The sequence below is a fragment of the Chiloscyllium plagiosum genome, chromosome 31, assembly GCF_004010195.1.
Source record: "Chiloscyllium plagiosum isolate BGI_BamShark_2017 chromosome 31, ASM401019v2, whole genome shotgun sequence".
NCBI lineage: Eukaryota > Metazoa > Chordata > Chondrichthyes > Orectolobiformes > Hemiscylliidae > Chiloscyllium > Chiloscyllium plagiosum.
Genome location: NC_057740.1, coordinates 13835140 through 13979318, shown reverse-complemented (window position 1 = coordinate 13979318; position 144179 = coordinate 13835140). Strand labels below are relative to the sequence as shown.

The 144179-nt window shown below is 41.2% G+C and overlaps 2 protein-coding genes and 1 long non-coding RNA gene across 8 annotated transcripts in view; 1 reads left to right on the top strand and 2 right to left on the bottom strand.

The window, feature by feature from the left end:
- The window catches only part of LOC122565233 (megakaryocyte-associated tyrosine-protein kinase-like), a 45000-nt gene extending 25951 nt beyond the window's left edge, over nucleotides 1–19049 (bottom strand). Inside the window, exon 1 of one of the 2 annotated variants that reach the window (XM_043720996.1) lies at nucleotides 18851–19049. The gene's annotated coding sequence lies outside the window, so the exon portion shown is untranslated. Of the gene's footprint in view, nucleotides 1–9722; nucleotides 9851–18850 lie in introns of those variants that run through there. The other variant, XM_043720997.1, reaches the window with a different exon arrangement.
- A 31174-nt stretch (nucleotides 19050–50223) lies between these two features.
- LOC122565231 (zinc finger RNA-binding protein-like) lies at nucleotides 50224–132057 on the bottom strand. 5 transcript variants are annotated; one of them, XM_043720993.1, is made up of 21 exons: nucleotides 131883–132056; nucleotides 130761–130839; nucleotides 103704–103959; nucleotides 99259–99336; nucleotides 97995–98118; nucleotides 95417–95650; nucleotides 93802–94049; nucleotides 86831–87013; nucleotides 82443–82674; nucleotides 80894–81075; nucleotides 78309–78428; nucleotides 72001–72146; nucleotides 71074–71215; nucleotides 69514–69701; nucleotides 62516–62687; nucleotides 60542–60683; nucleotides 60081–60178; nucleotides 57423–57518; nucleotides 55555–55666; nucleotides 54636–54733; nucleotides 50224–52446 (listed from the first exon to the last, which is right to left on the bottom strand). In XM_043720993.1, the coding sequence occupies exons 1-21, from the start codon at nucleotides 131917–131919 to the stop codon at nucleotides 52264–52266; spliced, it is 3150 nt and encodes a 1049-aa protein (XP_043576928.1). In that variant the 5' UTR covers nucleotides 131920–132056; the 3' UTR covers nucleotides 50224–52263. The 5 variants fall into 5 exon arrangements, with proteins under 5 accessions (XP_043576928.1, XP_043576927.1, XP_043576926.1 ...); XM_043720992.1 differs by having other exon boundaries at nucleotides 95417–95653; nucleotides 99259–99333; nucleotides 131883–132053; XM_043720991.1 differs by having other exon boundaries at nucleotides 95417–95653; nucleotides 131883–132052.
- On the top strand, nucleotides 131424–136949 carry LOC122565232. The gene is made up of 2 exons (XR_006316119.1): nucleotides 131424–131883; nucleotides 136807–136949. It is a non-coding gene; the product is annotated as an uncharacterized LOC122565232 (long non-coding RNA).
- Nucleotides 136950–144179: the final 7230 nt, after the last annotated feature.

Here is a 144179-nt window from a genome sequence, read left to right as displayed (position 1 = left end):
ATAGGAAGAGGTAGAACAGGCTAGGGCTGTTTTCATTGGAACATTGGAGGCTGAGGGGTGACCTTATAGAGGTTTATAAAATCATGAGGGGCATGGTTAGGATAAATAGAGGTGGGGGAGTCCAGGACTACAGGGCATAGGTTTATGATGAGAGGGGAAAGATATAAAAAAGACCTAAGAGACAATTTTTTCACTCAGAGGGTGGAATGAGCTGCCAGAGGAAGTGGTGGAGACTAGTACAATTGCAACATTTAAAAGGCATTTGGATGGGTATATGAATAGGAAGGGTTTGGAGGGATATGGGCCAGGTGCGGGCAGGTGGGACTAGATTGGGTTGGGATATCTGGTCAGCATGGATGAGTTGGACCAAAAGGTCTGTTTCTGTGCTGTACATCTCTATGACTCTAGAACCATTTTATACAGAGCTAACTCCCACTAACAACCTTGAGATAAACGACCTTGTTGATCAATTAAGGAATATTGGCCAGCACACCAGGGTAATCCGTCCAGCCATACGAGCACAAGAACAAGCAGATTGATTTACTGACACACCTGAAGAATGGCACTTACAATTAATAATGCATTGGTATATCCAAACAGATGGTGCACTCAGATGCTGCAATAGGGTTTCACCAACTGTGCCCTTGAGATGAGGAAACCACAGTAAGCATGCTGCTTTTGTTGCAATAAGGTGTAGAGGGATTGAGTGCCTTCTCTCGTTGCATACTCATTGGTTGATTGTGACAAGTGTTTTTTTTAAAAGGATGTACGTGCCAAGTCAGTGAGTGTTTTGCCATTCAATATGGAACAATTTTTGTGAATAAGATTTACCAGCAGACTTTCTTTGTATCAAGGAATAGGAAATGTGGAAAGTCAACAACAAATTTCTTGTGACAAAACCCCACCTGTTGAATGGCAGGCTTTGAACTACCACGAAAAACGTCATCCTTGCTAAACAGGTTCTGGATAAACCAAGGCCCTGCACCAACAATCTTCACCACTGGGGCCTCAGCACAAGCCCTTTATGTACTTGTGAAGAGGCACAAACAATTCTGTGTGTAACTGAGTGTCCCCTCTACAGGCTAAGTAGCAGGCTAACCACTTTAAACTCAGCAAAGATAACACTTCCATTTGGCTCCAAAACTTTGTATTTGCTAGATCAATAAAACTGAGTGTTTCATTGTTGACATACTTTGACCATGAAAGTCAAAATCATACAGGCTTTTTCAGGTTTGATAAAGAAAAAAAAATGTTTTATATTGAATTTAGCCTGTTCTAAGTAAAATGGTCAAAATTTCAACATGCGCACAAAATGCACACACGTATGTGCAATTCAGAGTCTACTAAAGTTAAGGGGGAATACGATTCTGGAAAGGTGGTAACTTGGTTTGCTTCAGACTGGTCTTAGTGACTGTTGTTTTCAGGATCAAGGTAGTTTAAAGGCGTTGCCAGACGACTCTGGAGACAGCTGTTGTTGGATTGAGCTATTTTTAAAGCCTCTGCCTGCTACATTTGCATAATCAAAATTCGCAAAGTGTCTGAAGAGAGATTCACACAGGGTTCTTATCCATTCACCATCTCAGATACTTGCCCCAATATGTGAAGAAATCTGCTTCTTAAGCACACAAAAAAATTAGTTCATCTATCAAACAATCTTCTCTCTCCACATAACTAATGACCCAAATACGGTCATGCCTAGCACATTCCAGTCACCTGATTTATGTGATGAGTTTCTGTCTGAACAGATTGCATTCATATCCAAAGTCCCATTCTCCAATATATCCAATGGTTTGTCTCCACCCAGCTGAGCACCAAAGTTATTCTTGTGATGCTTTGTTAATGGGGTAGATAGTCCCCACTCAAGAAGCAATTGTTCTTAACGCAGTTTTGCAGGGAGGTTGTTTCCATTGTTGGTGTTCAAATATAGAAGATTACAAATGTTCACTGATTATCAACTGTGATCCCAAGTCATTGAAATATGGCATCAGTTTTTAAAAGAAAACGTTATTAGGTACTTGCAGTCATAAAATTCAAAAATCATTTTTTAAAGAAATCTTTAACTTCAAAACACAATGGTGAAAGTTGCAAGAATATAGATATGTTTTTACATTAATCTAATATAGCATATGTATAAAAGAGGGATCAGTTGGCTGGATGTCTGGTCTTCAATGCAGAGTGATGCCAACAGGTTTAATTCCTGCGCCGACCAAAGACCCCCGCTTCAAACTCTCCCCTCACCTGAGGTATGGTGACCCTCAGGTTAAACCATGAACAGTCATTTCTCTCTAATCGGGCAGTTGTCCTCTAGGAGAGAGATGACATATTATTTTCTATGGAAGAGTAATAATTGAGTTCAACTATATGTTTTCTAATCCTAATATTTGCCTCAACAACATTGGAGAGCATGAATTTCTGGTCTGAAGACATGTACTGTAAGGATCTACACATACAGATTACTAAAGAAATAACCTCGCTTGATAATATGAAACTAAAGGATTATTAGGTAAAATGTCATAGGAAGGAATTTTGAACAAATACTTTAGACATTAGAGGTAAAGAGGTGGCATTAAGATGCAAGATCAAAAATGCACTATTCTGTTTAAAACTTTAAGTTAATGTTTTGAAGCAACAATGACCAGTTATTTTACTGTGACGTCTTAGTGTCCTGATTTTTATGAGCTTTTTTTAAAGGAATAAGACTTACAATCCTCTGCGAGAAGAAATTCCTCTTCATCTTAGTCTTCGATTGGTGCCCCTTTATGGTTATGATTATGCTTCTGATCCTAGAATTTCCCATAAGGGGAAAGATCCTCTCAGCATTTACCCTGTCAAGCCCCTTAAAAATCCGATATGTTTTATGAGGAACAGAAGCACTTTCCAACAATATGGTGTGCTATTGGTGTTGGTCAAGCTAGCAATGCTGTAAGTGATAGAAAGTGAGTTCTTGCTGACAGAGCACTGGGCGTGTCACTTCTGGGTATTTCAAACTGCTGCCATTTAGTTTGTGGAATTGTTATCTTTATGCACATTTCTTCAACGTATTTCACTTTGTCTGGAATGACATTGAAAAAAATGGCAGGAACAGACCACTTGGTCTGGGTTCGTGTTCCTGCTCCACACACAACTCAGCCTTCGTCACTTATAATCATTCTAACAACATATCACATTTTGTACGACATACACATGAATTAAAAGCATGAGGAGGCCATTCACCACTGGCCTGCTCTACTATCCAATAAGAACTTAGCTGTTACCTTGAGTCCACATTCGCACTAACCCCAGGTAACCCCTCCTTAACAAGAATTGCTTTACCTCGGCTTCAAAATATTCAAGGACTCAGCTTCCACCTTCTTTTCAGGATGAGAACTCCAAAGACTCATGGAAGATAAATAAATAAATTTGAAAAATTCATTGCTTAATCTCGGTTTTAAATGGGTGATCCCTAATTTTAAAATATTAACCTAATTCTAAATTCATCCATTACAGGAAACATTCTCCACATAGCCACACTATCAAGACCCCTCAGGTTCCGATATGCTTCAATCAGGTCAGTTCTTACGCTTCTGAATTCCAGTGGATTGAAGCCATGGCGATCCAACCTTTCCTCATATGATAACCTGCCCATTCGGGGACTGGTTTAGTAATCTTTCTCTGAACTATCTTTAATGTATATACATCCTTCCTTAAATAAGGTGACCAATGCTAAACACAGTGCTTTAAAGTTAGATTCACTATTGCCCTGTATTACTAAGTGAAGCATGACTTTCCCTACTTTTTTTACCTAATTCCTCCCATAGAATGTGTATAATAATTACATTTCCACAGACTGCAGGAAACAAAGTAGCCTTATGACATTGCAAGGGAAGTAATTAAGTTTGTTATTCTAATCTTTTGATTAGATCTCTTGCTGAGATATTTGTATCATCGATAGTCACAGGTGAGGTGCCGGAAGACTGGAGGTTGGCAAACGTGGTGCCACTGTTTAAGAAGGGTGGTAAAGACAAGCCAGGGAATTATAGACCAGTGAGCCTGACCTCAGTGGTGGGCAAGTTGTTGGAGGAATCCTGAGGGACAGGATGTACATGTATTTGGAAAGGCAAGGACTGATTAGGGATAGTCAACATGGCTTTGTGCGTGGGAAATCATGCCTCACAAACGTGATTGAGTTTTTTGAAGAAGTAACAAAGAAGATTGATGAGGGCAGAGCAGTAGACGTGATCTATATGGACTTCAGTAAGGCGTTTGACAAGATTCCCATGGGAGACTTATTAGCAAGGTTAGATCGCATGGATTAAAGGGAGAACTAGCCATTTGGACATAGAACTGGCTCAAAGGCAGAAGACAGAAGGTGATGGTGGAGGAGGGTTGTTTTTCAGACTGGAGGCCTGTGACCAGTGGAATGCCACAAGGATCGGTGTTTGGTCCTCTACTTTTTGTCATTTACATAAATGATTTGGATGCGAGCATAAGAGGTACAGTTACTAAGTTTGCAGATGACACCAAAATTGGAGGTGTAGTGGACAGCGAAGAGGTTTACCTCAGATTATAACAGGATCTAGACCAGATGGGCCAATGAGAAGTGGCAGATGGAGTTTTATTCAGATAAATGTGAGGTGCTGCATTTTGGGAAAGCAAATCTTAGCAGGACTTATACACTTAATGGTAAGGTCCTAGGGAGTGTTGCTGAACAAAGAGACCTTGGAGTGCAGCTTCATAGCTCCTTGAAAGTGGAGTCGCAGGGAGATAGGATAGTGAAGAAGGTGTTTGGTATGCTTTCCTTTATTGGTCAGAGTATTGAGTACACGAGTTGGGAGGTCATGTTGCAGCTGTACAGGACATTGGTTAGGCCACTGTTGGAATATTGCGTGCGATTCTGGTCTCCTTCCTACTGGAAAGATGTTGTGAAAATTGAAAGGGTTCAGAAAAGATTTACAAGGATGTTGCCAGGGTTGGAGGATTTGAGCGACAGGGAGAGGCTGAACAGGCTGGGGCTGAGAGGTGACCTTATAGAGGTTTACAAAATTATGAGGGGCATGGATAGGATAAATAGACAAAGTATTTTCCCTGGGATCGGGGAGTCCAGAACTAGAGGGCATAGGTTTAGGGTGAGAGGGTAAAGATACAAAAGAGAAATAAGGGGCAACTTTTTCACACAGTGTAGTACATGTACAGAATGAGTTGCCAGAGGATGTGATGGAGGCTGGAACAATTGCAACATTTAAAAGGCATTTGGATGGGTATATGAATAGGAAGGGTTTGGAGGGATATGGGCCTGGTGCTAGCAGGTGGGACTAGATTGGGCTGGGATATCTGGTCGGCATGGACGGGTTGGACCGAATGGTCTGTTTCCATGCTGTACATCTTAATGACTCTGAGGTTTGAAGATGTCTATCCCATTTAATATATATGTAGCCGTACAATCATGAAGCAGTTGTAGGATTGCAATGAAGTTTCTTGATCATCCTATGCGTGTATCCCATAGCACTGAGACTCACCATTTATGAGACAATGGTTTACTGATTGCTCTCTGGCCTCTTCACCATGAATCCCGTTGGAGAGCATGGAAACTACACACTGTGTCAACATATTTATCCATAACTTCAAGTGAGGAGGTGCAATTGAGTAAATTACTATATAGATAGTTTGACTCATTCCTTTGGCTTGCATGATATTCAACCACAGGTTGGCGTGCGTATTACTGTTTATCCATATCTCCATTTGCCAATTTGCATTCTTTGCATTATATCATCTCACAATCCCCTGAGGTATCTTCACCTCTCTAATTTTGACATCTTGAGCATTCCCAAGTTCAAATCTTCCACCATTGGTGGTCATGCTTTCCATAGCATAGACCCCAAGCTCTGGAATTGCAAAGAACAAAGAACAAGGTCTGGAGCTATGGCTAAAGATGCTGGAGCTTCTAATTTTCTTTTGATCCCTGGCTCTTACTGTCTGCTACTTGAGCTTTCAAAAGATTTACACGTTGATACTCCACTCTTTTGACAGAGTTATGAAGGCATCTTCCTTGGCCAACAGTGACAGAGTAGGACTTGAAATTGGAGCTTCTAGCTCAAAGGCAGGGATGTTACCCACTGCACCACAGATCAGAGTCACGTTATACTTATATTAGCAGGAATTTCCCTTGAGAAGATCCTGTGACTGGTTTTGAGGGAACCTTTGTTTCTGGTTTGCTTGGGGAGTTCCAATGATCTTTCACCAAAATTATGACAGGACAATTACCAAAGTCGCTCCCTAACAGGCCTAGTCTGCAGTAACGGAAAGATTTGAAACTTGAAAGGGTTCAGAAAAGATTTACAAGGATGTTGCCAGGGTTGGAGGCTTTGAGCTAGAGAGAGACGTTGAATTGGCTAGGGCTGTTTTCCCTGGAGCATTGGAGGCTGAGGGGTGACCTTATAGAGGTTTATAAAATCACGAGGGGCATGGATAGGATAAATAGACAAAGCCTCTTCCCTGGGGTTGGGGAGACCAGAACTAAAGGGCATAGGTTTAGGATGAGAGGGGAAAGATAGAAAAGAGACCTAAGGGGCAACATTTTCACGCAGAGGGTGGGACGTGTATGGAATGAGCTGCCAGAGGAAGTGGTGGAGGCTGGTACAATTGCAACATTTAAAAGGCATCTGGATGGGTATATGAATAGGAAAGATTTGGAGGGATATGGGCCCAGTGCTGGCAGGTGGGACTAGATTAGGTTGGGATATCTGGTCGGCATGGACGAGTTGGACCGAAGGGTCTGTTTCTGTGCTGTACATCTCTATGACTCTATGACTCTAAACGAACTCAAAAGGAAGGGTGAAAGATGCTAAATTTAAAGTCAGAAGTTGCTTTCCACAGTTCAATTCTTTCTGAGGAATAGCCACTATCATTTTGTAAAATGAAGAAGCAATTTTGAGGATAGTATAGTACTTGTAGCAAATTAAAATAGCAAGCAGTGTCAAGCAAGGGATTATAAAACAGGAGAGATGCTTCTAATGGGAGGATCTGCATACCTTCAATCAGGACGATGCTGATTTCTATAGAACAGGACTGGATTTCAATTATGTAATCACACAATTAGGAGTCTTTACTGTTCAATCATGCTGCTGGAATTTAGATATTGCAGTAATTTTCCTGGATATGGAATATAAGTAGTAACTCTGTAGTCTGCACTTGCTGGTCCATTACCTCTGTGGTCTGGTACCCCCTATTTCCTGTTTTGTGAAAAACTGTCCCGTTCTCTGGAAGAAGAGGGCTTTTTTTTCATGCAGCCAGTAACATTTCCAGGCATTTAACTGATGCAAAGACAGAATAAAGCAGAGCAAGCAGAGATTCCCCCTCCAACCTGTGCAGTTCCCTGCATTTAAGAATTATAAGCGAATTTTAAAGAGCACCAAGCCAGTGTTTGCAGTGTCTGAAAGTGAAGAAGTTTCATTTCAGAGCTTGTACTGCAGAAGTACAATAACTCCACAATTGAATTGTCTATTGAGGTTCACCATCAGAACCGGGAAATGCCTTCATGCAAGTCGACACCTTCAGGACCTATCTTGAACCTGACATGTGACCTTCCATGGTCTGTCAAAATTTCTCGTCTGGCAAAGGCCTGGTCCCTAGGCTGCCAAATTAGGGATTTACAACCTGTACTTAGAAATACTCTCAATCACCAATAATAGAATGGATAATCAAGCTGTTAATGGTGGACTGAACAAGTCAGGGTTACTATGCAAATGTCATTTTTTAAGAAGATATTGAGCTGTCGTATACAAAGGTGCCTCAAACCACTAAATTTCTGATTATCATTCCTCCTCCTGTCAGAATTATCAGAATTTTAACAGTATCATTCCTTTTTTAATTGCTCACTGTGTCTGTATGTTACCTTACTGTGATTTCTGCCGAAAGACACTCGGATCCTCTGAATACCAACATTTCCTGGTCCTTCACCACCTAAAAGAAAGTTCTATTTTTCTGTTTCTCTGTCAGGGTGGATAACCTCACATTTCTCCACATTATATTCCATCTGCCACATTTTTATGCATTCAATTGACCAAACAATATCCCTTTCAAGTATTTGTTGTGTACTCTTTGTAGCTTACTTTCTTTGGAAAGTCTGGATTAAAATCAATTCCATAGATTGACACTTCATGACACTTCCAGTGTGGTGCTGAGATAGTTAAAAATCACACAACAGCAGGTTATAGTCCAACACTGAATGGACACCGCACAACAATTGCCAGACAGGATGTTCCCTCACCAGTTGAGGAACACTTCAGCACTCAAAGATATTCGGCCTCAGACCTTCAGGTGACTAGCCTCCTAGGTGGACAATGTAGAGTTGCTGAGCAGAGGCTGATAGCCAAGTTCCATACGCATGAGGATGGCCTCAACCAGGATCTTGGGTTCATGTCACACTACAGGTGACCCCACTGCCGTTTACACTCACACACACACACACTTTCACACACAATCATACTCTCACGTTCATGCAGACCCTCTCTTATATACACACTCTCTCTCAGATACACACACTCACACCCTCTCACAGGCAAATACTCCATTACACTCATGCCCATTCAAGCATGCACACACAAACACATACTGTCTCATTCCCTCACATGCAAGCACACACACATATAAGTCTATGGGGTGAATTTGCATTTGCAGATTAGTATTTACAGTTACATTCTATTTTGTTCAAAAACCTGTAGGCAATCAGCATATGTAACATTTTATAAATTCCTACTTTGGACAGAGAACCAGTCTAACTCAAGCTTGGAATACAGACAGACTCTAACCTCACACATTGTCTGAACTGAGATATCACCTTTTTTTAAATAAAAAACCTGAAGTTATCTCGGGACTGTGACTCCAAAGTAGTTCTAGGATTTACATTTTAATGAATCGAAACCTGCAACCCATTCTTAGTGATTAAAGACTTAGCAGCAATCTAAGTTTGTTCAAAACATTACATCAGTTTATGACACTTTGATCTTTTACTATAAATTCTGTGACCTATGATCCTGCCACTAACTACCTGATGAAGGAGCAGCGCTCAGAAAGCTTATACTTCCAAATAAACCAGTTGGATTATAAACTGGTGATTTTTAACTTTGTCCACCCCAATCCAACACCAGCACCTCCACAGTGCCGAGATAGTAAGACAAGTGGATGTCTAGATGAGATGATAAGCCTAGGCTCTGTTTTACTTCTTGGCAAAAGATCTTTATTGCTTTCCCCATATCCTGACTAACTAATATTAATTTCCCAACCAATAACACTAAAAATAAACAGATGATTTATTTTTATCATTGTTGTTTGCAGAGCCTTGCTGTGTCCAATTTAGCTGCTGCATTTCTGACATGATATTAGCGAATACGTCTCATAAACACACGTCTGCCTTTCTCTCAGAGCAACAAAACACAATAGTGTGGTATTGGAGAATGTCTGGATTTATAGCACATTAAGAGCAAAAGAAGGGGAAAAACATCCAGGAATAAGTAGATGGTGGTTACAAACTGATGAAACACAGAATCAGCTTCCTAATTTACTTTTGCAAAATCTTTGCCTTTAGATGATATTTGAGTTTGCAGGAGTTGGAGTGCAAAAGCAGCTGCAGAGGTTTTCTCGCTCTTGTGGTTTGGAACACATGTTGACTGCTGTTTCTGTGCTTTGCTTTGTACTCTTTATACCTGCTTGTCTGACACAAGATAAAAGTTGAAAACAGTACTTACAAACTCCAACAAGCTGAGGCTTCAGGATCTTACAGCTATGCAGCAATAATGCCAAATTAATCTGCCATATTTCACACGTCTTCTGCTAGTAGTCTGTCTCAGCTTGTTTCGGTCACCAAGTCAGGAACTAGTTACAAAGCAGGAAGTACTCAGGAACTGGCTGAATTCTGACTCAAAACGCCCTCATGTCCTGACACATGCATTTATTCATACATACATACAGTCCAGATGCACACAAACCCATCCATGTAAAATCCCCAACAAAGGGCTAGGACATCGTGCCATTGTTGCTGGTCTAATAATCCAAGGACCCAAGCAATGTGCTGGTGGATGGTGAAATGCGACTTCAAAAAAATCTGGAATTAAAAATAATGAACGTGAAACCATTATCAAATGTCTTTGAAACCCATCTCGTTCACTAATGTCTTTTAGGGAAGGAAATTCTGCCTTCCTTGCTTGCTCTAGCCAACATGGTCCAGACCCACAGCATTGTGGTTGTTTCTTAATGGCCAACTATAAAGTAAGGCATCAAGGAACCCTAGCAAAACTAGAGTCAATGGGAATCAGCAAGAAAACTCTCCACAGGTTGGGATCATGTGTAACACAAAGGAGGATATTGTTGTTGGAAGTTGCTCATCTCAGATCCAGGACTGCAGGATTTCCTGAGGATAGATATTTTCTAATCAGCCTGTTCAGAGAGATGTGAATAGACATATCTGGAGCAAGTAGGTCTTGAACTTACACACAACCATCTTCAGCTGCTTCATCAATGACCTTCCCTTCATCTCAAGGTCAGAAGTGGGCATGTTCATTGATGATTGCACAATGTTCAGCACCATTTGCAACTCCTCAGATACTGAAACAATCCATGTAAAAATGCCACAAAACCTGGACAATATACAGGCTTTGACAAGTGGTAAGTAACATTTGTGCCACAAAGTGCCAGGCAATGGCCATCTCCAACAAGGGAGAACCTAACCCTAGCCCCTTGACATCCAGTGATATTAACATCATTGAATCTCCTACTATCAACATCCTAGAGGCTACCATTGATCAGAAACTGAGTTGGACTAATCAGATAAATATTATAGCGACAAGAGCAGGTCAGAGGCTAGAAATCCTGCTGTGGGTAACTCACCTCCCTGGCTCCCAAACGTCTGCCCACCATTTACAAGGCACAAGTCAGGATTATGTTGGAATGCTCCTTACTTGCCTGGATGGATGCAGTTCCAATAACACTCATGACACTTGACACTATCGATGTCAGCTGGCTTTTATTGGTTCAACATCCAAAAATAAATATTCAGTCCATCCCTCACTGATGCTCAGCAGCAACAATGTGACCCATCCATTAATGCACTGCAGAAATTGACCAATGTTCCTCAGACAGTATCTTCCACTACTGCCATCTAGAAGACCAAGGTCAGCAGATACATGGAAGTCACTTAGCATACACACACATCCATTGGCACAAATATATCCATAAAGTCAGCCAATTACCAATACTCACCCACAGATGACATTATAAGATCACAAGAAATAAGAGCAACAGTATACCATTTGACCCATCAAGCTTGTTTCTGCCATTCAAAGACATTGCGACTGATCTATAGCTTTAACTCCACTTTCCTTTCTGACCATGTAACCCTTGACTTGCCAACAGATCAAAAATCTTTTTAACGCAACCTGGAATATCTTGAATGATTTAACCTTCACTGCTCTGTGTGGAAGACAATTTGAAAGATTAATAACCCATTGAAAAAACAAGTTCTTCTCATCTTGACCTTAATATAAGCCCTCTTATTTTTAAAATTGTGTCCCTAATTCTATATTACACATTGAGGGGAAACGTTGTTTCAGAATGACAGACCTGCTACAGTACACATGGAGGCAATTTGGCCCATTATGCCTGTGCTGGCTCATTAAATGGGCATCATTACCTGGTGTTAATCTCCTGCTTTCTCCCCACAACCTTGCACATTATTTTTACCCAAATAATCATCCAAAATCCTTTAGAACACCTCAATTGAGCAACAATCAGGTCTTGTAGAGGATTGGAACTCAGGATCTCTCGAGTACTAGTTCAACCCATGCCCTGAATTGAGAATCGTATCCTCAGATCAATGACTCAGTCACAAAAAAAACCTCATCGCTGAATGACAACTTGTCTCATTTATTATTAAATGCAATCCAATACTAGATTCAAAATACAAAGCCAACTCATATAGTATACCGAAATAAAAACAAAAATGCTGGAAATATTTGGGTCTTAGTCACAGTGCATTCTCTTTGTCATACTTTCAGTGCTCTCCATCCTGCCCCTAACAATAATAGAGTTTTGAGCTCTGAACCTAGGTTTGGAGTCTCTATCAACCACCGTTACTACTACATCTGCCCCTATTATGATAAGCAGTTTGGAGAAGCTGGGACTTATTCACCTTGACTTGTGTACCCTGTCAAACCCTCTTAGAATTATATATATTTCAATATGATCACTCTTAGAACACTCTCTCACAGATACACAGACACACTCCCACATGCACATATTAAAATTAACTTCCATTTCTATATAACTTCGAGCATACATCATACACAGGTTCTATTCCATATGCTCAAGGCATTCTATCCCCCAAGAAGATCCAGAATTCCTAATCCAGGCATTATGCAAGTTATCGGCAACTTTAAGGGTTTATTTTCTGATAGAGCCTCCATGTTCCCAAGTTAAGGAAGGCCAAATGCTCCACTTTTGTTTGTCCAGCCTGGAAGAGGATCTGATCTCTTAACACTTCCAGGGTTTTTAAGGCCAATATTTTATACAGATATCCTTTTTCTGTACTTGAATATAAAGAACATGCTGCTACTCATCTTAATCAAGTTTAATTATCAGTTTCAACTAACACCTGCTAGTTCCAAGGATAAGTTTTAATTTGAAACAATGTCGTACATTTCACTTTTCTCTGACTTTCACTACCTTCTATCCCACTTACATATGTATGTGGGCAGATCAATGGTAACTGCAATTTATAGTAGTCAAATGCAAATAACTGTACATAGACAAGAAAATTAAGCACGAGGCTACTCAAGAAACAATGTTCAAATAGATAAATATGGAGTTAAAAAGTGACATAATGGGCCTGACGTACTACACATCTAACTAATGAAAAATAGCAATCAACAAAATCAATACGGAGTTGAACTGCAGACCAAAGCAATCAGATACAAGTCAGTGAAAGCTATAATGAGAAGTTCTGAGCATTCTATTATTACAATAAGATTAGATTAGATTACAGTGTGGAAACAGGCCCTTCGGCCCAACAAGTCCACACTGACCCGCCGAAGCGAAACCCACCCATACCCCTACATTTACCCCTTACCTAACACTACGGGCAATTTAGTATGGCCAATTCACCTGACCTGCACATCTTTGTCACTGTGGGAGGAAACCGGAGCACCCGGAGGAAACCCACGCAGACACGGGGAGAACGTGCAAACTCCACACAGTCAGTCGCCTGAGGCGGGAAATGAACCCTGGTCTCTGGCGCTGTGAGGCAGCAGTGCTAACCACTGTGCCACCGTGCCGCCACTACTGTGATGATTACCAAGTTTTACAGGTCATTCAAAAAAGTGCAAGATTGCATCACAAAGTGAGAAGTAAAATATTTCAGGGGTGACCTTTTGCAGGGATGAAAATACTATTGTGGGCGGCACGGTGGCACAGTGGTTAGCACTGCTGCCTCACAGCGCCAGAGACCCGGGTTCAATTCCCGACTCAGGCGACTGACTGTGTGGAGTTTGCACGTTCTCCCCGTGTCTGCGTGGGTTTCCTCCGGGTGCTCCGGTTTCCTCCCACAGTCCAAAAGATGTGCAGGTTAGGTGAATTGGCCATGCTAAATTGCCCGTAGTGTTAGGTAAAAGGGGTAAATGTAGGGGAATGGGTGGGTTGTGCTTCAGCGGGTCGGTGTGGACTTGTTGGGCTGAAGTAATCTAATCTAATCTGTAAGTAATCTAATCTAAAAAAAATGTGGAAAAGGAAAATTATCTAAAGCAAACCTGCAAATAAAAAACAAGTGGTGACAAGCTGGAAATGGTAGACGATAAACCTTCACACAAAATGTTGTTGGCACACGACTTACTATTTTCTCATGAAATGACATGGGGATGGGAGCAGGCCAGCCACTTTCCAGCTGATAATGTGCACACCAAGAAATAAATAGAGCACTAACAAAGCCAGTGATAGGGCTACAAGAATGGTCTTAGAATTACACTGTGGGAAGTCTGTTTTACCGGATCTTGGATATCAGCTTTTCTCACTGTCACTGTACAAAATTGCTTAATGCACACCTTCATCTCCAGGACACAAGTGTAGGAAAAGAAAATTCTTAAAGAGTTATTGATGGTAAGACGCAAGGCCGTATCTTTGGTGGAAATCCCATTAACCATAACTTCCATCAAATATGTAATTGCAGAATTATAGCAAACAACAAGACAGTTCCAGGGGAATTGACTTAGCTATTACAGAACAAGTGTATGCCCCACTTGTCTTGGCTTCGGATCAATGCAGGAAGGCATGAATCAACATCAACATCTCTTATCTGAGAGCTGGGAGTGGAAATGAGAGAAAGCAGAGTCACACTTGGGTCCTCCTTGCATCCTCTCAGAATATGGCAACAGCTTGGCATCAACCTGGGTGCCATCTCTATCGGTTTTAGATGGCAGACCCAATCTTGGACTCAAAAACCTTGCTGGTAGCTGCAATAGACTTTGAGTTTGACTTAGGGTTAGTTAGACTATGCGACAGAACAGATCATTTGACCTAAATAGCCCAAGCCGATGTTTATGCTCCACTCTACCCATCCTGCCATATCAGATTAAGAAGTAGTGATAAATGATTATTTTCTTTAGCTCACTTTGACCAGAGAAGCGACACTTGTGATGACAAGGCATGCAATGCTACAATGATGTGGAGGTGCTGGTGTTGGACTGGAGTGGACACAGTCAGAAGTCACATGACACCAGGTTATAGTCCAAAAGGTTATTTGTAATCACATGCTTTTGGAGTGCTGCTCCTTTGTCAGGTGCAGTGAGAAAGAACAGCATGCAGACACAGAGTCTATAGGCAGAAGACTCAAGAGGAGGTGGGGGGGGCAGAGAGATCATAAGATCATAGAATTGGTGTGAGTGGACTGTCAGATAATATGGTTCTGCGGATGGCCAAGTGTGTTAGACGGTGAGTAAAGTGTCAACAGGCTGAATGACCAGTGAAGGTATGACCCTTAATCCAATTAAATGAGGCAGAGAGATATTTAGAAAAAAATAAAAATAAGGTGTTGCTGGAGACAAACTAAATGTCTGAAAATAACATGAGCGATATTAGAGTCGCATGCCGAGGGTCTAATCTAAATAATAATTAGTTTATATATAGTTTTGAATTACTTAAGGTAGAGCGGTTATAACAATTTATCAAGGTGATGGTGTCAAAAGGACAGTAAGGAAGATTTTACAGATACAGAAGTATGGTGGAGTCACAGGTAGCGCGACATGAACCCAAGATCACGGTTGAGGCCGTCTTTGTGGGACGGAACTTGGTTATCAGTTTCTGCTCAGCAATTCTACTTTGTTGTGTATCTCGAAGGCTGCCTTGGAGGATGCTTATCCAAAGATTGGAGGCTGAATGCCCTTAACCCCTGAAATGTTGCCTGACCGAGAGGAAACGTTCTTGTCTAGCAATTGTTGCACTGTGTCCATTCATCCATTGTCATAGTACCTGCTTGGTCTCGCCAATAAACCATGCCTTGGGGCATTATTGTCCGCAGCATATGAGATAGGCAACACTGGCTGAGTCACATGAGTATCTGCTGCTGGGTGGTATTCCCACATGTGATGATAGCATCCATGGCAATGATCTGACATGTTTTGCAGAGGTTGCCATGACAGGATTGTGTGGTGTTGTGGTCGATGTTGTCCTGGAGGTTGGGTAGTTTGCTGTAAACAATGGCTTGTTTAGGATTTGGTGGTTGTTTGAAGGTGAGAAATGGAGGCATAGGGATGGTCTTGGTGAGATGTTCATTGTCATCGATGCCATGTTGAAGGTTACGAAGAACATGGGTTAGTTTCTCTGCTTTGGGAACTCCTGGATGATGAAGAATACTCTATCAGTCGTATCCTGCGTCTGTCTTCTGAGGAGGTTGTTGCGGTTTTTTGCTGTGGCATGTTGGAACTGGCGATCAATGAGTTGAGTATCACATCCTTTTCTCATCAAGATATCCTTCAAAACCTTAAGGTGCCTTTCATGTTTCTCCTCATCAGAGCAGATCCTGTGCATACACAGGGCTTGTCCATAGGGGAGGGCTTCTTTAATATATTTAAGCTAGAGAAGTACAGCATTATGAGGTTATCCGCAGGGTTGTGGTAGAGTGAGGTACCGAGGTATCCATCTTTGATGGAGATGTGTGTGTTCAAGAATGAGACTGATTCTGAAGTGTAGTCCAGGGTAAGTCTGGTGGTGAGATGAAACTTGTTGATATCACTGTGAAGTTGTTTCAGTGATTCCTCGCTATGAGTCCAAAGGAAGAAAATATTATCAGTGTATCTAGTGTATAGATTTGGTTGGATGTCCTGCAAAGCAAAGAAGTCTTGCTCGAACTGCTGCATGAAAATATTAGCATATTGGAGTGTAAATTGCATCCCCATGGATGTTCTGTGTGTCTGGACAAACAATGCTACAGGCCAAGAACTGGAAAAAGGGATTAATAGGTGGTTGTTTTTGACCAGCACAGACTCTGGGGGCTGAAGGGCCTTTTTCTGTGGTGTAGATCTCAATGACTAAGACTCTAAGCTATGTATGTCGCCATATATCTGGGAGGAAAAAAAATAATGTTTCATTTCCGGCTGCACTTTGAGAAATGTTTCACCAGATTGCAGCAAAAGTGCATCACTATTTAAAGATTGTCACATACTATAACATTAAGCGTTCATATAAAAATATTAACAAACAAACATGGAATTCATGTCAGAATCTTGCAATCCTCCAAATCACTTTTTCACCAAGTATAGCATAGTGTGATGTGGAGTAGAACATTTCTCATTTCATTAACAAGATTAATTAGACTAATGTTAGAAAAGATGGCAAGAAAGCTCCTTGTACTTAGTCCTCTTTTTATCAAGTATCAGGCAATAATCATCTCCAACAAGGAAGAATCCAACCATCGTCTGTTAACATTCTGTGGTATAACCATCACTGAATCCTCCACTATCCACACATTGCTGCGTGAAGTTATCTGACCCTCCTAGTGCCTCAAATGCACGTAAATACAGTCTTGAATATGTAAGAGATGTCTCTGGTTTGTTTGAATAGAATCAATGTTTGTTTTCTTGGTATGTTAGTGTACAAAACCAAACTGCATTTGAGATTAAGATTTTTTTTAATGGATAAAGTATGTTTTTGAAATTTAAAATTCTCCAGAAAATGAACTGGATTTTCCATATAAGTATTATTGCTACAAGATCAGGTAAAAGACTAGGATTCCTGCAGTGAGTGGCACACCAACGCCTGTTCACCATTTACAAGGCACAAGTCAGGAGTGTGATGGAATACTCCCCACTTGCCTGGATGGGTGCAGCTCCAACAATACTCAAGAACTTGATAGCCCACTTGGTTGGCACCACATCCACTCCCTCCACCACCGATACTCAGTAGTAACAATGTATATCATCTACAAAGTACACTGTAGAAACTTTCCAAGACTTCTTCAACAGTGGCTTCTAAATCCCTGACCACCACCGTCTCTAAGGAAATATATCACTGTTTCTTCATTGCCTCTGGAGTAAAATCCTGGAACTCTGTTGCCAACTATGTGAACCTGCATTATATGGCTTGCAGAGGCTCATGAAGGCAGCTCACCAACACCTTGTCAAGAGCAACTAGGGATGGGTAATAAATGTGGGTTCAGCCAGCAATGCCCAAATGAATAAAAAATGGAAACCCAATTAATTCTGGCAAAACATTACAGGATTTGGTTTATTGAGCTAGCAACCAGATTGCAGCAATAGTACATTTCTATTTAAAGATTCTCACGTACTATCAGTAACAAATCACACTTTCCATGACACAGTCATCAGACACTGAGCAACTTTCTCACTTCCACTGTCACAATTTTGCTTGGTAGTTGGTAAATGATGGCTCCATATATACAGCCCTGCTTTCATTTTATGTCCTTCTCATTAAACATCATGTGCTGCTACTCTCCACCAAATTCCACTTCCCTGAAAATTCGACAGGAATGGTGCTGCCCACCTTGAAGTACAGCACTCTGGACGACCAACCAAGCCAACAGTCAGCCGTATCTTGGTTACCTCACCCAAATGGATTAGGCAGAATATTTCACAAATTGCCGTAAAGGGTCTGATTTGTAAAGTCTGTGTTGATATTTCTTAAATTTTACACTTCTGGGCTGCTAAGTCAGCGCAACTGCACAAAACAGGATTGTTTTTTTCCCAAATGACATTGCTTCAGAGGATGTCACAAAATTTTAAGTTCAGTTACTTAATTCTAAATACAAAAGACTAAAAATAAAAGCAGATCATTTTGGGGATAAGAACTGACTAGCGAAACGAGGGCATCAGTACTTCAGCTGAAGCACCAGTTGACTGAATAATGTACAGTAACCTGTTTGAGAATTGGGAGGGATTTGAAAGGGTACCTGACACAGAGGCCCATTGAACCATCTTTTTAGGTCAATTATTTTCCCAGCAGCATAAAACTGTCTTGCTGCTAAACTCTTCAGTCTTTCCCAATCTGCTGACTTTAAATTACAGTTTGGAATTATGTAAGCACAATTCCTTCCTTCATCTGGTGTTTTAGTTTTCTTTTGCAGCCTTGTTGCGCAGTAGAGCTTGTTCTTTCGTTTCTCAATATTTAATTCAAGGAGTCATAACCCTTTCCCCCAGCCTTTAGTTTAAATCCCACCACAAGAGAAAACACAAGAAAGTACTTCTTTAGTACAGTTTCAGTAAAGAAACAGCTTGCAAAAGATTTGTGGTCATCGTTTACTGCAAGCTAGCCTTTTTGTTCAAATTGGTTCACCAAATGACATAAAACAGAGATTGTAACCAACAAGCATGGTACATACCACACACGGCTTCGCAGCAGAATCAGTGATTAGCTACAGGGTTGCTGGCTCCTAGCAGTCAGATGAAGAATGTGTATTTCTGATATTGAGGTGATAGAGTAATTGCCAACAAAACAGCAACTGCAAATTCTCTCCCGTTGTATTTCACTTTGAAACGGGCAGAAAAGACAATGCAAACAATTCACGTCAATGATGCCACTGAAGCACGCAATCTAATTTGTAATGCAACGTTACATTTACTAAAGAAGGTCTCTTCCTGTGGGTAGCTGATCGGTTGGATCATTTCCTCTTTTGATCAGAGGTCTGGCATTGCAGAATGTGATTGAAACTTTTCACTGGAACATAAGTTTATTTTGACGATAAATATTTGGGACTAACAACAATGCTTGTAATAACAGTACTATTTTAAAAATAGCTCAAATCCCTACCACTGATTTAAAGGGAGCAACCAGAGATCGGTGCACTAACTCTGGGGCAGGTGTGCTGACACGGTTTGCTAGCTGCAGTCAGTTTATAGTCAGGTTGGTGAGGTTAAGTTGTCAGGAAGTTGGCAATCTGTCACTGTTCATTTATTTAAGTGGGGCAAATTGAGTCTAGCAACATAGGTTCAGCACCTTGCTCACCAGTCATTGTCTCCTTTCTGCTCACTGTCAAACCCAGTCAGACAGGTCACGCCAACTTCTGCATTAAAATCATTGCTGCCACAGAACTTTCCAATGTCTTGTCCAGGCTGACAACTCATCTCTTCTGTCAATGCAGCAGTCCTTCAGTATCATAGAATCCCGACAGTGGTGGGATCCTAAGACCATCCTACCATGACCCAACTCTTACCTTATCCCTGTAACCTTGCATTTCCCATGGCTAATCCACCAAGCCTGCACCTTTTCCTGGATACTAAGGGCAATTTAACATGGCCAATTCCATCTAACTTGTACATCTTTGGACTGTGGGAGGAAAGCCACACAGACATGGGGAGAATGTGCAAACTCCATACAGACTGAGAGTGGAATCGTGTTTCCTGACGCTGTGAGGCTGCAGTGCTAACCACTGAGCCACCATGCCATCCAGTATGTCCTGATGTCCGATACATGCATCTTACTGGATATGGGCATGTTGAGCTGTTTGACAGGAAACCACAGAGACATCTGTTCTACATGAGACACATCATTACTTGCAAGAAGTGCATTATCAAGTCAAACAATAACTGGCCTATTTATGTGACAATTTAAATAAAACTTCTCTCTGCCCACTCCTTTCTTAGAAGAGCTGACTGCGACAGGGTCATAGATTCCCCACCCTTTCACTTCATGCAAGTTATTCTTATGTGGAGCTGGAGGATTTGTTGAATGGTGGGGAGTTTTACTGACTCCCCATCATCTCTTTAGCAGAAGAATGATGGGCTGAATCTAAACAGGACAGCTGTGAGACATTCAGTGAATAATATGGAAATTAGAATCAAGACTGAGCAAAGGACATAGGAGAAGAGAACTAATTATAGGTGCAATAAATAAAATCCATAGGGATAAGATCCCAAGTTAAGAGTAAGGGGACAGTAGTAGAGGAGGACAAATAGATTGATCAAATTACAAGTCTGAATAGTAAAACTGGATAATAAAGTAAGGCAGCCAACATCAAAGACTCCTCCAACCCTGGTTATAACCGAGTACATCTTCTTCTGCCAGGCAGAAGATACGAAGGCTTAAATACACATACCAACTGGTTCAAGAAAAGCTTCTTCCTTGCTGTTATTAGATTTCCGAATGGATCTCTCAAATTTCAAATCTAATGTTGATCTTCCTTGTTGTGCACCTTCTTTGCAACCATAGCTTGGTATCTCTCGCTCTGTTCTATTACCGTATGATCTTTGTACAGTATGATCTGCCTCTACTGCACATAAAAACAAAAGTTTTCAGTGTACCTAAGTACATGTGACAATAATATCAAATCTTTAGCTGGTTGTATGCAGTTTGGTGATTTGCACTCTCAATCCTGGTATATTTGAAACATGGAGAAAGTGTGGACTGCAGATCCTGGAGATCAAAGCTGAAAATGTGTTGCTGGAAAAGCGCAGCAGGTCAGGCAGCATCCAAGGAGCAGGAGAATCGACGTTTCGGGCATGAGCCCTACTTCAGGAATCCTGAAGAAGGGCTCATGCCCGAAACGTCGATTCTCCTGTCCCTTGGATGCTGCCTGACCTGCTGCGCTTTTCCAGCAATACATTTTCATATTTGAAACATGTACAGGGATCATTTTGTTTGCAGTGTCTTTACCTAAATGCTGGAAGCTCTGGGAATAAAAATCTGGAATTAAAACAAAACCTGAAGGAAAATTTGATATCACAAACACTATGGAAATATTGCTTGTCCAGAGGAATCATCATAGATATAGGTCATTCAAAATAAAATAGAGGCATGTCAGCTTTCTGTGCATTGGAAAACCAGGATTTTAAGGCAATTGAAGGACTAGTTGGAGAGCCGGAAAAGAATGGATACAATTGGAGTTGGTTAAGAGTTGGAGTTTACTTCAATCCCAGTACAACTAAAAGGAGATTGACAAGAGGCCAAACGTTAGAATAATCAGATTGGACAATGAATGGCTTTTACCAAGGATTACCTATGATAGATGACACAGTATAATGCACCAAATCAGGCCATTTAGCTAACCTGTATGTGTACTCTAATTGAGCCTCCTCCCATTTTTCCTTATCTAAAGCTCAGCTTTCCTGGCTTCCCCTTAAATGCATCTATGTTCCTTATGGTAAGGACTCCACTTTCTCATCATTCTCTGGGTAGGTAAATTTTCTTTTGATTCCCCTATTGGATTTCTTGTGACTAAATTATATTGATGACCTCTAGTTATGATCTTTTCCACAAAAGGAAATATTTTCTCTGTCTGCACTCAGTCAAAATCTTACATAATTTTAATGACCTCCATCGAATTACCCCACCTTTCTTTTTTCAAAAGAGATACAGTCCTTTCCTGGTATAAGTTTTTGTTAATTTTTGCTGCACTCTCACTTCTTTATAATATGGTGACCAGAATCATATGTGGTATCATGGTTTGATATAGTCTCAGCACAATGTCTCTACTCTTAAATCCTTTTTCTCTAAATACAGAGCCCAATGCTTGGTTTGTTTTGTTTTTGGTGCAACTGTTAGTGATTGATGTATCTGAACTCCAGGATCCTTCTATTCCTCTATTCTTGCTCCTTTTAACTAATAAGTGGCCACCATGTTCTTCATACAAAAATGTACTACCACTTACTTACCTGTGTCAAACTTCTTTTGCCATTCTGAAATTAAGTCAGTATTTTCCCGCAATTTGTTGTAGTCCTTCTCACTATTGAATATTTCCCAAATTTGTTTCCATCCAAATTTGAAATTGTATTTTAACTCCAAACTCAACAACAAATTTTGTCAAAGCAGAGAAACTTCTGCAACATCACTTCCTGTCTTCAATTTAATGCCCCTTTACTTCCTCTTTCGGCTCACTGGCTGAAGTCAGCTAACAATCCATTCCGCAACTAGTCTCCTCACTCCACGTTCTCTGATCTTGTTCATTAGACTGGAGCACTGGAGAAGTGTACCAAAACCCCAAATGGTTTTGTATGCACAATGTTGGTATTCATACTTCAAGAGAGATATATGCGCATAGATCATTCACAAGAATCTGCTGAAAACTTTCTTTTACAATGAGGGTAATAATATAGCTTAATAAGGCGAGCACTGCAGCCTCACAACACCAGGGACCCGGGTTCGATACTACTTTTGGGTGACTGTCTGTATGGAATTTGCACATTCTCCCGTGTCTGTGGGTTTCCTCCAAGTGCTCCGGTTTCCTCCCACAGTCCAAAGATGTGCAGGTTAGGTGGATTGGCCAAGCTAAATTGCCCAGTGTTCAGGTTACTTGGAGAAGCCATGGAAAACACAGGGTTTCAGGAGTTGGGAGGGTGTGGTTGGGATGCTCTATGGAGGGTCAGTATGGACTCAACAGGCTGAATGAGCTGCTTCCATACTGTCAGGATTCGAAGGCCTTTAAAAATGCAAGGTCCATTGACACAAAAATTGAATTGAAAAGCAGAGAAATCATGTTAAAATTCTGTAGAATCTTGCTTAGACCATATTTGTTGATGAGAACTGGCTGGCTAGCCATAAAATTTTTAAATAGTCACTGGAAAAGGTACAAAATATGCTTGGTAGAACAATGTCAGGATGAAGAATCAGAATTCAATTCCAACCATAGAAAACATTGAAGTGAGAAGACTGGTATCCTTAGAATTACAAAAGCATTTGATAAGGTAGACTTAGACAAAATGATTCCAATTGTAATGGAGAGCAGAACAAGGAACCACAAATACGTCACTAATTCTAATGGGGAATTCATGAGAAAATTATTCATGCAGAGTGTGGTTTAAATTTGGAATTCACTCACTTCCACGAGCAGCAGTTGAGTAAACTAGAAAGTTGTATTCAAGGGAGAGCGAGATTAACACAATGGGAATGAATAGAAGGATATGTGGATTGGGTTATATGAAGGGTGGGAGAAGAAACATATTTGGTGATAAACACTAACACCATTTAGGTTGAATAGCTTATTACAGTACTGTAAATAAATACACTTATGTAATGCAAGATCATTTAGTAGACATAAATTTTAATTATCAAAATGTTCCCAGATGAACTACTCAAAGGATGATTAATTTGCATAATAAAGACTTTTTTTTGGATATTCAAGATTGCAGTCAGACTGAGAGTGCTGATACTCTATGAGCTGTATCTCATCACTGATTTTTGCTCATAAGACAGTCAATATCAAGAGCAGGAATCCTTCCTGATTTATTTCCTTTTGTTGTAGAGGCACTGAAGTCAGTTTGACTGTTGTGCTAAAAATTCAGGACAGGTAGTATCTTTAGAGAAAAACAAAACAGCTCTGTGACCTTGTGTCAGAAATAGGAAAAGTTAGAAAATAATACGTTTTGACCAAGTGAAAGGAGGGATGGTTGGAAAAAGTTTTGTGACATGGTAGAGGACAGAGAGATTGAAATTATACAAGGTTTCATAGTGCAAGGCTAAAAAGAGTGGTAATGGGAAGAACAAAAAAGCAAAAGTTATGTTGAAGGCATAGCTGCTGTCCAACAGCAAATTAAAGATATGGGGTTGGGGCTGGCGAAGGTAAAGCAAACCAGCAAAAAAAAATTTAAAATAGGGAATCATAGTTTATTAGCTATATTTATTCAACTCAATGTTGAGTCCACAAAGTTTTTATCGGTGCCTATCAATTAATTCTCCTCTTGCTACCACTGGCTTTTCTATTCTTGACCTCTGCATTGTTCTAACAAAGTTCAAAATCTCAGCACCTTTCCTCAAAGGACAATTCCTTCAGCTGAGGCATCAGTCTAAAGAACCTCCATTGCACTCGTCGAAGGAAAACAGAACCTCTTTTTAATACCCCATCTTTTAAATGGGTGCTTTTGGACTCAACACTGACCCCTATAATCTTAGATTGTAATTCTATTTTGCAATAGGGCACTTGTATTCCGGTATATTTGAATGATTGATGCACTGCAGAGAACAAAGGATTTCAAAAGGCCATCAAGTCTGCCAAGTTTAATTTGGGCATCCTGAACATTCATTTTGAAACAGTTTTGAAAGATTATCAGCTGGTAACCAGATTCTGAAATTGTGCACACTTGTAAGATTAGGGTCAAAACTTTCTGAACTTTGTTCTTTTGCTATTAGTCTTTGTAATTATTCTTCCTTTGCCTGAATCCTAGCTGCGATGTTAAGGCAGGTATACACTTTAACTCCAATTTGTAACTCATACAGTCTAAGATCTTAATTACTTTCCAGTTTGTGTTATGCCTTTCAAGTCAGCACAGACAAATTACTTCAGAGCAGAGACAAAACAGGTCATTTAACAACCACGTGTTCATTTTTCAGAAGGAAGTAGTCAGGAATCAGAATGTTGCCTAATTTTCCCACACTTTAACCATGGGACATGTAAACAAATTGCAGCATTCCACCCATCACTCTACCAAGATCAGCTCATAAAGCACAGATGAAGCAAGACCACCTACATTTTGTGCTGTGCAAAAGGTGATTATATTGGCTCTGCAGTCATCAGGTGCAAGCTTCACTTATTGAAAGCTCATTTACCAGAGTGTGATCTTCAGTACACAACCCAGAGAGTGCTGGAGGAGCAGGCCAGTCTCGGAGTTGCAATCTTTCAGCTGGAACAAGAAACCAAGACCCCATGTACTCAGCTGTAGATGAAAGATATGGTAGGATCTTTTTCCAAATATGAGTGAGGTGGTTTCTTGGAGGCTTGCCTATTCCCCATTCTAGCACAAATCAGCTTAACTGATCACTTAGTTTATTCCCCTTTGGTGGGATTTTATTTACTCTATGCAAATCGGCTGTCACTTTGCTTAAGCAACAGCAAGACTATTTCAGAAAAAGCAAGATATTGGCCAAGCAGCTTTTTGGGATGTGTGAAGGAATTGAAAGCAATAGTACTGTTTTTCTTACATTATACAGGAAGGCATGAACACTGAGGGACAGGATGTACATGTATTTGGGAAGGCAAGGACTGATTGGAGATAGTCAACACGGCTTTTTGCGTGGGAAATCATGTCTCACAAACTTGACTGAGTTTTTTGAAGAAGTAACAAAAGAAGATTGATGAGGGCAGAGCAGTCGACGTGATCTATATGGACTTCAGTAAGGCATTCGACAAGCTTCCCCATGGGAGATGGATTAGCAAGGTTAGATCTCATGGAATACAGGGAGAACTAGCCATTTGGATACAGAACTGGCTCAAAGGTAGAAGACAGAGGGTGGTGGTGGAGGGTTGTTTTTCAGACTGGAGGCCTGTGACCAGTGGAGTGCCACAAGGATCAGTGCTGGGTCCTCTACTTTTTGTCATATACATAAATTATTCGGATGAGACCATAAGAGGTACAGTTTGTAAGTTTGCAGATGACACCAAAATTGGAGGTGTAGTGGACAGCGAAGAGGGTTACCTCAGATTACAACAGGATCTTGACCAGATGGGCCAATGGGCTGAGAAGTGGCAGATGGAGTTTTATTCAGATAAATACGAGTGCTGCATTTTGGGAAAGCAAATCTTAGCAGGACTTATATACTTAATGGTAAGGTCCTGGGGAATGTTACTGAACAAAGAGATCTTGGAGTGCAGGTTCATAGCTCCTTGAAAGTGGAGTCGCAGGTAGATAGGATAGTGAAGAAGGCATTTGGTATGCTTTCCTTTATTGGTCAGAGTATTGAGTACAGGGGTTGGGAGGTCATGTTGCGGCTGTACAGGATATTCCAACAGTTAGACCACTGTTGGAATATTGTGTGCAATTCTGGTCTCCTTCCTATCGGAAAGATGTTGTGAAACTTGAAAGGGTTCAGAAAAGATTTACAAGGATGTTGCCAGGTTTGGAGGATTTGAGCGATAGGGAGAGGCTGAACAGGCTGGGGCTGTTTTCTCTGAGCATCGGAGGCTGAGGGGTGACCTTATAGAGGTTTACAAAATTATGAGGGGCATGGACAGGGTAAATAGGCAAAGTCTTTTCCCTGGGATCGGGGAGTCCAGAACTTAAGGGCATAGGTTTAGGGTGAGAGGGGAAAGATATAAAAGGGGCAGCTTTTTCACGCAGAGGGTGGTACGTGTATGGAATGAGCTGCCAGAGGAAGTGGTGGAGGCTGGTACAATTGCAACATTTAAAAAGCATTTGGATGGGTATGTGAATAGAAAGGGTTTGGAGGGATATGGGCCAGGTACTGGCAGGTGGGACTAGATTGGGTTGGACCGAAGGGTCTGTTTTCGTGCTGTACATCTCTATGACATGAGACTGCACATTAGCTCAGTGGTTAGCACTGCTGCCTCACAATGCCAGGGATCTGGATTTGATTCCACCCTTGAGCAACTGTCTGTGTGGAGTTCACACATTCTCTGTCTACATGGGTTTCATCTGGGGTGCTCACATTTCCTCCCCATCCAAAGATGTGCAGGTAAGGTGGATTAGCCAAGGGAAATACAGGGTTACAGAGATAGGGTGGGATACTCTTCATTTTGACTCAATGGGCCAAATGCATTATTTCCACAGGGATTCTATAATACAAACAAAGGGATAGTGTATGGCTTTGTGTTCCCCTCAAACCTGCTGTGCCATTCAGTAAGATCACCGCTGATCTGATTACTCTATATGCCCACACAGCCCCAAGAATCTTTCACCTCCTTTCTTATCAAGAGTCTACCTGCCTTTGTCTTAAACTATTCAAAAATTCTGCTTCTATTATCTTGATAGGAAGACAGTCCAAAGTTTTACGACACATGGGGAAAAGAAATTCTTAATCTATTTTACATGGGCAACCGCTTATTTTTCAGCCCCTGGTTCAGGACTCTTTGACAAGAGGAAACATACTTTCCACATCTACCTATCAGGATCTTATGCTTTAATTAAGTTGCCTCTTACTCTTCTAAACTCCAAAGAGTCATACAGCAAGGAAAAAGGTCTTGCAGTCCAACCAGTCCATAATCCAAAACTAAACTAGTCTCACCTGCCTGCTTCAGGCCCATATCCCTCCAAACCTTTTCTATTTGTGTACTTATCTAAGTGTCTTTTCAATGTTGTAACTGTGTCCGCATCCACTACTTCCTCAAAAGGTTCATTCCAGACAGGGAATGAACCACCCTCTGAATAAAACGTTTGCCCGTTTTTTTCAAATTTTTCTCCTTTCACTTTAAAAATATGCCCTTAAGTCTTCAAATCGAAAAGACACCTACCATTCACCTTATTTATATCCCTCATTATTTTACAAACTTATATCAGGTCGCCTCTCAACCTTCTACACTCCAGTGAAAAAAGTCCTTGCCTATTCAGCTTTTCTTCACAACTCAAACCTCCCATACCCAGCAACATCCTCATAAATCTCTTTTGAACCTTCTGTTGCTTAATAATATTTTTCCTATTATTGAATGACCAGAACTGGACACAGTATTCTAAAAAAGGTCTGACCAAAGTTCCGTACAAGCTCAACATGACTTTCCAACTCCTATACTCAAAAGGACTGAGCAATGAAGGCAAGTATGCTAAATGCCTTTTTAACCACCCTGTCTGTATGTGACACTAACTTCAAAGAATTATGTACCAGAATCCCTAGGTCACTCTGTTCTGCAACACTCCCCAAGGGCAGACCATTAATTGAATAAGTCCTGCCCCTGTTTGTCATACCAAAATGCAATACCTCACATTTAACCAAATTGAACTCCAAAAGCCATTTTTCAGCACATTGATCCATTTGATCAATATCCCTTTATAATCTTAGAAAGATCTTCTTCACTGTCTACTATGCCACAAGCCTAGTCCGACAAACTTTTTTAATCAAAGTATTAGCCTAGTGAACTTTATCTGAACTGCTAATAATGCATTTGCATCGCTCCTTGAATAAGGTGACCAAAACTCTAGATTAGTTATACAGGACATTGGTGAGACCAAAGCACAACCTCCTTTCTTTCTATTTCAGTCACCCTTGCCATTGACAACAATATTCGATACAATTATTTGATTATCTGCAAACTAATCTTTGTGATCCATGCACAAGGACTCACTGCATCTCATTGCAGAGCTCTGCAATCTCTCACCATTTTGATGATATTCCTTTGTTATTATTTTCCTGCCAAAATGCAATTTTCTCAGATTGTGCTCCATTTATCAGATCTTTGCCGACACACAGCCTATCAATGTCCCTTGAGAGCCTCCATATGTCCTCTCCTCCCTTACTTTCCCACATAACTTTGTCTCATTAGCAAATTTAGCAGCCATACCTTCAATCCCTTCATTCCAGTTATTTATATAAAAAATTGAGAGCCCATGACTGACCCTGGTGGCACACACCACTCGTTAACACCTTCTTGTGAAAATGACCGGTTTATGTCGATTTTGTTTCACGTTAGTCAGTCAATTGTCATAGAGTTGTAGAGATGTACAGCATGGAAACAGAATCTTTGATCCAAATTGTCCATGCCGTCCAGATATCCTAACCTAATCTAGTCCCATCTGCCAGCACTTGGCCCATGGCCCTCTAAACCTTTCGCATTCATGTACCCATCCAGGTGCCTTTTAAATGCTGTAATTGTACCAGCCTCCATCACTTCCTGTGGCAGCTCATTCCATACACACACCACTCTCTGCATGAAACAATTGCCCCGAGGTCTCTTTTATATCTTTCCCCTCTCACTCTAAACCTAGGCCCTCTAGTTCTAGACACCCCCACCCCAGGGAAAAGACTTTGTCTATTTACCCTATCCATGCCCCTCATGATTTTATAAACCTCAATGAAGGTCACCCCTCAGCTTCTGATGCTCCAGGGTAAACAGCCCTAGCCTATTCAGCCACTTTCCGTAAATCTTTTCTGAACCCTTTCAAGTTTCATAAGATCCTTCTGATAGGAAGGAGACCAGAACTGCACACAATATTCCAAAAGTGGCATAACTAATGTCCTGTACAGCCGCAACCTTGTTAGGTTCTTTTCCTGAGGTTTCACACACGAGATGCAATTCGCACACACCAACTGCTGCAAAAAGTTAACATTTATTAAAGCCTGAACTAGCCAGGTGATTCCTTTGACACTCTTCACAGGCATGTGAAGTCAAGTCAAAAGAGGCCCCTAACAACGAAAACACATCCCCTTTATAAAGGTCAGTTGGTAATGCTCACAGGTACTCTGGCCCCCACCATAACCACGTTACCCCAGATACAATGGTAGGATGAGGTCATCCTTGGAGATAATGTAAACTTAAGTGCCCTAATCCTGGGGAATTGTTTTGCAAACTATTTCCTGACTCCGTGATTCCCCAGGATAATGTAGGTGTGATATGTCGTAGCTTCAGGGTGGCCCTGCAAATGATGTTCTGGCTCCGCTACCTCCTCGGACAATGTAGGTGTGATGTACTCTAGCGTCTGGGGATAATCACACAAATGAATTTGATTGGTTGGGGGATGGCTATGAAAGCATTTCTGAATAGAAGGGACTGAATGAAAGTTTAATTTGATAATAGCAGTAGAATAGAAGTAAATGGCAGCTCAGATGAAGTGTGGATTACAATGGATAGTTATCTAAATTCCTGCATGCTGTCTGAAAGACAGAATTCTGTCCCCACCCACTTCCAGAATGTTCAGCTTCTTGGAGGAAGACAGTGCAGTTTAACCCTTTAACATTACATTAATGTCCAGAGAGATAGTACAATTTAATCTTTTAACATTGTAACATGACCTCCCAACTCCTATACTGAATGCTCTGACCAATAAAGGAGAGCATACCAAATGCCTTCTTCATTACCCTCTCTCCCTGTGACTCTACTTTCCACGAACTATGAACCTGCACTCCAAGGTCTCTTTGTTCAGCAACACTCTCTAGGACCTTACCATTAAGTGTATAAGTCCTCAGATGTGCTTTTCAAAAATGCAGCACCTCACATTTATCTAAATTAAACTCCATCTGCCACTCCTAAGCCCACTGGCCCATCTGATCAAGATCCCGTTGTAATCGGAGGTAACCTTCATTGTTGTCCACTATACTTCCAATTTTGGTGTCATCTGCAAACTTACTAACCATAACTCCGATGTTCAAATCCAAATCATTTATATAAAGGACGAAAGGTAGTGGACCCAGCACCGATCATTGCGGCACACCACTGGTCACAGGCCTCCAGTCTGAAAAACAACCCTCCACCACCACCCTCTGTCTTCTGCCTTCAAGCCAGTTCTGTATTCAAATGGCTAGTTCTCCCTGGATTCCATGCTCACCAGTCTCCCATGAGGAACCTTGTTGAATGCCTTACTGACGTCTGTACAGATCACATCTGCCACTCTACCCTCAACAATCTTCTATTACTTCTTCAAAAAGCTCCATCAAATTCGTGAGACATGATTTCCCACGCACAAAGCCATGCTGACTATCCCTAATTAGTCCTTGCCTTTCCAAATACATCCTTCAGGACCTGGGGATTTGACAGTCTGCAGCTCCAACTACTTGCTCAGTACCATGCCCGATATCTGGACCTTCCTTGAGTTCCTCCCACCCTTCCACTTTCTGATTTAATTATTTCTATTACGTTACTTGTACCCCTTACAGAGAAGACCAATGCAAGTATCAGTTCAATTCGTCTACCATCTTCCGATTTCCATTAGGAGTTCCCCAGACTCAGTTTCAATTGGACCGTAACTCACTTGATTAAAATTTTCCTTTTTAAGTATCAATATAAACACTTACTGTTTTTAGATTTCTAGCTAGCCTTTTCTTCTACATTTTTTAAAATACTCTGCCCAATCTTCTGACCTGTCACCTATCTCTGGTTGATTATAAGCTTTTTTCTTCAAGTTTGATACCATCTTTTACATTTTTAGTTAAACATGCAGAGTGAGGCTTCCTCCGGGAATGCATCTATTCTCTGCATTCTGAGATATCCCCACAATTATCTGCCACTGAATCATTATTTACCTAGCCCTTAAACTGATTTACCAGTTTACTTTAGACAGCTTTGCATTCATGCCACCATAATTATGCTTATTGAAATTTAAAATACTAGCCTTTGATGCCCTCTATCCTCTTTCAAAATTAATGCAAAATTCTACCATATTAAGTGTCCTGCTAGCTATGGGTATCTTCACAACGCGGTCATAAATTAATCCTATCTCAATGCCTAACAGCAATTTAGTATAACCTCCTTTCTCGCTCCAGGAAGTACTGCTCCAAGAAAATATTCTGAAAACATTCTGTGAATTCCTTGTTTAGGCTACTTTTGTCCTTCTGATTTTTCCAGTCTATACATAGAAGAAAGTCCCCTGTAATTATCACCAAAACTTCTGACAGGCTTGCATTATTTCTTCATTTATACTCGATCCTAACATGCAGTTACTGTTAGGGAGCTGGAACACCAATTTCAAAAGTGACTTCTCTTTCTCATATTGACCAATTCACTTCTACATCTTGGTTTCCTGAAGTCGAGGCATTCCTCTTTACTGCGTTGATACCATCGTTTATTAACACAGCCACCCTCCAGCTTTTCCTGTCATTTACCTTTCAATATTCAGGTACCAATCCAAGCTATTACTGAGACATGGCTGCAGGATGACAGTCAGACACATTTACAAAATCTAAAACACAGCAGAACCTTGAAACTGACTATTAGAATACTTGTAACATAATTTAATCATTTCCTATACAAAGTAATGGAAGATGCTGGATATACACTACAGATCCATTCCCCATCTGGAAAGGTCCGCTAAACTAAGCACCAAGTCCTTATTGTACTAATTTTAAAGAGAAAAAAACAGGTTTGAACAGGCAGTAATAAGACAGGAGTGCTTTTTCATGCTATTGTACTGTAGTTCTTCTCTATTTTGTTCCAGATTTGCTGTGTCTTCCAAAAACCACATTGATTGCCTTACATTTTATCAGATGCAAGCAAGCCTGCAATTAAGTTTTAACACTTTCCATTTCTAATGTTGTAGCATTCTCTTTTTAACAAAAAACTTGCTTTCAGACATCATTCCCTCAACATTAATAATCTGGCTTGTTCCTGAATCCTATTAAGCTGAAGACACACTCACCCTAACTGTGCTACTTAAACCAACTTCTTTCATCTCACAGGCTTTCAAAACAAAGGATAGAGAAATTAAACACTACTTCTTGACTTGTTGTCTCTTGAGTTCTTGGTTCGACGACATTCTGTTCTATGGGACCTGGTCTTTGTCAGCCAAAGAGCAGCCTACCTTAACTTCAGCACAAGAGCAGAGTTCACATCTCAAAGAAGTACTCACCAGTGTATTACGAGCACTGTAGTGTGGTTCCAATAAAGGTGTCACATTTTGCTGAGTTTATGGAGTGATTGCTGTCAGATGTCACCCTTCTTATACCCTTGTGTGCTGCCGGTGTAGGGGTAGACCACATCTGATCAGATGTATCAGAGAGGTGCAGAGGCAGCTATGAGTAGTAATGTCTTGCCAAAACCGAGGGCAGGTTTTTATTACAGAGGAACTAAAAGGGCAAGATGGTTGCAGGACAAAAATAGGAATGAAATTGACTTGTATGCCCTTTGCACATCTCTCAATGACTTTTGTTTCCTCAAACACACAATGAGAAACCTGTGGTATTTTCGCAGATAAGCAGTCAATAGCTTGTACTATTTATCACCTCTATCAGTATGTGATGGGTAAAGGCTGTATGAAATACTTTGGTGCCACCAAACATCCTTTGCCTTGGGCCTACCCAGTTATTAGGAGAAACTAAAGTTAAAAATTACAACACCAGGTTATAGTCCAACAGGTTTATTTGGAAATACTATCTTACAGAGCGCTGCTCATTCTTCAGGTAGCTAGTGGGGCAGGATTGTAGGGCACAGAATTTATAGCAAAAGATCATAGTGTCATACAACCAATGCAATATATTGAACAGCCCTGGATTACAGTTCAGTCTTTCTTCTTTTAGAATGGGTGGCAGACTTCAGTTCATTAATATGCAAATCTCAGAACCCCTTTCAAGTCAGTTTTGTTAAAAAAAGTGACATCTCAGCTTTGATAATGCATTAAAAGGTAGGAGGTTAGAGACTGTCTGTATTCCAGTTTTGAGTCTGAGTGGTTCTATTTCCAAAGTAGGAATTTATAAAATGACACATGGATTGACTGCCTGCAGATTGTGTGCTTTTTGAACAAAATGGAATGTATCTGCAAATACAATTCAGTAAATTCAAATTCATCCCATAGACTTATATCTGTGTGCAAATGCATGTATCTGCAGATGCATTCTATTTTGTTCAAAAAGCACAATCTGTAGGTAGTGTGAATGTTTTTAAATTTCTACTTTGGAAATAGAACCAGTTTGACTCAAGACTGGAATACACACAGAATCTAACTTCACACAGTTAATGCACTGTATGAGCTGGGAGGTCATAGGTTTTTACATAAAACTTTAAGTTATTTTGGGAATGTGACAAAATAAATTCTAGGACTTAAATATTTATGAATCGAAACTTGCAACCCATTCTAAAGGATGAAAGACTTAACAGCAATCCAGGTTTGTTAAATGTATTGCATCAGGTGTATGACACTATGATAATTTGCTGTAAATTCTGTGTCCTATGATCCTGCCCCACTAGTGACCTGAGGAAGCAGCAGCGCTCCGTAAGCTAGTACTTCCAATTAACCCTGTTGGACTATAACCTGGTGTCATGTGATTTCTAACTTTGTCCACCCCAGTCCAACACTGGTACCTCCACATCAGAGAAGATACTTTATGGTAGTGTATCTATAGAAGATGCACTGTTCTTAGATAATTAGAAGGTTTATTACATGATATTTGTACTCACTGGTATATTTTGACAGCATAAATGCTAGGACCTTAGGGAGCTGGTACAGAACTGCTTCCTCCAAACACTGGAATAGAATGCCTCGTTTACACACACAGACTGTGTGACATTAGTAAAATAGGTGCAGCCAAGGCAATAGAAACATTAATTCCATCAGAACCATTACCTTGTATCACAAAATCCTCACTGGGCATACCGCAGCACTACAAATCAGGCAATAAAATCTTATTAGGAGACCAACTGTGCGCTTTGTCATCATTTGTGCCTAGCATTGTAGAGTTCCTCACCGACATCAACAGCTAGTTATCGATTGACAATACTCGTTCATGAGGATCCATCCTGAAGGTGTGGGGAGGGACACCTAGGAGTATCAAGATGTGGATAGACACATTCTTGAGAGTTGGACATACTTGAAGAATGCACTCTTAATGGTTGCAAACTACATGAAAGTTGGAGTGGAGCCTCTTCCTGGTTATGACTGCTGACTCTCCAAGAGGAACCTTTGATGGTCACGTGGGCATAACTTGCACTTACACAAATCAACGAGTGGGTCTCTTGACAATTGGAATCGTCATTGATACTGATGCTTCACCATCTGCATACAGCTTAGTTAAGTCCAGAACACATTGGGCATTCCATGCCAAGGTGAGCCCAGTGTTAGTTCATGGAGCCTTCTGCAGCTTGCCCAGTGGAAGGCTAGCTCTACTCCAGTGGTACCTCTGAAGGGTGTTTTCACTCCCATTGTGTCTTTGCATGAAGATTAATAAGACCGATTGCATGATTCCCATGGTCACTGGTCTCTGCCTCACTTAGGTTTCTCTTGGAGGCATTTTCTGTACATTCTACCTTTATCATTTTTCCATGACCTAATGGCAATAATCCTCAGCAAGACTTGCTAAAAAGCCATAACCATAATAAAAATATATAGCTGAAAGTGTCAATTTCATTGAGTTTCATGGAGGGTTTCTCTCTGTAAGGTCCAGTGAGATTTCTCACCATATCAGTCCAAATTCGCCCCATTAACTGCCTACCATGCCCTTTTGACACGCCTCTTATCCGTTGTTATCTGAATTCTACCATTCGTTGCACCTAAAAGAACTCACCATTGCGGGGTTAAGCAGAAACAACCCTGACAGCCAATTTTAAAAGGTTTGAAAGCACAATCAATCTGGAACTGTTCTTCATGGTTCTTGACACTTGCCCCAGATATGGCAAAAAAGAGGAAATGGGCACTCCAGCTCACGTGGAGATCTTGATGAACAGGATGTTGTCGAGCAGGGGTGTTTTCTTTTCCCAGGACTGGCCAAAATGCCATGTGGTCAGACCCTACCAGCCTGGTCAAAGGTGACCACCCTGGGTCATTACAGTCTCATTCATCTGGAGAAAAACTCACTGGTGAAGAAAGCAGCTCAATGACCTTCTCTGCTCATTTTTTATTAGATTTCCTGCAGTATGGAAACAGGCCCTTCGGCCCAACCAGTCCACACCGACCCTCCAAAGAGTAACCCTCTGACTAATGCACCTAACACTATGGGCAATTTAGCATGACCAATTCACCTGACCTGCACGTCTTTGGACTGTGGGAGGAAACCAGAGCACCCGGAGGAAACCCATGCAGACACGGGGAGAACGTGCAAACTCCACACAGTAGCCCAAGGCTGGAATTGAACCTGGGATCCAGGTGCTGTGAGGCTGCAGTGCTAACCACTGAGACACCATGCTGCCCTCAGTTAGGTCAAATACCATCATCTCGGTCACCTCATACTCTTATTCTCGGCTATTACACTCAGGGTTACGCTTTACCAATCCATTGCATGCAACATCTTCCCTCATTTGCTCTCACTCACATCAAAGTGCTTCCCTCCTAAACTCTGTGTAGCCTCTGTGCTACCAGCTGATTTGTACAGGACACCTGACCATTTTTCACTCACCAACAGTTGTTGCATCCACTTTTACTTCAATCAATTCCTTCTTTTTCATTACAGGAGAAAGTAGCCCACATTAATGCAGAAGGAGCCAAGATAGGTTACTGGCTATTCGTCATTTAGCTCCTCACTCACAATGACGAAAGGATCCCAGTTCTGGATGCAGCCATTGGCTTACTTACCATGCCCAAGTCTCTGAGCTGGCATCAAAGGCTGCCTTGACTTACTGCATTGGGACCCTTTGACTGAAGACTCTCTCTTTTGGTTTGGCTGAGGATTGCAGAGAATGACACATTTCTCAACTTAGTCTGCGCTAAGTGAGAAACCAAGACAGAAGTACCGTGTGCCTGGTACCTTCAGCTTGGAATGGGGAGGAGGAGGGGTGCAAATGCAAAATGGAAGGCAAGGATAATGTCATCATAGTTTCGAGGTGAGTGAATGATAAGACAGCTAGTAAACAGCCGTGAGATGCAGCTTGGTACAATCTCTGAGCTGGGTGCCTGTCTCCTGGTCCAGAAAATGTCCTTGCACCATCATTTCAATGCACATTGCTTGTATATCCAGAGATGAGCCTTCAAAGGGCAGAGGTGCCCTGTACGTGGATCAGAAAGGTCCCATGAGGGGCCTGGGATGCCACTGTCTGTGGCCACTGGGTACATGTAGCTGATGCCCTCAGTGTGCCATGTGACATTTTCAGGTACTGAAGATGGCAGCCTAGAAGCACATGTTCACATTAGGAATGGTTGATAGTTAGTTTCCTTGCCTTGTGGTGGCATAGAAAGCTCATTATTAATGAGGTGCAATTTGCTTGATAAGGAGGTCAACAAGTAAAAATAGCCCCTGATAAGTATCTCCCTGGTGAGAATCTCATCTCAATATCTGGAATTCAATTTGAAAATGCAATGAGTTGCTAGTGATGTCAAGAGAGTCCTTGCCCAACCTCTAACGTGCATCCTGAGATACTTTGCTGTAGCCCATGTCATTCAGGCCCCTTTAAGATTCTATCGATTGTAGACAGGGACAGGAGTAAGCCACACAATCTGTTGAGCCTGTTACATTAATCAGCATGATTCTCTATCTGGAGACCGCAGCCCTGCTTTGCCCTCATACCTCTTAACACCTTCAGCCTTTGGAAATATTTTCTTCTTAAGTATATCCAATAACTTGGCCAGTACGACTATCTGTTTTAAAGAATTCCACAGATTTGCCACCTTGAATGATGAAACTTTCCTTGCAATCTGAAAATGCTTCTCCATTTCCTGAGACTCTGACCGCTTAGATTATTAGATTCCCTACAGTGTGGAAACAGGCACTTCGGCCCAGCCAGTCCACACCGACCCTCCGACGAATAACCTACCCGGACACATTTCCCTCTGACTAATGCACCTAAACACTAAGGGCAATTTAGCATGGCCAATCCACCTAACCTGCACATCTTTGGACTGTGGGAGGAAACTGGAGCACCCGGAGGAAACCCACACAGACACAGGGGAAAATGTGCAAACTCCACACAGACAGTTACCCGAGGCTGGAATCAAACCTGGGACCCTGGTGCTGAGAGGCAGCAAAGCTAACCACTGAGTCACCATGCTGCCCAAAATAATCAGTCAGCACGATGGACAGCATCCACTCTGCAAGCGGGCATCAAGCCGCCCCGCACTATGCCTACAGATAATACTACACACTAGACACACGATAGTCGAACTCCTGAATACGGGCCGCCTCCGGACGGTCTCGGATGCCCGCAGGGCAACTTGGGAGGCGGTTCGCCTCCCCCGGGACCAGTCCATTCAGATTGTTAGGGACACAGGGCCAAACCCACCGACGGGATTATCGCGGTAGGGGAACCCCACCATTGCCAGGCGGCCATCGACTCGGCGGAGGGGGACTGCGTGGCCGACAGCCCGGTCCCTGATCCCGACCTGACCTTGTATGTGGACGGCTCACGTAGGCTTGTCGTGGGGTCATACCAAACGGGATGGTGGTGGTCGACCATACCGGGACCACCCGAGTACAGGGAACGATGGGGGGGGGCGACACCTCCGCCCAGGTCGCGGAGCTGGTCGCCCTCACCGCCGCACTCTGCCTGGGAACAGGCAAGCAGGTAAACATCTTTACCGACAGCCAGTACGCTTTTGGGGTAGTCCATGACCTGGTGGCGGCTGCACGCCTCCCCCTGCTCGCCGCGGTGGTGAAAATCAAAGCACACCAGTGGGCCACCACTGCTGAACAGCTAGGGAATCATTGGGCTGACCTGGCCGCCAAGGCCGCCGCAGGCGTATGCAGCACCGGCTACTGAGGTCCGGGATGTGAACGTCCTGGACGTCCAGAATTGCGCACAGCACCGAGAGGTAGAGGACTGGCTGGCAAAGGGCGCAGCCCACGACCCCGATGGAGTGTGGCGGCACGGTGGCAGGGTCGTGGCCCCCGCGGCCATCAGAACGACCTTGATGCAACTACACCACGAGCCAGACCACGCGGGCTGCGACGGAACGCTTGCTAGGCTCCAGACCGACTGGTGGTGGCCCAGCCTCGGCCGCGACGTGGCCAAACACTGCCGCACGATGCGTTGTCTGCGCCCAGCACAACCCGGGGCAGCCCATGCATATTCCCCTGGTGCACCAGCCACGGCCCAAGTGCCCTGGGAGAACCTCCAGGTTGATTTCACAGGCCCCCTACGCTCCAGCCGTGGCAAGAAGTATTGCCAGGTGATCGTTGACCATTTCACGCGCTGGGCAGAAGCCTTCCCTAGACGGGACTGTACATCCGCCACCGTGGCCAGAGTGCTGGCCTTCGACATCTTCCCGCGCTGGTGGGTCCCCCTCCAGATTGACTCGGACCAGGGCACGGACTTCACCGGGCGCGCAATGAAACTGGCCTGCCGCCTCCTAGGCATCAGACAGCGCTTCCACGTCCCGTTCCATCCCCAGAGCTCCGGGATGGTTGAGCGCATGAACTGGACCCTCAAAGTGGCGATCGCGAAGGCGATCGCCGAAACAGGGCAGGGCTGGGTGGACGTTCTGCTCTCCATACTGATGCGCTTAAGGGCCACCTCGGGCCGCTCCACTGGCCTTACTCCCTTCGAGCTCATGACAGGGAGGGCCATGCGACTACCAGAGAACGTCATGGTCGGAGGGGAAGACATGGCCCCCCTGAAGGCCAGGATGACGCGCTATATCAGGCAGCTGGACACGCAGCTGCGGTCCCTTAGACAAACTGCCCGTGACCAGCAGGACATTGGGGACCAGACAAAACTGCAACAGCATCTGCCCGCCCAACCTCTTCCCGGCGTTGGGGACAAAGTCCTGGTCAGGGCCGCCCCCAACCGGCCTGGCTTTGCCCCCCGGTGGCTGGAATCGCACAAAACCATCCTCACCAGTGACACTTGCGCCTGTGTCGACATGAAAGGAAAGGGCAGATGGAAACACTGGTCCCAGCTTAACCCCTTCCCTTAAGCCCCGATCGGACAGACACCCCCCCCCACCCAACCTTTTGACTTGACTCTAACCGCCTCCTTTTTCTCCTTACAGCGCGACGGGCGGACCGGTCCGGGGGGGCCTGCTCCTACACACACTAACCCTACACCCTTGGTAAGGGTGCCCCTCTCTCTCTCCCTTTCTTCCCACAGATCATGCTTCACCGGTGCACCGCTCTCCTCTTCGCCCTACGACTGATGCCTTATTTCCCCGAGATACATGACGGCTTCTACCGCCACGGTGTTGCCTTCAATGCGTCCGACGCCATCTGTATTCCTGCAAGGGACAAGCCTGACGAGATCGACGCGTTCTACAACGCCTGGCTGGAGGTCCTCCCGGCGTACAGACACTGTCTATTCTGCACGTCGGAGCGCGACCCGCGGCCGACCTGCCTCCTGCGTGCTGAGGCGATGGACTTGGGGGGGGTTGCATGTTAGGGACAATGTGTGCCATGCCGGAGGACCTCGCCTCTGCCCCGGCCTTTGATGCCTTTACTTTACGGGATCTGTCTGTTTGCGGGTATTATGAGCCCACCAATGTCGCGGTAATCTCCTTGTATTTGTGCTTTCCACCCGCCCCAACACCCGAGATATTGCCGCGCCCCTCTCTGGGACCGGGACCCGCGGGTGGACTGGTATTGTGGGATGAGGGAAAGGCTCTTTATGACAACGTCCGACAAGAAGTCGTACCTGTGCTGGTCAATATATCGGGCATCCGGGTGCCGGACTATTGCACAGCACAGGTACGCAACCTATACGCCATGATGGGGAAGGAGGTTATAGAGAGGGCCATAGACGCCATGGGGGCAACCCACTACCGGACCGACATACATAACACACACATAACGACACAGACGGGACAGAGTCAACGATGCTCTCACAGGACTCAACACGGGGACATCCATAATAAACTCCCTTGACATCCAGGGCCTTAACGAAAAGATCGAGCAACTAAAAGGGGTAATGAGGGACCTGCTACAAAGGTCTCTCACAGATCAGGTAGACCAGGCATTCCTGGGGGGGGGGGGGGGGAGAGAGAGGGAGCATACATCAAGCTCGACGGCATTGCAGTCCTGGAGACACACGCCCACACCATTAACCGCCTTATAGACCGGGAAAGAGAAAACACGGCCCATATCCACGAGGGGCAGCTGTGGATGGTAGCCCAGATCTGGCATAATCTTGACCAGGTCCAAAGGGGGGAGGTGCCCGACTGGATCGACAGCGCCAAACTGGCCTCACTCGCGAGGTGCTCCGGGCCGCTCGACAGCCAGACTCTGAAGGGTATGACCAGAGTATACCCAGTGATTCCCGACTGTGAGGTCAGTGAGGCGACAAGAGTCGGGATTGTCCTCCTGATCCCCGTGGTCACCCCAGGGTCTGGGCAATTTCCCCTGTTTCATATTGAGAACATCGGAGTCATACGTGAAAACGCTTCCCTAAAATATTGTTTAGCTCACCACACAACCATATCTCAAAATGGTGCTGTGTACGGGGTGCCGCTTACAGGCTGCAAGCGGCGGGGGGCAATTACCATCTGCCCTCACCCCTTACAAAGGAGTGAAACAGCGGAATGTGGATTCAACCGGACACAGGGCTGCACCCTGGAAATCGAACCCACGGGCCCCCATTTCACTAGGGCGGGGTATGGTGGAAGGGGACAGTATTGTGTTTCCACTCTTGAAACCTCATTTTGGTATAACGGACTGCAGTGCCCGATTCCCCAGCACGAGTTCAGCTTCACCCCCAGGCGCCCAGTCACGATTGGGCAAACTCACATCTCAGAGGTCCGACGACGGAACCCCGAGTCCATACAAACTACCGACAAATTCAGGGACACTCTCAGGGAATACCAGGAGCCCGAAGAAGCCCCCATCCCACAATTGGCCGAGGTCTTACGGGTGCTTAGGACCCAGGTAGGGCACTCAGTGAAACTGTACCACCAGTTGCAATCACATATAAAAGGACCTACAGGAGGACACAGAGACAGCTCTGCAGTCCCAGGGGTGTGGGATTGGGGCCTAAATGTAAATATACATCCCTGGATCCAAATCATCTCGCATACCATTGTAGGCATACAGTTACTGCTGGCTCTGGCCTGGCTCCTGGTGGTGTGTCACTCATGCCGTCAGCACAAGAAACGAAAGGCCAGAAAGACGATGCTCCACGCCATAGACACCTGGCGGGCGATCAGGCACCACGAGCTCACAGGGCTCGAGTTAATGTAACCATGTCCCGGGACTATCCAAAGGCCCCATGACTGCAGCATGACGGCCGGCGGAATGTACCGGGCGAGGAACCGACTTTCAAGGTATCGGCATCGGGGGTGTGGACGTGTCCAACCCCTTGCCGAAAGGGGAGACTGCAAGCGGGCATCAGAGCCGCCGTGCATTTGCCACGGGACTACGCCTACATCGGTAAAACCATAGGAATTCATTTTGTGTTTTAAAAATGGCAGCCGCAGCTTAAACCCACAGAACTCAGCAGCTGCCGGTCCGCCCACGTGACCGGGAGATGGGAGCCAGAGGACAGATCAAATCCACACTAGGCCAGACACTAACCATGACTCATAGACCGAAACTCCGGAGCTAATTAAGATGGAAACCCATCTCCTAATCAAATCAAGAGACTGACTGAAACACACCCATATTCATCAATACAGAACGATCCTGACACAAAGGACAGGCATCCACCAGACAAGAACGAACAGACTAATACACATCAACACCCCAAGGGAACAAAGGGGGGTGCTAGCCCCCAGCCCTCACAGAGACAGACAAGCAGATAGTACCTCGACCCGTTTACATAATCCAATTAGCACCCTATTGTGTGTACACTGCAACTCTCCTGGGACGGCAGGAAACCCACCATTTGCACCTACTCCAGCGATGATGGGAAACTATCATCCCATTCATACTCAAAATCCTCACATCCTGACAAGGAAAGGTATATAATGTGTAGCAGCGCGCGGGAACAGCAGAACAGCCGAGATTTGGACCTCGGTTGGTCTCCGCCGGTGTTACTGTATCAATAAACGTTACCGATTGTTGAACCGCACTCTGGGCTTGGACTGATATCATTTCATCCACGCTAACAACTATATCCAGCATTATCAGAATTTTGTGTTTCAATGAGATCCTCTCTCATTGTTCTCAACTCCATGAAGATAGTCCCAGTTGATCTCACCTCTCCTCATAGAGCAATCCTGCCACAGCAGGAATCAGGTAAACCATTGCTAAGTATACTAAAACTACACTCAGTACTCCAGGTATGGTCTCAAAGATCTCTGCAGCTGCAATACATCTTCCTTGCTCCTATTCTCAAAGTCCTTTCACATTGAAGCCAACGTATCATTTGCATCATGACCAAATTGTGGTGCAGATTCAATGGGCTGAATGGCCTGATTCTTTTCCTATATCTTATGATACAGTCATAGAGATGTACAGCACAAATACAGACCCTTCGGTCCAACTCGTCCATACCGACCAGATATCCTAACCTAATCTAGTCCCATTTGCCAGCACTTCACCCATATCCCTCCAAACCCTTACTATTAATTTACCCATTCAAAAACCTTTTAACATGTTATAATTGCACTTGCCTCCACCACTTCCTCTGGCAGCTCATTCCATGCACACACCTCTGCATGAAAACATTGCCCCTTTTAAATTTTTCCCCTCTCACTCTAAACCTGTGCCCTCTAGTTCTGGACTCCCTCACCCCAGGAAAAAGACCATATCTATTTACCCTATTCAAGCCCCTCATGATTTTTTAAACCTCTATAAAGGTCACCCTTAAGCCTTCAATGCTCCAGGGAAAACAGTCCTAGCCTGTTCAGCCTCTCCTATAGCTCAAATCCTCCAACCATAGTAATATCTTTGGAAAACTTCTTGGAACCCTTCGGTTTTCACAGCATTCTTCTGATAGGAGGGAGACCAGAATTGCACACAATATTCCAAAAGTGGCCGAACCAATGCCCTGGACAACCGCAACATGACTTTCCGACTCCTATACTCAATGCTCTGACCCACAGAGGACCTTCCTAACCGCTTGCTATGCCTACGCAGTGGCCGATGTAAAAAGGATACCCCAAGTTCCTTTGTACATTAACATTTTCCAGTCTGTTACCTTTTAGGTAGTACTCTGTCATTGTCAGAGATGTACAGCACGGAAACAGACCCTTCGGTCCAACTTGTCCATGCCGACCAGATATCCCAACCCAATCTAGTCTCACCTACCAGCAGCTGGACCATATCCCTCCAAACCCTTCCTATTCATATACCCATCCAGATGCCTTTTAAATGTTATAATTGTACTAGCCTCTACCACTTCCTCTGGCAGCTCATTCCACACATGAACCACCCTCTGCGTGAAAAAAAGTTGCCCCTCAGTTCTCTTTTGTATCTTTCCCCTCTTAACCTAACCTATGCCGAGTTCTGGAGTCCTCCAACTCAGGGAAAATACCCTATCCATGCCCCTCATGATTTTATAAACATCTATGAGATCACCACTCAGCCTCTGACGCTCCAGGGAAAACAGCCCCAGCCTGTTCAGCCTCTCCCTATAGCTCAAATCCTCCAACCCTGGCAACATCCTTGTAAATCTTTTCTGAACCGTTTCAAGTTTCACAACATCCTTCCGATAGGAAGGAGACCAGAATTGCACGCAATATTCCAAAAGTGGCCCAAATAATGACCTGTACAGCTGCAACATGACCACCCAACTCCTGTAATCAATACTCTGACCAATAAAGGAAAGCATACCAAACGTCGCCTTCACTATCCTATCTACCTGCAACTCCACTTTCAAGGAGCTATGAACCTGCACTCCAAGGTCTCTTTGTTCAGCAGCACTCCCTAGGACCTTACCATTAAGTGTATAAGTCCTGCTAAGATTTGCTTTCCCAAAATGTAGCACCTCCCATCTATCCAAATTAAACTCCATCTGCCACTCCTCAGCCCATTGACCCATCTGATCAAAATCCCGTTGTAAACCAAGGTGACCTTCTTCAGTGCCCAATTTTGGTGTCATCTGCAAACTTACTAACTATACCTCTTATGCACACATCCAAATCATTTATATAAATGACGAAAAGTAGTGGACCCAGCACAGATCCTTCTGGCACTCCACTGTTCACAGGCCTCCAGTCTGAAAAACAACCCTTCACCACCACCACCCTGTGTCTTCTATCTTTGAGCCAATTCTGTATCCAAATGGCTAGCTCTCCCTGTATTCCACGAGATCTAACCTTGCTAACCGGTCTCCCATGCGGAACCTGCTGAATGTCTTACTGAAGTCCATATAGATCACACCTACTGCTCTGCCCTCATCAATCCCCTTTGTTACTTCAAAAAACTCAATTAAGTTTGTAAGACATGATTTCCCACGCACAAAGCCATGTTGACTATCCCTAATCAGTCCTTGCCTTTCAAATACATATACATTCTGTCCCTCAGGATTCCCTCCAACAACTTGCCTACCACCTAGGACAGGCTCACCGGTCTATAGTTCCCTGGCTTGTCTTTACCACCTTTCTTAAATAGTAGCACCATGTTAGCCAACCTCCAGTCTTCCGGCACCTCACCTGTGACTATTGATGATACAAATAGCTCAGCAACGGGCCCAGCAATCACTTCTCTCGCTTCCCACAGAGTTCTAGGGTACCCCTGATCAGGTCCTGGGGACTTATCCACTTGTATGCATATCAAGATATCCAGTACCACCTCCTCTGTACCATGGATATTTTTCAAGATGTCACCATCTTTTTCCCTACAGTCTATATCTTCCATGTCCTTCTCCCCAGTAAACTCTGATGCGAAATACTCATTTAGTATCTCCTCCATTTTCTGCGGCTCCACACAAAGAAATCCTTGCTGATCTTTGAGGGCCCTACTCTCTCCCTAGTTACCCTTTTGTCCTTAATATATTTGTAAAAAAAATAAAGCTTTGGATTCTCCTTAACCTTATTTGCCAAGGATATCTTGTGTTCCCTTTTGGCCCTCCTGATTTCCTTCTTAAGTATCCTCAAGTCATCCGGATTCCTGAGGCTCCTAGCCTCATTCCCAATGAAGGGCTTTTGCCCGAAACGTCGAGTTTCTTGCTTCTTGGATGCTGCCTGACCTGCTGTGATTTTCCAGCATCACACTCTGGACAGCATTCTCTACACCTACCAGCCTTTTCTTTCACCCAAACAGGAATATACTGTCTCTGGATTTTCGTGATCTCATTTCTGAAGGCTTCCCATTTTCCAGCTGTCCCTATACCTGCAAACATCCATCCTCAATCAACTTTGAAAAGTTAATGCCTAATACCATCAAAATTAGCCATCCTCCAACTTAGAATTACAACTTGTGCATCTGGTCTATCCTTTTCTATCACTATTTTAGAACTAATAGAATTATGGTCACTGGCCCCAAAGTGCTCCCCCACTGACACCTCAGTCACCTGCCCTGCCTTATTTCCCAAGAGTAGATCAAGTTTTGCACCTTCTCTAGTAGGTGCATCGACATACTGAATCAGAAAATTTCGTTGTACATACTTAACAGTATGAGAATGTGTTGCTGGAAAAGCGCAGGTCAGGCAGCATCCAGGGAACAGGAGAATCGACGTTTCGGGCATAAGCCCTTCTTCAGGAATGACCTGGTGCGCTTTTCCAGCAACACATTTTCAGCTCTGATCTCCAGCATCTGCAGACCTTACTTTCTCCACACTTAAAAGTATGGCAGTCCTGGTCCATGTTTGGAAAGTTAAAATCCTCTTCCATAACCACCCTATTATTCCGACAGATAATTGAAATCTCCTTGCAAATTTGTTTCTTAATTTCCCGCTATTTGGGGGGGGTTGGATCTACAATACAATCCCAATAAGGTGATCATTCCTTTCTTATTTCTCAGTTCCACCCAAATAACTTCCCTGGATTTATTTCCAGGAATATCCTCCCTCAGTACAGCGCTAATGCTATCCCTTTTCAAAAATGCCACTCCCCCTCCTTTCTTGCCTTTCTATCTTTCCCGAAGCATTTGTATCCTGGAACATTAAGCTGCCAGTCCAGTCCATCTCTGATCCATGTTTCTGTAATTGCTGCGATATCTTAGTCCCATGTTCCTAACCATGCCCTGAGTTCATCTGCCATTCTGCTTTCCTCACTGAAATGACCACTTTCACACTTATCCATATGATACGGCATCTGCTGTGCAAATGCCCGCTCAACTTGTCTAAACGTCAATAGGTTCTTACATCCTCACCACTCAATTCCATCTAATTCTGTGTGGTCAGAAAACTTAAATATTACATTTGATTCCTCATCTAAGCTGTAAATGACAGCATCTAGAGTGTGTAAATCACCTGGTTAATGCACATAACTGCCTTCTCCATTGTAGTAATGACACCACCTTAGAGACTTCCCATCAGTGGTAAAAGGTGGATGCAATTTCACATTAGGGGTTCTGGTCCATCGTGTCTCCTTCTGATTCCACTGTTTTTGCTGATTTGCAACCACTTCTGATGGCCACATTAAATTAGAGTCCTTGTGAATGAAATTCTATGGCAACATGAGGACAGGCAGTGTTATACAATCCTTCCTCACAAATGAAGGAAGAGCATTTGGGCAAACATTTTTAGAATTAGACTTTACCAAGTGTCCAGCCCCTTCAAGAAATTAAGGGAAAAAGGCAAGAGAAATATTGCAAAAAAAAAAAAAATTCACTTTGCAACCTCAATTTGTCAGTAAAAACCTCCCTCCAATGACAATGAGATAAACCAATTGCAGGGATAGTTGAGACAGTGAGCAGCAGACATCACCAGGATGGGATCCACAAGACTCTCACTATACACATTTCCTTGTTCACAAACTGCTTCTAGTTTCATTTAGAGATTGACGAAACAGAGTATGGATAAAATAATTTTCAATTATAAGCAAGATCAGTTCATGTTTCATTCATTATTGTGTACATACAATAAGGTTCTATTCAAGTTGCTCACAAGGGTTTTTGACTTGTATGCAGTGATTCTGTCAAACAGAATATTCTTCCTGTCCATCAAAAGCAATACTAAATAAATTATACAATCTAAACCAACATTGTTTTGCACTATTGCTTACAATTACAGCTACAAATGCAGAAGGTAACTTGAGTCTCAAGTGAGTTATCAGTTAATAATTCCAAAATTACTCTTCAATCATCTCAGTATTGAAGATCCATGTGGAAGCTGTCGTGGTAATGGAACAATTATCATTTATCCATAAGTCCTTTTCATATTCAGTATTTTAACCTGACCAAATCTTGTTTAATATTTTGGCCTCAGCACTATCTGAATTCGCTCAACATGGGAATTTTCCTTTGAATTATTACCATTACATTTATTACGTAATACATATCACACCCATAGATTTTATGCATACAATATTCATGTGGCTTCAACAATTTCAAAAGACACCATGTAAATCCTTTACAACACAGTTTTGCCTGTAAAGATAACCTCTCGAAAAATTACAGTTCAGTGCATATTTCCAGTTTATCTCATCTGTCAGACACTTTGAAGAATTAAATTTGGATTGCTGAGAAAAATTCATCAGCTAAGACGATCCATAATACCTGCAAACATTTAAATACACCTTTATCCCAAAATGTGCTCAACTATCAGTTAAAATTTCATTAAGTAAATCATCAGTGTCTGAATTTAAGGCTTCATAGTCTCCAAGGGACAGAAATTCAATTTAGCAGGGATAACTACTTCCTCTTTTAAACAAACTAATGCAAATGACGCTATTCATTAACTATTAAAACAGACAAAACAATGTTGCAGAGGTCAACCTTAACTAAAGAGTTCTATACAAAAAAAACATATTTCCACTAAACTCACAAAGTCAAGTTACAGAGACGCTTTAAAGCAAGATTTGTGGGCAGCATGGTAGTTAGCACTGCTGCCTCTCAGCGCCAGGGACTCGGGTACAATTCCCGCCTCAGGCAACTGTCCGTGTGGAGTTTGCACATTCTCCCTGTGTCTGCGTGGGTTTCTCCGGGTGCTCCGGTTTCCTCCCACAACCCAAAAATTTGCAGGTTAGGTGCATTGGTTATGCTAAATTGCCTGTAGTGTTAGGTGAAGGGGTAAATGAAGGCGAATGGGTCTGGGTGGGTTGCACTTCAGAGGGTCAGTGTGAACTTGTTGGGCCGAAGGGCCTGTTTCCACATTGTAAGTAATCTAATCTAAATATGATAGTACTGCTTAAATCTAGGTTGTCTATCTTAAAAAAATGATGATCAGTCAATAGTGTTTTGAGGTACTAGGAAGGCTTAGAAATTCAAGGTCTGAATGAGACAGCTCAGTATGACTTCTTAAGTGACCCAGATGGAACTCTGGTGAGCTTTTCAAATTCTTTTGGTTTTACCAGACGCACACACATGCTTGTCAGCAAGACCATTAGACCACACAAGATATAGGAGCAGAAATTAGGCCATTTAGCCCATGAGTCTGCTCCACCATTCAATTATGGCTGATAAGACTATCAGCCCCTTTCTCTCTGTAACCCTTGATACTCAAGATCCTATCTAGACTAACTGATTGATCGAAGTTGATTTCTTGTTGTCACATGAACTGAAACAATGAAAAGTGTGTATGCTATATAGGCAGATTGTATCATACAGAATGCATCACGGTAGCAGAATACAGTGTTACGGCTACAGAAAAGGTGCAGAGAGAGAACAGAATTAACATTTGAGAGATCTCTTCTGATAACAGCAGGGAAGCTGTTCTTCAAATCTTTATTCAGAGATGCCGGTGTTGGACTGAGGTGTACAAAGTTAAAAATCACACAACACCAGGTTATAGTCCAACAGGTTTAATTGGAAGCTAGTATGCTTCCAATTAAACCTGTTGGACTATAACCTGGTGTTGTGTGATTTTTAACTTCAACCTTTGTATGTTTATTCAAACTATTATACCTTCTGCCTAACGGGATGAGAGGGGTCTTTGATTATTTCCTGAGGAAGCAGGAAGTATAAATAGAGTCAATGGATGGAAGGCTGGTTTGCGTCTGGTGATGCATTGGGCTATGTTCATGGCTGCATAGTTTGTCACTATCTTGGGAAGAGCAATTATGGTACCAAGCTGTGACGCATTCAGATAGGATGCTTTCTACGGTGCAGAATGAGAATGTCAACGTCAACTGATTCCATTCTCCTTTGCTCAATGTCAGAGGCCAGTTTTCATATCCCAACATATGGTGTAGTCTTTGAGATCAGATTACAGCACAGCCTGGCATCAACACTTGCAATTTTTCCAGTTTACAGCACAGCAAAGGGTGATGACCTCATCAGAACATCTGGATATGAGGTACAAACCTTCTAGATTATTTAAACCCTTCCATGCCAAACACAAACCTAAGAATGCTGATTGGCTTAATTCAGCAGTATGTTAGAAAAACAAATGAACACACAAATTACCCTTTAATAAACAGATACCACATTGAAGAAACTTTATTAACTTACCAAAGTATGTCTTGCAAACAAATCCAGCACCTCATCAGTCACTATTGCAGTGAATTTCAAAAACATATTTACAGAAATTCTGGATGCAACAAAAAAGCACTGTCAGAACATGCAGTCGTTCAGGAAGGATTTTATTTCCCACTTATCTTCAGAGTTGCAGTGTGTCAACAGCTATCTCAAAGCATAAAAAGGATCCAATTACAAAGAGATCCTCTACACTGCTTTCTTTTCAATTAGCACTTTTATGCTATTTCAGTATTGTAGTACACAGCCGACAAAAGTTGAATACACGTTTTTAAATACCACAGAGCTGAGGACAAAGCCACATTTCAATAGAAATAACACTTCAGTAGGTGAAACCGTATCAGGTATGCTTACAGTGCGAGGCATTTCCTACCTATACAAACGTGAATAGTGTAACCAGTTTAACTGTACATTTTATGCACATTAGAAGGGATTTTATATATTTATGAGTGTCAGGCAATTTTGGGGCACAAACTGTCTTGAGTCGTGATATCACCCACATTTCACAACACACAATTCAGCACCCAACCAGTTGCTGAAACAATCAAATGATAAAACTGAAAGATGCCACAAGAAAAACTGAGTTTTGCAATAACTCAATGAACTGACGTACTCCTTCAAATAAAAGAAAAAGGTGTTATCTCAGACCACCCCCCACCCCAACTCCCCTAAATGGGTCTATGTACATTTCTATGTAATTGATACCACCTAAATTACGAAACCCAATTGAATGAAGCTACTACTATAAAACTGAAGATTAAACTCTCAAACGTTTGCCTTCAAATTAGTTTATCAGCATATTTTACAGAAAGGCTTGATACATTTAAAAAATAATGAATCAGAAAACATCTGGTGAACTGGTCAGTAGTGAATTTTGCATCTTTTCTTTGGGCATTTATCCAGATCAATCCATTTTCAGTCTGGCTTGCGACAGGAAAATTGGTTTTGGAAAATTGGATTATTAAATTTGAATCATCAAATAGGGGAAATTTGAAAACAGACAATAAAGAACTTTGGAAATAAAAAGAATCCAGAACTTCAAAAGGTATCTCAAAAAACACATGGGTGATGATCACTACTGAAGAAATTCATGCAGAAGTTTACAGTAGTTAAGAGAAATTTTCTTTATTCAGCTGAGCCACAAGAAGAAAACACTTCAGATGCGATCAGAGTGATACTTCCTCTTGTCATATGCCAGAAAAATAGAAGGACACAGTTGGGGATCGGCCCAATTTTTGACACCATTAAAAAGTGGAACTTGTTGGAAACAGGCAACTTCAAACTGAGCAGAAGAGGCATTAGGTGTTCAGCCAGTCAAATCAATCTTCCCTGAAACAAATTTCTAAAGTTGCAAACCTGCCTCTCTGGTTTCACCAAAGCTGTGCATGTGAGCCAGTAAACAGCATTGTAGTGCACATGTATGGTGTGCATTCCAACCTCCATGATCACAGTGAATGGCCTTCCAACTTTCTAAACAGACTATTTGTTACAAATTTGACATACACCAAATCACACCCAAATGCTGCATTTCTGATGTCTGCACAAGCTTTATTTACTTTGAAGGGTCCCTATGGTTGCAACATGCTCACATAGTATATAGTGAAAATTTATGTAGGTACTATATTTGGGATATCCACAGTCAGTTACGTTTGAGAGAACTAGAAAGTCAGTTCCCAATGCAAAAAAGGGACATCTAACATCCAACACTTAACTGTTGGCTGTCTGGTAAAATATGTTTCATGTTTCAATGGAACGCAATTAAAATCTCTCACTAATTATAATCAGTTTATGATAGAAAGCAGTCTCACCCCAGCCAGGGAAGCAGAGTCAACTTTGAATTTGAAATCTCAAGAAAGATGGGTTTCCAGACTGGGTCAACTCACTTGGTCAAGGTTTTATTTCCTGGGGAAAGGGGGATAGGAGAGTGGAGGAAGGAGAAGAGGAGCTGTTGCCATGGGCAACATGATCTGTATGGAATGACACAATTTAATACTCATTAAGCACAGTTTAAAACAAATCTACAGTACATTGTTATTCAAGTAAAACACAAATTGCAAATGTCTCTGTCTAAACAGCAACTTATATAAAAAAAATTGAAATCTTCAAAATTTAGCATCACTTAGAACAAATCTAGACGTCTCCTGCATCACTGTCCTTTTTGTCTTTCTTTCCTTCCCCTTCCCCTTCTGCTGTCTCGCTGGTGTCCCGTCTCCGTTTGCGGTTTCTCATATTAAACCGAAGCTTTGGTTGGGGTAGTGGGTCCATCCCAAGAACTTTGTGAATCTGCCGAAACGCTAACAACCTCAATGCGTGCTGGGAGGGTAAAAATATAATTAACTTAAAATGATAAAGATTCACATTTCCTCAGAACTGACTCCACCCCCACCGGTTTACATTAAAACTAAACACAGTAACTGTCAGAAAACGAACCTGCAAGCAGAGTGACAAGATCCCCAAGGAAACAGTATTTTGTGACAAAGTTAGCCTTTCTCCAAGCATCAACTGCCCTTTTCTCTTTTGTTCCGAATGGACATGCTGTTTAAGTTAAGCACTGCTTTTATTCTGCATTTTTCCAGTGCTTAACCTTTCTTTCTCATTTGCATTTATTAGTGGCTTATGACTTTTTTTTTACGTGAATGTATAATTTACATTCACCAAAATTAAAGTGTGATTTTTTTTTGTAATGTTTGAAAGAATCCGGTGAGAACAATTGTTTTGTGATGTCTTCTTGCACCCAAATAACGAATTTCGAATCTGACAAAAAGGATCAAAGTTTCATTAAAGAAAAATCAGCCCCCAAAAAAGGAGTGCTACAATTAGCTGTGTGATGTCTTTGGGGAGGGGGGGGGGGGGGGGGGGGGGGGGGGCAGGGGCAATGAAAAATCAAGTCAGATTTCCTGATCACTATCTGAATTCACTGGAGAATTCTGGCTTTGCATTTGGCCAATAACAGGTTTGGTTGGGATGCTCTCTCCCCTACCCACTCAGTCCCCCCATGTTGAATATTCTGCCAATGTTCACATGCTGGTTTCACGTACGAAGAATGGACACTTGCGTAAGATAAATCAACATCTTCCAAGAGAAGGGGGAGAGAAATGAGAAAAACAAAATTGTCAGACTTGCTCTGAAATGAAAAGTCATATCCATTTCTAAAAATTCATCACAGGATGCTCAATGCTTAGATAGTTTACAATATTCATCCATTGAAAATAAATTACCTGACATTTAATGGTAGCATGCAGACATTGGTTCAAGTACGTAATTGGCTTCTTTTCCTCAACCATTAGTTATTCCTCTAAATGTTTTTCCTAGATACACCCACCTTGCATCTGTCCTTCCCCTATTTGCTATCAAAGCCTTTAACACTATTTTAATTTTCTCCTGTTAACCCTTTCTCTCCCAACTTGGCAGGTACTTGCTGCCTAAAATTCTGTAGTACATCTAATACTTCAGGGCAAATGCAAGCTTCTGGGGTTCCAATGCAAATCACGTTCCTGATCTGTGTTCTTGTCAAATTCAGCTTCTACTATGGGTGGAAACACTACTCAGAATTTATCTGCTGCAAGAAAGTAAATTGCACAATTTCTCAGCATTCCTAGAATTAATGATTTCTCCAAAGGCAATTTATTTGTTGATGATCAAAATAAGCCGATGAAGCCAATGTTCTTCAGAGTTTCATCAGTTTCCAGAAACTTACTTTCAGTACTCTTGATATATTAACATTGTGCAGCTGCCCCTTACTTCTTGAGGGAAAGAGTAACAAATACAAAAGATACTCAAGCTCCTTGAAATAGGAAGCAGCCTCTCTTTTATAAATGTAGGATAAACTTTCTTTTTTTACAGTTTCAGTTTTTAGCTTGTATTCTAGTTATCTCCTTTTTTGTTGCATTGATGATGAAATGGTTACTGTATTGGTGGGAGTCTTCTCACCTGTCATATTTGAGCCATTAAGCTCATTCCCATCTTGTCCCCATAGACATGCAAACTTTCTCTCCTTAATAATTGCTGATTCTCTTTTGAAAATCATGATGAAACCTGCCTCCATCACACTATCAGACAAAGCATTCCAGATTTTAACCACTTGCTGTTTAATTTTTTTTAACCACTGATGTCACCATCACTTGCTTTGCTTAACAGCTTAGTGCTGTCTCATTCTCGAAACCTCCACACACAGGAAAAGTAATTCTAACCCTATCTACCACTCATCCCTGGAACACCATCAAATCTTCTCCTTTATAAAGAACAGCTGTGGTTTCTGATTTATGTAGATAACTTCAACCCAGGAATCATTTTTGTGAATCTTTTCTACACCTTCGCTAAAGCCTACCTATCCTTCCTTAAAAAAGTCAGAACTGGACTCAGTACTTCAGTTGAGGCTGAACTAGGTTTCTTACACATTTTTAATAAAGATGTACAAAAGCAAGGAAATTATAACAATCAACTTGCACAGTAAGAAAAATCATTTGACTGTAACAGATATGTGCCCAGCACAGAAACCTCACCTGTGCACTCGCTGTAATATCCTCTCGTTGCTGATGGTTCATGCAGGACAAAGCATCTGAGTGGTCTTTTTCACATGGGTCCAAAAGTCCAGGGCCATCTGTAGCAAGCAATTGCAAATCCTGGTTAAACTGTACTTCAATTAAAAACACAACCCTTGCTATCAGTTAGACACAGTCTCTCTACCAAGTGTCTGATGATAAGAGTTAAAAACCTATTATTGTGATGGCATCAAAACATTAGCATGCACATTCTAAGCTTGGTGAATTAGCAGATGATGCTAGCAGCAATTGGCAAAGTTTGGTACAAAGCTCCACACCCCAACATAATATCACCTGATGTCTTGTTATATAGGGCATTCTGACCAATGTCAAGCAGCAGGAAGACTCCCTCAAGGGGTCTCCAAACTAAGGGCTGCAATTTCAGTTTTTGGTGGCATATCAAAGCTGATCATACAGCTTGAGTGCCCATCAGAGGAACAAAGTCGTATAAAAATGCTTATTAACCTGGCACTTTTTTTTCCCACAGGGTTTTTATTGGGGAAGAGATGGAGGAGACAGGGTGAAGGACAACAACAACAACCACCACCACCAACCCCCCCAAGCCTAACTTTGCCATTTTCAATTTGTAAAGTTTTTCTTAGTGATTAGTATGAATAAAAAGCAGGCCAAAATTCAAAGGACTGTTGGAATGGAGAAGCAGTCAACACTTACACGTATAATCAGTGACACAATGAAATTCTGGCTATATACTTTCCATTCTGCCCTTCTAAACCCATGGATCTGAACATCCTTTTTACCCCTTTATCTTGTGCATTCTTCAAAATTGCATACTGAATGAAAACTCAATGAATGCCATGCACAGTATATGTGTTAAAGGAAGAAACAGTCTATTTCTTCAACTCGTAAAACAAAGACTGACCTGGAAGGAGAACTCCAGAGGCAACAGCTTCAAATACCCTTCGCATTGCATCACCAGGACTCAGAGGGCCTGAAGAACTGCTGATGGCTTTCTCCACAAGCAATTCCATAGCCTGTTTACAAAAGCAAAATGGCATTTCAATTGATGTGCACGACTTTTAAAGGTGCACTTTACAGTATACTCAAAATAAGTTGGAATTTTTCCAACAATACAACTAACTCAAATCAAAATAGCAAATATAAAGAACTATTTGTCTCAAACATTGAAATTGAACTACAAATGCAAACTCTCCAAAAACACACTACCAATTGATCCTAAAGGAAAAAGCAATAGTGACTTGTAACGGCATCAGATCCCGTTACAAGTCACTGCACTGAATCAGCCAATTAATGTTAGCCTAGTGAGGTAAAGGAAAATAGCAAGAGGCAAATGACTAAAGATCGACTGGAAGGGAAAAGCTGGCCAGTGCTGCTTAGACTTGAGACAAGAAAAAATTTGGTCTTTGAAATATTGAAAGTAGTCTTATTTTCACAGGTGATTTAAAACTCCTGGAAACGATCAGGATTGAGCAATTCAGCTACTAAAATGTATGATCTGCAACGAGTGCAGTGCGAAAGGAATTCAGTGGTAGGGGCATCAATTATTGAGATCTATATTAATTGTATGAAGGAATCAACTGTACTGCACCAAATTTGTTAATAATGCAAAGACAGCACATTGTGAGGAGGATATAAACATGGAAAAGAAATTAAACAAAAGTCTGGAGTATAATATCGGAAAATGTAAGGTTGCCTATCTTGCAGGAATGTTCTGTTTAGATGGAGAGTGAATGTAGAATGCTGCAGTACAAAGCCACGTGGATGCACACGTATATGAATCTCAAATTTAAAAACCAGCATGCTCGTATAACAACTAATTAGGAAGGTAAACGTATTGCTGGCTTTTATTGCCAGATGGATATAGTATAAAGGTAGGGAATAGAAATTGCTGGAGAAACTCAGCAGGTCTAGCAGAGAAACACAGTTTTGTTTCAAGCCTGGCATGACTGTTGGATTCAAAATGTTAACTCTATTTCTCAATCTGCAGATGTTGTCAAACCTACTGAATGTCTCCAGAATTTTCTGTTCTTATTTCAGATTTCCAACATCAGCAGTATTCTGCCTTTATAAAAGTCAAGTCTTGCCATAACATATGGATACTGGTGATACAGCTTTGATCTCTTTACTTAAAGAGGGATATACTTGCATTTTAAAGAAGTTTCACTGGACAATTCCTAAGAAGAAGGAGTTGTCTCATGAGGAAAGGAGATCAATAGGGCCCATACTGATTTGTATTTAAAAGAACGAAGTGATCTTATTAAAACACACAAGATATTGAGGGAGCCTAACAGAGTGGATTAAAAGAGAATGCTTCCCTGTTGTGGGACAATCTAGAACCAGACAACATTTAAGATGGCAACAGGCAGGAATTTCCTCTAGAGGTAGTTAGTCGTTGAAATTTCCTCCACAGACAGCAGTGAAGGTTGGCTCACTGAATATATTCAAGACTGAGTAGATTTTTGATGTACAAGGGAGTCAAGGAAAGAAGTTGAAGCCATAATCAGGTCAGCATTGTTGATTATCCAGCAATATCCACATGAACATTCAATTCAGGTATATTTGTTTTAATAAAAGATTTGCTTGAATTCTAGATTCTCATGTTAACGTAATAACTTGAGAAGTACCAGATTGCTGCATATGCATACAGAAGCACACCTCAGCACATGTCTTTGGGAGAAAAAAAACTAACAGGTAAGGTGAAGAGGTGAAATACTTATTGCAATAGGCCACATAAGAGAAAGATTTACCATATTTCATTTGCATTCTTACCCAATCTGGTAAGGCCCCCCACGTTGGCACTCGTTGGCAGAGGTCACGCAGGATTCGTATGATGATCACACAAGATTGTAAGCCATTAGCTCTAGCCTTCAAGTTTGGAAAAAAAATGATAATTATTCAGTACTGTCAAATTCACCATGAACAGTTAACTTGAAATATCTGAAATATTTCTGTACTGTCAACAGTGATGTCCACTTTTAAGTAATTCAGACAATACAATTGATTGAGAAACTGTTTCAGCCAAAGTTAGTATTGTCAAGGCTAACACAGTGCAGATATTCCAGAGACAGAGGCACATATTCATGGGATTTCTAAAAGAGCATAGCTGCAGAAAAGAAACACAAGATGTTTTTATGGAACACAGAACTGGCAAGAAACTAAGCAGCCCAACTATTAGAGATAGATAGGTGGGAGTGAGAAGAGGAAGTGCCCACTCCTTATCACCACACCCTCAAGAAAGAGGAGGGAAAGGGTGTGCACAAGAGAGGGAGGGATATAGGACAGGGAGAGAGAGTGAGGGAAAGGGGCACTTGGGCAATGGGACAGTCAGGTGAGGGGAGCAAGGCGAGAGAGTAGTGAGGGGGGGGCAGCATACAAGAGGGCAAGGGAGTGAATAAGTGAGCTTTGAGGGACAGAGTGAGTAGGGAGCTAAGGATGGCACAAGCAGGTAGCACAATTGCGAGAGAGGGGGTTGCAAAAGACAGACAGAGAGTGGGGGAGAGATAGCGAGCGCAAGCATGCATGTGGGACACATGGGTGTGAATGGGAGACAGTGTGAGAGAGAGTGGAGCAGGGGTATAAAAGAGAAGAGAGAGAGAGAGAGAGAAAAGCATAAACAGGAAAGAGTGATTGGCAGAACACAACTACCAACTGCGTGTGCACAGCACTGGCTTTAAGGAGAGCAGAGTGTGATTTTTAAAAATTCATTTGTGGGATGTGGGCATCACTGGCTGGCCAGCTTGCCCCTAGATGCCCTTGAGCAGGTGGTGGCGAGTTACCTTCTTGAATCACTGCAGTTCACATGCTGTGGGATGACCCACAATGGTAGTGGGGAGTGAACTCCAGGATTTTGGCCCACCAACAGCGAAAGAACAGCAATATATTTCCAAGTAAGGATGGTGAGTGGATTGGAGAGGAATTTTAAAGTGGTAGCGTTCCCATGTATCTGCGACATTTGTCCTTTTAAATGGAAGTGGTCGTGGGTTTGGAAGATGCTGTCTGAGGATCTCTGGTGAATTTCAGCACTGATAAATATGGGTAAGAGTGTGCAGGGAACACATGAACCCTTTCAACTGTATTTAGCCCATTTCTCTCAAAAACCATTTGTCATGTTCTTATCCAAATGTCTTTTACAGTTGTAACTGCACCTGTATCCAACACTTCCCTCTAGCAGTTCAATTCCACATACAAACCATTCTGTGTTTAAAAAGAACGTTGCCCTAATGCCCATTTTAAATCTTTCTCCTCTCATTTTAAAAGAAAACCAGCCTAGTTTTGAGCTCCTCCACCCTGGGAAAAGATCCCTGCTATTCACCTCAGTGATTTTATAAACTTCTCTAATGTCGCCTGTCAGCCTCCTATGTTCCAGGGAAATAATTCCCAGCCTATCCAGCCAGAGGTGGAACATGGCGATATGATGGGGAGCCAAGGTAGAGAAGGCATGCAGAGAGTGGGGAGGCTGGAAGAGCTTGAGATGAGACAGTCACATGGTCAATGAGAACTTCAGTATAGTAATTGATTAACTGTAGTGAGAAATATTTGAACTTTGTTGGACGAGGTGTGAAAATTGTATTTAAATGAAAGTGAATTCCACACTATTTTTTTAATTTTTTTCAATCTTTTACAAATGTGCCTTCTACCTACAGTCTACTGTTAGCAACTCCATACAATTTAGAAGGGTGTTAATTAACATTTCCAAGGCTTCTCGCATTGTAACAGGAACCAATTTGCATATGCATGCCTCAGATCACTCTTCCAGTACAGAAAACTACTCAGCACTGTATTCCTGAAAATGCCATCAAAATGACAAAAATATGACCCATTTCCAAAAATTGAGAAAAACATCTGTAAAAACGTCACTGATAAACTATCCACACCATCTATGCACAAGCTGCGGAAAATAATTTCCAACATATCAGTGATTCCTTCGGTTCTGCTGCAGGTTCCTAAATTAAAAAGGAACTAGTGTAGCCAAAACTGATTAATTGCCAAGCATTACAAATGGATTCCAGAAATACAGCTATAATTGTTGGAATACCATATAAGACAGAAAAATATGTTAGCGAAAGGATCGCCAGCAGCTGTAAAAATAAAAAGAAAAGTTAAACATTTGGGTATGGAATCATCATTAATAGAGTTGCAGTTAACTGCTCTCTTTCTTTCCAAATGCAGAGGGACCTTCTAATACTTCCAAAATTTTCTGTTTGATTTTCAGCATTTGCCTTTGTTACATAAAAGAATGAACTTGATCGAGTTATCCAATATAAACTTGCAGCTCTGATTGACCAAATAATTTAAAACTAGTCCAAAGCCTGGTAGGAATCCCAGAATCGCCTCCCAAATGGAATATGGCAGTCACCATAAATCAATGGTCCAGCCAATGGCCAACAGATTCAAAAAGAAATAAACTACAGTACAGCATATTTTTACCTGGAACCACTTGGCATGACGAAGTGCAGCCAGACCCTCAAGGCATTTTTGCTTGTTCAGTACATCTGATGGATCTTGCACTGGGGCAGAAGTTGCATCTTAAAAATAAAGAGGGGATAGTCCCAAAGTACAGCAGTTAGTTTGTAGCAGTGGTGTGCAAACGAGAGCTGAAATACTGAACAAGCCATCACATGTTAATAGGTTTTCTACAGTTACAAACTGAGAAACTGAGAGCTGAGCAGAGTTGAGGGCACTAGGGGAGAAAATAAAACAGTAAGCACAAAACCAATGGAAAATGATAGGTTTGTGCCACTTCATTAATAGTTGTGTTATACTTGTAATCTCTCTCTGCCATTTTGAAATTCATGGTCAAACTGCATTCCAGCCGAGTGATTCAGGTAAATGTCAGTGACCTGTAGGTTTTTTTGCAATGTTATTTAAAATTACTGAATAAATCTCACCTTTATCCTTCACAAGATCATCTCGCATGACAGGGGACGTCAGTGAAATTTTGACCTGCATCTTTGGCTCTTTGCATGTAGAAAGGATGATGCAAGACTCACTAGGGCAAGTTTTCAATTCATAAGACTCCTCCGTTATGGTCTGAAATAAAAATTCAAATGATTTTCACACAAATGTCCAAAGCTAAAGATCACAATATAGCCAATCATATGAAAATCTTTCCTACGTTTTGTTTTATTGTGTAATGCAAACAATATAAAACATTAACAATGGGTAAATAATCCCAGTTGAGCAAAGATCAATTAGCCATAGAGACAAAGTTGTACAGCATGGAAACAGATCCTTCGGTCCAACTTGTCCATGCCGACCAGATGTCCTAATTAATCTAGTTCCATTTGCCAGCACCTGGCCCATATCCCTCTGAATCCCTTCTATTCATGTACTTAATCCAGATACCTTTTAAATGTTGTAATTGTACCAGCTTTCAGCTCTTCCTCTGACAGCTCATTCCATATACGCACCACCCTCTGTGTGAAAACGTTGCCCCTTTGGTCACTTTTATATCTTTTCCCTCTCACCTTAAACCTACTCCCTCTACTTTTGGACTCCCCTACCTTGGGAAAAAAAGACTTTGGCTATTCACCCTAATCTCCCCCCTCATGATTTTACAAACCTCTATAAGGTCACCCCTCAGCCTCCGACACTCCAGGGGAAGTAGCCTCAGCCTTATTCAGCTTCCACCTCAAGCTTAAGCCCGCCAACCCTAGCAGCATCCTGGTAAATCCTTTTTGCAACCTTTCAAGTTTAACATCCTTCCCATATCAGATCAGAACTGAACACAGTATCCCAAAACTTAGCTGATTTCAGCTACTGGTGGGTGAGTACTTATAATTAGTCTCAGGGCTCTCAGACTAAGAAGGAGACAAAACCAATAAGTGTGCCTTCCCAGACTAATTGTTCCAGTGGGAAAGTGCGTCAGTAGTCATTGGGAGAATGGAGATAGTGTAGTGAGATTTCACATTCTCAAACAACTTACTTATCTAAAATTGCACTTGGCTTAGGTATGAAACAGTGCCTGTGGTATCATAGCCAAATAAGAAGCAACAAAATTATCTTCCTTTTAGATTATGTCTATGCCAAAGAGCAGAATCAGCATACAAATCGACAGGACTAAGCAATCCCACATTCAACAGATCAGATCTAAACTCTGCTGTCCTGTCACATCCAATCGGAAATGGTGGTGAACAATCGAACAACTAGCAGAGGGAGGGGGCACCACAAATATCCTCAATGACAGGAGAACATAGCACATCAGTGTAAAAGACAAGGATAAAGTGTTTACATTCATCTTCAGCCAGAAGTGTTGATGAGATGATTGTGATCCATTCTGAAGCTGAGAAGGCCATTGCTTAGGGATTACTTACAGTAGTGCTGGAAAAGCACAGCAGGTCAGGCAGCATCCGAGAAGCAGGAAGAATCAACGTTTTGGCCAAAAGAGCTTCAACAGGAATGAAGGGCTCATGAAACGTCAAATTTTCCTGCTCGTCAGATGCTGCCTGACCTGCTGCGCTTTTCCAGCACCACTCTAACCCCCAGCATCTGCAGTATCTTCTCCTGCCTAGGGATTTCTTAGCTCCACTCCTTTGCATACAAGTAGTTCGATGTTGTAACTATGTTGCACTCAACAGGTATTTTAGAGAATAACTTTCAACAGATTTTAAATTAATTTAAAAATGGAGAAAAACTGTGGCAGGGAGAGTCATTCTCTGTCAATGAATAAAAAAAAGAACGGTTTCTTGTAACTAAAGTAATCAAGTCACTTTACACAATTTATCTTCATGGATTGCACAATTCTTTAAAAGTGTTCAATATGGTTAATAATTTAAAACAGTCAGACCTTGCCCAAATATCTAATTTGCTATGTAGAGCCTAGTACAATAAATTCAGTAAGCGTGAAGTTAGAAGATAGTTACCAGGAGTTGTTTAGGCAGATTTGCTGAAATTTTTTCCAGAAGGGCTTTTGTGGGTTTGTGGGCAGAGAGAAGAATAAGGTTAACATTCCTGTCACCACGGAGAAGTAATCCTTTTGCCAGCACACCAACACGCATGACCCCTTTCAGCACACGTGCTCCAAGGTCACCTTTCCTGTCAAAAGACGGCAGGAATTCCTTTAAACATCAGTGAAAAGTGATGTAAACAGGGAGTACTGTATAAAGACCATTAGATATAGGAGCTGAAGGAGGCCATTCAGCTCAATGTGTCACTGCTATTCAATGAGACCATGTTTGATTTGATGATCTTCAATTTCAATTTCCTGCCTTTTCCCTTGATTTCCTTACTGATTAAAACTCTACCTATATACAGCTTTGGATGTACTTGAAATGACCCAGGCTCAACAATCCTTTGCAATAAATAATCTCACAGATTCACTAATCTTCTGAGAGAAGAAATCCCTCCATCTCTGCCTTAAATGTGCAACTCTTTATTTTGAGATTATGTCCTTTGAAAACAACCTTTCTGCATTCACTCTATCAAGTCCTGCAAGACTCCTGTATGCTTCAATAACCTCACATGTTCCCACATCATAGTTCATCTGCCAAATTTTTGCCCACTCACTTAACCTCTCTATAGACTTCTGCAGATATTGTGTTTCGTCCCCAACATATCTTCTCACCTTTGCATTCTCAGTAAACCTGGCTGTTGTACATTCACTTTCCTCATCCAAGTCATTATTTATTGCAAATAACTGTGGCCTGAGCACTAATCTCTGTGACACACCACTAATTACAAGTTGCTATCGTGAAAATATCCCTCTTATACCAAAACTCTGCTTTCTGTTAGTTATGGAAATGTGTTGCTGGAAAAGCGCAGCAGGTCAGGCAGCATCTAGGGAACAGGAGAATCGACGTTTCGGGCATTAGCCCTTCTTCAGGAATGAGGAAAGTTGGTCCAGCAGGCTAAGATAAAAGATAGGGAGGAGGGACTTGGGGGAGGGGCGTTGGAAATGTGATAGGTGGAAAGAGGTCAAGGTGAGGGTGATAGGTCAGACTGGGGTGGGGGCGGAGAGGTCGGGAAGAAGATTGCAGGTTAGGAAGGCGGTGCTGAATTTGATGGATTTGACTGAGACAGGCTGGGGGGAGGGGAAATGAGGAAACTGGTGAAATCCGAGTTCATCCCTTGTGGTTGGAGGGTTCCTAGGCGGAAGATGAGGCGTTCTTCCTCCAACCGTCGTTTCTGTTAGTTAGTCAATCCTCTATTCAAACTAATATACTACTTCGAACACTATGAGCTCCTATGTCATTAAGTAGCTTATTACAACAATACATTAAGTCATCTTTCTTTTACATGAATGCAGAAGACAGTTTCAAGTGCAGTTCAAAATGCCCATCGCCACAAACCAATAATATTTATCATTGCATTACTTCCTTATTGCCACTAGATGGCAGAAATATCAAATGCATTCATTGTACAGTCTTCAGTTAAAAGTAACATTACATTTCAACTATATCTCCAGCAGAGCTACAAACATAAGCCACAAAACCAAAAATCAAATAACAGTGATAACAAGAAAGAAAAACTTTATATTTTAAACAACGTATCCCAATCTCAGAATGCCTTAAAATTCACATGCAAATTGATTACTTTTGGATAGGAAACAATTACATTGAACAACCACTTTATGTACTTCAAGAATCTCAAGTTTGAAAATGACCAGTTAAGTTGTCCTTTAACAAGAACTGGTTGAAAAGTTCACAGTGGTTAAGACTGCTTACTGCACTTATTTAAACAGTGCTAGGCTCTATACCCGAACAAGCTGACTTGGCCTCATGAGAAAGACAACATCTATGACACATCACCTGTAGTGAAGTGGCTATTATGTGATCAGGTTTTGAGAGTGGAACTTTAACCACATTTTCTATTTAAAGGCATTAGCAAAGCCATCATATACACTGTAAAAAGATTACAAACAACAAATATACAGGAAAGTAGTAAATAACCACTTGCTCTTCATTCAAATAATGCACAGTGCACAGCAAGATTTCTGGCAATCTGCACCCAGTAACTGGTAGAACCTGAGAAGTGCATCGAAGCTAGGCACATCTCTACAGACTCTGCATGAGTTGCGCGATAGAAGAAAACAAAATATAAGGGTTGCAAACAGATTTCCACATATCAGATGGTTAGATGAGAAAAAGATATTGTTAATTCCAAAACTGTTGGATTAAACTCCAAGAAAAACATTAACCCAGGAGAGACAGCATTTAACCAAAGGACCCAATTAACTGATCTATGAAGAGATCAGAGTACAATCAAACCACTAAAATTGCTAAACTCTCCATAGCGGTGACCACAGGTTTGCTGACATGTTGGGTCTCAAGTCTGAAGTGAATTTTAAACTTGCTTGTTTCGAGCAAGGTGCTTAGAGCAAGCTAAATCAGGAAAAGGAATCAAACTACTTATTGACTAATCTTCCACAACAGTCATACAACACGACTTGACATAACGTTTAACACAAAGTACAACTCTTCACAGCATGCTTTATGAGAATACTGGAAGAGTAGGAAACCCCTCATGACAACTAAAAATGAAGTGATAGCTTATAACAAAACAAATCCTTATTCAGAAGAGAGGTGGAATTTTCTGAAAGGTCCACATTAGACTACAGGTTGATAAAAATTCAGAGTTATCATTTATGCTGACAACAATGGCAGAAACTGTCACGAGGGCAACAGGAGACTAGTACTACATTCAACAGTTGAAGACTGAAAAATTTAAGACCGTTTCAAGAAAGGATCTGATAAACTCCACTGATTAAATCAATTCCAACTGCCCAGAAGGAAGTTAAATTCATAATCTAACCACTTGGACACAGAAATATTCGTGGCAGGCCCGTGACAGCAACCATGAAACCAGTCATTCTGATTCTCAATAAAGTTAAATCAACATCAAGGGTTAGAGCCCACTAAACATCTACTATAAGCGCATTAAACATTATTCTTGAAATATATGAATACACTTGAACTAAAAGTGTGAAGAAAAAAAACTCACTTGATCCCAAGGACCAGCTCCATATTTTTCCCCACTGTATGGTAAGCACATCTTTGCATATGCCAAAGCAAACTCAACCTATAACTATACTGAAATCACAGATACATTATGAATCATTTAGGCAGTATTTTAGTAAATGGCAAGACCAGCAGTATCTGTTAAGCAACCTTCCCCGGGCTTAACTGCAGTAAGCTGCACATTGTGAACTAAGATTACAGTAAAAGAACGGTTAGCCATCAGAAAGCAAGTCAGCATTTACGGTCTGCGTTGGTAAACTGGCCTTACAGCCAGGTTAAAAAAGTCAATCAAGCCTGCTTTTTTTTCCCTCTAGAGGCTAACTTGCTGCAAATCAACTTGTATACAGTAAAGATAAAATGTCTGAACCAGACAACTGTTGAAGAGTCTAAGTATTATTCTAATAATCCAGTTGAACTTTATATACACATTTTCTAATCAACCTGGTCAAATGTTTTGACACACTTCTGCAGCAGGTTGGATATGAAGGCAGGTGTTCCGGTTCAGAAGTAGGGACACTACCATCACACCGCAAGAACCCCATGCAAATCAGACTGAAACACAAAACCCTAGCAGCCATGAGTTGACCACATCATTTGAGCAAGGTACTGGAGAATTTTGTTTACCATTATAACAAAGCCCCAAATTTGCATGCAGTTTGTTTATCTTAGATGAGTGGTGATAGAGGGAACAAAATGGAATAAAATGACTCAGTATCAGAGTCTGCATGTGCATCTGTGTTGTTTGAAGGGAATGAAAAAAAATCCAGTTCCTCACTGACTTGCCCAGAAACAATGGGACGTGATAATTAGAATGAGGTCTGACCTGATTTTAATCTTTTGCCCAGAGCATGCCTAGATTGCCATGGATGACGGAAGCAGTTATGGAGAAGCTGAATTGTTTCTCCTCAGAGCAGAAGGTTAAATGGCAACATAAAAAGTTTTGGTGCTCTGGGAAAGTAAGTAGTAAACTGCTTTCTCTGGGAAATAGGGCTTAATAACCAGAGATGACAAAATTAAAAACAATTGGCAGAAGACAAAACATTTTCTGTAGAAAGGTAAGATGTGGAATGCACAACCTGAAATGGTGGTGGCATCAGATTCCATAGGAATGTTGAAAAAAGAATTTAGCAAGTACTTAAAGACAAACAACCGCTGGTCTCCTTGGAATGTCGAAGCACCACAGATGCCAGTCTCCAATCAACTGACACAATTATAGAATTACTAGTGCTGAAACACGCCATTTGACTCATCAGGTTCACACCAACCCTCCGAAGAGCATCCCACCCATACTCCTACACGATAACCCTGCATTTCCCATAACTATTGCCATTAACCTATATAGGCCTGGACACTATGGACAATTCAGCATAGCCAATCCACCTAACCTGCACATCTTTGGATTATGGGAGAAAATCGAAGCACCCAGAGGAAACCCATACAGCCACAAGGAGAATGTGAAAACTCCAACAGATAGCTGCCTGAGGGTAGAGCCAAAACTGGGTCCTTGATGTTGTAAGGCAGCAGTGCTAACCACCAAGCCACTGTACTACCCCATTCAATTCACTCCACTCCACATATCAAGAAATGGCTAATGGCACTGGATATTACAAGGCTTGACAAAATGGAAAATTGGCCAGGTACATCCTGTACATAAAGAGCAGAGTAAATTCAACCCAACCAATTGCCACCTGATCAGTCTACTTTGATTGCTAAAGTGACAGAAGATTGTCATCACCGATGCTATCAAACACTCATTGACACTCAGCTTGGGTTCTATCTAGGCCTCACAATTTGTGATCAGGGTTGTATTGGACTGAGTGTGGCATCAAGAAGCCCTAGCAGAACTAGATTCAATAGGAACATTTGGGCGAGGGGAGAGGGACTCTCTACTGGATGGAGTCAATTTTACCTCTTCTCCATAAGGAGGCCAGAAGTTCACTGATAATTGCACAATGTTCAGCATCATTCACAACTCCTCATATATCAAGCAGTTCAAGGCCAAATACGGCAAGAGCTGGTCAATACCTGGACTTGAGCTGACAATCTTCCACGACGTTACTTGGTGTTACAACCACTGAATTTACCCATTATTAAAACCCTGGGGATAACAATTGACCAAAATTGAACTGGGCTAGTCATAAATACCATGGCTACAAGATCAGGTCAGACACAGTGTCCTGCAACAACTAACCCACCTCCAGCAGTCCCTCTAATTTTCTTACTAGCTATGCAGGTCTCTAAGGCTCTGTGAGGCACTGAAGTCCAAGCACATGCAGTTGCACAGCTTAGAAGGAATGTTGCTACTGGCACCCCAAGTTTGTCTTAACATCTACAAGAAATGTGATGGAATACTTTTCGCTTGCTTTGGATGAGTGCAGCAACCTGCTTAACTGGCACACAACCATTCACTCTCTCCACCGACCCTCATCAGCAGCACTGTGTACTAGCTACAGGATGCAGAATTTCTGCAGAAATTTTCCAATACTCCAAATCCTTAAGCAATGCCAATTATCGAACAAGGGCAGTAGATAAATTGTTTCTTCTCTGTCATTGGGTCAAAATCTTGGAACTCTCTCCTTAACAGCACTGTGACAATACCAACACCAAATGGACTGCAAGAGTTCAAGGTAGCAGCTCACATCACCTTCTCAAAGGCAACTAGCGATGGACAGTAAAAGTGGGCCAAGCCAGTTATGCCTAAAAATGAACAAATAAAAAAATAAGACGACAGTTGGAGCGTGAGAGTAAATTGGCTAGAACAGCTTCAAAAGACCTATGCTGTGCTGAAAAATTCTGCAACATTGAAGGCCCATCGAACAGCCAAGTGTGAAGAATCACCATCCAGACGCTGCAGTGGAGAGCACATATGAACCATTATTCCAACAGGAGAACACATCTTATGGGATGAGACAAGAAAACTTTCCAGTGCTGCTGCATCCAATTCTTGAACAGGGAATCATAATCTGGCAGATTAATCTGCTTTACTTTACTCATTTTACCTAACTTGACTTGACTCAAAGGGAACATTCTGCCTGAGGTTGGGAAGTTGTGGATTTAAATTCCAGTCTGTATGTTACAGATAGTGCTGCATTGATATTAAGAAATGAAGCACAGGATCACAAGTGCCCACATTACACTACTAGAAAAGGAGCTAGAAGACCTCCTTACAAAAGTCTTCCTTTAATCAATATCAGCGCGTGCCAGTACAGTTAGTAGCACTCTCCCCATGTCAGAAAATTGAGTGTTCAATCCCATTCCGTAGACTTGAGCACAAAGATCTAAACTGATACTTCATTGCAGTACGAATAGAAAGTTGCATTTTCAGAAATGTCACCTTTCAACTGAAAACAAGGTGCTATCTATTCAGTTAGGTGGATGTAAAATATCCTGTTGCACTATTTTTAAGAGGAGCAGTGGCATTATCTCCAGAGTCCTGGCCAATAGTTAGCCATACACTGAAATCACAAAAGCATGTTATTTGATCAACATTACATTGCTGGTTGTGGAAGCTTGGTGTGCTCAAATTAGCTACCATATTTCATGTATTACAACAGTGACTACACTTCAAAAGTATTTAATTGGCTATAGAAAGTTTTAGAATGGGTCAAGGTTGTGAAAGGTGCTAAATAAATGCAAGCATCTTTCTGCTTTTAAACAAAGTGATTAGTCGGTTATTCATTACTTTGTTGAAGATGGAATTTTGCAATCAGACTTGCTTAAATATTAATAACTGCAAGTCAGTACTGAAGCACTCAATTTCGGCATTGCATAAATGCAAGTTCTGTCTCTAAATTAAACTTGCACCAAAGTAAAAACCAGCATAAAAAACTATAACCCAATTTTATGGCAATATTATGAAATGTTGCTGCCCTATTTTATTAGGGTCACAGTCACAGCTTTCTTACCCCTTCTCCTTATTTTCTCCATCTTTAAGACCTTCTTGGTCAGAAATAACATCTGACACAAGTTTGAGAGCCCGTTCTGTTTGAGAGACAATCCTCTGCACGGCTTGTAATTCTTCTTCAGTGGGATAAATGCTAGCATGTTTTGTCATGATATAACGATCATCTGAAGAATCAGGGCGGCGGGGAGGCTGAAACAGTTAGCATAATCATTAGTATACAACCTTTGGTCAGCTACATCTCAAAGCCTCCTGTAATAAGAAAAAGAAACGGCGAGAACATTTAATACAGTGCTGCGAAGCAGGCTGTAACAACTTCAGCTGTCATTTTAGAATCAAACATAAATGATGAGCCCCTTACCCGCTTTGGAAGCGGCGAGACAATGAACCTGGGAAACAAACAGGAACTTCAGGTCTCTGCTCCAAAAGAAGAGAGGATTTCTCTCAGCACGAGGAGATATTACACTCTCGCAAACACTATTCAATACACTTGCACTGCACATTTGGGAAAAACGTTGTATAGAGCAATTAGATGAAGCTGGCCATATTTTATTTCCCAATATGTATGCATGCTGCTTCAAGATGGCTCAACCAAGACATTTTTCCAATCGCTTCTCCATCCTTTTTAAACATTCTCCTTTCTTCATTATGCTACAAATCCAATTTCCCACCTTGTCCTTTCCCACAGGTGTCAATTCTCTCTGGAACACAGCAGTATTTGCATCAGTCACTTTTCGCTCCCAATGATCATTGTTCAATTCAATTCTATTCAATTATTACTGGCAGAAGCCTTGAGAACAAGTGTTATAATTTATTCAACTGAGAGAAGCAATTAAGCTCTAATCTAGGCCTTATTAATGCTCCCTTTATAAATGTACTTTTTGCAAGGGACTAGGTTTCAAAGCACAGTTACTTGAAATTTTTATTGGGTGTTCTTTACGACAGGTCAAGATTAACAGAGTATCTTCCAGGCTGCTGCATGGTTGTGCTCCCACCCAGCTTAGGACAAAATTTTCTTCATCCATTTTGCAATAGGGATCATTGGATTATGAACAGGAACCTATGTCAATAATGCCCTTCAAATTCAACATCAAACAATCAAACAACACAAAGGGAGCAATGCAACAAATGAAAGCTTGGACAGTATTTTTCTCATAGCAGTCATGCCGTTCCATTTAATGATGTTAACTTAAGGCTTCAGTTTGCACAATGTGACGACTGTTTGAGAAAAGGTTTCCTAAAGTAGTCAAGATCATTTTTGAAGTGGATTTACAATTCTTTTCCACTTACACTGTGAAAAGTTGGGGATGCAGAAGTGAGATAAAGGACAAAATTCTAGCAACAGTTTTCATATTATTTAAATAGCTACATAAAATTTAATTTTACTGAATGCAGTGCTCAAACGTTAAATGTGCTTGCAGGTAACGCTTTACATCTCCCTGTCATTTTGGTGAGGATAATTCGTGACTGTAAGGTTACTATGACATAATACATGTTCAATTTTGCCCAACTAAGGAGCTTCGTTTTTAAAAACGTGCTTGAAATGGGACAAGTTCAAACCTACCATAGGTGTTGGTGCTTGTGGCATGCCCAGTCTTCCCATGAGCGGTGGCGGGTGCCAGTCAGGTGTTAATCTGCGACGCTGTTCTTCCCAATAAATGTGTTCTTCTTCCACTCTCCTCCAATACATCTCCTCTTCATACCGCCTGAAAATGTAGGAGCAAAGACATCAGAAACACAGATGCACCTCTTGTTGAATCTCTCAAAATTCACATGTAATGAACTAAATTGAAGTGTAGTCATTGAGGTAGGTGAACATGTCAGTCATTCTACACACAATGTTCCACAAACAGCTAAGAAATGAGTGATCGATTAATCTAATTTGTGGCCCTAGTTGAAGAACTTCAAAGTACCCCTTTCAAACAAAAAAAAGTATTTAGTTATTCCTGGCATTTATGACCGAAAACTGTGAAAAACCCCAATTTTTCTCAATACAAGTCTAAATAACCTTCCGTTGCAACTTCTTGCAATCATTTAGAAAGTAGGGTTGCATGAAAGTTCAAAGGCTGACAGCCTATACCAGTTTCTGCTACATACGTGTTGATACATTAATGTGGAAGCAACTATTCAGAGAGCACTCCACATTGCAAAAAGTACAGGAAGACAACACCAAATTTCTCTGACCCGAAAGCAGGATCGCAATATACAACATCTAACAAGACGTAAATAACAAAGTGCCAGCTCTGACCAGCAAGGTTAAAGGATTTCTGCCGCTTCACCAGCTCCACTCAGCACCTTTAATCAATAACTTATACATGGGCTTTAAATAGTGTCGCTTAATTAAAAAAAAATTCCTGATAAAGAATTACTAAATTTTTGATTCATTTTATTGTAGCAGACTTGCAAGAAACATGACAGAAAAAATGCTGCTAAAGTTCATTTGAAATTATTTCATTTGTGGATCAGTTTCCAGCCAAAATGCCATGTTAACCTCATTTCCATTCGCCAGCGCTCCTCCTCCTCTCTCCTTCTCCAGTACTCCTCCTTCTGCATTTGCTTTCTCATCTTCTCCTCATGGATTTTTCTGGCTCGGATACTTGGTTTTATTTCAACTTGAAGATCTGGATTCACCTTTTTCTTTAAAAGAGAGAAAACAAGCATTATTGCAGCATAATAAAAAACCATTTTCATTCCGCTTGATTTGCTGGACTGCAAAATTGATTCAAGTAAAATAGGAATGAGAAAGTGCTTACAACATATCAGTAACTGGACACACACTGTTGAAAGTTCAAAAATCCATCAATTTTAAATATCTTCTAACCAAATTTAATCCAAGCTCTCTTTTTCTGAACCTGTACTTACTTTAACCAGATTCCCCTTGCTTGAAATAGAGAAAAATTATAAATTTCCAAAAATTTAACAGAAAATGCCAGAGACACAAACTACAGGTCTGAAAAGGAAAGACCCAGCATAAATGCTTCAGTGACAGGAATCCACCTGAATAATTATCCTGCAAATCCCCTTAATGTTAATTGTCCTGCTTTAATTTCAGCGGTCTTCCTTGGGTCTTTGCTTTTCTTATGTCTAAAAACAAAACACCAAATTATTTCCAAAATGTTATTCTAATGTAACACTCTACCATTCAAGTACCCCAAAGCAATTTTATTTGCGTGTATGATTTATGACTGAAAATACAAATATTGTTATACATCGTACAGACCTAACCAAAGACATTATTGAACCAAGTCAAGGTTAATAGGCAATGCTACACAAATAATTTATTCATTCTTTCGCAGGACAAAACTAGCATTTATTGACCACCACTGAGTACCTGTGGGGAAATTGTGGTGAACTGCTTTCTTGAGCTATAACTCATACACGTGAGACATTAAATGGCTAATTTGCTCTACTGATCTGCAGGAAATTGGATATCTTGAGGCTCAGGTGGGATGCCTCTGTCTTACAGGTAATATATAAGGAATTTACATTCCCATCCCTTGCCATTCAGAGCCATTTGCATGACCATGTCCTAGTTATGTAGGAGAAAGTGAGGACTGCAGATGCTGGAGATCAGAGCTTAAAAATGTGTTGCTAGAAAAGTGCAGCAGGTCAGGTAGCATCAAAGATACAGGAGAATTGACGTCGATTCTCCTGCTCCTTTGATGCTGCCTGACCTACTGCGCTTTTCCAGCAACACATTTTTAAGCCCATTTCCTAGCCATTCAGAGTAAAAAAATTACATTATTATCCCCTATTCAGAAATTAATAAGAACACTGCAGTTAGCATTCTGACTTTCTGCTGCAGTTAAAAAATGATTCACAACAGATTTGGCCATTAAGGGATGATTTACACTACATTGTTTCTGGAGAAGATGATCACTGCATTGTGTCTTGAGTGGCACGCGACTGTGAGGGAGTGGCTGGGGGTTGTCTTGTGGGTGTTACTGACTGTGATATAAAGATTCTGTATAAAGAAAGGACTGTTTCTTTGTTTGAGAGATCCCTTGACAGGGCTTCGCAAGTATTGCAAAGAATGTTAAAGGTTCCTCCACAAAGCTTGTTATGTACTGTACTTGTCTAATAAAATTTTGCTAATTTGCAGAAATTGGTGTGTTGCAGTTGCATCAAGTGTGTAAGAATCTCAAGTAAAAAGAACAGAACGTTTGGTGGCAGCGGTGGGATTCCAACATTTACCGAGCTTCTAGGTGGACTGAGGAAGTGATCGTCTGAGCGCCGGTTGCGTGAAACGGATGGGCCCACAAGGTAAGATTTACCTTGATCTCTCTCCTTAACTTACCATTCAGTCGAGCCCTCGTTTCCTAGGATTCTGTGGTGATGGAATCTCTGAGGTAACTTACGCACTTGCATGCCAACGAGTTTGTTTTCAGAATCATAAGTTACTGGGAAGGGAGGTTAGAGTCCCTCCAGGAAAAGGGAAGTTAAAGTCCCCCTGGCAAAATGAGATTAGAGTCCCCCGAAAAAAAGTAGGTTGGAGTCCTCTAGTGGTGAGGTTTGATGCTCCAGAGCAAAGTGCATAAGATAAAAGATAACTACTGTATTGTGCCATCTCAGTCACCTTGCCTTAGACTGGTTAAGAGAGGAAATCCCTCACGTGAAGGTCAGGACCCTGAAGCGGGTGTGGAGATGGAAGACACTAGACTACTATACAGAAATAAGTTAGGAAATTGAGACTTTAAAAACGGGGCAAACATTTCTATTACAGGTTTTAATTGCGAGTCTTACTTGTACAAGTCAGAACTCTTGATTTACTTTGTTATTGTAGCTTAAACAATAATCTACTGATATCTGACAGTAGGTAGGAAATACACATGGAAGAGATCGATTATTATGACATAATAGGTCAATCAGGACCCAGATTTGTTCCTGAAGTATTAAGTGATACCTCTTCGCTGATTTAAGTTTCAGTTATCGGTGTTCACTGTGTATGGTCAAAATTTGAAGATGCTTATAATACCAATCAAACTTGCAAGGATTGAGAAAATTGTAAGGGAAAGCCATGCTAAAGACCTCCAGCATTTTTTTTTAAAAACCAAGAAGGATGATGACCTGATACAACAGCATTGTCCTTATTCAAGGAATAAGGAGTGAATTGGCAAAATATTTGTCATTACAGGGAACTGGTTTTATTTCGCAGGGAGTGTGGGGGTGAAACCCAAAATACTTTTAAGTTACTGTTTTGCCTTATTTGAATTAGGATCTAATTCAATGTATTTTGTGGGCTATGTAGTAGGGCAGATTTTGATTTTACATTAATATTATACAACATTAAGTCCTTTTTACAATAAAACATATAACCATAAGAAAAAATGATTGAGGGCCTTCAGCCCCTGATTTGTTTGAAAGTCTACAATATCTGCTTCTGGTCATGCTTTAGCCAGATGAGAGTATTGTATTAAACTATCTTTGCAGCTTTTTTAATGCAAGTGTTCATAGAAAGAAGAGTGCATTTTAATTTTGATGTTTTGTTAAGGTTTTAGAAAATATTAGAACTTGTGGCTGAGCTATTTTTAAGTTCTGTCTATTATTGTTAAGACTTCATTGGCCCACTTCATATTGCAAATTCAAAGAATGTTGATCCCTACCAAAGTTGTAGAGCTACTGGCCTGCAACCTCTGTAATTCTGATTGTAAATTTAACTTCACAAATAAAACAATGTCAGTTTGTCAACAACCACACATTCTAATTAAAAACACTGGTCATGAAACTTTAAAAGAAAATATTAGGTCCACTGATTCTTGTTTATAAATTACTGAATTGTTTAGGCAGCACAATTTAAAAATTTATGGGGTTGTATAAAACCTGATAATGTCATAAATAGTGAACAGAGCAACAGACTTCAAGACAACTGAGAATGTTGAAATAGGCAGACACAATTTATTGTAGTTAAATGTGTGACTGTCTTCATACTGATAACCACCTTGGCAAGGAAGGAATAGGAGAGGAAATGCAAAGATACTTGCAACAGCGAACATTGTCTCTCGCGTTTCTCCACTCACAGGTAAAGCACACCTTTGGAACACCGCCCGCCCCTCCACAACCTAATCCAATGGATTCAATCAGCTCCCCAGTCACGAGCATGAAAAGGTAAGAAGCTAACAATAGTAAAGAAGAGTTCTGTATGTTTTTTGTCAGTGGCCTTTCTACGGATATTAAACCATGTGAGCTTTACCTTCTCTTTCAATTATTTAAGGAATATGAACGCTCACTGGTCAAGCTAACATCAAAACAGCCAGTTGGCTTTGTTATATTTGACAGCAGAGCGGGAGCAGAAGCAGCAAAGAATGCTGCTTTCACCTACCCTGCTGCTGCAGCTGCTCAGATGCGCTGGTATCCTCCAACTGAAGCATCCCTGCAAGGATGGAAATCTCGTCAGTTTATTTAACTACCAGCATCCAAGAATTCAGATTTCTCATTGGAGTGGTGTGCAAGGACAGACTGGATTTTGTTTTCAGGTTGGAGTTTACTGAAGGAAATTTTGGATATCTGGCTCGTTTCCACTCTATGTAGAGGCAGTGGAGTGGTCACTAAGGACTGTGGATTTAAAAGCATGACTGGTGAATTTTGTTTCCATGTGGGAGGATCCTGGGGATCCTATCTACTGCATGGATGAGTAGTCTTTGGTGCTATAATCACTATGCTGTGTGCCAATAACTTGCTTAAGTACTGACTGTAAGAATCTTATGGATAAGCTGGTAGCACCATCTAGGTGGTTATCATGGAATGATAAAAGGAGGGAATGAGGTATTAAAGGGCTAATTTGCTCTGCTAACCTGCAGGAAATTGGATGTTCCGAGGATCGGGTGGGATGTCTCTGTTTTACAGGTAATATGTAAGGAATTTACATTCCCATCCCTTGCCATTTCAGAGCCATTTGCATGGCAATTTCCTAGTTATTCAGAGTAAAAGAATTAAATTATCATCCCCTATTCAGAAATCAACAAGAACGTTGCAGTTGGCATTCTGACTGCTCTCTGCAATTAAAGAATGATTCACAACAGATTTGGCCATTAAGGGATGATTTACATTACATTGTTTCTGGAGATGATCAGGTCACTGCATTGTGTCTTGAGTGGCACGTGACTGTGAGGGAGTGGCTGGGGGTCATCTTGTGGGCGTTACTGACAGTGATGTAAAGATTTTGTATAAAAGGAAGAACAGTCCCTTTGTTCGAGATATCCCTTGACACAGCTTTGCAAGTATTGCGAAGTGTGTTAAAGGTCCCTCCAGAAAGCTTGTACTGCACTTTACTCGTCTAATAAAATTTTGTTTGTTCCCAGAAGTTGGCGTGTTGCACTTGCATCAAGTGTGTAAGAATCTCAGGAATAAAGAACCTAACACATGCATAGTGCTGTTTGGGAGGGATTTTCTAGATTTTGACCGAGTAATACAGGAGGAAATGTGATTTATTTCAAAGTCAGGGTGGTGAGAGATTTGGAGGGAAACAGAGGTGGTGGTGGTGCTCCTCCTATGTGCCTGTTTCCTTGTCCTTATTGGGGACATAGGTCTTGGGTTTGGGATTAGTAATTATACACTTTTCAGATGCATTATAATGGAGTGCTCTATTACAACGGGGAGGATTTAGAGAAACGCTGAACAATCAAGGAGTTCAGAATGCGTTTGTGTTATCACCTGCCAATACTTAGCAAACATTTAGGCAGAAGTAAAGGATGTAAAAATCTGTTCAAATAAACCTCTTACATCTATGATTAAAGTAAAGTAGATTTGTGTTTTGGAGTATGAAACAGCTCAATGGCCTTACAGGGTGGATTAGGCTGTTAAAAGGTTGGTACTTAATTTAGAACTCTTTGTACTTGATCATGAAGTACCATTAAATATTCAGCTCAGAACTATTCTATGCAAAACTAATTCTATAGTCATTAAACTTGCAGGTTTGGGAATTTCTTGAATAGATGAGGATTTCCGATCACACTACCTTATGGTGATATGATTTATCCATTTGCCATTGCTGTTATTAACAATCAATCATTGAGAGTGTGGTGCTGGAAAAGAACAGGTCAGGCAGCATCCAAGGAGCAGGAGAATCGACGTTTCGGGGATAAGCCCTCCATCAGGATTTCAGACTTCTGCCAAACCGTTGATTCTCCTGCTCCTTGGATGCTCCCTGACCTGTGTTTTTCCAGCACCACACTCTTGACTTTGATCTCCAGCATGTGCAGTCCTCACTTACTCACTGTTATTAACAGTAATAAAATAGTAGACAAAACAGACCTAAAATCAGAACTTCAATCTATCTTTATTCCTAAGCTAAATTTCTAGCGTGTATGCATTTCAATACAAAGTAGCATCACAGCCTTTACACATAAATTTACATCACTGGCTCAATACTGAAAGCTGCAGCAAGCAGCTTCCAAAGATCTGTGGAATGTGATGAGGGATAAAACAGAGGCAATCTTTTTCATTTAATGCCTGTGGAATGCTTTATTTTTCTAAGTACTGGAATACAACCCACCACTATAACTCAACTCTGCAAAGCAGAACTTCACCTAACAAGCCATTTCAAACATACCAGCACATTCCTAACTCGGCACTCAATCTGCCTATTCTCCAATAAAAATACAAGTGACGCTCTGTTTGAAGTTCACCAATAATCTTTGTGAAGTGGTGTATAATCTACATACAATTACAACCATACACAATTATACTTCACATGGAAAAGTGAAGCAAGCATCCATGCCCCATACACAATCGTGAAGGATCCTAACACAAGAAAACTCAAGTACATTGCTGCATTAAAACGTAAAACACTGAAGTACTCACCTTGTATTGCAGTCTATGCCTACGACCTTTTAAATGCATATCCTTTGCGTTAGGATCATTAAAACTACATTCACAAAGCTTACAGTGAAATCTGATCACTTTTCCTTCATCATTCCGGACCTAAATGAAGTATAATAGAAACTACATGAGCAACTGGGAAGGTTAGTTTAGGCAGGTCAGGTAAGAAACATTTAGACAAACGCTAGCAAAATCTGAGAAACATATCACAAAAATACAACAGCAATATAGCTTCTGAATATCCTACGTAATTAGCTGCCACATTTTACCTACTTATCTCAATTTTGAGCAAGTTCCCATCATCACACTTAAGGAAGGAAACATATATAAATACAACACTAATTGCAAAGTCAAAATTCTGGGATCCCAAAACTGTCAATATGGCTTTCTTTATTCCAAATCTGCCTTTTCCTCCTGAAATTGCAATTCCTAGTAGAGTTCAATCAAAGTATTTTCCAAAATATGAAAAATTACACATTTCAGAATACGATCAAGCTTAAATATTAACTTGCCTTTTAGTGCCGTAATTTAATTTTTTGACTTAAAGACTACAGGCTTCGCTAAAAGCCTGGGCCTTGTGGTGACTAGTTGGTCCAGAATTGTAATACCATAAACTGAATTGGGATTGTGCAGTCTGCACATATCAAGTGGGCACATTTTGAGGCAGCAGTATGTTCAATCAGATATAAGAAATGCTTTCTTCAGCTTCTTGAAGATTGCTCAAAATATTCAAAAGGTATTTAAGATTACAGAGGAAGTTTAAAAGCTTTAAAGGGAAAATTAACAGACTTTGAAAAAAAAAATGTTATGAACACAAATCTGTGTTTTAGAAATTGTCTCTATGAATTTACCTTCCAAAAACATTTAATTTTGAAGCCAAATAAGAATACTCACCAGTGTTGTGATAGAAATAAAACATTAATAGCTTATATTTGAGAGTTCTAATTGTTCACACTTTCAAGGAAGAAGAATGCTTTGATTATTTTAAGTTAAATGTTTTGAAGTTTAAAACAAGCCAACCCTCAGGAAGGGGTGGCAATTGGCAAGGTAAGAATAGAAGACAAGATCATTTCTGATCACTCCCTCAGAGGAGGTTCGTGGGAATAAATGGAGGCTCAATTAGTGAGTGACGGCAAAAGAGAGAGAGAGGGGGAGAGTATAAAGCATTGATAGGATGAGAAGAATAATATAGTTAATGAGACAAAGAAGAATAAATGAAACACAATGATGTAAGATCTTTTAATGGGGGGGGGGGGGGGGAGAAAGAGAGAAAGATGGTGACAGAAAGGGAACAGCCAAGGAACATATTTTTCCATTAATGAAGCCACTGGCATTACACTACCAACCTACATGAAACGGAAGACAGAATGAGAGACAAAACAGTACCACCAAGACCAGGAAGGATCAAATGCAAAACTTAATATGTACAATACCACAGGTCAGCTAACAATATCAATCGAATATGTGCCTACACTGTCAAGTGTATCAGTGCATTTGCGCACACATATTTACAACAAAGGCTCCTTATGTACATTTGTCACACTATACCTTCAGTGCTACTAAAGCTTGGAGGGGTCAATTACATGCAAACTCACAGTCATAACTAATTTCCATTAGAATTATAGAAACAACATTTATAATATTCAGGACAGAATGCATGATATTAAAATGGGAATTGAATATACTTGCTCTGCTGGACCAAATATCCTCCATTTTCTAAAATCACTTCACCTGAAAGCAATATATGGTTTTAATACCTACAGGGTTTTTAAAATGAATATTGTGCAGGGTCACATGGCACTCTCAGCCCTCTTCTTTGAAGGTACTCTTATTGAGAAAACGTTCCTGCATTATCTGGCAATTCACCCAGACAACTCTTCGTGACTAGATATTGACTACATGCAATATTCCATTTGGATAGAACCACCACCTTCTGCTCCTTGACTACACTCCTCCAACGACCATACAATTAAGGTGTCAATCAATTCAGATTGCTAAAATAGAGGAATGTGTTCACTTAGTGAATCTTTGGAACTGTCCATACCACAGGACTATGGATACTCCATTGTTGCATATGGATAAGGAAAAGATAATTTTTAAAAAATCTCTCTGGATTCAAGTGATAATTTGGGAGTGTCGATGAGGCACAAGCTCAGCCAGAAGCAGACTGAATGGTGATGCAGATTCCAAGAGAATAACAGTGTCTCCTTTTCCTACTTGTATTACATACTGCAGGAAATTGCTGCAGATAACCAAACAGGATATTTAGCTCAAGCTTTCTCCTCTTTGTCCTGAGAACCATTATCAACTCAGCAGAGCACAAATAATGCTCACATTAGTAACTAGAGCATGTTTTAGAAAACGTTAGTTTGAAGAAAGCTAGAGTAACAAAGAGAGAATGAAAAAGGTAAAAGATCCCCCTAGCCTCTCCTTCATTTTATACATTAACATTGTAACAGGTCATGAATGTCTTTCAGTTCTAAAAACGTTATTATTTAAGAATACCACACACCTCCCTTCCCTGGATAAAATAAGTAAATTCTTTTCACATGTTTAGACATAGCTACCTCTTCTACATAATCGTGGCCTACAGGCTGGACATCGTTCTGAAGCTGCGCTGGGATAGTGGAAGCTGGCACTGGTGCTGCGGTCTGCTCAGGCTTGAATTCCTGCATCTGGGGCTCTGGCTTAGCATTTGGGACTTTAACTTCTTCCATTTTGTTTCCCATCGTCTGTAATTTGTTTCCTCCTTTGAATGCAGAAGAGAAGTTTTTGAATTTCTTCAAATGGCAGCTAGGTTGCAGTGCGTATTTGTTAGTATGCAAACTACATGCAATTACCGTCCCAGCACATCTTGTCTGGCAATTACATATCAATCACACACTGAAGCCTAGAACATTGTAATAGGCACAAAGCTGTCCTCAAGGATATACTTGTACTACAAATGTAGTACGGTACAAACAATGCAAATCCAGAGCTAAGGTTCAACCTGGTTCCAGAGTGCAATGAAAGCTCCCACTTCACTTGTCACTCCAAAGTCAAGTTGGGCTGAGACTCCAGTGCAAAACCTGTTTGCGCTGATGTGACCACAATCCAGGAGTCTCCTTTATTCATTTGCCGTATATGATGGACAATACAAGAATATTTCATTGTCTAGAGGATAGGGCTCCCAACAAAATTTAGAGATTCTGGAGCTATTCACAATTTATTCAGTTTCATTTCAAACAATTTGTTTAATTGTTGAAGTTCCAAGTGTGAAGGACAGTTAATTTAAGAACATTCAGCTATGATCATGGAACTCAACATGAAGTCCAAATCTGTAATCTCTTAGAAAAACCAATTAAACAGATAGGACTAAAGTCTTTTTCACCAAACTTGCAAATATCAGATGGATTGACCTAAAGCAAACCCCACACACAGTGCTTCAACTTCCACTTTCTCACACAAACTACATGTACCAGTAAGACTTTCAACTTTCTAATTAAAAGATACAACTTACTTAATAACAAGATTATATTGAGCCAATAATTCAAGACTGCATTTTTTTTCTCCCAATTGATAAAGTTGCTGAAGTAAAATAATTTGAATTGGATGTGGATTGGTTTTATTTTCTCACAAACTCTGAGCCACAATACCTGTCAAAATGGTGTACTAACAGGATTTAGCATAAAAAAAAAGTTGCAAGGGTATGTTAGATGGATAACTTCCCTCTACCTTCCCAATGTTTTTCGCCTTGTCCAGAGGTCAGATTCACAAAAATAATGAGCACCTTTTGGGGAACTGCAATTGCGCTTAAAATAGCAAGAGTTGAAGAGACAGCATCACCAAAGCACCATGTGAAATCCATTATCACAGAGTTTCTAATTGAAATTCACTGCAAGGTGATGAGGAATAGCAAGGGGATCATTGCTTCACCTCTCAGCTCTGATTGTCATAGAAATTAGAGCTACAACTGGAGATTGAACCAGAGAATTTTCTGTTGCACAGCTTTGCTCCACAAACTGAAATACGGAGGGAGCAGTGAGCTAATGAGTAATTAACTGAATCTTCACAGGAAAACAGAACACAGAGGATAGGAAAAGAGACATTTGTTGAAGTTCAAAATCTTAAACGTACCAATAAATGTTATTTTGGGTGTTACAGGTTTCTTCACTATTAATGCAGGTGGTTTACTTGTATTATTAGTGAATGCAGCAGCTGACTTGGGAGGCATCTGGATTGGTGTTGGTACTGTGGCTGTAGTAGTGACACTGCTCACTGGCTTATTCACAGCAGCTGATGTCGAATTTACTACAACTGGCTCAGTTGAAGGAATTGGCTTACCCAATTTGGTATGCAATTTAACAACCTACAGAAATGAAAATGACGATTAAAATCCATTCAGCACTTACATCAAACATGAATTATAAAAGTTTAGAAACTAATTCTAAACAATCCAAAATATATCCAAAAAAGTTAATATACAAGAATGCACATGATTATATTACAAAATTCATTCAATCACTCGCCTTGAGCTCTGTTTCAACCAGAGTTGTTTTTCTTAGCGGTTTTGTTCATGGTTGTTTGATGGAGGTAAATGCAGCAGATGATGACGCAGATTCCGCACACAGCAATTTATTTCAATATTAGTTAACCACTGGAAGAAATTTCTGTCCTTATTTGAATGACCCCTGAGAACTTCCCAAGTGAAAAAGCAGATAGCACATTCGCGTAATCCCTCATCCTTGACTGTTTTGGTCCATACGGCACTGTCTTAGACATGCAACAGAGTCAGCCTAATTTATATACTCATATAAGGAGGATTGAAAGGGAGGCAAGGGAGATGGGGGGAGTGGTGTTTTTGCTTCAGGATAACATTACGGATATATTTAGGGAGGATATTCCTGGGAGATCATCCAGTGAAATTATATGGATGGAAATGAGAAATAAGAAAGCAATGTCCACCTTAATGGAATTATATTATAGGTCCTCCAATAGTCAGCAGGAAGTCGAGAAGCAATTATGTAAGGTGGTCTCAAATATCAGTAAGAATAATAGGGTTGTAATGGTAGGGGATTTTAACTTTCCAAACATACTCTAGGACTGTCATAGCATTAAGGGTTTGGATGGGGAGGAATTTATTAAGTGTGTACAAGAAAACAGGTTTTTTATTCAAAATGGGGATATATCTACTAGAAAAGGAGCAATACTTGACATTCCATTGAGAAATGAGGTGTCAGTAGGGGTCCACTTTGGGACAAGTGATCATAATTCCATTAATTTTAAAATAGTTATGAAAAAAAGGATAGAACTGGTCAAAAAGTTCAAGTTCTAAATTGCAGCAAGGCCAATTTTGATGGTAAGAGACAGGAACTTTCTAAAGCTGACTGGGGGAGACTATTGACAGATAAAGCAATGGTTGGGAAGTGAAAGGCCTTTAATTTAAGATAACGAGAGTTCAGAGACAATATATTACCGCTAGTATGAACGGCAAAGCTGATAGTAAAGGGAATGCTGGACGATAAGAAAAAGGAGGCGACATATGTCAGGCTAACCCTCAGAACTTTTTACATGCAAGTAAATCTAAAGCACGGAGTTATAAGTTTGAAGACCCATTTCTGAACATATGCTTAGAACTTTCTTTTGTGCATTGAATTAATCTCTAGAGAAGTATAAGGGCAGTAGGGGTATACTTGGGAGGGAAATCAGGGGGGCAAGTTGGGGACATGAGATAGTTTTGGCAAATAGAATTAATGAGAATCCAAAAAGATTTTATAGTACATTAAGAGCAAAAGAGTAATTATGGAGAGAACTCTTAAAGAGTAACGTGGTCGTCTATGTGTGGAACCACAGGAGATGGATGAGGTACTAAAATATTTTGCATCAGTATTTACTGTGGAAAAGGACAGGGAAGTTAAAGAACTTGGGGAAATAAATAGTTATGTCTTGAAATGAGTTCATATTACAGAAGAGATGGTGCTAGTGGTCTTAAAATGCTGAAAGGTAGATAAATTTCAGGTGCCTGATCAGGTGTTTCCCAGAACTTTGTGATAAGCTAGAGATAGGATTACTGGGCCCTTGCTGAGATATTTGTATCATCAACAGCCGTAAGTGAGGTGCCAAAATACTGGAGGGTGGATAAGGTGGTGCTACAATTTAAGCAAGTCGGTAAGGAAAACCCAGGGAACTATAGTCTGGTAAGCCTGACATCAGTGGTGCATAAGTTGTTGGAGGGAGTTCTTAGGGACAAAATTTACATGCATTTGGAAAAGCGAGCACTGACTAGGGATAGCCAACATGGCTTTGTGTGTAGTAAATCATGTCTCACTAGCTCGATTGAGTTTTTTGAAGAGGTAACAAAGAAAATTGATTAAGGCAGAGCAGTATATGTTGTCTATATGGAATTCAGCAAAGCATTTGACAAGATTCTGCATGGTAGAATGGTTAATAAGATTAGATTATATGGAATTCAGAAGACCTTAGCCAATTGAATACAAAATTGGCTTGAAGGCAGCAACAGAGGGCTGCTTTTGGACTGGAAGCCTGTGACCAGCAGTGTATCATAGGGATTGGTACTGGGTCCACTGCTTTTTGTTATTTATATAAATGATTTGGATGTAAATAAAAGAAGCATGTTAGTAAGTTTGCAGGCGACACCAAAATTGTTGGCACCATGGATGGTGAAAAAGGTTATCTCGAGTAGAACAGGACCATGGTCAGATAGGCCAATGGGCTAAGGTGTGGCAGATGTAAATTAATTTAGACAAATGTGAGGTGTTGCATTTTGAAAGGCAGACTAATACTGTTAATGGTAAGGTTTGGGGGAGTGCTGCTTAACAAAGAAACTTAGGAGTGCAGGTGCATAGTTCCTTGAAAATGGAGTTACAGATAGGCAGGGAGAGTGGTGAAGTCAGCATTTGGCATGCTTGACCTCATTGGTCAAAACATTGGTCAGTTGGGTAGCCATTTTGCTATTATCCAGGACATTGACGAGGTGTACAATTCTGGCTGCCCTTCTGTAGAAAGGATGTTGATAATTTGAGAGGGTGCAGAAAAGATTTAAAAGGGGACTGGCGGATTTGAGTTATAGGGAGAGACTGAATAGGCTGGGACTTATTTGCCTGGAGCAGAGGATGAGGGGTGACCTTATAGGTGTTTATAAAATCACAAAGGGCATGGATAGGGTCCTCAGCTAAGGGTAGGCGAGGCCCAAACTAGATGGCATAGGTTTAAAGTGAGAGAGGAAAGGTTTAAAAAGGTCCCGAGGGTTAGCATTTTCACGCAGAGGGTGGTGTGTGCATGGAACAAGTTGCCAGGGGAACAAGTTGGTGGTGATAAGTACAATTACAACATTTGAAATGCATCTGGATGGGTATATGAATAGCAAGGGTTTAGGGGGACATGGGCCAAATGCTGGCAAATGGGATTAGATCAGATTGGGATGTATGGTTGGTGCAGACGAGTTGGACTGAAGAGTCTGTTTCTGCGCTGTATAACTCTATATCCTAGAAAGGGTCCAGAGCCTGCAACTTCTGACTCAAGAATATGGGTATCAGTTAAGTGACATTCATTGTCACCTGATGTGACGAGATATCTAAGTAATATCAAGTATTCACAATGATGATGCTAGGGTGGACCACAAAAATTGAGTAGGGATTTTATAAATCTCAACTTCACAGCAGAAAATTCTGAGCATATGTTCAGAAACGGGTCTTCAAACTTATAACTCTGTGCATTAGATTTACTTGCTTGTTATTTCTATTGATGTGTGCCAGAAATAAAACCTTCTTGGCACTTAGGCTGTGGTCTCCACTTATGTTTTGAGAACATTAGGAGTCAAAAGATTCCGGCAAAATTCCTGAGCTTGCACTGCCATTCAATTAGATCATGACTTGTGGGAATATCCTGAGAATAACTCTCGGTACACTATTCAACATCATTGCCTTGAATTAAACATTGAGAATTATGAATTCAGAGCTTATATCTAACACTGGATTTCTGACTGGACCCTGTTCTTTTCAGAGGATGCCAACTTCAGACAATCCTTGTCAGCTGTATACTGGCATCCACTTCATCAATTATCATCAAGTCATATTACAAGACAAACATTTAGTCATTAAGTTCCTGCTGATTCACTATAAAGCGATTCAATTAATCAGTCTCACTGGGTAGGAAACCAACTCAATGAACGACAGGCTTAATGTTCATCGCTTTCGTTCCAAAGAATCCTTTCTTTTCTAATGCTGCAATTACAGAATGCATGAGCTGGTAGGATAGGATCTCACATCTAGGAAATAAACTGCACATGATGACTGGCGATGCAATGATTACTTACAACTTATTTGGTTAAAGGAAAAATGCTGGAATTACACACATGAAAAACAGATCGAAAACAGCTTGGTCTTTGTTTGGGCTTGTAACCTGTCAAAACTCCTTTCCAGAAATGATAACTTATCCTTCTAAATGTTAACAGACACGTTGTGTATTTTCCACATTTTCATTACTTATAGTATTTTTGTAAGCACCTTTTGGTGCTTGGCACCTCGGATATGTGCAGCATAGGCATCTGCACCTGTGCACGATACATCACACAGCTCACATCGTAGTTGACCCTGGGCACCACGTGGTCCACTCGTAGTCTGACTTCCACCTTTTAAAGCTGCTTCTTTTTTCTTGTGCTTCTGGCCTTCCAAATGTTCCCTATAAGTCTTCGGAAGTGGTTGAGAGAAGGATAATTAAACATTAAATCAGAGTTAGAAATGAACTTTTGCGGATGATACGAAAGTCGGAGGAGTTTGCGGATGATACGAAAGTCGGAGGAGTTGTAGACAGTGAGGAAGGATGTGGCAGGTTACAGCGGGATATAGATAAGCTGCAGAACTGGGCAGAAAGGTGGCAAATGGAGTTCAATGTAGCTAAGTGTGAGGTGATTCACTTTGGTAAGAGTAATAAAAAGATGGCGTACTGGACTAATGGTCCGATACTTGGTAGTGTGGATGAGCAGAGGGATCTTGGTGTCCATGTACACAAATCTTTGAAAGTTGCCACCCAGGTAAATAGTGCGGTGAAGAAGGCATATGGCGTACTGGCATTTATTGGTAGAGGAATTGAGTTCCGGAGTACTAAGGTCATGTTGCAGTTGTATAAGACTCTGGTGCGGCCGCATCTGGAGTATTGTGTGCAGTTTTAGTCGCCATACTATAGGAAGGATGTGGAGGCACTGGAACGGCCGGAGTGGAGTGGGGGCGGAGAGGTCAGGAAGAAGATTGCAGGTTAGGAAGACGGTGTACTCAGCGAGTCGTGAGTTCATGGAATGCCCTGCCAGTAGCAGTGGTGGACTCTCCCTCATTATGGGCATTTAAGCGGGCATTGGATAGGCATATGGAGGATAGTGGGCTAGTGTAGGTTAGGTGGATCGGTTTGGATCGGTGCAACATCGAGGGCCGAAGGGCCTGTACTGCGCTGTATTCTTCTATGTTCTATGAACGAGACTGAGTATGTAAATGTACTTCTTCATACCAGTAACTAAAATTTTCCTGTGCAAAAGTTTAATTTATAACTTTTTATTTCTTAGCAGAAGCAACTTTACACAAACTGACTCATTAACTAGCTTTTAAATTTAAAATCTTTAGGAATTTTGTGTCCACATTGCAAACGGTTTCTTTCCTCTTGGTGAAGCCTTACATAGCTTAATTAAGCAGTAAGCTCAAAAGTAGGGGAATGGGTCTGGGTGGGTTGCGGGTTGGTGTGGACTTGTTGGGCCGAAGAGCCTGTTTGCACACTAAGAAATCTAATTTAAAAAAAACTTTACCAAAAGTTTAGTGTTGAGGGTGGCATTGGGATAGTTATTAGTACTAGTAAGTCCATTCACTGTTAAATGTAAAAACATTACCCATCTCAAAGAATCAAATATTAAAAGGGACTCAGTAGGTACAGCTTTTCCCTTCACCAATGGCACACACTATGGCTACAGTGTTTTCGAGAGAATGCACTGCATCACTTGATAAACACTTCTTAGTATCACTGCCCTGGAGACAGCCATCAACCCACAATTGAAATATTGTGGTTACAAGACGCTAGGATGCGAGGAGTCCTGCAGTAAGTAACAACTCATGACTCCCCAAAACCTGCCCACATTCCAGGAATGTGCTGGAATATTTGTCAGTTGTCTGGATGAGTGCAGCTACAACACTCAAGTTTAGACAATAGACAATAGGTGCAGGAGTAGGCCATTCAGCCCTTCGAGCCTGCACCGCCATTCAATATCATGGCTAATCATTCCTAATCAGTATCCTGTTCCTGCCTTATCTCCATAACCTTTGATTCCACTATCTTTGAGAGCTCTATCCAACTCTTTCTTAAATGAATCCAGAGAGTGGGCCTCCACTCCCCTCTGGGGCAGAGCATTCCACACAGCCACTACTCTCTGGGTGAAGAAGTTTCTCCTCATCTCTGTCCTAAATGGTCTACCCCGTATTTTTAAGCTGTGTCCTCTGGTTCGGCACTCACCCATCAGTGGAAAGATGTTTCCTACTGCCAGAGTGTCCAATCCTTTAATAATCTTATATGTCTCAATCAGATCCCCTCTCAATCTTCGAAACTCAAGGGTAAATCATGGTTGGTTTATTCTTCTCTCAGAATCTTTCCTTCTTACTGGGAATGTATTTTTGCTTAGAGTCGTGAAATACCTCCTAAAATGTCTGCCACTGCTGGCTTACTGTTACCTGCTGTACCTGCATGTTTGCCTTCATTGACTGGTGTACAAGAACACCCAGATCTCTCTGTACTGCCGCTTTACCTAAATTGATTCCATTGAGGTAGTAGTCTGCCTTCCTGTTCTTGCTACCAAAGTGGATAACCATACATTTATCCACATTAAACTGCATCTGCCATGCATCTGCCCACTCACCTAACTTGTCCAGGTCACCCTGGAATCTCCTAACATCCTCATCACATTTCACCCTGCCACCCAGCTTTGTATCATCAGCAAATTTGCTAATGTTATTGCTGATACCATCTTCTATATCATTAATATATATTGTAAAAAGCTGCGGTCCCAGCACGGATCCCTGCGGTACCGCACTGGTCACTGCCTGCCATTCCGAAATGGAGCTGTTTATCACTACCCTTTGTTTCCTAATAGCCAACCAATTTTCAATCCAATCTAGTACTTTGCCCCCAATACCATGCACCCTAATATTACTCACTAACCTCCTGTGTGGGACTTTATCAAAAGTTTGACAACATCCAGGACATAGCAGTCTACTACTGACACCAGGTCCACAAACATTCACTCGCTTCACCAAAGCTCAGAAGAAGCAGTGTACCACCTACAAGATGCACTGCAGAAATTCACCAAGGCTCCTTAAATAGCAGTTTCCAAATCCATGACCCATACTACCTTGATGGGCAGGGCACCAAATAAAGGGAACACTGACACCTACAAGTTCCCTTCAAAGCCACTCACCATCCTGACTTGGTATCAGCAATAACATTAGCAAATTTGCTGATGATACAAAGCTGGGTGGCAGGGTGAAATGTGATGAGGATGTTAGGAGATTCCAGGGTGACCTGGACAAGTTAGGTGAGTGGGCAGATGCATGGCAGATGCAGTTTAATGTGGATAAATGTATGGTTATCCACTTTGGTGGCAAGAACAGGAAGGCAGACTACTACCTCAATGGAATCAATTTATGTAAAGGGGCAGTACAGAGAGATCTGGGTGTTCTTGTACACCAGTCAATGAAGGCAAGCATGCAGGTACAGCAGGTAGTGAAGAAGGCTAATAGCATGCTGGCCTTCATAAGAGGAATTGAGTACTGTTCCTTCAGTGTCACCAGGTCAAAATCCTCAAACTCCATTCTTAACGACATTTTGGGTGTGCCTACATCAAACAGACTGCAGCGGTTCAAGAAGGCAGTTCACCACTACCTTCTCAAGGACAACCACGGATGGACAATAGAGGACGGCCCAGTCAGTGATGCCCTCATCCCAATATTGAAAACAAAAAGCACATACCAAGCCACTGATTACAATCCCAAAAAGCCACAGCAATAGGTGAACGCGAACACCATCACCTCCAAGTTTCCTGTAACTCTTTCACAATCCTGATTTTGACATCCTGTCACATCAATATTCCGGAACATTCTACTGAACAACATTATGGATACACCTTCCACACATTGTTTGCAATGATTCCAGAGGAATGGGATTGCAGGTCAAGAAGGCGGTGCTGAGTCTGAGGGTTAGGACTGAGAAAAGGTGGGGGGAGGGGAAATGAGGAAGCTGGAGAAATCTGCATTCATCCCTTGTGGTTGGAGGGTTCCAAGGCGGAAGATGAGTCGCTCTTCCTCCAGGCATCGTGTCACCATGGTCTGGCGATGGAGGAGGCCAAGGACCTGCATGTCCTTGACGGAGTGGGAGGGGGAGTTAAAGTGTTCAGCCATGGGGCGGTTGGGTTGGTTGGCGCGGGTGTCCCAGAGGTGTTCTCTGAAACGTTCCGCAAGTAGGCGGCCTGTCTCCCCAATGTATAGGAGGCCACATCGGGTGCAGCAGATGCAGTAAATGATGTGTGTGGAGGTACAGGTGAATTACTGATGGATATTGAAGGATCCCTTGGGGCCTTGGAGGGAAGTGAGGGGGGAGGTGTGTGCACAAGTTTTGCATTTTTTACAATTGCAGTGGATCATCCTTCGTCATTTCCGCCACCTCCAAACGGACCCCACCACCAAGGATATATTTCCCTCCCCACCCATCAGCGTTCCGGAAAGACCACTCCCTCCGCGACTCCCTTGTCAGATCCACACCCCCCACCAACCCAACCTCCACTCCCGGCACCTTCCCCTGTAACTGCAAAAAATGCAAAACTTGCTCCCACACCTCCCCCCTCACTTCCCTCCAAGGTCCCAAGGGATCCTTCAATATCTATCAGAAATTCATCTGCACCTCCACACACATCATTTACTGCATCCGCTGCACCCGATGTGGCTTCCTATACATTGGGGAGACAGGCCACCTACTTGCGGAACGTTTCAGAGAATACCTCTGGGACACCCGCACCAACCAACCCAACCGCCCCGTGGCTGAACACTTTAACTCCCCCTCCCACTTCGCCAAGGACATGCAGGTCCTTGGCCGCCTCCATCGCTAGACCATTGCAACACTTTCTGCAGCTTCCTCATTTTCCCTCCCCCCACCTTTTCTCAGTCTCAACCCTCAGACTTAGCACCGCCTTCTTGACCTGCAATCTTCTCCCCGACCTCTCCGCCCCCACCCCCTCTCCGGCTATCACCCTCACCTTAACCTCCTTCCACCTATCGCCCCTCCCCCAAGTCCCGCCTTCCTACCTTTTATCTTAGCTTGCTTGGCACACCCTCCTCATTCCTGAAGAAGGGCTTATGCCCGAAACGTCAATTCCCCTTCTCCTTTGATGCTGCCTTACCTGCTGCACTTTTCCAGCAACACATTTTTAAGCTCTGATCCCCAGCATCTGCAGTCCTCACTTTCTCCTTCCAGAGGAATGTCCTTTCTCAAGACAACTCTGGTTAGACAATAAATGTGTCTTTCCAACAGCATCCAAATCCCAAAAATGATTATGAAAATCTCTGTCGTACTCAACTGTATGGACCATGATGGTAAAAAGCTCTCCCGCTGGCATGCTCTGAAAGAGTTCTCAAATGACGCACAATGAGGGTTGGGGTCTTTTTGTAATCTTGTAGTGGTAGAGAGGAGAGAAAGCGGGAGTATGAAAGTAAGGCTAGATTGCCATTCTATCATAAGAATTTAGTTGTTCCTACTTGGATGAAGGAACGCATGAATGTCAGACAAGAATAATTGATTTTGACACAAAAGGTAACCAGATTTAATGTCAACATGACTGAGCATTTTCACAAGAGGAGAACTGGGTGTGGCATAAGTATGAGATGACTTTGTACACTCGTGACTTTGTACACTATCACATCCTGGTATGATGATACTCAACGAATTTCCTATGTGCAAAATATAATATGCACAGGAATGATGCAGTTGCATAAAATCTTTCATACAAACATAAAGGCAGGATGTCGTGAGCGGAGTCTTGCAGGGGTCTGCTCTGGGGTCTCAACTTTTCAAAACTTACGTCAATGACTTATAAATGATGGCAGTGAAGGCATGCTTGCTGAATTTGCACGTGAATCCAAGCTGGATAGGAAAGTATATTGTGAAGCCAAAATTGAAAATGAATATAGATCGGTTGAGTGAGTGGCAAAAATCTGGCAGATGGAGTATAATACAGGAAAATATGAAGTTGTTCATTTTGACAGGAAGACTAAAAAAGCAGAGCATTACTTTGAAATATAAAAATAAACTGGAAAGGATGGGACTTCATTCACTGGAGCACAGAAGGTTGAGAGGTGACCTTATTGAGGGGCATAAATAAGGTGAATAGCAAATGACTTTTTCTTCGGCTGGGGGAGTTCAAAATTAGGGAGGCATATTTATAAGATGAGAGAAAAAAATTTTAAAAGGACACGAGGGGCAACTTTTTTTGTGGAACGAACTGTCAGAGAAAGTGGTGATGCGGATACAGTTACAATGTTGTAAAGACATTCAGACAAGTTCATGAATAGCAGAGACTTGGAGGGATATGGGCCAAGCATAGGCAGGTGGGACTAGTTTAGTTTGATCAACAGGAACTGGTTGGACCGAAGGGTCTGCTTCCAAACTGTATGACTATTAAACAGAGAATGACTGCAGAATTCTGAAGTTCAGCACAAGTTAGACGTTCTGTTTCAAGAGTCACTAAAGGTTTGTATGTAGGTACAGCACATAAATCAATTAATGGGTTGCTATGCTCAGTTATGCAGGATATTGGTGAAAACACATCTTAAATGCAGCATTGGTCTCCTTACTTAAAGAAGGATGTAAATACTTTTGAGGTGAACCAGACAATTTTTACTAGATTAATACCTGGAAGAAATATGTTGCCTTGTGAGGAGAGGATGGAAGGCGGGGCTTATTTCTACTGCAGTTTACTTAACTGAATGGTCCTGACAAGATTGACATGGAAAGGATGTTTCTTTTTGTGGGTCAGTCTAGATCAAAGACACTTTTTTTAAAAAATAGGGGCTGTACTTTGTGCTCAGATTTGAAAATTTATTTCTGAGAAAGTTGTGCATTTTGGAACTTTGTGCCTTAGAAGGCGCTGGAATGGGAGCTCATTGAATATTTCCAAGATGGGGTAGACAGACTGTTATTAGTCAAGAGAAGTAAGGATTATTGGGAGTAGACTGAAACTTCTACTTCTGCTCCTACTTTATAAGTTCATACATGACAACAGAACAGCATTCAGCAAAGGAACAGCATTCATTTAAGAACAATATTAAAATACAGATACACAAATCATTGTGGAGAAAGTCAGGCATGTAGTTCTTAGAAACCCAGTTTGATTGTTCTTCCTTGGCATATAAAAGTACAGTCATGGAGACAACAACACATTTTCATCTGAATCAGTTACCTGTGGGCCAGCACAGCTAATTTTACAGACATCACAATAGTGTAGCTGAGGTTGTTTAGGTGGTGGCTTCGGTTTTTGTTGTTTGTTCTGGAAAGTTGTTTTTTTGATGAAAGTGCTTCCTGTATTGGCACTGGTTCCTGTTCCAGTCCCAGTGCTGGTCCAAGTGGTGGCTGACGGTTTCTGCGGTTGTTGATAGTATGAAGTAGCAGCAGAGTACACAGCAGCTTCATATCCAGAGTAACTTGACCCTAATATAAAAAAAAACTTCAAAATGTGTATACTGGGCACTATGTTTTAATTATATTCAATAACAAGATAACACTTTTTAATGTTGCAATCTTGTCACTGTTAAAGTTTATTTTGATTCCTCACAAAACAACAGCAAAAAATACTTTATAGTTTGGACATGAAATGGAACCTGGAAAATTGGAGGATGCAGTAAATCATATAAAACCTGGTGTGTGGCATTATGCTATTCATATTAATGAATCTTCAGAGAGAATGCAGAAGATGCAACACCAACACATTGCTGGGAAAGGCCTTGCCTCTTTTAACAGTCCTTTGGACACTATTTTACTACCCATGAGAAAGAAGCATGACAATTGTACATGAGGGTGGGGGGAGGAATGCAATTCTGAAGAGGATTTAGGATTTGAGGGATCTGTGCAGAATTTGAGGGACCTATTTGTATACGTGCACACATCAATAAAAGTGGCAGGATAGGTGGTGAGTGCAATGAATAAAGCATACCCAGTGCTCCAACTTTTATTGATCGTGGCAAAGAGTACAAGAGCAAGGAAGTGGCATGGAACTTGTGTAAGACATTTGCTCGAGCTCAGCTGGGGCATTAGTATACAGTTGTGGGTACTACATTATAGATGTGAACAGATTGGAGAGTGTGCAGAAGTGATTTAGAAGAATGATGCCAGGAACTACAAAAATAGTTGAAACTGGGACTACTCTCCTTGGAAAGAAGGCGGCCGAAAGGTATTTGATAGAGGTCTTCAAAAATCAGGAGTAGGCCGGATAGGGTGAAGATGTTCCTGCTGGCAAAAAGAATAAGACAGCATAGATTTAAAGTGATGTGTAAAAGAAGCAACAATGATGTGAGAAAGAACTTCTTCCACACTGAGTAATTAGGGTATGGAATCTACTGCCTGGAAATGTGGTGGAAGCAGATTCAAATTTCAGCATTCAAGAGGGCACTGGTTGATTATTTGGACAGAAATGGTGTTCAGAGATATGAGAAAAGGACAGGAGGTTGGCTTGTGGCAACAGAGCTGGTGCAGACACAATGAGGGGTGTGTGTGTGTGTGTATACACACGCGTGTGTTGGGGGGCTCCTTCTGCGCTGTTACAATTCTGTGATAGTGCAACAATGTGGACATATAGGTTCTGATGATAACAGAAGTCAAAAGAGGAAAGAAAATCTAAGAAATAACACACATAAAGGATAGTATATAAAGAGCTAAAGGATATAAGATTAAGTGAAAAACATTAAAAGCTGGCCATGTAAAAGCGGCATATGGAATTTGTTTTAAAATTCTCAGCTTCAGACAGACAAATTACAACACCAAAACAATAAAGCACAAGTTACTAAGGTAGAGTTGCTTACCTGAATAACTGACTGGTGTCGTATTGTATGTGGGTGTCTGTGTATATGATACAGCAGCTGTGGCTACTGCTGCAGTAGGTTGTGCAGTTGGTTGTACTGTTGTTACCACTGGATACACCGTAAAGCTGGTTGTAACTGGGATTGGAGTGGATGCAGGTTTTATTGCAGTAACTTGTCTTGATTGTTGCGATTGCGTGTACAGTGTTCCAGATTGGCTGAAACTGGTTTTAGGGGCTACTGAAAAACAAAACCAGTAGGGTAATCTGTCTTCATGCAACTTGACTATGCCTAGATATACTGGAATTCTAATTCCAGCTTAGACATTCTTCTACCTGAAAAGGCTTACTTGAATTAAAACAATTTCTTGCCTCACAACCAGACATAATTATGCATTCAAAAGCAAATGCGATAAATGCTGAAAATCTGAAACGAAAACTGCTGGAAATACTTGGGACAGGCAGCAACTGTGGAGAGAAGCAGATTCAACATTTCAGATTGTTAACCTTTTCTTTCATCAGATGCTGCTGGACAACTAAATACTTCCAGCATGTTATATACCTACGTATATAGTGTTTCTCAATTTCTATCAGAACAAAACCTGAATATGTAAAGGCTTTTACATCTTTGTGCAAGGACGTCAATTACTCGCCTTCAATAGCATCTGTGTTTCCAACATTTTAAAAGGAAGTTCCATTGTAGATTTCCAGTTGCATTACTGAGTAGTGTTGAGGCTTGAGAGTAGTATGTACAACTGGTGGCTGGTTTATCCTTTTAAAGCCAGAGATATTGGTAGGCTACTCAAGGCAATGAATGTTTCTTAGAAACAAAGGAAAAGTAATCTATTCCACTCCTGTGATCTGTTGCACTCCTCAACTAAGTCAAATGCTTGTGATCCATATACCATGATATCTGCTACATTTTTATTAATATTAATCTTTAAAATTTGAATTGGCATAGTTTTCTGAGGGAAAGAAAGTTTCATATTTCCAAGAGTGAGGGAAAAAAAATACTAACTGTTTCATCCTTAATGGACTTATTTTCATTTTAAAATTGTACCATTTTATCCTGATTTTCCCACCAGTAAAATCCTGTTATTGTTTTGAATAAATCAGCTCCCTCAACCCTCTAAACTCAAAAGGAATATAACAGAAGCTAATGTAACCTCTCTTAATTTAATCCTTTAAGCAGTGTTAACATTTGGGCGAGCCTGGACTGTAACTCCAGCAAAAGATAATTGCACAGAAGAGGGAACATTAGTTTTTAATGGTCTGTGCACATCACACCCAAATTTTTTTGCTCATTCACAACTCTTCATTTCTTGCAATTAAAAAAAAATCCGATTTGTATTAGATTCTAAACAGATGACCATAAATAAATTCAGGATGCATGTCAGGCTGGTTTTTTAAGAAAGGTTATTTTTCAGTAGACTTCCATGTCTGAAGCGTGACCAGCAGTACATAAACCTTCCACAATGCTGTCAATTATTTTTACAAAGATATGCTGTTTCCAAGAGATATTATGTCATCCACTATTAAAAGTTCTTTCATGGAATGCAGATTGAGGTCTGGGCCAGTTGTTTAACATTCACAATATATTTAGACTTCAGGTGGTGGCATTCCTATATATGTGCTGCCTTCATCCTTTTCGAGATTGTGGCTATGGGTTTGGAAAGTGCTGTTTAAGGAATCTTGGTGAATCTCTAAAGTGAATCCTGGAGATGGTACACACTACTGCTACGAAGAATCAGTGAATGCTTTTCTTCCATTTTCCTCTGCTAAATATCTATGTGACCATTCTTTGAAGACTACAAAACCTTATCACTATTATTTATGATTATTTTTATTCTGTCTTGTGGTCCTGTAAAGTTTAATCGTCTTTTTGAAGTATTATAATATTTTCAGCATGACATTTCAACTATTCTGGACAGGAAATCCAACATCGGCAATTACCATAGCAATTCTTGACCTTCAAAAAAACATCAACCGTCAATTCAGAGGTTACAGCATACAATATTGTAAAATAGAAGTGTAGCTTTGCAAATTTAAATTTGCTTACCTACCACAGACACTAACTCAGTCATTAGCAAATCAGACATCTTCATGACCTTTTCATACCAAATACAATATTCAGAAAAATCAAACCCCAAGAACATCTATTATGTCAGCTTCCCAAGTCACAGTTCTTGATGGGATAAGGTTTCACAGTACCCATTATCTCCTTATAGTAGCTCCTATTTGTGGTGCACACAGAAAGCTATTATCACAAGCTCGGATTGTGTCCAATCATAAATCTTGTTCTCATCCAAAGATTACACTGAACATGAGGAGTCACTGTTTTGCGACCAAAATTAAAATACTGGGCTGTCTCCCTCGTTTGGGATGAATTAGGCCATTTTGGAGTTTCTATCACCATCCTGCTGTGATCAGCTATCTCAGCGAGTCCAGAACTGAACATGGAACCTTTCCAGGCTTCATGGGCCACTTACTTCCTAAATTAGCCAGCTAAACCAACAAGAAGCAAAGTTCTGTCAGATTACTCAATCCTCAGCATAAACAAATTCAGAAAATATTTCACTCACTTGTCTGGTAGTAAGAATCTGTGGCTGTGTGCTGAGGTTGAGCAGCAGCTGAGACAGGTTGTTGATAGTACTGTTTATCATAACTTGGCGCTGTTGCTGTGGAACGTGCGTAACTGTAACTGTCCTACATTACAGACAAGGAAAATACATTAATGACAGCAACATAAAACTGATAAAATATGAACATTTAAAGCTACCCTCCACCAAAAAGAAGTGTCTTGCTAATCAGGAGCTGTTGCCTTCTTGAGAATATCATTTAATGCTTAGCACTAACCTCAATAAGTCCAGTATGCTGGGTAAGTGTCCAGCACATGCATCATTTGTATGCAGTTACCCACTGATGGTAGGGTTATACTATGGCTCTCAATTGAACTGACAACTTATAGCACAATTCTAACATGTTGGGCTGTGATAAAATTAAGGGGTGGGAAGGGGGTAATTCCATACCCCCATAATGCTTCTAACCTCATGTAAAGCAATAGTGCAAACAGGCCACAAGTCTGATTATTGCAGTTTAGGATTTTTATACCACTTATGAACCAAATCAACATGACAGTGTCACTCAGATGCAATGGCATGTTTGAAAATGTAGTAATGTCTGTAATACGGAACTGCTAAGTACAATTAAAAATATTGTTCTTCCAACCTTGACTAACAGATGATTTTGAGCCAAATAATAAAAGTACAAGGTATGGTGACTGAAGGTACAAAATTCTAGTGCTTTTGTGACAAGCACTGAGATCCTGAATTAAGGGGTGTGTGAGCTGTTTATATTCTACACTGGGTATGCTGAGTCAAGATACTGACTAGCTGGTGAAATAGGTTCATTTGCAATATAAAAATGCTAGACATGTCTATAACCTACAAAATAGTACCTGGAAGTTTTTTTTAAATCAGACAAGTACAAAATGCACATTCCCAGGCATAACTTTCATACCATTCGTGACCTGGACCAGCAGAGGCAACTCTCAGCTTTACTGCTGATTACTTAGATGGTCAGGGTCACCACTGGCATCATAAAACCACAGACTGCAAAGGCAAGCTGTGTACCTTTTATCCACTTTATAAACATATAATCCTCTACTAAAACAGCAAAAATACTTTTGTAAATGAATAATTCTTAAATGTTATTGGCTACAAAATTTATACTATTGTTTTTAAATTTTTAAAACTGTATTAAAAGGAGATACGCGATGTTCTGAGCTGACAGTTTAGCGGCTATCTACCTTACATACAAAGTTAATTAAGCTTTCTCCACAAGCACCTTAGATGAACCATAGATCAAGTCTGTCATCCAACCCCACTCTGTCTTGTCCGAATTTCCTCCTTGTGCGTAGTACTGCTGCAGAAAGAAACTTTGTGATTCATTATGGCAAAATCAATGCCAATATATAAATATATAAAGATATCAATACACACATGTATTTTAATAAATCTCGATGTGGAAAAGAGCTTTTTGTTCTTTTTTTAAGTAATAATTTGGTGCTATAGAAAAATTATACAGTGGTTTCCACCAAATTGGAATCCAAAGATTGAACACTGGCAAATGAAGGCCGTTTAAAAATTTGACAAAATAAAAACTTGCTCAGAGAAATTAGTCCATGATTGTAGTTTACAACAATCTACCATCTGAATTAGTATGGTGCTGAGGGTTTGAGCAAATTGCAAATCATTATTTACACATTTCTTTTGAACAAAACCAGTCTTAAATTTTAGTTTAACAGAGCTTCTCAACCTCAATATAGTGAAATACACCAAGATTCAAAGGATTTTCTGCACATAAAAGATTACACTTCTACCTGAGTTTCATAACCCATTTAATATTCAACTAATTATGAAAGACAATATATCAATGACACAACATACCTAAAATGGAAGTCATCTAATTTACCAAAACATGTTACCTTAAATCATACCTCACAGTCTTGCAGTGCTATTGTTATACTCAAACCAAATACATTAAGTAAACACATGAAAAATAGGTTTTATTCCAGTCTTCTTTTACACATTCAGTATCCTGTTACAGTTTCAGGTTATCACTTATGTGGGTGATCACTGATTTTACGTGACTGCAGGAATTTAACTTTTTTAAACTGGGATTTTGAATCAGACTATGTGTCTACATACAGTGATGGGATGATTGCACTTACACACAGTACTTTTCCAAGTTATCTAGTCTAATGTACAAAATCATTTATCCCATACTCAAACATTTAATTAAGCTTACATATATTTAAAACAAGATTTCTGTTTTTCCGTTCATGATTGAGAGATATGTTAGTGCTGGGAATGGAACATTTCAGAGATTAGGCAACCAGCACCAAAATGAAGAATTCCTCAGAATGTCTCAACTCAACTTTTGAAGGGGACCTTATGATGTAGCATTGTCACTGGAAAAGATAAACATGTGACAATTCCATGGCTGTGAGAAGATCTGTCGGTGCTGAATTCTGAAGTTGACTGATACGGCACAAAAAAATTCACTAAGCACTCAAAAACTCCCAAGCGACTAGAATGCTGAACAATTACAGAAACGGTTCACAGCATGATGGTAGATTAAACTGCAATCCAAATAAACTAGAAGTGCAGGGGAAAATAAAGAATTTATGGAGTTTGCCATAATTTTGGAAAGTACAGTCTAAGAGGATAGGTAAGTTATTTTTAAAAAAATTAATACAACTAAAATTCCATAACTTTAGTTCATGCAAACCAGATAACAATACTAGCCCTCTCTTCATTTCAATATTACTAAAATGACCACGTAAACACCTCATACACAAACAAACATTCATCCCGAGTTTCTAATGGGTCGACTCATATGTTGCTGCACAAGGTCTGATCGTTGCTTGTCCTTTACTGACTTAAAAAGCCCAACACCAAGGCGCAGGTATTGCGTGAGGTAACAGAATTTGCGTGAGGTAACCGAAGACTGTTGCCATCTGTGAATCCATACTCAGGCACAGATCACCATTTTTATCAAGGAAAGGAAAGGAAATAGGGAGGAAAGAAAGATAGAAACCTTTAAGAAGAAATTACAGTCAACAAGTACCACTATGTAGAATTATCGGTTGACATTGAATTTGATGCAGATCACTGCAGAACAGATTAGAATGAGAGCTGATGCCTTTTTAAAACATCACATTCAAGTAGCTTTCTCACAGCCTTTCCCAAAAATTCCAAAAAAATTACATCAATCAGTATTTCCAAATCTGATCTGGAGAGAGTTCAACAGGGAAATTATTCCGGTATTCATGATCAGACTTTGCAACAGCACAGGTAGTGGCGAAAAATCAAATTAACCTTCACTTTAAAAGGCACTTGTCCTCCTGTATTAAATTTGTTCCTGAAGTGGCCCCACTTCACAACCGACCCAACTATAAAATATACAAATTTGAGATATACAAGTTTGATCTATTCAAATTTGCAATAATTCCTGAACTTCAAGACACCTATCTACAGATTTTTACTCAGGAATTTCTGAAATAAACATTCACAGAATTTCATATCTAGTGTATGGTTTCAAGATAACTCCATTTAGAGTCTGAACATATAAACTGCAAATTCACTATGGAATACATATAAAAAGAGAAGGTGCTACATCTACATTTTAAAAAACTAATTTAAAGGCAATATTCAAAAATGTGATGCGTATGATTAGAATAACTAATTAAAAAACTACACACAGCAAGCTAAGTTGGCAAGTTTAATCTGATGCCACACCACAATTTTGAGCAACTTTGGATCAACTCCATAGCCATTCATATTGGGTAAACAGTTCCTGAAATTCCTGAATCACCCCCAAAGTCCTAAATTAAAGAGCACACAAAGAAATTAGACTTATTCAGCATTATTATATTTTCAATATTTGTGCATTAATTCCAGTATTTCTGCACAGCCAATAGCCCATGTTTTTCCCCTTACTAGTTCCCAAGCACATTTAGCATAAAACAAAAACACAGACATAGTGAAACCTGTAAAAGAAAATCTAATACAATGTATTACTTACCTGGTTATTGAGAAATTGAAACTGAGCAGACTGCCTTCCAAAACAAAAGGGAAGCACATAATCTAAGGACTCAACATTCTAGCATTACTTTTTTTGGGGGTGGGGAAGAAATTACTTCAGTGCACAGCAAGTAGAACTGCCATTCACAAAATCAATTAAAATGGATAGCATATTATTTCTGCAACCCACGCCCATTACAGTTGTTACATCACCCAATTGCCAGTCTTAAACTATTTAGGGAAATTAAATATTGTTTCCAGAATTAAAACCAGTCTTTGAAAGGTTCCCATTCCATAGGTAAAACTGCTGGGAAGGACTCCCAATCTGTTAACAGTTTCACTAATCAATCGAAAAGAAATGTCATGTTTGTCAATAAGGTGCATTGCTCCAGCTCAAAAATGTACTTCTGTTGGAATTTTGAAATTTACAACTGCCTCAATTAAGTTGAAGAAAAACCTGTACCAGCTACAGTTAGAGCAATGTTCTGCATTACCACTTATACTGTAGGGTTAAGACAGGGCTATTTTAATCATCTGAAATACAGTAACTAATTACAAACACATTCTTTTGGGAAGAAGGAAAGAACACACTAGGTGTACATTCTGTTTGCTCACTGTGGCTATCCTACAAGTTTGATTTCTGAAGTTACCCGATGTGGAATTAGAAACTTTATGAATTCAACAATTACCATCTCCGTTCAGAGGTAATTTCCAAGCAAGATATATTGTCAAATTGCTGATTACCTCAGGTGTCAAAATATACCAACCTAAAGGCACTTTGACACCAAGTACAGAACTCCCTTCACAAACAAATATTGCAAGAGCAATGTATACTTGCCACTTCTGATAAAACAGAGGGACAACATAAAATACAGTTTCATGCATGCCACGCTTCAAAAAATGCAACTACACAAAGAAAATAATCCACAAATAAATCTTGCAAAGTTATTATGTTGAGAATGACTAGAAACATCTGTCCCTAATAGTTTTCGCAGAACCTGAGTAGGCCATTCATTCCCTTGAACATTGGCAATCTATATCTCAATTCCTTGTCACATCTTTACATAACTAATACTTATTGACTTTGGTTTTGAAATTTCCAATTGATTCAATATCTACAAAATGTATGAGATGGGTCCAGATTTCCAGTACCCTGTAACAAATTCAATTCTGATTTCAAACTCACCAACCTCGATCGAATTTTATGACGACTTTAAGTGGAAAAAGCTCTCTCTGGTGTATTCTTCATAAAGGATACGACATTCTGAATAACAACCTTCTCCAAAGCAAAGTAACCACCAATACCAACAATTATTGACCCTCTATGCCAGAAACCAAATAAACAACTTTTACTTGCTATTTGCAATCAAGTTCCATTATTTAACTTAGAAGCTTCACAAATTCATCAATAGCATTTATTAATGCATTATAGATTTTTGCAGCTATTTTAGTGGATGTCAAAAAGGATTATTCATTTGTAGAATCCACCTTAATGTATGCAAGACACCCAGTTTCATCTAATTTTTGAAATGGCCAAAGTAGAACCAGACTTGTTGTGACACAGGTGAGACAGATGTGCATTTCCCATTAGAGCATTAAAAATAATGTAATTTACCTACCCACCTCCTACACACAGTATTTTCTCATGAGGTCCCATTAGTAAAATGGATGTTATTCTGGACCAGGAAATGCTATATAGGTTACCTGATAGTTTTGTGTTGTTGCTGGTGTTGGTTGTGGTGTAGTTTCTGGTGGCCTTTGTCCATAGTTATAATCTGTCACAGAATGCACGGCTGGATAGCTTCCATAAGCTGCTGAGGTCACTGGTCTCACTGCTTGCGTGGCAGGTACAGGAGCATATGCTGCAGTGACTGCATGGGCTGTTGGTGGAGCTTGCTGTACGGTGTAACTGGCTGGTGTGGATGGATGTGAATATGCAATGCCAGTGGCAGGCTGTGCACTGAAAGAACAAAGCAGCATAAATCAATTAATGTAGAAGCAAAGTATTTGGCTATTGTAGAATTTTCTTATTAATAACCATAAAATTAACAAGGAAGAACTTTCTTTAAAATGTACTTCACAATTTTATCTTAACTGGGACCAGAGGCCCTCAAGTTCTGGTAACTTTGCACAGTGGAGTTTTCCTGGGCCTCAGGTCTTACTGACTAATTTGACCTGTTCAACTTTGTGGTTCTGAACGTTTGGAAACAAGCAGGCAAATACTCAACAACCTGAGACATGTAGAAATTGATGTAATATTATATCTTGCCTGCAAATTTGTTTGGTACCTGTTATCAAATCCATGGAGACAAAAATCTTGGATAATCTTAACTTATGGTTTATTTTCATTTCTCCTCCCTTAAAATACATAACTTAACATTTGCTTGCATTGAATTATATGTCTAATATATTTGACCATTCTGCTAATCAGGTTATATTCTCCTCCAATGCTTGGGTCAGTGGCACAATTCTCATCTGAGTAAGATGGTTGCAGGTCCAAATCCTAATCGTCTGTTTTAATAACATACAATTTAGTTTAATGCTTAAATGAAGCACCAATGAAAGGCTGCGACATTCATGGCCGCATATTTTAAATAAGGCATTTAAAAGATTTAACCAACTTATTCACATGGATATACAAGGTTCCATTTCACAAAGAAAAATAAGAAACTATCCTAGTTTCCCGACCAAAATTCTTCCTGTAGCCAACATTAAAAAAAAAAGGTTATCTGGCAAGTTCTCTGATTTAATGATACAAAAGCTTGCTGCATACAAATTGGCTATCCTGTTGCTGAGATGGAACAGTGACTACATTTAGGAATTAAATATTTAGATTTGAAAATGACTTCAGAGAAAGTGCCACATGAATGCAAATTTCTCCTCTAGATAAATGGAACAGTAACCATAGGTACAATCATGAAAAGTCTTGATGGGTCTTTGCAAGACTTATACACTTAATGGTAAGGTCCTAGGGAGTGTTGCTGAACAGAGACACCTTGGAATGCAGGTTCATAGCTCCTTGAAAGTGGAGTCGCAGGTAGATAGGATAGTGAAGAAGGCGTTTGGTATGCTTTCCTTTATTGGTCAGAGTATTGAGTACAAGAGTTGGGAGGTCATGTTGCGGCTGTACAGGACACTGGTTAGGCCACTGTTGGAATATTGCATACAATTCTGGTCTCCTTCCTATTGGAAATATGTTGTGAAACTTGAAAGGGTTCAGAAAAGATTTACAAGGATGTTGCCAGGGTTGGAAGGTTTGTGCTATATATAGGGAGAGGCTGAACAGGCTGGGGCTGTTTTCCCTGGAGCGTCAGAGGCTGAGGGGTGACCTTATAGAGGTTAACAAAATCATGAAGGGCATGAATAGAGTAAATAGGCAAAGTATTTTCCCTGGGGTTGGGGAATCCAGAACTAGAGGGTATAGGTTTAGGGTGAGAGGGGAAAGATATAGTGAGACCCACGGGGCAACTTTTTCACACAGAGAGTGGTACGTGTATGGAATGAGCTGCCAGAGGAAGTGGTGGAGGCTGGTACAATTGCAACATTTAAGAGGCATTTAGATGGATATATGAATAGGGAGGGTTTGGAGGGATATGGGCCGGGTGCTGGCAGGTGGGACTAGATTGGGTTGGGATATCTGGCCGGCATGGACGGGCTGGACCGAAGAGTCTGTTTCCATGCTGTACATCTCTATGACTAAATAGGAACCAAACTTTTTCAGTAGCAGAAGGGTCAGTAACTAGAGTACACAGATTGAAAACAAGTGGCGGAAGAATTTATGAGAGGAGTTTTTTTTGATAATGAACAAGAGATATGATGATTTGAAATTCATTGGCTAAAAAAAAATGATGGAAGCTCTTTCAGTAGTAACCTTCCAAGGAGAACGACATAAATACTTGCAAGAGGAAAAATTCCTAAGACATTAGAACCTCTCTTTTGGAGTCTAAACTCATACTGAGCACCTTCACCAGCACATCATTCTCTGATTTTAAAAATAGAAAAAAAAAACTGGACATACAGATCATTCAGCATTTGTAGTGGAAAAGCTCCAATAAACATTAACTCTTCTCTCTTTGTTGACAATGACTCATGTCAACATTTTACATCAATGGCAATTTTTATACTGCAGTAACAGATTAAATGCAATTTGAATAGCAAAAGGTTTTAGTTCACACAGTAACAAATGATATGTTAAAAACAAGCCTATGTTAATATGTTGTAAATAAGAAAATTGTCAGCCAGGTATCACTTTTGCCCACTTCATCCATTTTTTCACATAATCAGGAGGTGGTCATTCAATTTATTTTGTCTGTGTTGGTTCTTTGAAAGAGATCAACCAATTGAATTCACGACTGTTGTTTTCCCCCCATTGCTCCAGAATCTATTTCCAATATCTATCCAATTCCCTTATAAATATTACTGTTGAACTTGTATTAATTAACCTCTCAGGCACTACATTCAAGATTATAACTTTTCAAGTTCATAATATAACCTCAGCTATTCATTAATGTGACATTGCCATTAAATTAACTCCCACCAAGAATTGTATGGAAATTATTGAAAACACTAGTACTATGGAAATTGGTAAGATAGCTAAAACTTACTGAGAGTATTTGACAGTTCTACTTTTTTAATGGCCTATCAAAGAATGCTCCTTTATAACTTTCATTACCTTCAAGCAATTGAAAAGGTTGTGGTGCATAAAATGTAACAGCAAATCTGCACCTACCAAGTTCCAACAATGATCAGATATCAGACAATGATCTGATATTGAAATTTTGACTTGTAGGTTCAGGGATAAACTACTGCCCAGGATACCAAGTGGACTTCCCCTTCTCATCTGCAAAAGAGTGTTGAGGTCTTCATAAGAAAGATGCACCTTAGTACTGTACTACAGTCAAACTTCATTGTGTCCTCAAGTCAAGTGGAAGTTGAATACAGAATGTTCTGACTCAAAAAGTCCTACCACTGGGTCACAGCTTGTGATTTTAGATCAGCTTCTAACTGCCTGATATTTCAAGATGCAACTGCATCAAGGACATTAACAAACAAATGTTTGATTGCATTCTCTCCCGAAACAAGGCTGAATGTCAAAACCTAAAATCTGTTGTAACAGTCAATGAAAATAGTTTTAACAAAGAAATGATATATTAAAGAATTTGCCTGCTTTCCAAATGTGCACATATAGAACCTCTTCCTTCCTATCTCACCTTCTCCATCTTCAGAAAACACTGATGTAGAAAACACAGGAAATAAGATCATGTGCTGATCAATGGTCATCAAGCCTGCTCCTCCATTCAATATGACCATAGCTGGCCTTGTGCTTCAAGTCCACTTTCTTGCTCAATCCCAGTGTCCCTGGATTCTTGGAGAGTTTGTCTATCCTAGCATTAATTATTTCAAGTTTGACAAATCTAAGTGCCATGAGGATAGAGAATTCCAAAGTACGAGTGAAGAAATTTCCCACTATTCTTAAATGATCACCTTTTTATCCTGAGATTGACCCTGTGTTTTAAGATTCCCTAAATCTTAGCGAGTTTTGAGAAGATTTGAAGTTCAGGTTGAGATTTTGGATGTAAGTTTGCTCGCTAAGCTTGGCGGTTCATTTCCAGACGTTTCGTTACCTTACTAGGTAATCTCTTCAGTGGGCCTCATGCGAAGCAATACTGAAACTTCCTGCTTTCTATTTCTATGTGTGTGTTTCTTTGGGTTGGTGATGATATTTCCTGTGGTGAAGCCACTTCCTGTTCCTTTTCTCAGGGGATGGTAGATAGGGTCAAACTTGATGTGTTTGTTGAGTGTGTTCCGGTTGGAATGCCATGCTTCTAGGAATTCTCGTGCGTGTCTTTGTTTGGCTCGTCCTAGGCTGGATGTGTTGTCCCGGTCAGAGTGGTGTCCTTCCTCATCTGTGTGTGAGGATACTAGTGAGAGAAGGTCATGTCTTTTTGTGGCTAGTTGGTGTTCATGTATCCTGGTGGTAGTTTTATGCCTGTTTGCCCAACGTAGTGTTTGTTACAGTCCTTGCACGGTATTTTGTAAATTATGTTAGTTTTGCGCATTGTCTGTATAGGGCCTTTCAAGTTCACTAACTGCTGTTTTACTGTGTTGGTGGGTTTGTGGGCTACCATGATGCCAAGGGGTTTGAGGAACGTGGCAGTCATTTCCGAGATGTCTTGGATGTAGGGGAGATGGCGAGGGTTTCTGGATGTCTTTTGTCTACTTGTTTGGGTTTGTTGCTGAGAAATCAGCGGACTGTGTTCATTGGGTACCCATTCTTTTTGAATACACGGTATAGGTGATTTTTCTCTGCTCTGCGTAGTTCCTCTGTACTGCAGTGTGTGTTGGCTCGTTGAAATAATGTTCTGATTTAGCTTCATTTGTGGGTGTTGGGATGATTGCTTCTGTAGTTAATTATTTGGTCAATATGTGTTGTTTTCCTGTAGACGCTGGTTTGAAGCTCCCCATTGGCTGTTCGCTCGACTGTGACTTCTAGGAATGGCATCCCAACACCCACAAATGAAGCTAAATCAGAACATTATTTCAACGAGCCAACACACACTGCAGCACAGTGGAACTACGCAGAGCAGAGGAAAATCCCTATACCATGTATTCAAAAAGAATGGGTACCCAGTGAACACAGTCCGCCGATTGCTCAGGTACAAACCCAAACAAGCAGACAAAACACATCCAGAAACCCTCGCCACTCTTCCCTACATCAATAATATCTCGGAAATGACTGCCACGCTCCTCAAACCCCTTGGCATCATGGTAACCCACAAACTCACCAACACACTAAAACAGCATCTAGTGAACTTGAAAGACCCTATACAGGCAACAAGTAAAACTAACGTCATTTACAAAATACCGTGCAAGGACTGTAACAAACACTACATTGGACAAATAGGCATAAAACTAGCCACCAGGATACATGAACACCAACTAGCCACAAAAAGACATGAACGTCTCTCATAGTATCCTCACATACGGATGAGGAAGGACAACACTTCGACTGGGACAACACAACTAGACAAGCCAAACAAAGACACGCACAAGAATTCCTACAAGCATGGCATTCCAACCGGAACTCTATCAACAAACACATCGAGTTAGACCTCATCTACCACCCCCTGAGAAAAGTAACAGGAAGTGACTTCACCACAGGAAATAACATCACCAACCCAAAGAAACCCAAACATATAAATAGAAAGCAGGGGTTTTCAGCATTGCTTCGCATAAGGCCCACTGAAGAGTCATTCCTGAAGAAGGGCATGTGCCCGAAACGTCGAATCTTCTGTTCCCTAGATGCTGCCTGACCTGCTGTGCTGTTCCAGCAATAAAGTTTCACCACTGAAGAGATTACCTAGTAAGGTAATGAAATGTCTGGAAATGAACCTTCAAGCTCAGCGAGCAAACTTACATCCATTCCCTAGTCTGTCAAATCCCTTTAGAATCTTGTATGTTTCAATGAGATCACCTCTCAATCTTCCAAACTCAAGAGAATATATGCAGCCGCTCTTCATTGAACAATCCCAATTCCAGAAACCAATCTAATTAACCTGCACTCTGCTGTCTCTAATTCAATTATAATTCCTTAAATATATTTCCTTAAAACCTGCGCACAGTATTCTCACTAAGGCCCTGCAAAAAATGTAACAAGATTTCTTTAGTCTTATATTTCAAACTCCTTACAATAAAGGCCAAAATGTGTTCGCCTTTCTGTTTGCTGCACTGGAATACCTGAAAGATATTGTTATGTTCCATGTGCAAGCACAAAGATTTACTCTGAACATCAACTTTCACAAGTTACATGCCTTTTAAAGAAAAAATTTGTTTTTTTCAAATTTTAACCAAACTCATGAGCACTTTGGCACATTATACACCATCTGGTATTTTGTTGTCCGTTGATGTATCCTGTCTATAACACTTTACAAGCTGTCCTGTTCTCACAACTTAGATTTTTATTTGCATTTGTAATCAGTCTGGTCAGAGATTTTATTATACACCACTGCAATAGATAGAATTTGAACTTAGGCCTCCTGGCACACATGTAGGGACACTATCACTGCACCACAAGTTCCCTATTTTCCATGCCTGCATATATGTTTCTAATAGGAAGGGTTCCTGAAGAAGGGCTTATGCCCGAAACGTCCTGGATGCTGCCTGACCTGCTGCGCTTTTCCAGCAACACATTTTCAGTATATGTTTCTAATAAACCTGTTCAGAGATGTTACCACACCTTAAAGCAGGTTGGATTTGAAGCCAGGTTGTCTGGCACTCTCACTGCCACATGAGCCTTTCACTTCACAAATTTAGATAACTTTCAGTCTCTTTGTTGAAGTTATTAATATAGATTGTAAACAGCTGCCTGATTCTTACCACCATTAATCCTGGCTGCACTCCTCCATCCACAGGCTAATGTGAAAATCCTCCTTTTATGCCTCTTTGCCTTCTGTCCATTAGCCAATCTTTTCCATACTAACATACGTAATCATCATTGGCAACTTCAACATGCAGATGCACTGGGAAAATCAAGTTGGTAATGGATGCCAAGAAAAGCAAGTTGTGGAATGTCTGAGATTTTTTTTTAGGAGGTGGTTGTGGTAGAGCCCATTAGTTAATAGGCAATTCTTCATTTGGTGATCTGTAATGAGGTGGACATGATGAAGAATCTTAAGAAGAAAGCCCTGAAAAGGCAGTGTCCATAATATGATAGAATTCACCCTGCAGTTTGAGACAGTGAAGCTTAATCAGATGCAACTGTAACACAATTGAGTGAAGGTAATTAGAAAGACACAAGGCAGAAGCTGGCCAGAGTTGATTGAAAGGGGAGCCTAGCAGCGAAAACTGTGCACCAGTAATAGCAGGGGCAAATCAGATTGCACAGCAGAAATTCATCCCAAGAAATAAGAAACATACTAAGGGGAGGATGAGGCAATCATAGCTGACAAATCAGGGATGGGATAAAAGCACCAGAAAAAAGTGTACGAAGTGATGACAGTTAGTGGGAAGTCAGAGGATTTGGAAGCCTTTAAAAAACATAGGAAAGTGAAGAAACAATAAGGAGATGATGATGAGATATGAGGGTAAGTTAGCTAGCAATATAAAACAAGAATGCAGGGTTTTTTTGATATATAAACGGGTAATAAGAGGCAAGAGCAGATACTGGACCGCTGGGAAATTAGGTTGGAGATGCAATAAATGGGAAATGGTGCTTTGCATCAGGCTTCATGGTGCAAAACAATGGTAGAATACCAGAATGTCAGGTGTAGTTGTGGTGTGCATGCTGGGGCCATCACTAAGGTGGTGATTTTGAGAAAGCTGAAAGGTCTGAAGGTGGATAATCACCCAGAGCAGATGGAGACATCCCAAAGTTCTGCAGAAGATAGCTTAGGAGATTGTAGAGGCATTGGTGGTGCCTTTCAGGAATCACTGGAGTCAGACAGGGGCCCAGAGAACTGGAAAATGACTAATGTAAGGAGGGAGAGAGGCAGAAATTCTAGGTCGGTTAGCTTAACCTCAGTAGCTGGTAAGATTTTAGAGTCCAAGGTTAGGGATGTGATCAGGGAGTACTTATAAGTGCAAGACAAAATAGCACTGAGTCAGTACAGCTTCATCAAGGGCAGGTCATGTCTGACAAATCTGTTAGAATTCTTCGAGGAGGTAACAAGTCAGACAAAGAAGAGCTACTGGACAGGATCTATTTGGAGGCCTTTGACAAGGTGCCACACAGGAGGCTGATAAATAAGAGCTCATGGTGTTAAGGGACAGGTAGTCGCATGGTTGGAGGGTTGGCTGACTGGTAGAAGACAGAGAATGAGAATTAAAAGGATCTTTTTCAGAATGGAAGCCTGTGATTAACAGAGTTTTGCAGATGTTAGTGCTAGTCCACATTATACATTAATGATACATTAAAGAACAGAAGGCATTTTCATTAAGTTTGCAAATAACAAAGATAGATAGATGGGATGCTCTTCGGATAGTTAGTACAGACTAAGCTGAATGGCCTCTTCCCACAGGGATTCCAAGATTAGTAAGGGATCAAAGATTGTGGGGAGAAGACAAATGAATAGGGTTGAGAAATACATTAGTCATGACCGAATGGTGGAGCAGGTTCAATGGGATGAATGGCCTAATTCTGTTTCTATATCTTATTGTCTTATTAACCCAATTCCAATCACTGTTATCTCGTCCATTAGCATTTTTGTGTGGCTCCTGATCAAATGCCCTTTGGAAATCCAGCTACATCTACTGGTTCTCCTTTAACTGCTATACTAATTGTAACCTCAAACAAAACTCCAATAAATTTGTAAAGCAAGATTTTCATAAAGTAGTGCTGGTTTAGGAAATCAGTGTGATGAGACAAATCACTTCAGTGTCAGGCTAATTGAACCATAGATGATCCACCTCGCCATCTATATCTCTCCTTCCTTGAACAGTGGCATTATATTTGCGAACTTCCAATCTGCTATGGCAGTTTGAAAACCTAGGAAATTTTGGAAAACCATAGTAAGTACAACCACAATTTCTGTAGTTGTCTTTTACAATTCTAAGTTTTTCGCCCTCTGGTGGTAGGAATTTGTTGGGATTTTAATTCATTCCTTTTTATATATTTAGAAAGCCTATTCCAAGAGCTTTTGCTTATTCCCAGCTAGTTTGCTCTCATATTTTCTTTCCTCCTATTCTCGATCTGTTTCCCTCTCCCTCAATCGAAGCAAAACGTATAGTTTTACCTCCTTCATCTTTATTCCGGGCCCTGGAGGGAGAGAGAGCGATCGCCCGTGTGCACAAAGGTATGAGTTCACGGTCTTCTTTGGAATAGCAGTTTCTTAATGAATTAATTAGTCATTTTACAGGGAGGAGCATCCAGATAAGGCAACATACATATTGGTTGGGTGACCATTACAATCAGCAAGCATCAACAGTAAAGATTAAGCCATCTGCTGTTACACAATGAATGTACTTTTCACCTTGTTAACTGACCTTACATACTGAATGCTTCCAATATTGTTAAATGGCTCTACATAATGAATGCTTTTCCACCTTGTCTCCAGCACCCAGTTAACTGCAAGTTCTTATTGGATCTGAGTCATGCTCAGCTGAACGTATTGTTTCACAAAACTCAAAACCTAACTCTTTCTTGACCTGCTCATACCCGATACACGTTCTCACTCCAGTCAGCTTTTTAGTGGCCCTTTAGCTTGTAATTCTCCTACTCCTCAGAATTAATCCAAATCTTTGCAACTTTATTAGCCTTTCCTTTTAACTTAATATTATCCTCATCTGCCTGAGTAAGTCAATGATGGATCTTTCTGACTGCTTGCTTTTCAATTGAAAGTCGTTTTGTGGAATACTTTGAATCATTTTTAAAAAATGTTTATTTACACCCATACATTTTTAACTTATGTACTCAGTCAACCAGTATCCATCTTTGCCTCATACCCATGTAATTGGCATTAAATTTATGATTTTTGTTTGTGACGTTGCACGGTCTACAACAAATATACTCCAAGACACAAAAATCGAACTTGTAAAGTGAATCTACCAAGGCCAACAAAACAAATTAAAGACTGCATTAGATCAAAAGAAGTGTATTACAACTTTGCCAGAAAATGTGGTAAGGGATGTTTAAATGGCACAAATTAGAATCAAGCAAAGAATCTAACAAAGAGAGGGAAAAGGGAACATGAATGCAAGTTAGCAAGAAATATAAAAGTAGACCATAAAATCCTTTAACACAGCATCCTGCTCATATGCCTACTTGTTTGTCCTCGCATGCCCTAATGCTCCAGTGAACCACAGCACAAAGTGGAGGAACAACTTCTCATCTTCAGACTAAGCACTTTATAACCTGCTGGACTTTAATATTAGAGTTCAACACCTCCAGATTGTGGGCCCCCTCCCATTTCTTCCCTTGCTTTTAGCTTTACTTGTTGCATTTTCTGTCACCATGTCCTTTCTCCTCTCCCCCCACGCCAGTGGGGCTGTCTTTTCTTTCCAGTTTGCCAGTTGGACACACCACTGTTCTGACATTTTCACATTCTGATCACTTAATCTTTCTTCCCTAGCACTCTACCGTACACTATTGCATAAATATTGCCCCCACCACACCAAATCAGCTCTAATGAAAAGACATCTAGACTCAAAACACCAGCTTGCTCTTTATCCATGGATGCTGCCTGACCCACTGATTTCCAGCATTTTTTGAATTCAGTATAAAATCCTTTCTATGGTTGTGAAAAGGAAAAGATTAGCATAAGAAAATGCGGACCCATTATGGGCACAGGCAGAAGAATTTGAGAAGTGGAGAATAGGGACATGTGGGAGAAAAACTAATCAATTACTTTTTTTGTCTGTCTTCATGGAGGAAAATTCAGAAATTATGCCAGAACTAAGGGACTTGTGAAAACAAGGAACTGATATAAATTAATCAAAATAGGACTTGAGAAACTGAATTCAAAAATTGATAAGTCTCCTAGACCAAACGAGCTACACCCCAGGGCTAAAAGAGGTGCTTATAGAGGTGATAGATGAATTGATGGTCATCTTTTATAATTCTGTAGATTGGGAAAGATTCCTGCAGACTGGATAGTAGCAACTGTAATCCCATTATTATTGGCAGAGGGAGAGAAAAAAAAAGGAGAACTACAAATCGGTTAGTTTCATGTCAGTAGTAAGGAAAATGTTAGAATCTATTTTAAAGGGTTGGCTAACTAGGTATTTTGCACAGAGTCAACATGGACTTACGAAAGGGAAATCACCACTAACAAAACTGTTGAGTTTTTTGAGAATGTTACCTGTTGCAAAGTTAAAGGAGAATCAGTGTAACCACATTTGGTAACAGGCAGAAGTTAACTATAGAAGGTTTAATTTGCATTTAATCATAAATTACAAGTTATTTTGAGGTTGGACAATTGCTTAGTGTTTTATTGTTGGTAGGGGAAGCAATGATAAACCTCAGCATTATTGCATAGTTTATATACCAAATCTGGAAAACAGATTCTAAAAAAACTTGATCTACAATTTCAAAGTGTAGTAAGACAAGTCTTCAGGCTGGCAGTGTGACCTAACATAGATACAGAATAACAAGGAGTTGGCAGATGTTGACCATACATCTCATATGATCCAGAACAGTCAGAGCAACTCAACCGTACATAGGAGCAGGAAAAGGAATTTGGCTATTTGTAGCATTACTGATTATATCCCACCAATCTGTGTTTTCAAAATTCTAAACAGTATCCAGTGTTAGATATGATTCCATGATTGGACCTAATGCTGAGTATGTTAAGAATTACACTGATGTCTAATTTAAGAGTATCAATTGGGCTTGCACTGTGACACTTGTGTGTACTGGATGTTACATATATGCATATATAGGACCACATTCTTTGTAAACAGAAAGAAAGTGTGCACACATTTTATCAGTTTCAATTTAAATAGGCCACAGCCATTCTCCAGTTCATTCCTCAGGGCAAAGCCTAACCAGAGTCAGAGTCAACCTACCAACCTATCAGCACATTCTTCTCAAATGTACCAATTTACGCTCGCATTCTTACAAATGCCCTGATGAGTACAAGATGAAAAACTTTAACAATATGTGTCTTTTGTCAGCAAACGTTTTGTATTACTACATCTTTGGCATATTTTAAAACAACCCAATCAGGCACGATGCACCATGCCTGGGGCAATTCAAACCTCGCTTCAGGTGAAGAGGTAGGGACACGGTTATTGCACTACTATTTGCAGATATTTTCTCAATCTGTTAAGAGATGGTCTTACACATCTCTGGAGCAGATATCACTTGAACCTTGGCTTCCTGGTCCAGAGGTAGAGATACTACCACTGCACCAGAAGAGTTCTAATAAGTAATTTTTCCCAACCAAATCTACCTGTTTGCCTTAATACCTTGAAAACATTCATCAAATTACCTTATCCACCAAATTTAAGGAAGACAACTTCAGTTTGTTGAATCTCTCCACATAAATTAGCTTTTTGGACTCCAGGCATTCATTCTACTAAATCCACACTGAACTTCCCAATTGTCAATATCTACTTCCTAAGATATAGTACCCAGAACTGTTCAAAAGACCTCCAACTGTAATCCACTCAGGGTTTTATATAGCTGAAACATGACTTCCTATCTTCTAGTTCTCCGGATATAAAGACCAACCTTCCATCAGCCTTTTTGATGATTTTCTGTACCTGTTCAGATCTAAAGGCTGGGACTCTCTCCCTGCTCCCCAGAGATCTAATATCTTCAGACATCCATTGTTGTTTTTCACCATTTGCTAAGCATCCAGTCGATCCTTTCTAGGTCCAAACACAAATTCATTTGCCAAAGTTTTGCCCATTCACTCAACCAATCAATATCTCTTTGAAGCATTATACTTCTTTGTACAGTAATATATATGTAACCAAATCTTTGGGTTTGTGGATTTCTAGCTCAAAGTCATTGATGAATGCATTGAATAGTTGAGACCCCAGAAATCTAAGGACGAAACCATAAACTGCAAATTAAGAGTATCTGCCAATTATTCTTATTTGGCCTTCTCCTGAGAACGTGTATAGGGTATGAGCAGGTAGGGAAAGAGTTAAGTTTTGAGTTCAAAAGGTTCAACAAGTATGACTCACATTAGAAAGGACTTGCAGTGAACAATGAGGTGCTGGAGGCAAGGGTACCGGGTTGACACGAGGTGAAAAAGCATTCATTATGGGGTGGCACGGTGGCTCAGTGGTTAGCACTGTTGCCTCACAGCACCAGGGTCTCAGGTTTGATTGCAGCCTCGGGCGACTGTCTGTGTGGAGTTTGCACATTCTTCCCTTGTCTGCGTGGGTTTCCTCCAGGTGCTCCGGTTTCCTCCCACAGTCCAATGATGTGCAGGTCAGGTGAATTGGCCATGCTAAGTTGCCCATAATGTTAGGTACATTAGTCAGAGGGAAATGGGCCTGGGTGGGTTGCTCTTCAGAGGGTCGGTGTGGACTGGTTGGGCCGAAGAGCCTGTTTCCACACTGAGGGAATCTAATTATGTGAAGCCAGTTATTCATCATATAATGCCAGATGGCTTAATCTCTGCTATTGACACTTGCTGATTGGAATGGTCACCCAACCAATATGTATGTTGTCTTATCTGGATGCTCCTCCCTGTAAAATGACTACATAATTCATTAAGGAACTGCCGTACAAGAGAAGACCGAGAACTCATGTCTCTGTGCACATGGGCAATCGTTCTCTCTCCCTCCAGGGCCTGGAATAAAGATGAAGGAGGTAAAACTATACTGTCTCTGAGTGTTTTGCTTCGAGTGAGGCGGGAATGGGACGACACTCCCATTCAGTCTATTTCCTAACCAGGGTAAAATTTGTCTACAATTAGCTACAATTTTAGGCAACAATCTCTTATGCTAGATTTTATTCAATACCTTCTCAAAGACTTCATAAATAACATGCATACTTATTCATCTTCAAAGAATTCAATCATTTACATCAGACATACCCTACCTACAAGTGTGCTCAATGTCTCTGATCAGCTGAAAAAATAAAGTAGGCAAAAGTGAGGACTGCAGATGCTGGAGATCAGAGTCAAGATTAGAGTGGTGCTAGAAAAACACAACAGGTCAGGCAGCATCCGAGGAGCAGGAAATCGATGCTTCGGGCAAAAACCCTTCATCATTCCTGAAGGACTATTGCCCGAATTGTCGATTTTCCTGCTCCTCAAATGCTGCCTGACCTGCCGTGCTTTTCCAGCACCACTCTAATCTTGACTCTGAAAAAGTAAAGAGTAGAGTCACCCAATTTTTAATTATAGGTTGTAGGAACTGCCCCAAAAGACATTCAACTAATTCCTCCACAATTTTTTGGTCATCTTCATTAAATCGGGCAATAACATACCATTCCCCAATGTAAACGAATGGTTCACAAATTGAGATTCAGAGCAATTTAGGACTCAGAAAAAGAGAATCATGATGCTGAATCTAAAAGGGAAAAGAGAATATGAAAGAAAATATGAAAAACATAAAAGGAAGACTGAAAAAGACAAGGAAATGGCAGACAAAAGTCACTTTGTCTTCACAGAAGGAGATACAGGAAATCTCCTTGAAATACAAAGCAACCAAGGGACTTGTGTAATTGAAAAGAAAAGTAAGTTAGTATCAATAGAGATAATACTTAGTAAATTTCCTGGATCAGATGGGCTTCACATCAGTGTGAAGGAAATAATCATAAAGATTACTGTGGTTATGTTTTATGATTCCACGGATTATGGAAAATTCCTGTTGATTCGAAGGTGGCAAATGTAACCACACTATTTAAGAAGGGAGGAAAAAGAGTGGAGAACAAGGGGCCTGGTAGTTTGTCAATAGGAAGGAAAACGTTTTAATCTAATATAAAGGATGTGATAACTGAACATTCAGAAAAGAACACCAAAATTGGATAGTATTAGCATAGATTTCCAAAAGGGAAATCCTTTAAGAGAAACTTGGACTTTTTTGAGAATATTACATAGCGTAGGCTGAGGAGAACTAATAGATGTAGTTTATTTACATTTTGCAGAAAGCTTTTTAAAAAAAACTGGAGCAAATGTGATTAGGGGAATATATGCATCGTTATGGATTGAAAATAAATCAATAAAAGCAGAGATTTAAAAAATAAACAAATCATTCTCAAGGTGGTATGCTGTTACAAGCAGAGTAAGGATCGGGGATAGGTTCACAACTGTTCATAATCTGTACAACTGACTTATATATGGATACAATGTTATATTTTCAAATTTGCTGATGATACCAAACCATGTGGGAATGCAAGTTATGAGCAGGATGCAAAGAGGACCTGAAAATTGAAAGGGAAAGGAAGACAGAGTGGCTCTATTAATTAAAAGTGATATTAGCAAATAAAGACAGATACCCTAAATTCAGGGAACAGAAGAGAAGTAGTTTGGGTAGAGATGAGGAATAATAAAGGTAGGAGGTTACTTGTCTAAGGTCTCTCCTAGTAATCACATGGTGGGACAGGATATCAGGGAAACATGAGAGCTTGTCAGAAGGGTACAACAATTTCCATCATAGATTTAATCAACTTATAGACTGGAAAAATCAAATGGGCAAAAGTAGTCTAGATGAGGAATGCATTGAATGTTTTTCAAACAAGATCAGCACTTTATAGAACTAACCATACAGTAGGCTATACTAGAGTTAGTTTTGTCCAACAAGCTATGAGTAATTACAGACCTTAGTGAAAGCATTCCTCAGTAGCGGCAAACCCAACATGACTGAATTTTACATCGAGATTAAGGGAGAGGAATGTCGGTTCAATTCCAATTTTGAATTTAAACAAGAACAATTATGAGGGCATGAGAACAATGAGCAAAAGTGAACTGGCAATTTAGGCCTAAGGATAGCTCAACAGAAATGCAGCGGCAAACATTTGAGGAGATACTCAGAAAGCGCAGGATACATTCCAACAAATAATAAATATTTTAATTTGGAGATGCCGGTGTTGGACTGGGGTGTACAAAGTTAAAAATCACACAACACCAGGTTATAGTCCAACAGGTTTAATTGGAAGCACTAGCTTTCAGAGCACCGCTCCTTCATCAGGTGGTTGTGGACGATCAAGATATTTTTCAATATATAATTTCAGTTACATCACACTGTAAACTTTTGCTATAAATTCTGTGCTTACAATTGTGTCCTCCACAACCACCTGACGGAGTGGTACTCCGAAAGCGAGTGTGCTTCTAATTAAAACCTGTTGGACTATAACCTGGTGTTGTGTGATTTTTAACTAAATATTTTACGGCATTGACCTGCCATCAGTAGTTAATAAAAAGTCAAAGATAGTATCAAACTCAAAGAAAAAGCTAGGTGGCACATCAGATGATTAAACAGACTATTAAAAACTGCAAACAAAAATTGCAAAAGATTAGTACAGAGAGAAAAGTTAGAGAAATTTAGTTTAGAAAAATTAGAGAAAGAGAGAAATTAGCCAAAAATATAAAAACAGATAAGAAAAGATTTTTTTCAGATATTTAAAAAGAAGTTGAAGTGTTGGTCCTATAGAAAATGAGTCTGGATAATACGTAATGGACGATAAGATGATAAACAAATTAAACAGATAATTTACACTGGCCTTCACTAAACAGGATATAATAGCTTTAAATCAGAAATTGAAAGGGAGGGAAGAATTCAAGAAAATTACAATTACTAGGGAGGTACTACTGAGCAAATTGTTGAAACAGAGTTGACAAGTCCCTGGGTCCTGATGGATATCATCCTAGAGTCTTAAAAGAGCTCACAAGATAGTTGATTCGTTGGTCTTAATTTTTCAAAACTCATTAGATTTGGGGCAAATTCCTTTAATGTGGAAAACAGTTATTACAACTCCTTTATTTAAAAAAAGGTGGAGGCAGAAAACAGGAAACTAGAAGCCAGTTAGCTTAACATTTGACACAGGGAAAATGATAGAAGCTAATATTAAAGGCTTATATCAGGTGTATTTGGATAAGTTTAAGGCAATCAGGGAGAGCTATCATGATTTTGTCAAAGCGAAATTATGTTTAACTAGTTTAGTGGGGTTATTTGAAGAAACAATGTTCTTTGTGATAAAGGGGAACCGGGGATGTATTGTACTTAAATGTCCAGAAGGCACATGGTAAGGTGCCACAAAGGTCATTATGGAAAATAAAAAATTATAGTGTTCAGGGTAACATATTAGCATGGATAGAAGGTTAGCTAACTAATAGAAAAGAGTGTTTAGGAATGAACAGGTCTTTTTCAGGCTGGCAAGATGTCATGAGTGATGTGCTACAGGAGTTGGCACTGGTTCTTCAAACTCTTTAGATTCCCATACAGTATTGCCGACAGGCCATTTGACCCAACAAGTCCACACTGACTGTCCATAGAGTAACTCTCCCAGACCCATTCCTTGATCCAATATTTACCCCTGACTAATGCACGCAACACCATGGGCAATTTAGTATGGCCAATTCACCTGACCTGCACATATTTGGATTGTGAAAAGAAACCGGAGCATCAGGAGGAAACCCACTCAAGACTGTCTGTATTGAGTTTGCACAGTTGCCCGAGGCGGGAATCGAACCTGGGTCCCTGGCGCTGTGTGGCAGCAGTGCTAACCACTGAGCTACCGTGCTGCCCCTTTACAATTTACATAAATGATTTGAATGAAAGGATCAAAGGTATGATAGCTAAATTTGCTGCTAACACAAAGGTAGGTAGGAAGGTAAGTTGTGAAGACGACATAAGGAGTCAGCAGAGGGATAAAAATAGGTTAAATGATTAGCCAAAGATTTGGCAGAAATAAATATATTGTGGCAAAGTGTGAAAATGTCTACTTTGGCAGAAAAAATAAAAAATGAACATATTATCTAAACAGTGAGATGTTGCAGAAATATCTGGGTGCCTTAATGCATGCATCATAGAAGGTACAACAAATAATGAGCAAAGCAGTTAGAACATGATGTTTTATTGCAAGAGGAATTGAAGGCAAGAGCAGAAAAGCTTTGCTTCCGTTATACAGGATTTTGGTGAGACTGCATCTGAGTACTGTGTATAGTACGGACCGTAGAATCAAGGAATATAATCACAGGACAAGAGATCGGCCATTTAAGACAGAGATGAGGAGAATTTCTTCACTCAGAGGTGGATCAATCTTTGAAAATTTCCAGTCCAGAGGGCTGTGAAAGCTGAATAATTGAGCAGGTTCAATACAAAAATCAATATGTTTCTGAAGACGAATGACATTAGGTGAGGTTAAGGGATATGGAGAAGTGAGGGAAATGCTGCTCTGCCATGATCTAGATCGGTGGGGCTGGTTCGACAGGCCGAATACCCAGTACCTCTTCCTATGACAGAACTTGAACAAATTCAGAAGTGCCTGCAGCACTCTTCCCCTAGTAATACTCAGCTCAAAATATTTCAACCTAACACGCAAGTTAATCTTGTTACAGTCACTATCCCTGAATACTACTCACTGAACCCCATAACTGTCTAGAGAATGAACAGAAACTGAAGCAGCAACTGCAGGTCCACCCTAAAAATAGACATGTATAATTTTTTTAAAAAGCCATTACTGCAAATTTCATTTTCACTCTCCTTATTCATTTCATCTGAATACAGGGCTATATAATTAAATGCGTAATAGACATCAGAAAACCAAGGGATGGAAAACAGCAGATGTGTTCAATGCTCCATCGCCACATTAAAAATATAGCAAATGAAAGTAATTAATAATTAAGGGATATTAAAATAAATGCCAGCATGTCACTAATGCAAAAGTACTGTGCACAATTTTTTTCATTTATGTTAACAATTTTTTTACAAATTTGCCAGATCTTAGTTCAATGCATCAAAAATCATCTTTGGTGTCAACTTTCTTGAATGCTCGTGGTACTGCATCTATACAGTTAAATGGAGATTACCCCACTGTACCCCTGACCTGTGCCACTTAGGTAGTGAAAGGGATTCAAGGAGTCAGGACAAGAATCGTGCATCACAAAATACACAGCTTCTAACCTGCTGGTCAAGATTCATTTCTAGTAAATGGTGACACTGATGGTCACTATCTGACATGTGAATGACACAACTTGCCATTTAGTGACTGAAGCCTCAAGAAGGCACATCAATGCTTCTTCTTCCTCAGAAGGCTAAGGATATTCGTCATGCCCATAAGGACTCTCACCAAGCTTTAGAGGTGCACCATAGAAAGCATTCTATCTGGATCCTCCTTAAGAGGTCATAGACTGGAATTAAACACTCTGCAATCAACTTCTGGCTTTACAAAGAACTCTTGGAACAATATCTTTAGGCTGAGCCAAAAGTTTCCAATCACAATCATCTTTCTTTGTACGAGGTATACCTCTAAGCACTCAAATCACAAGATTTGGAGCTCCCTGATGCCATACTTTCAAAGGCTGCTTTGATTGCAAGGACAATCACTCTCACTTCACCTCTGGAATTCAAATCCTTTGTCGGTATTTGGACAAAGATCATCGTGCAAACTGGAGCAAAATGGTGAAAGCGGAAACCAAAATGAAGATTTACCAATAGGTTATTGTCCTTACTTACTTATTTGTCACTTCATAAATGAGAATAACCTGATGAAGCAGCAATTAGTCAGATTAGAATTACTGTGTTTTATGGGCAGGGCGTCCAAGGAATTTTCCATCTTGTCAGCTTAGGGAGTGTGTTGTACCTGCATTGGATTAATTAGATTACAATTGCTTCATTTGAGAGCAAAGCTTCTGAACTGTGTGCTAATTGTTTTAAGAGTCCATAGAATTTCTGTATCCAGCACACTTAGCTGTTTCAAGATGAAGATGCTCTTTAATGATTACACAATATTTAGCACCATTCACAAATCCTCAGATGCTAAAGTAGTCAGTGTCTACATGAAACAAGGCCTTGACAACATCCAGGCTTGGGGTGACAAATGCCAAGTAACACTGGTGCCACGAGGCAGGCAACAACCATTTCTAACGAGAGAGAACCAAAACCTCATCCCTTCATGTTCAATGGCAATACCATAACTGAATTCCCATTCTCAAAATTCTGGAGGATAACACTGTGAAGAACCTGAATACAATGGCAACAAGACCACGTCAGAGGATAGGAGTGCTTGATGATGTGGTTCAAAGGTGAGAATCCCTCCCTCTATGTCAGCAAAACTAAAGAGCTGATCATTGACTTCAGAAAGCAAGGAGGACGACATGCACCTATCCACATCAATGGAGCTGGGGTGGAGAAGGTCGATATCGTGAAATTCCTATGAGTGACGATCACCAGTCTGTCCTGGATCACCCATATTGATGCGACAGTCAAGAAGGCAAAGCGATGTCTTTTTTTTCCTCAGAAGGCTAAGGAAATTCGACATGTCCATAAGGACTCTCATCAAGCTTTAGAGGTGCACCACATAAAGCATTCTATCTGGATGCATCACGGTTTAGTATGGCAACTGCTTTACCCAGGACTGTAGAAAACTATAGGAAGTTGTGAACACGGCCTAGACCATCATGCAAGCCAACCTTCCATCAATTGACTCCACCTCCACCTCAATTCCTTGGAAAAGCAGCCACCAAAGACCCTTCCCACACAGTTATGATCTCTTATAATCTCTTCCAAACTCTTCTGTCAGGCAGAAGACACAAAAACTTAAACACACATACCAATAGGTTCAAGAACAGATTCTTCCTTACAGTTATTAGATTTTGAATTGACTTCTCAAATTTCAAATCTAATGGTGATCTTGCTGTTTGTCTACTTTTTCTGCATTCCTCGCTCTGTTCAATCACCGTATGATCCTTGCATGTTATGATCTGCCTGTTCTGCATGCAAAACAAAATGTTTCATTGGACTTAGGATATGTGACAATAATAAATCAAATTAAATTTGGTGGCAAACAATACTCTCTCCAATGCCTATCCACCATCAACAAGATGCAAGTCAAGAGCATAAAATAATGTTCTCTACTTGCCCAGATGGGTGAGCTCCAACAACAATCAAGAAACTTGATACCAGAGAGAAGAAAGCTTGCTTAACTGGCACTTAAATTTGTAAAGTCATTGAGTTATACAGCACAGAAGGAGACCCTTCAGTTAAACTCGTCCATGCTGAACAGTTATCCTCAATTAATCTCGTCCTATTTGCCATATTTTGGCCCATATCCTTTCATCCACAATCTTCAACATTCAATCCTTTCACCACCAACGCACAGTAGCAGCAGTGCGTATCATCTACAAGATGCACTCCAATAACACACCATGACTCTTGTACAGCATCTTGCAAACTTTTGATCTCTACCACTAGAAGGACAAGAGCAGCAGATGCATGAGCATATCACCACTTGCAAGTTTCTCTCCAGGGCACACAATCACCCTGACTTTGAAATATATCACTGCTCCTTCACTGTAACTTAGTCAAAATCTTGGAACTCCTTTCCTACTGGCACTAATAGGTCTCCCTCCAATCCAAGGTAACCTTCTTCAGTGTCCACTACATCGCCAATTTTGGTGTCATCTGCAAATTTACTAACTATACCTCTTATATTCACATCCAAATCATTTATAGATTAGATTAGATTAGATTAGATTACATTACAGTGTGGAAACAGGCCCTTCGGCCCAACAAGTCCACACCGACCCGCCGAAGCGCAACCCACCCATACCCCTGCATTTACCCCTTACCTAAGGCTACGGACAATTTAGCATGGCCAATTCACCTGACCTGCACATCTTTGGACTATGGGAGGAAACCGTAGCACCCGGAGGAAACCCACGCAGACACGGGGAGAACGTGCAAACTCCACACAGTCAGTCGCCTGAGGCGGGAATTGAACCCGGGTCTTAGGCGCTGTGAGGCAGCAGTGCTAACCACTGTGCCACCGTGCCACCCATCATTTATATAAATGATGAAAAGCAGTGTACCCAGCACCGATCCTTGTAGGACTCCACTGGTCACAGGCTTCCAGTCTGAAGAACAACCCTCCATCACCACCCTCTGTCTTCAACCTTTGAGCCAGTTCTGTATGCAAATGGATAGTTCTCCCTGTATTCCGTGAGATCTAACCTTGCTAACCAGTCTCCCATGGGGAACCTTGTCAAACACCTTACTGAAGTCCAGGTAGATCACATCCACTGCTCTGTCCTCATCAATCCTCTTTGTTACTTCTTCAAAAAACTCAACCAAGTTTGTGAGACATGATTTCCCACACACAAATCCATGATGACTATCCCTAATCAGTCCTTGCCTTTCCAAATACATGTACATCTTGTCCCTCAAGATTCCCTCCAAAAGCTTGTCCACCACCAACATCAGGCTCACCAGTCTATACTTCTCTGGCTTGTCATAACCACCTTTCTTAAATAGTGGCACCACATTAGCCAACATCTAGTCTTCTGGCACCTCACTGTGACCCTCGATGATACAAATATATCAGCAAGGGCCCCAGCAATCACCTCCCACAAAGTTCTAGGATACACCTGATCAGGTCCTGGGGATTTATCCACTTTTATGCATTTCAAGACATCCAGCACTTCCTTCACTGTAATATGGACAATTTTCAAGATGTCACCATCTATTTCCCTACATTCTTTATCTTCCATGTCCTTTTTCACAGTAAATCCTGATGCAAAATACTCGTTTACTATCTCCCCATCTCCTGTGGCTCCACACAAAGGCCGCCTTGCTGATCTTTGAGGGGCCCTATTCTCTCCCTAGTTAACCTTTTGTCCTGAATGTTTTTGTAAAACCCTCTTGGATTTTCCTTAACTCTATTTGTCAAAGCTATCTCATGTCCCTTTTTTGCCCTCCTAACTTCCCTCTTAAGTATACTCCTACTGCCTTTCTACTCAAAGGATTTTCTCAACCCTTTATCAATAACGCCACTTCCACCTCCTCTCTTGCCTCCCTTTCTGTCCTTCCTGAAGCATTTGTATCTTGGAACATTAAGCTGGCAGTCCTGTCCATCAGTCCTACCTTGTGGTCTGCTTTGTCCCTGCTTTGCCAGCTTCTTTTATCAACTATACCAGTCTCAGATTGATCTCATTCCTCACTACCTCTGTGGGTCCCACCCCACCACCTTACTAGTTTAAATCCTCCTGAGCAGCTCTAACAAATCTCCATGCCAGTATATTAGTCCCCTTCCAATTCAGGTGCAATCCATCCTCCTTATACAGGTCACTTCTACCCTAGAAAAGATTCCAATGATCCAAAAATGTAAATTCTTCTCCCATACACCACCTGCTTGGGCATGCATTCATCTGCTCTATCCTCCTATTCTTACCCTCACTAGCTCACAGCACTGGGAGTAATTCAGATAGTACGACTCCCGAGGACCTGCTTTTTAAATTCTTGCCTAACTCTCTATATTCTCCCCTCAGAATCTCATTCTTTTCCCTTGCACACATTGGAACCAATGACGTAGGAATGACCTCCTGCTGGGCCCTCTCCCTTTCATAGAATTTTGCACCCTCTCTGAGACATCCTTGACCCTGTACCAGCCAGGCAACACACCATCCTGATTTTTCGCTGCTGGCCACAGAAACATCTGTCTGTGCCTTGGACTAGAGAGTCCCCCAACACAATCGATCTCTTGGAACCCGACGTACCCCTCATTGCATTACAGCCAGTCTCGATACCAGAAACTTGGCTGTTCGTGCTACATTCTCCTGAAAATCCATCACTCCCTACATTTTCCCAAATAACATACTTGTTTGAAATGGGGATAGCCACAGAGGACTCCTGCACTGCATGCCTTCCTCTCTTACCATTCCTGGAGTTAACCCATCTGTGTGACTGTATCTACGGCTTTTCTCCCTTCCTGTAACTGCCAGCCATCACACCCCCTTGCTTTTGTAAATTCCTCATTGCCTCAAACCGTAGCTCTAACCGATCCATTCGATCTGATAGGATTCGCAACCAATGGCATTTATTGCAGATATAATCGTCAGTAACACTTAAACTCTCCCTAAACTCCCACATCTGACAAAGAAGAATATATCATTCTACTAAGGGTCAATTTTTGCTTTTTAACAAAGCTTTTAACTTTTCTGTTGGTTGTGGATGCTTTGATATGTCTATCAGATGGTATTTCCACAATTAGGACTGCATATAAGCCTAAATTGTAACTTGACCAGGTTGCCAGCTGTTTTGGCACTGCTGTTGACTTGTTCACCAATATCTATCATTGAGAAAAGTTGGGCAAGATAGTTGTGTTATGTCAGACCATGGGTTACAGATTGTGGTGGCACACAATTTTGTGACTCAGTTTAAAATAAAGCACAGAAAAGACTGAAGGACAGTGACAGAATTCGAAGAATGCAACAATAAATAATTAAGCAAATTGGGAGTTCCTTTCTGTGGAAGTGAAAAGACGAAAGACATCTGACAGAGATCTTCAAATTCGGCAAATGTTCAGAGAGGATTTGGGCAAAGCTTTCACTTACAGACAAGTCCAAAACAAGGGGAATAATTATTAGACAGTTAGTAACAGATCAAAAAAGTAATTTACAGGAGACCTCTTTATACTGATACCAAGGAAAATAAGGAATGTAACACAGAGTAGTTGCTGCAGGTTGTGTTGACATATTTAGGTTTGATTCAAGTAATAAGGGAAAGTCGCCATAGTCTTATCAGTGCACAGAGCTGCTTTCTCATTAGAGCCAAGCGGTAGCAGTTGAACCTCAGGGTCACCACAACTCAGGCAAGGGGAAACACTGAGGAGAACAGTCCTTCACAGTAACCTCAGCCAGTGCAGGAACCAACACTGTTGGCAACACACTACATCACAAACCTGTTTTCTAGCCCACTAAACGATTCAACCCCAATTCAAATGAAAGACATGGAGTCACTGACGATTCAGGAGGATTGGAAGAAGTAATTAGGGTAAGATAAGGCTCAGGGTCAATTGAATACCAGTATAGACCAGTTGGGTTCAAAGGGCTATTTCTATGCTGTAGAATTTACATAACTTGGTGTGTCCAATATCACTAGCAAAAATCGGAGCCTTGTATGAAAACTCAAAAGCTGGTGCCCTATTCTCACGCTGTCCCAGACTCCAAACGTTACTAAGCTCCTTCCACCTCCATTTCTCCTGAAATCTACAGACTTTTCATAACAATGCTTGGCAACACCTAATCACAAGCACTTGACTGCAGTATTTCAAAAGGCAGAATCTGAAATGAGAGAACTAACTGGATTCATACTCTGATGCAAATACAGTTATGATACATGTTTTGAAAATACAGTGAATGATAAGTAGAAACAAGATCCTTTTGGAAAGAAGCAGAGCTAGAGAGAGAAAATTGTCAGTCCCAGTTTATGATCACCAAGGAAGGGGGTAATGACTGGAGCTAAACAAATGAATTAGTTTTTAAAATTAATACCTACTTTGGATTACCTTTGGTGTAACACAATGAGTTAGCCTCACCAGAATTCATATGGAAATGGGGACTGAAAGTGAGTTAACTTTCAGTTTTGGTTTTTGCCTCTCAGGTTTAGGCAGATATGGGCAAAGTGCTGCTAAATGGGACTAGATTTGTATAGGATATCTGGTCAGCAGACGAGTTGGACTGAAGCGTCAGTTTCCATGCTGAACATCTCTATGACTGTGTGGAGTTTGCACAGTCTCCCATGTTTGCATGGGTTTCTTCCCACAATCCAAAGATGTGCAGGTTAGGTGAAATGGCCATGCTACATTGCCAATGCTGTTCAGGGATGTGTAGGTTAGGTGAAATGGCCATGCTACATTACCTATGCTGTTCAGGTATGTGTAGGTTAGGAGCATTAGTCAGGGAAAATAGAATAATAGGGTAGGGGAATGGGCCTGGGAGGGTTACTCTTTGGAGGGTCAGTGTGGACTGTTGGGCCAAATGGCCTGTTTCCACACTGTCGGGATTCTATGAATCTCAGTACAATGGAACTTTAATCAGTTGTACCAATGGGCTGGGGAGTGGCAGATGGAGTTTAGCTATTGCATTTTGGAAAAGTAAATCAGAGCAGGACTTATACATTTAATGGTAAGAGTCTGGGGAGTATTGCTGAACAAAGGGACCTTGGAGTGCAGGCTCATACTTCCTTGAAAGTGGAGTCGTAGGCAGATAGGATAGTGAAGGTAGTGTTTGATATGCTTGCCTTTATTGGTCAGTGCATTGACTATATGAATTGGGAGGTCATGCTGCAGGTGTATGGGACATTGGTTAGGCCACTTTTGGAATACCGTGTGCAATTCTGGCCTCCCTGCTATCGGAAGGATGTTATGAAACTTGAAAGGATTCAGAAAGATTTACAAGGATGATGCCAGGGTTGGAATGTTTCAGCTATCAGGAGAGGCTGAGACAATTTCCCCTGGAGCATCAGAGACCGAGGGATGACCTTATAGGGGTTTATAAAATCATGAGAGGCATGAATAGGGTAAATAGACAAGGTATTTTCCCGGGGGGGGGGGCACAGCATAGGTTTAAGGTGAGAGGGGAACAATACAAAAGGGACCTAAAGGGCCACTTTTTCACAGAGAGGGTGATGCATGTGTGGAATGAGCTGCTAAAGGAAGCGGTGGAGGTTTGTATGACTACAACATTTATAAGGATCTGGATGGGCATATGAACAAGAAAGGTTTAGGATATGTGCTAAATGCTGGCAAATGGGACTAGATTTATATCGGATATCTGGTCGGTAGGGGCAAGTTAGACCGAAGGGTCTGTTTCCGTACCAAATATCTCTATGACTATATGAGAACCGGTTTAGTGATGTGAAAGCCTAAAGCCAATGCTCCTCCCATGGAGCGATAACGGTGCAGTCACAGGGTAGCAACGCCATCATCTAAACCGGCAGCAGAAAGGAAAGATGAGAAACGCGGCAGGTAGTTGCCACCTGTAACCCCCCCCCAAGCCAAACCCACCCCACACCGAGGCCGGTACCTGGGCTCCTTACACCATGGTCAGGGAAGGTGTACTACACTGAATCCCGAGGGGAAAGAGGAGCTGTGGCCAGTGATTGTGCACATCTCTTCATCGCTGTAGTCCGGACGCCGTGGTCACGGCCGCCATTTTTCGGTAACCGAGGGTCCCACCGTTTATTCAGACCTTGCAGGAGGGGGGGGATGTAAGGGGTTTTTTTTGCAGGGAAGTAAGGAGGATGAAGATTCAGACGAGGAGGGTGGGGGAATGAGGGAAAATCAGTATCGCTAGTGAGTGAGGGAGGGATGTCCGTTTGATGATCCCTCCCGTGCTGCACCGGCACCGTAGCCCACCCCCCTCCTACCTGTACTGAGTGCCGCCATGCGCGAATCCGTAGTAGTTACTCGCCGCCATCTTGGCGTCTTCGCCCAACCGGCCGGGCACTACGTCACGTGACCGATCCGGAGTTTGTGTTGGGGGGGGCCACGAAAGGGAGAGAATCAAACAAAAACTTTATTAGCATCGCCTCTGCGAACAATCGCGATGACTTTATTAACAACTCTCGGCCCGCGGCTTCAGCACCGCCACTTGACTGAATACCACCAACTGCTCCTGTGTGAGGGGACAAAAGCTCGGGAATACAACGTGAGGAAAGCGGCTCTCTATTGCACGAGGTTTTGTTTTATTTCGAGTTGGTCGTTCAACCGCAGCTCAATGTCGTGGATGGCCAGAGCAAACCACCAGACTCTTGGGTGCGACCACAAGGCAAGAAAGAAAGATGGTTTTTCGGCGGGGGGGGAAATTAAATAATAATGCTATGATCTTTAATGTTTCGAGTTCAGTGACCATTCAGAATCTGCTCTGAGGAAAAACCACTGGACCGGAAACGTTAACTCTGCTTTCTCTGCACAAATGCTGCCAGAGCTGCTGAGTTTTACCAGCAATTTCTGTTATTGTTTTTAACCAAATGCAAAACCTGCAGATGCTGTAAATTAGAAACAATGACTGCAGGTGCTGGAAACCAGATTCTGGATTAGTGCTGCTGGAAGAGCACAGCAGTTCAGGCAGCATCCGAGGAGTTTTGCATTTGGTCTTTACTGATTTGGGGGGGCGGGGGGCCCCCGCAGCATTGCTTATCCTGAATGGCAAACCGGATATATGTGCCCCGCCCTCTTTCCGACTGGCCGACGTGTCTGTCAATCACGGTCCGTTTCCGGTTGCTGCGGAAGAAGTGGAAAATTCCGCAGAAAGCGACGGTTCCGTGAAGCCGGCTCCGCGACATAACAAACCCCGGCTGGATGCATTATTCCAAGCTGTCTCAGACACTATGTGTTCAACATCGCCAGGGGCCGCTGATTTGAAAGGGGTGAGGTGGTGCTACTAAGTTCCTCCCCGCCTCCCTCCACCTCCCGCACCCCCGGGCGGCTGGGCGCTGCTGGCGGCCTCGCCGGTTGATGCGAGAGGACCTGGTGCCGTCGGTACTCACCGTAAGCGAAGGAGACTATCGGACATATAGGAATCATTAGCTTCCCTGCGTCTGACCGCGACCTTTCACCTCACCGATACCCCCCACTCCGCGCTCCCGTTGCACACACACAGTCTGCGCGGTGACGATGGGACCGGCGCCGTGCGTGCGCGCGAACGTGGCTTAGAGTCCATTCAGAAAAGGAGAGTCGTTTTAACCTCCCAGCCGACAGGGGACGCTGCATCCCCCCCATTAAAATGGGCTTTTATGAATCCCAACAAAAGGGGTATTGTAGTGTTTAACCCCACCCCTGCTATGAAACTAAAGTGTATTAGGAATACTGGCAATTTATCCCTTAACAGAAACCAAAAGGGTAAATTTCAACCACCTGGTAATGAGAGTGTTGATGACCAGCAAATGTTTAATTTTTTTAAACATTTAAAGGCCTTATCCCTCAGTTTATCCCGGTGGAGGAAGTGATGCACATCCAAACACTTCGTCTACTATGTCTGTTGCTCTCAATGTGGTCTCCTCTGCGTTGTGGAGACAGGATGCCAACTCGCAGAATGTTTCAGGGAACATCGCGCACCAAACAACCCCAAGGCCCTGTGGCTGACCACTTCAACTCTCCCTCACACTCCACTAAGGGCATGCAAGTCTTGGGCCGCCTCCACTTGCAAATCCATGCCACCTGTTACTTGGAGGAAGGACGCCTCATCTTCTGCCCCCAACCACATGGCATCAACGTAGATTTCACCAGTTTCTTCGTCTCCCCTACCCCCACCTCTTCCCAGATCCAAACCCTCCAACTTGACACCGCACTCTTGAACTGTCCTACCTGTGCATCTTCCTTCCCATCTGTTCCACCTTCCCCTTGACCTATCACCATCAACCCCACCTGCATCTACCTATTGCCTTCCCAGTTTACTGCCCCTCCCCCACCCCACATCCCTGATGAAAAGCTTATGCCTCAAACGTTGACTTTCCTGCTTCTCAAATGCTGCCTGACCTGCTGTGCTTTTCCTGCGCCACACTTTTCGACTCTGATCTCCATCATCGGCAGTTCTCGCTTTCTCACAAAATTTATGATCTTGCCCCACTGGCTACCTGACAAAGGAGTAGCGCTCCAAAGACTTGTACTTCCAAATAAGCCTGTTGGACTATAACTTGGTGTTGTGTGATATACAAGCCATTGCTAGTCACTAATTGGCCCCATGAGTTGTTATCCACTCCATTGTCTGTCCAACTGTTCTTCTGTCTCCTTTGGGCTCTATCCCCACCTATCATTTTCTCCTTACCCCTATCATCTGCATAAAAAAACAATATTTTCTTAGCTACCATCAGTTTTCGCGAAGAGTCACTGGACCCAAAATGTTAACCCTGATTTCCCTCCACAGATGCTGCCACACCTGCTGAGCTTTTCCAGCAATTTGTTTTTGTTTCATAGCATGTTGGACACGCCTGTAGTAAAATGCTGGAGATTGTTGGATAGTTTGTTTTTAATCATCTGTTGGGAATCAGTTATAGTTTGATGTCAAAGTTAACCATTCATCTGGTCAATGACAGCTGCCATCAGAAATTTCACTTGGTGTCTGTCTTTATTGAAGACTGTGATCACTGACTGGCATGTACTTTAATTCTGAGAGGTATTGAAGCTAGCCATGGACTATTCTCATTGATTAATCTACTTGGATATACCTTTCCAGCAAGAATAATCCGTGATTAGAAGCAGTATATTCCCCACATGCCCTGCAAAAGTCCTAAAAGATAATTTCTGTTTTGACAGTCAACTGACTGAATCAGCATAAATTCACAAGCTGCACAGCTTTGAATGGTGCACTTACCCAGTATACAGCTTAGCACTGTTCTATTATTAATGGGTGCATACAACATCAATCACTAAAAAAGTTTCTGATCATGTTTCCTGTATTCCTGATGTGGTTACAAATACTTGATTGCCATGAGACCTTCTGGGAAATAGATACAGACAATCTTTGCAAAATTTTGGAGCTGGATTGCTTAAAATATTTGAGAGAAAATTGGCATAAGCTATTAATTTTGTGATGTTACATTGTGTTATTGGTATGAAGTTGTCATCTGGGTACAAAAGCCCCTTGTGAAATTGTTTATCCCATTCTTATGGATGCAAATAACCTCAATCAAAATTATTATTTTGTGTGTTTCTCACTACAATGTGGTGTTCCCTCATCCTGTCTGTGCCCTTCGACATGGACAACCACACCATTGTCCTCTCTCTGTCTCTCCTTTGTGGCCCATTCTTTTGGTCCATCTTTCCCATTAAATCAGTATAACTGTTAAAATGGCTCTTTATTCCCATTTACGATTAGCCATCTCTACAATCCCATTTGAGTTGGGCCTATTCATTCTAAAGCTTGTACCTCAGCAGCCTGGGTGAAGAATGCAGCTGCTGATAACTCCCATTTACACCTTGACTCCACTGCTATCACACTTAGCTATTTGACTTCAGGTCTTGAGCAAGCCAGAATTTATCGTTGCCACAGAACCTGAAATTGTCCTGTTCAGACTATGTGCCTTTTAGTTGCTGATCTCATTACCCTGCCTGAATGCAGCTTAGGCTCAAACCAAAAATATGTAACTCTCCGGTTCATACTTGATCCTCGACTGAGGTTCAAAACCCACGCCCATCAAGATTGTCTGTTTCCAGTTTGAAACATCATGCGTTGTTACCACTACCTCTTGCCAATACAGCTTAAACCCATTGCCATCTTGGATTCAACTAGCCTACTCATTCATGATCCCATCAAATGGTGGCACTGACTCGAGGGCCGACCAGCGTAATTCTATTCCTATTTCTTATGATCATATCTATCACAATATCCACTGTCAAGTCAATGCAGTTGCATTCTCCATGCATTTGTCCAACCTCTCTTTCTCATTCCTGGTTTTTCAAACAAAAATCCAGCATATAGTGGCCATGTTCCTAGCTCTACTGTATTGAGTGCTTCTTCCACTCTACTCCACCATTATTAACACAATCTTTGGCCATCTTGTCTCACGTGCTAGAACTTTTGTCCATAGCCCTTTGTTACTTCTGTCACTATCTTTTGTAAACAAAAGCCTCTTCACCGATGTCTCTGAACACCCCCTCTCTTCTGCCACTTAACTTCACAATGTCAAAGACTGTGCAGAAATGCAAGTCGTTACAGCATTAAATTGTGTGTAATTTCAGCCAACACCCAAAATGTTGGATCTTCTGCATCTTGATCAATCAATCAGCACCTCTGCCCTCCACTGGCTCCATCTCCAACACTCCTTCAAACAAAATCAGTATCCCCTTTTAAAGACCTTTTCACAAATTTGCCTCATCTGACTTCACTTTCTGCAGCCTATACTTATTCAGCCTATACTCTGGCTGTCTTCACATCATATCCTCCTATAACTCTCGATTGGTGGCAGAGCAATCTGGAAATTAGATGTGATCTTTCTGAAATTCCCTCCCTCCCACTCCATTTTACTACCTCCCTCCACCTTTTCAAGATCCTCTCAAAACCACTACTTCTGCTGTGATTTACTTGTTTACCACAAGTCAGTATAGCTGTCTTCTGTTCAACACTTAGGAAAATTTTACTAATCGCTATAATAAAACCTGAACTTTTTATCTCACTCGTGGCATGGAAGTGTGAAAATTACACTTCAGCTTCTGGTGGTAAAAGTGTTAATGTAGGAGTCTGAAGAATAGAGTCAGGAAGGGCTGAGCAGGGAAGGCTGTCTGAACCTAGTGTATATACAGCAAACAGTTCCTCATTCTCTGCCACAGATGAGTTATGTAGGGTAGGGAGGTTCACCGAACAGAATCTTGTTGGCACTGGACGAGAAAATGAACTCTGAGAAAGTGTGTATGATGTTTTGTTGAGACACAGGTTGAGAATTGTGTAGTGTTGTGAATTGAGGCAAGTGCTAAGACACCTGAACAAGTGGTTCAGTTTCAAAATCTTGTCTGGAGAACTTTTACCAACAACAATTTTTATTTATAGGATACCAAGTAAAACATCCAAAGCTGATTTCATTTTTTAAACCTCTTTCTGTAGGAAAGAGAAGTAATTAATTGAAATTATGGTTGACAATGCAGGTTTGAGGAAATTCCAAATCACAAAGACAGCAAAAGTGACAGTTAATAAGAACATTACAAGATCAATAGGAGTTAAGAGTGTAGGTGGGTAAACAGAAGATTATAACCAAAAGACTAAACATGAATGTGGCAGTGGAAATAGGTTAGGTAGTTCAAGAAGAGAATAGTAAATGGAATTAGGTGTAAATTTGCTCGCTGAGCTGGAAGGTTTGTTTTCATTGTCAGTTGGCATTGGTTTCCCATTTTTGGGCCAGTTTTAACGTATTGCGCCCATTGGTGTTCGTGACTTTTGAAAAGATTTGTAACTGAGCTTCAAATCTTCTCAAAACTCACTAATAGTAAATGGAAGTTTTCCATTTGTTCTACCAAAATACAGAGACAGTGGAGATTAATGAGGACAGGAATAATTCAATTACTACTGTTACCATTGCATATAAACAAGGTTTATAAAACCATGAGGGGCACGGATAGGGTAAATAGACTGGGTCTTTTTTTTTCCTGGGTTGGGGGAATCCAGAACTAGAAGGCAGGGGTTTAGGTTGAGAGAGGAAAAATGTAAAAAGAACCCAAGGGGCAACTTTTTCATGCAAAAGATGGTGTATGTGGAATAAGCTGCCAGAGGGAGTGGTGGAGGCTGTGGTACCATTGCAACGTTTAAAAGGCATCTGGATGAGTACATGAATAGAAAGGTTTAGAGGGATATGGGCAAATGAGATTAAATTAATTTAGGATATCTAGTCAGCATGGACAAGTTGGACCAAAGGGTTTGTTTGGAGGCTGTACATCTCTATGACTCTATGTATGATTCTAATGTTAAATTTCTTCCCTTAACAGTGCCACGGAAACATCAACGGACTGCTGTGGTTCAAGAAGACTGCTCGCCACCACCTTGAGTGCCATGAGGGATGGGTAATAAATGCTGGTCTTGCCAGCGGTACTCACTTCCCATGGAAAATAAAATACCTTTTAAAAAATTATTTTCCTTTTCATGCAGTACAGTTACTCTCATCTTAAGAGTCCTATCTATTACGTTTATTAAATTGTTATTGCAATTAATAGGAAACTCTTCCCAATGTTCCATATTTATATGGTCCAGACTTTTCTTGGAGGGTTGGAAAATGGATGTCAGGACTGTTCCAAGGATCCGATTCTGTTCCTGGGATGGGGTGCCAGCACTTTACAGGCCCTGATTTTTTTTTTTCCATCGAGGTTGTTTGTAAATTGGCTGGACGGTTAGTCGGCAGATCAGTCATCAATTGTAATGATAAGAAGAAAGGTGAGACCTAATTTCTGTTGACCATAGCAGATGTTATTCTATCTGATTCAGTCATTGAGGTAGTCGTAGAACAGGAAGGACAATGTTCTGGAACATGTAGCAGAGAAGCCCCTCGTTTTACAAGTGGAGGTCTGGGATTCGTTGTGGAGGAGGGAGGACCAGTTTCCAGAAGGTGGTAGCAGTGACGGGGGAGAGAATGTGAGAAGATGGAGTGCAGTTCAGAAAAATTGGTTGCATTGCAAGCAACTTTGGATGAGTGCAATAGGAGATTGTCCTGAGAATCCTCTGTGTATTCACCCTCCAGCTGAGATGCTTGAGGCTACGTGCTGCTCCTGAACAGTAGAAGAATATGTTCCCATGGCTTCCCATGTTCTTCACGCAGCACGGATCAGAACCAGGATGCTCCTTTTCATTTTTTTTTTTTGAGTGCTGGCATTAGCCATCGAGACAGCAATCCTCCATCTCTGTCCTCTAAAGATAAAAGGACATGATGCCAGAGGAAAGGCAGAGACCTGAGAAGGGGGATGTCATTATACACATGGTTGCTATCATTGAGTAAGGAGCAATGGAGTTTGACGGGATAGCAGCCCATGAAGTTGGGGAAGACAAGCTAGCTTCCCCTGGGGGAAGAGGGTAAATTGAAATTGCAGTGGAGAGATGGAGGTTGTGGTGTGTACTCTGACCCATCTAATAGCATGTTGAGATCTCTGCTGCAGAGATTCTGCTGCTCTGAAAGGTTGTTCTCCTGGTCCCATGAGTTCAAAAACTGCATGGAGTGGAGGAGATGCATTACTGTACCTGCACCTAGCAAATACTAATACGCAATACATTAAAACAGGTACTTTCCTATCTCATGTGCAGCCACCACCATTGCACATAACATGCCTCCTCGTGCATTTAGATTGGGTGTTACTGGATGATGAACACAATAAGCAAAGGAAGATGCAGGATGCAGAGGTAGCTGTGGGCAGCTACACTTGGCGGTTAGTCCTGTCCGACTAGGGATGGCATGTACAGTAGTGATGACGCTGTGGGTTAGTGATTAATGAGAGGATTATGACAAATGTGAGAGAAAAGAGTGCAATCATGCAGGAAGCCCTTGTTCTGATCAGAGACCATCCAACATTGAGAGTGGAAGCCCTTTCTATTGAGAATTTCAGTGACAGTCACTCAGTGTCTTGATGTGTAGGTAGTGCAGTCAATGATGTCCTGTACTTGGGGATATCCACAATGGCGACAAATTCTAACAAGGCTTTTAACTGATCTTAGAAAGGAGGCAGAAGCAAAGATGTTCCAGGCTTCAGGGCTCAATGGTCTGTAGTTCTCTGGCTTTTCCTTGCCTTTCTTTTATAATAGCCACCCTCCAGTCTTCTGGCATCTCACCTGAGGCTGTCGATATAAAAATATCTGTGAAGGGTCATGCAATTTCTTCCCTAGCTTCTCTCAATGCATTGGGATACCCTTGCTCAGGTCTTGGGGATTTGTCTAACTTCGTATTTGAGGACCTCCAGCACCTCCACTTCTGTAATGTGGACTCTTTTCAAGACATCACTATTTATTTCCTCCAATTCCCTAGCTTTCATGTCTTCCTCCACAGTAAATACTGATGCAAAATATTCATTTAGGATATTACCCATTACCTTTGTTTCTGCACACAGACAGCCTTGTTGATATTTAAGTAGCCCTATTTTCTTCTTAGTTACTCTTTTGCCTTTAATGTACTTATAGAATCTTTTGGACTCAGCTTTGGCAGATAGGATAAAGGAATCTCATGTCCCCTTTTTGCCCTACTGATTTCCCCCTAAGTGTAATGCTACTCTCCCTATACTCCTCAAGGGATTAACTTGATCCTAGCTGTCTGTGTCTGACATATGCCTCTTTTTTTTCATGACCAGAGCCTCAATATCTCTCATCAGCCAGTGTTTCCTACTCTTGCCAGCCTTGCCGTTCACGCTAACAGGAACATTGCTGGTCCTGAACTCTTGTTAACTGGCTTTTGAAAGCCTCTTACTTCCCAGACATTAATTTACCTGTGAACACCCTCCCCCAATCAATTTTTGAAAGTTCCTGTCTAATTCCATCAAAATTGGCCTTGCCCCAATGAAGAACTTTAGCATGTGACCAGGCCTATCTTTTTCCATAACTATTTTAAAACATAGAATTATGGTCACTGGTCCCAAAATGCTCCCCCAACTAATACCTCAGTCACTTGCCCTGCTTTATTTCCCAAGAAGAGGTCAAGTTCTCTGCTATAGCCATCTACATATTGATTGAGAAAATTTTCCTGAATACATGTAATAAATCCCTCCACCCCCAAAGCCCTTAACACTATGGCAATCCCTGTTTGGAAAGTGAAAATCCCCTATTGTTACCATTATTCTTACAGCTATCTTTGATCTCTGTACATATTTGCTCCCCAATTTCCTGCTGGCCACTAGAGGGCCTATAGTACAATGCCTTCAATGTGATCACCCCTTCTGGACAATCCCTCAGGAATATCCACAGTTCTGCTGTGATGTTATCCCAAATCAAAAATCCTCTCTTGTCTCCCTTTCTTCCTATTGCATCTGTACCCTGGAACATTGAGCTGCCAGTTCTAACCCCGCTCACCCCCCCCCACCCCCGGCCATGTTTCTGTAATAGCTATGATATCCAAGTTCCACATTCACATCCACATCCATGGCCTGAGTTCATCCACCTTATCTGTCAAATTTCTTACATTGAAATGAATGCAGTTTAATTCTCCAGTCTTTCCCCATTTCCTGCCATGCCCTTGCCTCTCCTGTTGATTTTAACTTGCTCTCTTCTGTACCAGTCTCAATATTCTCTCCTGTCTCATTACTGCTTAATATAGGAGTAGGTCATTTAGCCCTTTGAGCGTGCTCCACTGTTTATTGTGATCATGGCTAATCATCCATCTCAGTATCCTGTTCCCACTTTCTTCCCATATCCTTTGATTCCTTTAGTCCTTAGAGCGATATATCTTTTTAATGCAAGTCTCCAATAATTTAGCCTCGACAGTTTTCTGTGGGAGAGAATTCCACAGGCTCTCCATTCTCGGGGTAAGGGAATTTCTCCTCATCTCTGTCCTGATAGACCTATTCCTTGTCTCTAAGCTGAACCCTATCGCAGCTGCTGACAGGGTGTGGAGAGCAGTGCTGCAAGGCTTAATGTCTTCCACGATGAAGGCACTAATTTCAGTGACCATCTGGCTAAGCACATCCTCCAGCAGCATTAGTTCTCCAACATTGTCAACAGATGCTATACAGAGGGTATTGTCTCTGTCGCTTTCTATTACCCCTGCCATGTTTGAGCATATTTCTCATTGCCATTGGACTCAAACTCTGACAGATGTGTTTCTATTACCAAATACTGCCTTCTCTGTGCTAAGATGACTTTCCAATTGTGTCTGGCAGAATTGCCACATCCTTGGGCACAAGCCTTTCCACTTTGCAAGAACATACTGAAAGCATCTTATAACTTGTACCAAGGATTGGGTGCCCATCTGTGCCATCTTTCCTTTCAAGGGGCCTGTTTAATTTTTTAGGACAGCTATGATAATCTGCCCAATTTACCTGTTTGCATCTGAACTGCTCTTGGTCCTTATCAATATCTCAGACTGGCACTCTGCAAGCTCTCAAATTAGCCAATTGGACTTATTAGCAGATCGGGCAAGTTGGTTTTTATGTTTTTCTAATCAAACTGTCCAGTGATTTTAATTTGCACTTCTGGAGCAGGTGGGACTTTGAACAAAGTCTTCCTGGCTCAGAGGATCAGCAAGTTCTTTTCTCTTGGATACGGTTGAATGTTTTTCCCATTGCCAAATCACCTGTGGTTTTTTTTTAATCTTTTAATCACCACCAGTAAGTCACCCATGTTTTGCAATTAATAATTTAGATGCAAAGTTGCAAAAAGAGACAGGCAGGTTGTCTTTAATATATCTGAGAGTTATCACACACAATTGAATTTTTTTTAACCAGCAAATCAGTGACTTTTTTCTGTTTTTAACTATTAACCACCACCAGTAAAACACCTATGCAGCCAATTGGTTAATACCTGCAAAGACTGTTATGAGAAATGCAAACCATACAAGCAGGTCTTTTTTTCTTTCTACCCAGAAGAGTTATTGCCTTGCCACCACCAAACCACTGTGACTTTGTTTTTTTTTTTAAATTAATCACCACCACCAGTAAAATCACTCGTATCCAACTGTGTAGGTATAAGCAAATCCCACCATAGATAGTGCAAACCATCACAAATGAGGGGCAGGAGGAAGGGATTAAATCAAAATGGAGTTGGAAGGGGAAATAACACACTGTATCCCTCCCTTTGATACCAAACTCTCTGAAGGCTGCAAGAGCATTGATGAATGCTCCTTCTCCAAGGACACCAGATACAAACATAACCATGGAAACAGGCAGGATTTTTTTCTCCAAATCATCTGTGGTTACTTTTTGTTTCTTTGTGGTGAGAAAGAAAAATGTAGACACTGTTGTCAATAGACTTTATTATATGTATTTTTTATACACCACAGGAAAATACCCATGTGGTCAACTGAATATTTACAAGCAAAGCCTGTTAATGGCAATGCTAATGTCAAAAAATGAGGGGGAGGTTAGGGAGAGAGGAAGGGGACTAAATCAAAATGGAGTTGGTGAGGGAAATAAAGCTTTGTATCCCTTGCAGTGCCCACCTCTTTCTAAGGGCATTGAGAACATTGATGGGCAACATGCACTCCTTTTCCATAAGACCATAAGACATAGGAGCGGAAGTAAGGCCATTCGGCCCATCGAGTCCACTCCGCCATTCAATCATGGCTGATGGGCATCTCAACTCCACTTACCCGCATTCTCCCCGTAGCCCTTAATTCCTTGTGACATCAAGGACATCTGGGTGTGAACGTAACAGCAGGAACAGGAAGGTTCTTATGCAAACAAATTGGGAATAAAAATAGGACATTTTCCTAATTGAATCTATTGTCACATTTGATAAAATCATGGCTGATCTGTTTGTGGCTGAACCACCACATTCATGGCTACTCCCTAATTCACTAAGAATCTATTTATCTTTGCCTTAAAAATATTCAGTGACCTACCTGCACCACCTCAGAAGAAAGTTCCAAATACTCACTGCCCTGTGAGAGAATTCTCATGTCTACCTTAAATGGGTAGTCCCATATTTTTAGATGGTGTTCCCTTGATCTCATCCCTCCCGCAAGAGCAAACATATTTTCGGCAGCAACACTCAGTTTTGTGTTTCAATACGATCACCTCATAAGACACCCCAATCCAGCTGGATGACTGCTTAGGAATGACAATAAGAAACCATTTTGCTGGCCATAGAATCCCTGTAATGTGGAAGCAGACCGTTGAGCCCATGCCAACCCTCTGAAGAGCATCCCACCCAGAACCTACCCCTGTAACTCTGCATATCCCATGGCCAATCCACCTAGCCTATACTCCAGGGCAATTATCATGGCCAATCCAGCTAATTGCACATTTTTGTCCTGTGGGCGGAAACCCAGTGCTGTTATTTTCAGTGTCTGCCTCTATTCCTGTTCACAGTGGAATATAATATCCTATCCTAAGTCTTTGCCAGTTATGCCCACATGTCAAATGATTTTGGCTTCACATATGAACCGTAATTGAAATTTTCCAAAAAGATCCAATGTGGACAAGCAGAGTCAAGCTGTCTCACATTCCGTTTTAATGTTACTGTAGCATTGTTGAAGAGGTGTTTCAGCATTTATTTGTAGTTAGCTGGGTGTTGACTGTCCTTTTCATCGTTTGTTTTGTTAAACCAGCATTCAGATGTTGGTACACAAACAAACACAAATTACTGGAAACGCTCAGCAGGTCTGGCAGCATCTGTCGAGAGAAATCAGAGTTAACATTTCGGATCGAATGATCCTTCCTCAGAACACTCAACCTGAAATGTTAACTCTAATTTCTTTCTGCCAGACCTGCTGAACTTTTTCAGTAATTTCCGTTTTTGTTTGATTGACAGCATCCACGTTTTTTTGTTTATTTTTATCCAGATGTTGGTAACGTCAGTTCTCCAAACTATCATTCACGGCAGAGACACTAGTATTATTTAGCACGGTGTTATTCTCCCAAACCAGGTTTTCATATTGAGCTGATTAAGGGTAGCACAGTGGCACAGCAGTTAGCACTGCAGCCTCACAGCCCAGTGACCCGGTTCAATTCCCACCTCAGGCAACTGTCTGTGTGGAGTTTGCACATTCTCCCTGTGTCTGCGTGGCTTTCCTGCCACAGTCCAAAAATGTGCAGATCAGGTGAATTCGCCATGCTAAATTGCCCGTAGGGTGAAGGGATAAATTTCGAGGAATGGATCTGGGTGGGTTGCTCTTCGGAGGGTGTGGACTTGTTGGGCCGAAGGGCCTGTTTCCACACTGGAAGTAATCTAAGGCTTAGAAAGGGTTTTTTTGTAAGGAGGTATCAATATTTCTGTACTTTCTGCAATTTTTGGCTAGCACGTTTCTTTTGCTGCATTCTAAACTGCTTTTGTTTTTTTTTCATTTTTATATATCACATCATTTTTGTTTTTTGCGGAGCTGTCTTTGGAAAGGTAGTGCAAAGGTTCCCAGCCAAGTTTGCAATGGGTCACTCACCAGTAGTTTGTCGAGGTCCCTGGAAGTGTATCAGTGCAATATTTGCAGAGGTGTCAGTATTCAAAGAGTCTCCGGAAGTGCAGAAGTTTCCTGCAAGGCATCAGTATTTGCAGAAATTGCCAGTATTTGCAGACAGTTCCTGGGAGTGCTTCAGAATTTGCAGAAGTTGCCAGTATTTGCATACTTTGTCGGAATTTGCATTCGTGGGGATGAATCAGTATTTGTTGGGTTATGGCGTCGCTTTTTGTCAACACCTGCGGTGGATCCCTAGGAAATGTCTTTGCATGCAGGGCTCCCTCC

Coding starts and splice junctions, on each gene's coding strand:
- LOC122565231 (XM_043720991.1), bottom strand. CDS start 131,919: ATGATTCCTATATGTCCGATAGTCTCCTTCGCTTACG. Junction 78,429..80,893: donor GCCACGATTATGTAGAAGAG/GTAGCTATGTCT, acceptor TACTTCATTTAG/GTCCGGAATGATGAAGGAAA. Junction 57,519..60,080: donor GTCATGCCAAGTGGTTCCAG/GTAAAAATATGC, acceptor CCAAACTTGAAG/GCTAGAGCTAATGGCTTACA.